General features: G+C 40.5%; 4 protein-coding genes across 6 annotated transcripts; 1 reads left to right on the plus strand and 3 right to left on the minus strand.

The window, feature by feature from the left end:
- Window positions 1-19,105: 19,105 nt before the first annotated feature.
- On the minus strand, window positions 19,106-70,305 carry LOC113160664 (potassium voltage-gated channel subfamily C member 1-like). 2 transcript variants are annotated; one of them, XM_026358041.1, is made up of 6 exons: window positions 69,748-70,305; window positions 42,402-42,533; window positions 41,244-42,105; window positions 37,769-37,981; window positions 33,684-33,704; window positions 19,106-19,257 (listed from the first exon to the last, which is right to left on the minus strand). In XM_026358041.1, exons 1-6 carry the CDS (start codon window positions 70,288-70,290, stop codon window positions 19,106-19,108), a joined length of 1,923 nt encoding a protein of 640 aa, XP_026213826.1. In that variant the 5' UTR covers window positions 70,291-70,305. The 2 variants fall into 2 exon arrangements, with proteins under 2 accessions (XP_026213826.1, XP_026213818.1); XM_026358033.1 differs by lacking the exon at window positions 33,684-33,704 and having other exon boundaries at window positions 69,748-70,290.
- Window positions 70,306-82,278: 11,973 nt separating this feature from the next.
- Window positions 82,279-89,292, minus strand: LOC113162699 (apoptosis regulator BAX-like). Its single transcript, XM_026360978.2, has 6 exons — window positions 89,064-89,292; window positions 88,465-88,495; window positions 86,110-86,271; window positions 85,849-85,987; window positions 85,015-85,119; window positions 82,279-84,157 (listed from the first exon to the last, which is right to left on the minus strand). Exons 1-6 carry the CDS (start codon window positions 89,089-89,091, stop codon window positions 84,020-84,022), a joined length of 603 nt encoding a protein of 200 aa, XP_026216763.1. The 5' UTR covers window positions 89,092-89,292; the 3' UTR covers window positions 82,279-84,019.
- Window positions 89,293-89,862: 570 nt separating this feature from the next.
- On the plus strand, window positions 89,863-103,342 carry LOC113163146 (proteasome activator complex subunit 3-like). 2 transcript variants are annotated; one of them, XM_026361518.1, is made up of 10 exons: window positions 89,863-89,995; window positions 90,470-90,502; window positions 90,631-90,693; window positions 91,432-91,536; window positions 91,957-92,008; window positions 92,525-92,640; window positions 93,482-93,550; window positions 93,956-94,078; window positions 94,183-94,269; window positions 103,268-103,342. In XM_026361518.1, the coding sequence occupies exons 1-10, from the start codon at window positions 89,954-89,956 to the stop codon at window positions 103,313-103,315; spliced, it is 738 nt and encodes a 245-aa protein (XP_026217303.1). In that variant the 5' UTR covers window positions 89,863-89,953; the 3' UTR covers window positions 103,316-103,342. The 2 variants fall into 2 exon arrangements, with proteins under 2 accessions (XP_026217303.1, XP_026217295.1); XM_026361510.1 differs by lacking the exon at window positions 103,268-103,342 and adding an exon at window positions 96,537-97,782.
- Window positions 103,343-106,471: 3,129 nt separating this feature from the next.
- Window positions 106,472-114,591, minus strand: aoc2 (amine oxidase copper containing 2). Its single transcript, XM_026353859.1, has 5 exons — window positions 112,899-114,591; window positions 111,752-111,870; window positions 110,893-111,059; window positions 109,756-109,888; window positions 106,472-109,641 (listed from the first exon to the last, which is right to left on the minus strand). The coding sequence occupies exons 1-5, from the start codon at window positions 114,469-114,471 to the stop codon at window positions 109,351-109,353; spliced, it is 2,283 nt and encodes a 760-aa protein (XP_026209644.1). The 5' UTR covers window positions 114,472-114,591; the 3' UTR covers window positions 106,472-109,350.
- Window positions 114,592-144,179: the final 29,588 nt, after the last annotated feature.

Below are 144,179 nucleotides of genomic sequence, written 5' to 3' on the forward strand. Positions count from 1 at the left end.
GAGCTATATGAATTGCTTTAATGCATTTATATGTTTAGGCAAACAAATGATTTATTGAATTTGCATCACTTTTATACTGTATCAACATACAATAAATCAATAGTAAAGTGACTCTCTACTCAAAAATTCTTGATCTAATAAAAGAGGAAAGAATTTGATGTTTGAAAAAGGTTAGACTGACATTGCTGCATCATTGATCACACTTTTTCATTTACATTTACATTTAGTCATGTGGCAGACGCTTTTATCCGAATCAACTTACAAGGCAAAGACAGGGTAAGTGTAAGGAGGTCTTGGCACAGATTATCAATTTCATTTAACTCCTTCAGCGCCAAAAGATAAACATATGCTAAGTGACAAGTGCTCTCTTTCTGCCATTGTTTGTGTTTCTGTGGAATCACTTGGCCAAAGCTTTGTCTGTGCTGCAGTCTGCAGCACCCAGGAACCAGAGGAACATGTAGCCTGGACATGCAGCAGTATACTTGTTTCGTTTTGGAGTACTGCAGCTAGGACCGGGATTATTATTACTAGAGCATTATCCTAAAGGGGCATTGCACAAAAGTAAAATTAAGAAATCCAGGATAACTGAAAACTTACTTGCCTAAGAAGGTACTCCTCAACAAATAGATATGTACGTAATTTCAAATTATTTACTCAAATCAAAGTAGTAGTACATGCCATGAAGTACACAAGTACAGTACAAGTGCTCCATTAAGAAAGTGATTTTTCTGGGCATCAATCTGACTGAGTTACAGTACTCATAAAAACTTTGGAAGTATTTTAAAGACTGTTAAACTGATGCAGTTGGTAATAATAATAATAATAATAATAATAATAATAATAATAATAATAATAATAATAATAATAATAATAATAATAATAATAATAATAATAATAATGCCTAAATAAGGTTTCTGCAGAAATCTCAAATGTTCAGGGCTCATTCAGTTTAATTCATTAACAGATTCACAGAGAGAACCAATTCAAAAACCTGATTTCTGAGAATTGACATCTAGAGACAATCCAAGCTGTCAAATACATGTAGTATAGTAAATAGTGGACATTTTGAGGACTATAATTAGTAGTTGTGTAACTTTCTTACATTCCATTTATTTATTTATTTTTATGTATTGTTTTTATTTTTGTCCCTCTTGGGCCTCCATATTGTTGCGTTCCTCGAGGCACTCTGTGCTTCATGTCTTGCAGGAGCTAGACTCCACACCTCCTCTCCTCTAGAGGATGTTGTAGAGACGGGATATGAGTCTTCAAGTCTTAACAGGAGACTGTGTGTAGAAGTGATTACAAAAAAAAAAAAAAGCACAGGACACATATGGAAAATTTTGGCATAAGCTTTTAATATTTTTATTAAGTTTTTGATGTTTTCTCTTTAAACTGAATTCCCCAGTAGTTTTATGATTATTTTTTTTAATGTATTTATTATTCATCAGGTTTTTATTTATCCTATCAGTAAAGGAGGAGAGTTGCTCAGGTAAATCAGCATTCACAGTCAAACCTTCATACATTTTAACAACATAACTGTTTTTATAAGTCTCTTTTTCACAAATGCTGTTGACTTTATTACAGCTTTGCCTTTTTTGTTCTTTTACAGATTTCAAAAATAGAAAAGGTAAATAATAAACATTCCATTGAAATATATTTTATACAGCTCTTGATTCTTTTGTTGTTGTTGTTGTTTTTTTTTTTCTCTCCAGTGTAGTGACAAACAAAATTATATCCAGCCTCAGTCATAGCACAAACTCCATTCATCAGTGAAGGGAAGCCTCTTGTATTCTTGTTTTCTCTGTCTCTTTCCAGTGGACACATACAATTTATCCTGTTGTGGAATTTTAATCAGCTACTCAGACAAATCAGTGATACGAACCCCAAAATCCAACTCAGTGCATCTGAGCATATGGAATAATGTAGCTTATATATATTTTAAGAATATGAAAATCTGCAGCATTTGGAAAATGAATAAGAGAAGGCACAGCAACACGAAGAGACCTGAAGCGGCACGTATAGAGGCAGGTAATGGGTAGGCAGAGGCAGGTAATGAGGAAAATGGCATTAGCATCGGTGATTCAGTGGAAATGTAGTGTCAAGATGCCACAATATTGGAGCCTTAGCATATGTTTTGGCATGGCAACGTGGAAGAATGAAGCACTGGGAAGCTTCTGGAAAACCATGATTGTACTCATGAAACTGAGCCTGGTTTGTTTCCAGACAGTGGTCACGTCTCACTGTGCTGTTCTGTGAAAAGTGACTGTACCAGTGACAAAATGCCCACGCCTGCACAAGAGAGTTCGCAATTCATCAAGAAGTGATGCATCGTGAACTAAGGATTAGGAAGATCAAGTTCGAGAATACATTGTTGATGTCCCATACTGTATCAGAAGAGAAGACAAGAACCTTTTCATTTTTCCCAGAGGAGAGACTTCTCTTCACGTGCCCATTTGCTGTCAAGTTAAACTCATCATCTTAAAGTTTCTCACACATGCACTTAGAAATCAGCTAATTAAAAAAACAATAGAAAAACACAAGAACACGGGTGCAAAAAGAAGCTTCTTCCTCAGTAAACTGAAGGGGGAGTTGGGGGAGGAGGAAGAGGAGGGAAGGATGGAGTGAGAGGAAATGTGAGCACCATGAGGTGGAGCGGATCCAGGCTAAAATGTCTACATATCGGGTTTTACAGGTTTTATTTGTGGTTTTTGGCTAATTTTAGGCTACCTAACTAAAATGTATTGTAATTAGTTACTGCAGATGAAAAATCCACTACAAACTCTAGCATCCATTCGCATTAGCTTTCCAGAATGAAGCATGTTTTTAAGCATAACTTTAGGGTAGCTGATCATTGTTGCATTTATGTAAGACTGTATGGCTAGCAGAATTTGGCCTAATTAGCTTGTTTTTGACAAATTTAACTGAAGGCCACCAGTTGGTGATACAGAAACCTGCTAACTGGTTTATCCATAAAGTGCAGGCTAATAGAGCAAGTCCAAATCCAGCTAGCCTGACAATCAGAACATTCATCTATTTATTATCCTAATGGCTTCTCCGCAGAGAATTGTCCCAAGGGGACTGATAAAGTACCAATTAATATTATTATTATTTTCCACTTAAAGGTCGCAGAAGTACTGGAGACAGGTACACTCAAGGACACCAGTCACAGGGCTGACATATAGAGACAAAGAAACATTTACACCTGTGGGCAATTTAGAGTCACCAATTAACCTAACATGCATGTCTTTGGATGGTGGAAGGAAGACGTACCCAGAGAGAACCCACACAGCAAGGGGAGAACATGCAAACTCCACACAGAAAGGCACTCAGCCGACCCGTGGATGTCCTTCTTGCAGTGAGGCAACAGCGCTAACCACTACACTTTCCCGTCTTAACTTCAAAGCCTAATGCCATGTAAACCAACTGTAGCCTGCTCAGCATGCTTTACACAGACAGGTTTTTACATGCACTTTACACACATGTAGGCACCAGAGACCCAAAGACGTTTATACTGCTGCTCCAGCTCCACTACACTGAATAATACAGAATAGCCAAGGTTTCTGTCTCTGTAGGACTGTGCAGCCTTCACTTCTTCTCCTCCTGCTGCCCTACGAGTTTGAACTAGGTTGCTTTCTGAACAAAGTGCCTAACATAATGTATGGAGAGAGAGTGGTGGCAAAATGGATCCCATTGCAACACAGGGCTGTGGACGGTTTAGGACTACTTATATCTTATGTCTTAGATAGAATTGAAGATGCTATGTTTTTCAGCTTTTTTTTTTTCTTTTACTAATAATGAGCATTTGCAGCTTCTAGGCACAAAACAGTACGATCTCCACCAACAGGTTTCTGACAGGATTCATTTTCACTGCATTAGGCTACAAACTAACATGTTGGAGAAGGGCTGCTGTCAGTTGAGCAGGATCACTGTAAAGGGGCACTTCACCAAATTCAAACAAGAAGACGCATGACTGCAAAACTCCTATTGCTCTAGTAGAACTTTGTAGCAATGTTATAAGGGTTATTTTGGCTCAGCTTGTTTTGCATGGACCTTAGCTAGCACTGAACCACTTTAAGGGCAGTTCTGCTTCTATTCACATGATCACTACTTTGTGATCATATTGTCATGTCACATCACGTCTTCACCCTGATAAAACCCCCTAAGCCCCCACCTAAGACACATTACCAACAAGATTTCCGACTGCACAGTAACAGGATCCCACAAAGCCTGTAGCCCAACTGGTGCGTGCACAGGGTGTTAGGGAGTTTGTTCACTACATGTTTGTACACAAAAAGTAATTATAAATGCATCATTATAGTCTTCATGATCAGTCATTCATCATATTATGCGTGAAAAATGCTAAATAAATATGTAATCCCAAAACAGTTGTGTTCATCTTGCTATCGCTACAGTACTTATTATTGTAGACATTTTCAAATCTGTACTATTCATATTTAGGAAGACGCAGGATAAAAAAAGAACCCGGAAGTGAGGAGACAAAGTGAACAGTTGGATATAGTTTACACCAGAAGGACAAATAAAAGTAGCATCTTAAAGATCTGGATTTAATCATCCAAATGATCAAAATGTTGTTTTAAAATTACTATTTGAAACTTGAAACTTCTTTGAAGATACATACTGAGCTGCAGCATCATTAGATCCTGACATTCTACCTCTCAGATATTTGATACAGCGAATTCCTGAGATAGGCCCTGCTCTCTGCAAGTTGTTTTTGCTCACTGCCATTTGTCAAGACTCTGCCAGAATGATTCAAAAAATGTGGACAATTTTCAATTAAATAACAAACAAACAAAACCTCTCTTTTTCACAGTATATAGAGTGTGAACATAAAGTAAATATGAATTTAGCATGGATACCAAATGGTAACATTTTTTTTCATTTGTAGTGCAAAACAAGCTTAATATGTAACAAGTATTATTAGGTGTGATAGCTTGGCTGCCAAACTTGCAAACATACAGTAGGTATATCCTCGTAAGTGTGACAACCTCAGCTGTAAGTGTCTGACTGTCCAAATCCACAATTTGTCGAGGGAGCTTAGGGCCTTAATTGCATCTTTTGTGTACTTAAGAATGCTGAATAAAAATGAAAACTAAAATTTAAGAGAATGTATCTTATTTAAATCTCAGCAGCAGACCCTGCACAGATTTTTTGCACATTGCTTTTGTCAATGCCAACACTAAGAACAACTGAAAAACATACTTTGAATTAGAATTAGGTTGAACAATTGTTATTATTAGAAATAACTTAGTTATTTTGCCCCCATTAGCCCCAAATTATTGTCGTGTGTCATAGTTCAAATTATCATATTATCGGGATTCCACTTCACAAGTTTTGAATTCTGACCTTTTGAGCAAGCATGTGTGTCTGTTGCTCAGCAGCACTGCAGTACAGCAATGGTTTACCAGAAACATCTTTTTTAGATTGATAGCCCTTACTAAAAGCATGAAGTATAAGTGACAAACTTTTCTGGCAGCTGATTTTGGCAAAAGCTGAGACACCAGGACTTTACAGACTAATGGACAGTTTTTTACTGTCAAATTATTTGCTTTCATTTGTTAGCATTTTATACAACATTGTCAATAGCTAACAAATGACCTGGATCCAGGTCATTTGTTAGCTATTGTTAGCTATATTGGTTTAATATTTATGGTAGACCTACGATATGCCACAAAATCAAAAACCTACACTCGGATAAATTACGAGACAGTAGTCACCTGGGCACAGTCATGTGAAAAGCCCCACACACCCAAACCTCTATTACAAATGTGCAAGACACCCAGATTGAAAGAGACACACAACTATGCAGATAAGATCATTTTTCCTTTCTGTAGTTGTGTTTCAGGCTACTTTTGTGGTCAAGTTACTTCTCTTTGTAGCCTTTAATGCAGTTTTTGTCTCTTTGAAGCTGTGTAGCTTAACCCGGTAGTTGTTTTAAGTTGTTTGTCTCTATTTGTATTCATTTGTTTGACTTTCCAGCAAGACAATGTTAACAGTCACTTCAAACCGACCTACACAGTTATTATTTCGTCAAGCTTATTGACCCACATGAGCTCACAAAATATTCAAATATTAATGAACACAGAGAAAGTAAAATAAATAAACCTGCATCAAAAATTCACAATAATGCTCACACGAGATCAAGACATGAGAAAATAGAAAATAAAAAATACCAGTATAATCCAAAGCTGTAGATTCAAACAAACTACAGATTAGTTTCTGTCCAGTACCTGCTAGCATTCAGTCCACACAAAGTGCTGTCACCCTTAAAGGCAATTCCATATCTCCCTATGTTTAACTACATTATTTAGTTTGTGCAAAAATACATATTTCTACTGCTTTTCCTGATGGGGTATTTGACCAACTGTATTTGAACACATAGAGCCAAGATGGCTGCCTCCCACCCGGGTGACACCACTACCAAAAACAGGAGCTTCTGCTTATACATTGATGCTGGGTTGACCTATTGCACATTACCTTACACAACAAAGCTGAAGTCTTGCAAATTAGGTGATTTTTACAGATAGCATGTAGAACAGGAAGCTTCCACGCTTTCAGAGATTTTCTTCAGTTTTCACTCCTGCCATACAACATGTTTTAGATGGGCCTACCATTTATTATTTTCACAACAAGTCAGGCTATTACAAATTGTTATCAACTGTCATGCCAGCATGACCGTAATGTAAATGTTTTGGGACAGTATTTAGCAATTCTAAGGACCTTTTGCCACAAAATAAATAAATAAATAAATAAATAAAGATAACTCTGTCACTGGAAGGAATAAGTTGTGAGTTATGTATCTGACAAAATGTGGTATGAATTTTGATGCACATTATGTAAGTTGGGCTTCACAATAAAACTGATACTATCAACAAAAAATATAATAATAATTTCAAGGTATTATTTTTCCTTTGGTAAATAAAACCCCCTTTTTGGAGGCCCAAAGCTCACTCCTTCATATACATACATATTCTTTAAATTTCAAGATTGTTTTTCACTTTAAACATAAGATTTGGCAAAGCTACACTAACAAATTCTCCTTTACCGGACATTTGCAGATGACATCCAGTTTCTGTTTTAATATCCTGACCCTTATATTGGCAGACATAAATCCATGGGATAGTGGAAGAAAAACCCTGGATTATAAGGCAGCCATCTTGTACCTTTTCACCTGAGGAAGAACTTTTCCTTTTGTATTCTTGACCCCAGATTTGATAACCTGTCAAACCATGAAGTTACAGCAAAGCCTTCAATATCAATATCAAGAGAAAAAGTTCCAAGGAAAGGGACAACACATACATCCAATTCAAATACTATCTCAGAGTGGATGGCACAGTTCAGTTTAATAGTCCTGGGTCCAGGTAGTGGCACAGACGCACGCAGCTGCCATTGGAGAGTGTTACTTATAAGGGTTTTGGTAAAAGGCTACAAGAGGAAGAAGAAGGACAAGAAGAGCAAGAAAAAACAGGGTAGCAGCCAGGTGAGAAATTGAAGTAGTAGGAGAAGTAGACAAATTTGTAGTAGCAGAATAAATACTTGCAGAAGAAGCTGGGGTGGGAGTCTCCTAAGATTTCCTAAAGAGAACAAAACAGGCTAATACTGTATGTTGCAACCCTTTTTTCTCTTGTACATTTCATCATTAAAAGCAAAATTGTGAAAAAAAAAAAGTTAAACATCATCCAACTTTTTGTACTCTTTTGCATATTATATAATTTTGTTAAATTTTCATGTTTAAATTCTCAATTTGTAGCCCTGTTATTCATGTGGGCAATCAGAATGGCTTGCAGAAGTCATGCAGAATATTCATGCTGGTAAACAATGTCATAAAAATGCATTTCTAATTTGCAACCATTGCCAAGTTTTTTTTTCTTTTTTCTAAAATAGCTTCTCAAAGATGTTCTCCCTCTCTTGCTGAATACCTGCTTTCTTTAAAAAGCCTCGCAACACGTCCCAGAGGTATAGAGTGTATGGTCTGCAGAATCTCCTTCCCCACATCCTCTTTATCTCAGATGAGGTGAGGTGGGGTGGGGGTGGGGGGCTCTTCATCCAACCTTCTGAGAGAGCAGTTTGCTGCAGGAGATGCTGATTTGCGCATATTAGCAGCCACTTTTGGGGTTAAAAAGCAGCGAGGAGGATGGTTTTGCATTGACATTGCTGGGTGGGGAAAAAAACTAAATCTGTAGTTTCTCTCTCCCCCTTTCTCATGGACTCCCCCCTTTCTGTCTCTCACCCCACCCCGCGTTAAAAAAAAATCCTTCTGTCATGTCTTTGACTGTCTTTCTTCAGGTTTTAATTGTTTTCATTCATGCCATGCAGATTTACTAAAGAGGAGGAGCAGCAGCAAGGCTGAAATGCAGAGAGAGGCATAAAGAGGAAAAGAGAGAGAGAGAAAGAGAGAAAAAGGGTTAATCCTTCCTTTTCAGTGATGCTTCCTTCATTTTTTAAGCAGATGTTGTGGCCAGTCATGAGTCTTAGATGGTTTTTGTTCAACCCAGCTGGCATGTCCATCCACATATCTATCTTTGGGTACAGTTCCATCTCCTGGAGGATTAAAACTGACACTTCGACATCTACGGAGATCGTAGTATTTAAAGTAATGAAGATGTTACCTGTCTCCCGGGAAGATTCAGATGATATCAATTAGACAGGATCATGTGAATAATACATGTACATGTGATATGGCTGATGCTTTCTGATATGTATGAATAGATTTCTGCTAGCTGATAGAGGTCCTGTAGCTCAGCAGATATTAGCAGGGCAGCCCGGCGGCAACACTGGAGACATCACAATAAACCACCCCTCACCTTGCATAGTGCTTTGAGTGTCAAAATAACGGAACATTCGCTGGAAAAATCAACAGTTGTGAATGCAGCCTGATCGGTAAATCAAAAAGACAGCTAAATTATGAACAGAGGGCATCGTTGCCGTGTGGTTTCCACGTCCACGTCCGTCAGTCAAGGCCCTCGAACTGCTCACATTGGAGCATATATGCTCTCAAAATCTGTTCAAGAGCGCTAGAAAATGTTTTGTCGCATATGTTAAAATGGCTTTTATGAGATCACAAGCGTTTTCTTCGTTGGGTTGCATATGAATGTGTCACCCAGGTGATGATTTTCCAGAGGATCTGACGGTGATGATTTTTGCCTCTCATCTTCTTTTGTTTCCTCTTTCTCTCTATGTCCCTCTCACTTTCTAGAGTGAATCCCATTGGGGAAGATGGAGGAGCAGCGGTTTAAAGCTTATTGCTTCCCTCTTCTTGTAGAGATGGTTGTGGGGGTGAAGAGGAATGAGATGGAGGGGGGAGGGCTTTAGAAACTCAGCACTGAAAGGGAAAAAGAAAAGAGAATTTAGTGAAGATCTGAAATGAATACATTACGCCTTGATCCTCTGACACCAGACCAGTTTGCTTATGCCTTCAAAGATTTTTTTTCAAATGTTGCTAATTGAGGTGCTTATACTATGTGGCACAGGCTTTATATAATATTAGCAATAATCATTTCATTCAAGTACAGTAGTCTAATCGCTTAATGATTTTGTTTCAGATTTTAAGTGGATTTGGTAACGTCTAGATCTGATGCAGGTCAAGGTCGAAGTCTATTTTGCACATAGCATCAGTGAGTAAAATGATGCTGGTGGGTAAAATAATGTCTTCTCAGCCCTGGAGCTGGAACCACCAGCTTCTTTGTTCTAATTGGTTTGGTAATCAACTATATTAAAATTGGTTACAGTTTACAAGCTAAGTCTTGCTCCCAGACTAGTTTGATCTGTTGTGACATCAGCGTGTGACACCCAAGTCTCCCAGAAACTGCTGTATAGCTACTTTAACCTACTAAAAATGTTAGCTAGATAACCAGAAACCAGAAAGTGTTTTGAAAAAGGTTTTGCTAACCACATGTCCCATACAACAGGATAATCAGACCTTACCTATCTAAATATACTACCCATCATCTCTCACATTGGCTACTGCAATGCCCTACCACCAAGCACAAACATCTCCAAATCATGATGCAAAATGCAACAGCATGTCTCATTTTTGACAAGCAAAATATCAGTCTGACATTGATATCGCTGCACTTCTTTTAGTGGCTACCTGCATCATATGCAAAGCGGTGATTCTCACCAACAGTGTGGTTAACTGAACAGTAATCCAGATCTACAGTCTTATTTGCCCTATGCACTCTGCCTACGAGCAGTCTGGTGGTCCCAATACCAGAAAGAAAAAGTAAAGCTTTTCAGCTCAAGATGGTAAAAACTGGTAAGGATGAATCTCTTCTAAAATTTCCCGTGTATTTAATCTCATGGCAACTTACTTTGAATGGCTTCTCCCTACATACATTTGTTGCTCGCTTGTATCTCACTGGAAAGTTACTTTGCATAACAGTATCTTCCAAAATGTTGGTTACATATTGTAACCCCAGCTTCTATGAGTATAGGCTTCGCCTTCTAAGAGCTGTCGCTATTAGACAGAGACTGACTAAATTTAATAATAACATATAAATAAAGGAAATATGTTCTACTTGGAAAACTATCCAGTAGATATCTAAATGCCCATACTACATAGCTTCATTGACCTGCTCTTCCAGAACTCCTCCAGATGACACCTACTCCAGCTAGAAGCATGAAGACATTTTGGCAGGGGGAGTGTAGAGGGGCGTTTAACAATGTTCCAATATGTATAAAGTAATAGTAGCAGTAAGTTACAAATTTGAAACTAGATAGTAGTTACTAGGAGCTTAGGAAAGCTTTATTATTCAAACTTGATGACCATAGTTGGTACATACCAAACCTGAGAGCCAATAAAATGGTTCTAACATTTTTGGTCCAACAACAGACTAATTTTACCTCAGACTTTAAAAACTGACAATTGTTTTACCCACCATCACAAAAAATAAAGATGTAACATTCATTGTCATTTCCACAACTGTAAATAATCCAGTGTAGAACCGCATTAGATATGGGCCTGTTTCCCAAAAGCATCGAGATGCAATAATATCATGTGCTATAACTTATCCAGTTATTTACTATATGATGCATGTTACACTGTGTCCAGTAATAAACCCAAACCTAGAACCTAGGCAGTAGCATTTAACTTATAATAAATAATACAAAGCACAGCGCTGTAAGTGCTGGCTAATGCACGAAATAGTGACAGCTGGTCAATGATGCTGTTGGCAAAGAGGCTGTAGGATATATTTGGTGTTATAATGGAATTAATAGTGTTAGCCATTATAGAAAGCCTTCTTTTTTTATCATACCTGTATGCACATGTACAATTTCCAGGTTGGAGCATAAATGTCAAAATTCAAAGACTTCTACAATGGCTCACTGAGTGTTCCTAATCTACGTTGAAATTTTCAGTGGTGCTCAGTATGAAATTGTTGTTTTTCCAAATGGAAACTGCATTAACATAATATTGTACACCAAGGCAAAGAAATGAAAGAACAAACACATCACTAAAGCAAAAAAAACAAACAGACAAAAACACTGCAGTGCTTGCCCAGCTTAGCTGACATGCAAATACACCAACAACACAAAACCTGAATGTGACACACTAATGGTTATCTCTTTAACTCACATACAAACTGCCAAAGTCCTTTGAGGGCTGCTCTGTCCTCTGACATAACACACTTTTGAATGGTAATTAAGAAGCTGCTGATGACCAAGACACAACAAGGTCAAAAAACACTGTGTGTGGAATTCAAAAGATGTCAGGGATCGAGTTCAAACCAGAGGATTGCAGCCAACCAGGACTGAGCTGGAATCCAGACTAAGAGCTGAGAGTGGAATATCTTAGTCGGCGTGTCCTGCAAATGTACGCAAACACCAGACCGTGGTCAAATAATGGTGATTTGAAGCTTTTAGTTTCATCCCACTTCAACACTCATGCAGGCAGGGGTTTTGCTGTTGCATCATGTCACATCATCTCTAATTAATTTCTTTCTGATGCAGCTTGTTTTTGCCCAGATGTCACAATTCAACTGCCCTGCACCGGTGTCGGATGAAACAAGTCTTAAGTAGTGTTTGCGAAGGCTGTTTGACCCAGGTGTGGTGCACACACAAAGGCTACGTGAAAGAAAAAGACGAAGGAAATAGAGTGCGGCACACAAAACACACAGAACATAAAACAAAATGTCACACCGACACGTAACCACACACAGGTGAGAAGACACAACACAAGAAGCGTGCACAAAACAGTGCACAGGAACAACAGTGAGGTACACATTCTTACATGGAGAAGTGATTTTTTTTTTTTTGCTTCTTTCTTTCTTTGTTTGTTTCTTCCTCCTCATCATCATCATCACCAAACTTTTCTTTCTTGCTCAAACTTTTCCTCCTCCATCTCCTTCCTCTGTCGCTGCTCGGCTGACAATCCACTCAGAAAACATCCTTATTGCACATTTTCCCCACCTCCCCATTCACAACATATCACGCCAGTCTTTTTTTGTTTTCATTAGTTTTTATGTCCATTCCTGTCTTCCTCCTTGGTGAAATCCAGGCTCCAAATTTGCTCAAATCCATTTTGGTTTTGCTGTGATAGAGTTTAAGGTCGGGCAATGGATGGTGCGTTGTGGGAAAAATGTGTCACAGAAAGAGGGGGACATGTTTCTCGGAAAAGGGTGGAAGGATAAGTGGGCAACACGGGGAGAAGACAGGAAGCACATTTGGACAAGGAAAGCAAAACAGCATTTTTGAGTAGAGCCACAAAACAGAGCACATGGCAGGCACAGAGAAGATCTCTGGTCTCTGCATTGTCATTACATACAGTACATCTTTGAGGAAACATGGGTGGACACTGGGGCACAGAAGGAGAGACTGAGAAAGAGATACCTGAGTTGTGAATGAATGGAAAGGAGAGAAATGTTGGCAACAAGGGGGTAAAACATGAACCAACAGTAACTGAATCCTTAAACTTTGACTTTTGAAGAGTGCCTCTGCAGTGTGGTTTCTTAGTAGGAATTCATTGCAACTTTGTGTTTTTTTTTTTTTTTTTTTTGAAGCCTCTATCTGGTCTGAGGCTCATTCAGGAGGCAGGAGGGAATCTAGATTCTCCAGCATTAAAAAAAAACTGTATATATGATCAAATTTAGCCTGATGGTGGATTTTTTGACATTTTAGCTATAAATATGTTTGTGTGACAATCATACCTATAAAGTTCCTGTGACATGTGAACAGTTGTCTGTCTCTATGTGTCACCCCATGGTAGACTGGTGACCTGTGCAAATGTGGCCCAAATATCCCCAAAAAGATGTGGATCTCTTTATTTGGTTTGTTCTCAGCTGACGTGAGCCCATGCTGTGGCAGTTAAGTGTCCAGGTGCCATTGTTCCACACAGTGTGTGAGCCAAATAAAAGCGTAGTGTGTTAGGTGTAAGCCACAGCAGTTTGCCTCTGGCCTTATGTCAACTGAGATCACCACGAGCCCCCCCAGTGACCATCTAAAGGATGAGGGGTTAAGCTAATGGATGGATGAGTGGATGGTGCGGCTGTGTTCCCAGCATTCCTGCATCGTGAATTAGACTGCTGGATTACCAACTATGCAATAGGGGCAACAAATCCTCAGTGACCTAGAGCTGCCTGATATTCGAGCCAATACGTTTTATGCTTTTCTTGTCGATGTGGTTAGCATTCAAATTTGTATTGAAACTACAATTATACTAACAAAGAGAACTGTGCCCCCTTGGCTGGTAATTACAGCACTGATTCCATCCTTGGTGGAAAGTTGCATTGCATTACTGCATCCTCACATTACAGAGGTATCCTTCCTGTGAATAAATTTGCAGCTTAAATGCAACTTTAAAAACAGGACGGGACAGATGGAAATGAAACATGATGCTGACAGATAATGATGGATCAGACAGATGAAAATGACAGGGAAACTTTGGTGAGGAGGTATCTTGGGAGGGTCTCTCTTCTTTCTTGCAGAAGAGTAATGATGGAAGAAGCTGGATTTGTTTGATTTTTTATGTCATTTCTTAGCATTAGTTCACAGTTACTGCTTCTTTTTGCATATATCTGATAAGCACAGGGCTTTCAGAACAGTTCTCTGTGAAAAGATAAGCAAAAAAAGAAGAAAAGAAATCAGAAGCTACGATTGTTAATATGGTTCTCTTATCATAAGTCTCTCAAGATCAATAAGAAAGCAGCTATACAAGACCTATCAGAAATGTAACCCCTCCCTACCCTGCAAAAATAAACTTTCCCACCCCCACCCGGCCCCATTACAGTACCTAACTTGGTCTATTCCGACCAATAGCATCATAGCATTTATGCATGCATAATGTCAGCCCGTCCAACCTCCTCTTGCATCCAAAGAGGTGAAGATTTTTTTGTCCTGCATGCTTTGTTAGTGCATATGTATGCTTCAAAACACATACATCCATACACACTCTTAGTACTCTAAATGTTATATACACATTCATTAAGCTAAAACTAAAATCTTATCAAACCTCCTCACATTATTTGTCATATCAGTACCCTTATTGCTTGCAATGGAAACCCATGCAGATTCATCTACAACACAAACTTTACATATATACATTATCATGACAAAAGTGGCCGTAGGAAAAGTGGACAACTGGACGTTGGAAAGCAATGAGGGTAAAATGGTGGGAAATGGTAGATTGGTTTGGTAGACAGGTTGATGAATGTGTTCACATGTGTGTATGTGTGCATCTGTGTGTGTGCCTAGTGTGGATGTTTAAGGATTGGAGATTTATATGATCTGTCAACTGGGAATCTAATCCTGAACTTCCAGAGGATTCACATAACCAAATACTTCATTCCCATTTTTTTTTTTCAACTTTTGAGGAAAATTACGCAGGACCAGTCAACAATTTGATATTTTGGGAAAAAATCCTACATTGCCGAGAGTGATAAAAGAATTTGATGAAAATCTCATGTCTGTGCAGCACAGAGCTAAAAGCAGGAAGTGATAAATTATATTAGCTTAGCACAAAGACTGGAAGCGGGCAGAAAATCCTTAGCTTGGACCAGCTGTTCTATAGCTGTTCTATTACTTTAGTTCAATCTGTACATAACTACTACATTTACAAATGGTGGATTTACTAGAAGTTCCAATACTCTTAGAGTGAGTAACCAAGATTTTTCCTAAGTTTCACAGTTGGTGGCAGATTATTTTTGCAATTTTGTTGTTGTTTTAGGTAGTTTTTGATGTTTTTGAGCATTTTTACATTTCCCTGTGCTTCAAGTCTCAAATCTAAACTAGGTGAATCACTTCCTTGCTTTAGCTTTAAAGTTAGCAGGCAACAAACATGAAATTGATGTTGATTTTTTTCTTCTTGGCAAGAAAGTGAAAAGACACATTTCCCCAAAATATTAAACTTAACCTTTAAATATACAATTATCATCTCAATTGGTGCTCACACCTATCAACACTCCCAGTTTGAATGTGGAAAAATAATAATAATAAGGATGGAGAAACCTCAGAGTTAGTAAATAACTGATATCAAAAAGTATTAAATTAAAAGTCAAATTAATTACTTTTACTCTTAATTTGAACTCAACAAATGTGTCTTATTTTGATATACACATATTTTCATCCTGACAAACTTTTATTTCTTTTACTGCCTGAATTGAACTTCTATAGTGGTTAGAGTGGATATAAAAATAAATAAAAATAAAGATTTTCTGCCAGATTGTGATGGAATTTCTCCAATTCCTTATTGTGGGAGAGAAACCAGGTGGGAGCAAGAGTTGAAGACAATAGAGTTTAAACATAGATAGAAACTTAACCAATAGAAAAGAAATTATTGTCTACAACAACACTGAAATAAAATAGATTTCCACAACATCAGAAAAGTCTAACTTAAAACTAAGATTGAATAAAATTTTACTTGAAATGAGATCAGTAACAACTGTTGGACAGAGTAATGTAAAACAGTAATGTTATAATAATACAGTTAACAATACACATCAAGGCTAAACTAAAACCATAGTATCTTTCCGAAACAAAAACAGGATGTAATTTTTCTAGTTGACATTTGTGCATCTTAGTACAGAGGTAGATGGAGAGCACACACACACACACACATGCACATACATACAGTACAGCCTTGGGCACACTTGCTACATGTTGCGCAGATACAACATATCTGAACGCACAAATCCCTCTCCCTTTATCCACATTGCATATTTCTATGTTTGTATACTGTCTCTGTCATCGTGTTCTTTTTTTCTTCTTCCCATTTGCCGTTTGTTTCCGGTCTTCTTTTACCATGGGCTGTCGCTCCAGTATCCGTTCATGGTGCCTCCTACTGAGCAGCCGCAACCGAAAACAAAGAAGAGATGGACGGACAGAAGAGGAAGAAGGGTTGGGGGTTTGGAGAGGAGCAAAACAGGGAAAGAAAGAGAAGCCAAAAAGGGAGAAAACTAAAAATTTGCCAGTGGCTGCTGAGTCACATTGGAGTCAGTGCAAGTAGTTACGCTGTTGGTGGAGGTGGTAATGGTGGCGGGATGAAGTCAGACCTGAAGGAAACCATGCTTCTCACACTCTGGCTGAGCTGCAATGTCTGAAACTTATCCAGACAAAGAGAAAGTGAATTACTCTGTTAAAAGAATAATGTTTTGGAAATGGGCTATATATATGAAGTATTTGCTTTTATTTCCAAGAATGAAGTGAGAAAATTGATATCAATCTCATCTCTGTATGTCTAGTCCAGAACTTGCAGATGTGATTAGCCTAGCCCAGCTTAGTACAAACACTCGATACACCTGTTTTCACAAATTATCCTATGCCTTTTTGTTATGTTTAAAAAAGTAGGATGTTCCTTGAACTTGTCAGCTTTACTTATTTATTCTCTAAATGGCCAGGGTAGCTTTTTTTTCTCTGCTGTCAAGCTTTATGGTATACTAGGCTATTCAGATCCTCACACAGGTAGAACATGTTGCCTTAATGCAGACACAAGAGTGGTATCAGTCTTGTCATCTCATTCTCAGAAAGCACATTTTCATTAAACATTAGATTATGACTAAGTTAAAGCACAACAAGGAAATGAGAAGTGGTCACCCATTCCTTTTTGGTTTGCAGCTCAGCCTTTTAGCTGAGAAACCAGGTAAAAGTGAGTGGAGAGATAAGAAATGGTGGTGGGGTAGTCCAGATCCCACGGCTCCAGTTTCCATGAAAGCACGAACACTGGAGGTCTGCTGATTGATCTGGAGCTGATTTCTGAAATTATTTTATAAACTATCTTCCATGTACCAGCTCTGTAGCGTTAATCCCACTTTGACAGCGATTCCCAACCTTTTTGGCTTGTGACACCTTTATTTACTAAATCCTATAGCTACTATAAATTTGCATGTAAGGGTGAATATTGGTTAATTATAATAGTACTATAAAAACTATAGAAGCAAAATATAGAAATCTCAAAAATTTCAGGCCCATAGCTGAGCAGACTGGGAAACTGTCTCATCTTTATGGTGGAAAATAAAATTTACTAACAATCTAATCATTAATTACTTATATTATTTTAGTCTTTGTATGAGAAGAAAGAAGAAGAGAAATGAGAAATAAAAATAAAGAAAATGACCTTCCAGTAGTTCACCTCATATCTAATCATCCCATTACAGTAGTGGATGAAAACATGCATTTATTCATATATTCTTTTGGAGCTTTTGTGGAAATTCAGTATGATTTACTCCATATTTGGATGGGAACTTTTGTACAATGGTAGCTCATGATGAATTCAGCCTAATGTACTGTACAGTTTTGCTATGGAAATGTACAATACACTATGGAGCTTCCTTTTCTGTAGATATAGACTTTTTTATTATTATTGAACAGCATCAATAGTAGCAAATTAACACAGGGACTGGTTATAAAACACTGAGGCTTTCTATTTAAGAATGATCAAATACACTTATAAAAATGGGCCAATTAAAAATAAAAGCATGTATTTAATATTAGCCCAATTCAGTAATATGCTGAAGCATCATCTGAGAAGTCACAATGTGTCTCCCAAAAAGGAATATTTGCTTCTCAGTTGCTCTATTTGGGGCCTGCAAAGCTAAAATTAGCCAATACTTGAGATTTTGAAAAAAGAGAAACATGTTCAACCTAATTTCATATTGTCATCTCACAAATGTTTTCACATTTGATGTGTTAAGTCCTCGATAGGCCTCAGGTTGGCAACCCATGTGCTGCAGTATAACCTGCATCGCACCCTGACAGCTATATTCATCCTTCTTAACACCTGCTCATCTACTGTCCACAGTATAAAATCTGCTTTCATCATGGCCACCTGCACTATATCCTGTAAAAGCTGTTAGGGCGGGAAGCCTGACGTGAAAGCAAGAGACAGAGCATGAACAGAGGGGATGCCACTGCTTTGATAAACTGGCTATGAAGGTATAAAATCTCCTCTGTCTTCCTGTGTGTATTGATGTTGTGTGTAAGAGATGAGGTGTTTCAACTACCAATGTGTTTTTTTTCCCAAAAGGTGCACAAGTGGTGCAGTTTGGGGGCTGCACCTTTTTGCAATATATGCATTGGACTTCTAAATGTACGTACAATCTGCTTGTGGTTATACAATAGGTCATTCTGGAGGTTCTTGTGAGTAAAAGCATGCATGCTGCAGTAATATGTTGTTCTATGTTCTAACGTGTGTTTGAATGTGTGCATTCTGGGCCTTAATATTAGAAAAAAGTCGCTTATCCATAGCTACTCTTAGGTATTAGCCTTAAAGCTTTGAAGTGCAAGTGCAGTCGAGACACAGGCAAGATGTTGCACAGGGAAAACTAAAACTAACTCAACTATCATGTCAGTGTAAACTAACCTAGACTCTATCCCTGTTAGTAAGGCATTTATGTTTTAAAATATACTTGCTTAAGCATCTATTTTAGCTTAATCAGTGACGTTTAGCTATTCTGTGGTTTTGGAATAGGGTCATGTAGATTCTACAGGAGCTGCAATTCATTGTTTCTATCAAGAATGTGAGTAATGGTAATGAAAGAGCAGCTGGGGTGAAACGAAATGTGCATGAAGTGCTTGTTCCATGCTTTTGTCTCTTCCACATGTGTCTGGAAAAAACAAAATGTTCTAGTTGCTGTTTTCTTTTTGCTGTTGACTTATGCTACAAGATGGAAGGGATGGGGGAGTGGCACCGCCTGAGGCCAGGTGGCTCGAAGGGCTCGAAGGTGGAGTTGGTGATAGGGGTGAAGCGCAGCGGGGCGCCCGCCATCCCAGAGATGTTATTGAGACTGCGCGACTTCTCATAACCTGTGGCTACATACAGATTTCACACACAGGTCAGACATTACAGCAGGGTTATGAAGGGTCATTCAAAGCAGTTATGAATAAAGGTTTTCATGGCATGGTAAAAAGTTGTAATGGAATGGAAATGAAAAATGTTCATGACAGGAAATAGTCATGATATATTTAGAACATATGTTATGTCGTGATAGCATTGCATATCAGAAATAGCAAATATAAACAATTTGTTACAGTTACAAGCATTTGTAAATGAAACAAAGTCAAAAATAATTCAAAACAAGAACCAGCCCAAAACAAGTAAAATATTTTAGACCAAAGGAGGAAGTTGGACAGACAGATGGGCGGAGAGACAAACAGATGGACAGACAGACAGAGACAGGACAAAACAGGAATATGGGTTACGAAAATCAGCTATCGGAAGCTAAAATATCCTCAGACACCAAGAGCTGGAGCTCTGCAGCACCAACATGAACTTAGGAGGCAAGGAAAGAAGAGCTAGTCCAGTGGATGAACACTAAGTCCTCAGAAGTGAAGACATCCCATAACATTTTACATCCACTGCACTAACTGCTCTGGGATTCCCAAAAGTACATCAGAAGTGTTACATTTTATTCAGGAACAAAGCCAAACTCTGTGGTTTAATGGTTTTTGGGAAACTCGGAGCAACTTAGGTGGGTAAATCATCTGGAGCTGAGCACAGTTAGAAACACAAACAACCCTTCTCAATACTCTGATCTGAAATAACTTGACTTTACTACAGACACTTAGATCTCAGATCCCAGGTGTTTTAGCCAGTTTACTGGTAGGTACTACAGGTTTCTGTTAACAGGAAACAGACAGACAAGCAGACTGACGGAAGAAAAAGAACCCTCTCCAAAGTCATTGTCAAGTGTAATCTAAGTTAAGTTCTGAGGCTGATGACGTATTAAAGGTTTTAATGGTGTTGTGATGAGACTTGAGTGACAGAGTCAGGTGACCTTTCAACATTTTGGTTAGAATTTGCTGAAGATTTTAACGAAGAACTTTACTGATGTCACTTATAACTAAGTAAAGTAACTGTCTAAGTAAACTGATAGCTGATAATTTTTTTTTTCTCAACATCTGAAGAAAAACACTTATGTGCCACTGAATGCACGATCATTTTTTGTACAACTTCCCTCTTGATTGTCTTTTAATTTTTTGTTTACCACGTCCCCGCTCTCCCCATAATGTGATTTATTCATATCAATATATTAGGATTTGCCAGCATCACCACTACTACTGTATTTTGGCCTCTGTTTTGTGCCCTCTGGTTGTGAGATGGAAGACTTGTGCTTTATAATCCATGATTCTTTGATCCTCTAAGGACAGGAAGTGACTGTAGATACTTTATACACACTAATGTATCCCCCCCACCAATGATTTTATTGCTGCCACACATGTCAGTGTAAAATGCAACTCGAGACATCAGTCTGCTGGTCAAGAAATGGGTGCTGGATTTCCTAAAATACAAACCCTATGTTGTTTAGATTTTCTTGGTGGAATAATATCCATCTTGGAGCCTTTCATCATAACAATAACTAATAGTCATGTCTACTGTGCTAAGTGGTCCAGGAAACCCAGCACATCATAAAGGATCCAAGCATAGAATGGAGTGAATTGGTGTCTTAAAAGTAGGAATGCTTAACATTGGATTTCACATGAACAACAGTTCAACTGGTTGTGTAGATGAACTACTCTGCAGTCCTACTTTGAGACACTAACAACAGGAAGACAGCAACAACGTTAACAGTGTTGGTCAATATCTACATACATCATGCAAACATTACCAACATCACACAGTAATCACACTGTGTTCAGACGTTAGGCTTCTTTTACATTATAATGAGAACACTGCTTCATCACGGGGCGGGACGTGACGTCATCCAGCAATCTATACTAGCACACATTTCCAGTAGATTATCTTACATGAATGGGGTAATTGACCATTTCCTAAACCTTACCACAAATATAGCAACATTAGCAGTAACAGAAACAGTAACTATGTCCAACAAGCCTGTTGAACTTGGGAATATAAAAAAAAGATGTTGCTTGTTAGACATGAGAAGCCTTCCATAAGGTTTGAAGTCGAATTTCCGATGACAGGGGGGGAAAAATCAGAGGTAACCTTGAAAAGCAGTTTGATATATATGCCTGGGTTGTGCCATGGAAGGATTGCATAAGGTGGAGGATACGTGACTCCTGGGCATGAAGCTGTGTCTCACCTTGTAGCATCCAAACCACCAGAAGTCCAAGAGAGGGCAGGAGATGTCAGGGCATAGTAGAAAGTTGTTCTTGTTTGTCTTTAGCATGGAGAAATGATTGACAAATGACCATTTCTAAGGCAGCATACTACCAAAAATATGCTATTAGTCTTCCTGGCAACTGTCATATTTGTCATCACTTGTGATAAAGTACCATAGTAGTAAGTCCTAAAAGTCTATAAATTGTTTGAATGGTTATTTTGTGATATAAGGTCAGTGAATAATATCAGTCCAAGAGATTTTCATGCTTTAGTATACAACATAAAATTTGTCAGTAATTTTTCCCACTAATATGTTTGACAGCCTTGAGATGTCTTAAAAAAGTGGCTGCTAACAGGTGGTTAAAAGAGACTGCAGAGGTGGACATCCCCATTACATAGATTTGTTTTGAACGACAGATGACTAACATTAACACAGCCATCAACATTAGATCAGGTCACAGTAAGAGGCAAAACCTTTGCAGAAGACATAAGCTTGCTAAATCAAATTATATGCAGCTGTAGGCAGCTGAACGGAGTTTTCAAATGAAAAGTGACAGAATAGGAATCACCTATATATATATATATATATGCCAACAGAGTTACAGAGTACAGTACTAAAAAATATTCAGGGTTCAGTGTTAGATTTGAATTGTGAAAAAAAGTCATTCTGTCTGTCACGAATAAGCTCTTTTTATGCACAGTCATAAATTAGTTTTTTATACAACTTCAGATTTTTTGTTTACTTTACAAGTATGTCACTATTGTTGAAATTTAAGACAATATTGGAGTAAATGGATACTATCTTTGGCATTGAGTTACACTATAGTATCTACTGGGACTACACTCTACCTCTATTATGATGGATCTCTCTGTTTGTTGATAACCATTGTGGTCTTATTGATTTGGTTCAGTTTTACAGCTGCGTGTTGTGAATGTTGCTGTTATCACCCATGTTTAGCAACTCATGTAAACAACCACAAATTAATACCTACGCAGTGTAATACAATATAATACTGTACTTACAAGGTGGACACTGACTTAGCAAACTGTCGTCTGAGCAGGTTAGCATTGAACTTCAGCTAAGGTTAGTTAAATTTAATTTATCACAGCTACCAATAGGGCTGGTTATAGACTAATGCACTTAGCTTTGTATGCAGTACATACAGCCAGTCACGCATCGGGCTAACACTGACAGATAATATATCATCCACAAGAGCTGAATATGCAAACAACAAATACTGCAAATGTATAGATCAGCTGGGAACGTCACATACCATGTACGACTCGTCATGGCTTGTCGGCTTGTACTCGCCTCATCTCTGTACTCTACGGGTGTGAAGGGTGTATGACAGTGAAAGCCCTTCAGAAATGATTGTGAAGTGATTTATATGTTATTGTATCACTTGGAAAGTAGTAATTCCAGCTCTAGTGTGTGTATTGTCATTGTCAAAGTTTCACTCTCGCTCATGTATCAGATGTTAGACATCTGTATAGTCTGATCACAGTATTTAGAAATACAGCACATCCTCCCATCATGCTGATAGATCAGTGGTTTATTAAAAGCTCTTCCTCTTCAATAAAAAATAAAAATACATGGTTCCTGAGTCATGACATCCCAGCCAGTGAAGGTGTAGTCAAGATGTAGTACAGAACTGTAGGAGGTATAGCCACAGCAATCTGACACATGCATGAAAGAACACTTTATTAATTTAAATTTGCTAATTCACTCAAATAAAAACACAGCTGGTTTTGGTGCACCTGCTTTCTTTCAAGTGTCCGGCTCTGTGATTGTCTGTATGAATTGCACACTTGCAGGCCAAAATCTATGACTGTGTAAATATATGAATAAGCTAATGTTTGGTTGGGGTCATGCTTCACAGTACAGTACAAGTAATGCTGAACAAGGTTGCAAGGCAAGGTTGAAATGTACTATTACTGCCAAAAATAGGACAATTCTGATTAGGTTATTGTTATTGTTTCTAAATTTGTATGGATAAAGACCCTTTGGGGATAAAAAAAAGAAGTTCTGTTAGGTTTTTCTGAGGCTCCAGCACAGGGAAGTTCTAAATGCCCTCTGAAAAATGGAAACAGCTGAACTACAGCTGCTAACAGATGTGGTGAGATTACTTTGCCAACTACCAAAAGCAGCCCGAGGATGCCTCCGGGTCTTCTGTCACGTTCATCCTTCCCTAATGTGTTGTGGTGGTCCCTTGAGGAAATTCTTCATCACTTTTCTTTTGCCTACTCAATGTGCATTTACAGAACTAAGAATTGAGATAAAATGTGTGTTATTCTAAACAGGTGGTAATCCTAAACGGCTCACAGACAGATGTCAGACTAGGAGGCATGTTTTCAGAAAGTCAGAAAGTCTACAGATGGTGACAATCTGATAATGATAATTGATATTCCTCTCACACTAGGATTTATTGTCAATATTTGCTTTTATGTATGAGCACACGTTACATGTCTGTCTGCTGGGTGGACTGCAGAGACGCTTCAGGGTGCTGTGTGTGACACAGGAGTGATGGTGCACTGTTCACTTTGCAGAACCGATGCCTGAAAACATCTCAGAAGTTAAAGTGACCTGTAGGAAGAGTGGGTGAATCAAGAACAGACGCTTAGCTGGACACAAAGTGTGACATATGCCATAATTAATTTGTTCAAATTCAAGTTCACAAAATGAAGAATGAATTTAAAGAATAATGTCAATGTCTGTTTGCTGCACAAAGACGGCACAAGTTACAATAATATACTGTAGTATGAAATGCTTGCTGGTAAATGTATGACCAGTAAGAATCGCTCCATGAGATACTGCTCAAACCTCAGGAGGCGTTCTAGGTACTAGATACAATGATGACACATCTGGGTCGTGATGTTCTAAAGACCTGGCTATTCAATAAACTGTAGACTGTATGTTTTTGCAGTAAGTAATGGATTAGAGATTGTTTCCTGAGAATGGCAGATGGTACAACAGTTGTGTATTTGTGTGTGTAGCACACATTCTGCTCTGTTTAAATAGCTGCGTTTGCAACGTCAAGTCCTGTAACCACAGGAATAAATCAGCAGCACTGCAGCTTTTAGCTGATTGGGACACACACACACACACACACACACACACACACATAGTGCAGCAGCAGCAGTCGTCTTTTGACTTGGATCAGTGAGGTTCAGTGTCTAGCATACAGCAGCAGTTCATAGTGAACAGAGCATCAGAGAACTAATGAGTACGATTGCGATTATGAGCACAGTTTTGCGACACAACCAGAAAACAGAGCACGTTATCGATCAGTTTTTACATGTCTCGGCGCTTTAAAGATTTAAATGCAGTGGCTGCTTCTGGTGTGGCTCTCACTGTACACAAAGTCGAGCTGAAAGGTGCTTAGCATCCATAATGAGAGGCTCTGCAGTTTGTTCTGCAGCAGACGCAGCATGAGGCAGCTTTACTCCGCCTGTGATCTGCCACTATATGTGCTGCGTGTCGTGCTCAATGCCTTTGAAGCTATTTCATCTTACATTATCCTGCAGCTGCAGTTGATGAAATGTTTTCATTGACTGAACAGTTCTCATCATCTACTGTGCCAGGCAGCGATGCAGCACCGAGAAACGTGTTAGGGTAATGTAATTACTTTGTCCAGTGCTGTCAGGGATTACAGTTTGAAATGCAGTTATCAGCAGTGCAGTTACTAATCCTACTTATTCCCCAGTTTTAGGAGTGCTATCAGCCAGTGGCACTAGCGTGCAAAATTGGTGTAATGTGTTTACCAAGCACGAAATTACACATTACAGAGTACGCCACACATATGAGACCTCATCAAGATTATTAACCCGTTGTAATGCATATTTTGGGCAGTTAATTTAAACCAATTGTGGGATAAAATGATATTGATGGAGCTCTCTAAACCATTGTTTTGTTTTTTATAATTCATGAAATGGGTAGTTGTTACTAAGTTATTACTAAATATTTGTTTTGGATTTTTTTCATGTCTTCTCATTCAGAATATTATTTTTGGAAAGTAGGGAGAATGTTTATACAGTGCTGGATACATTTAAAACAGAAATGATGACTTGAAAAGTTAACTAAGATAGTCATGCATAAAAGTTTACACACAATGTGTTTGTTCGCAGTTTCAACAGGAGCTGGGTTTGAGGATTAATAAACATCCTGTCTGTTTGTATTCAGAGAGAACATCAGGATACTTTATCTCAGTGTTTCATCTCTTCCAACTCATGCCCTCCTATTTTAATTAGTCCAGCTGTCTTCGCAGCCTTGACATCGTCTCCCGCGCTGTGCGCATGTAAATGGAACCTTATATATATCTTTTATGTGTATTCTGAACAGGTGACCTACGCTTTGTACTGTGCTTCAACATGCAGCACCAAAGCAGCTGCTGTTGCTCTGCTGACGTGCTGCTCCTGGGAGGACACTCTTTGCATAGACACAGCGTTCATTGTTTTGTTGTGTCCCTTTAAGTGGCTCGCTAGCACCTAATAAGCCAGCATGCAGGAATTTTGTGGCTTTTGTGCAGGGCAATGTCGGCTTAAACACCTGTTCCACGGAGGCCTAGGCTACGAGCTCCATTGAATTAATAGATTAAAAGAAGCTTGATAAACAGCATGTTACTAATAATTGCAGTTATTCTTCTTAAGGCAGTTCTGTGTTTGAAAAAGTGTCTCACTGATTCTTCTGAAAGCCAAAGCGAGAAGCTTAGCAGTCGCTTAGCAGTCGCTTAGCAGTTAGCGGTGTCTCGGCAGTGACTCGTTTGTACATACCTCCACTCAGTCAGACTTTAGTAACACAACGCAGTGGGAGAGACTGAGGAGGATAGCCTGAGGATGGGATGGATAGACCAGTGTTAGAACGTGATGGGGAGATATGAGGGAGGAAGGAAGGGAAAGGGATAGGAGGGCGGTACAAGGATGATGGGGAAAGGAGGCCAGGGGGAGAGAAGAGGGAGAAGCAGAGCGGACAGTGACTGGGATGGGATGAGGTAACTGTATATTTACACTGCTACCTGGGAAATGACTGTTATATTTCAATGTTTCTACAGTACAGTTTCTACAAGTAATGTAATATGCAATTTTAAAAAATAATGCTAAATGTTAATGCGATCAATTTCAATCAACTTTTTTAATTAAGGTGGGAATGTTACATAAACTTCAATTTTCACTTCCATCTACTTCCTGACTAACTATCCCTTTCTATATCTATAAGATGGATTAGTTTTGCAGGATAAATCCAAGTTCCATGAATATGAGTTGTAGTCACATTCTTTGACTAAATATTCACCATCACGTGGTCAAATATTTAAATTTGTCCAGTTCTCCTGTGAAATTGTGTGTTAATACATATTAACAGACACAATCTTACCTAAGGTTTAAATATATGAGAAAGGGTCCAAAGTCTGGTACAGCAGCAGACTAATCCACATCTGATGCTCTAGTGATTATTTGTGGCAGGTGGATGGTGTGGATTGACTTATGTCAAGATAAACTGCAGTGGGGGATCATGGTAGTGTAGGAACATGTGATTCAGTGTAACACTGAAGCTTATGGATACCTAGGTGTTGGTTTTGGCCTTCTCAACAGATTTGTTCAGAGTAGTGGGGTATCACCAGATAATCCTGTACTTATTCACACTATTAGGAGATTTGTGGACAGAAGCTTATTATTAAAGTAGCTACCATCTTCTCAATTTGACAACTCCACGTGGTAGAGCAGTGAAGTACAGAATCATCATACATGCCAATATGCTGTGATTTCTACAATTTTCACTATGATTAATAATTTGGTCTATGATCTGTACTTGATGCAGTAATGGGGTATCTACAGGAAAAGGGAGAATATAGAGAAACCTATGAAAAAAGAAAGCAATGTAAGGGTTGCGGTGGAACGAGGGAGGCAGAAAGGCCAAGGAAGGGAAAAGGAGGGCATGAGGGAAAAAGGGGAAGGGAGAGGTCTGGGAGTGAGGGAGAGTACACAGTAGGGAACAACCAGAGCTAATATTATCCCAACAACAATCTGCATGCAAAGAACATATCAACATGTGTTTCTGTTTACTGCAAAATACGCATTCATTTTAGCTTTGATTACTTCTCTCTCTCTCTCTCTCACTTACACACACACACACACACACACACACACACACTGATCAGTTTAATTGTATCAAATGAAACCACATGTGGATTTGCGACTGTCAGGATAATACATGTATTTGGATCAAATACAGACATAACAATGCAAAATGACATTACCAACTCGGTAGGTTACACATACTGGACATACATACATACATACATAAATGTAACGTGTATGTATGTTACATCTGACATAGCAAGAGTAGAGAGCGTCGGAAAGAATAGAAAAATACAGGGTCAATGCCATGTCATGAATAGAGAGACAAAAAGATATGAATATGAAAACACAGGTGAATTCACAAACCAGACTATGGTTCTGCGGAGAGAGATAGAGAGATGAACATAAAGAACATTAAGTATGAAGCAAGTTGCTGAACATGGACAGAGCAGACCATGATTACACAAACCTAATAATGACGGTCCTGTGTAAGGAAATGGTATATGTTATTTCACTTAATGATAAACATGGATATGACATTAATGGGATGTGAGAACAAGCACAGAAAATCAAAGAGAAGAAATTAGAATGTAATATAAATTTTATATATACAGGGTGCATCACCCTGTAACAAAAGAAATACTTTCATTTCAGGAGTTTGTGTCTTTTAGCCTGACATGATTTTCTGGGGTTAACGGTAATTTTAAAAAATAATTATTTGTGTTGAATGTACAACTGCATCAACGTTGAATGCACTTTAACTTTTAGTCATCCTTCAGACTTTTACCTTTAAACAAAACCACAATCTTTCCCAAACCCTGGTTTCGTTGCTTAAACATAACTACACACAGGCCTCTGGAGTCGAGTCTGAGTCTGCGGCACTCGAAATGTAGAAACAATGTGACACAATGCATCCAGTGATGTTGTTCTTGCAGTAGCACCTTAATGTAGTTGTGTAGGAGCTTAAGGTTAGAGGGCGGGGTTGAAATTAAATGATCAGATGATCATATTCAAGATTAAAAAACCTTTATTAATCCCAGAGGGAAACTGTTTTGCCTTGTTACAGGTGCTCCTAATTCAGACACAAAGAAAAAGAACCACAACCAGAAAATATCTACACCCACACAAATGCAGATATTTCTAAGAGGTCACTCTTTCTGTGTCACAACTATTGTTTTTAATCATTTTTCAATGAAAAGTTCATTTTGACTGCCAGAGCATGCTAAGCTGATGCTAAGAGTTGCAATGTTTTGCTTGTGGTTTGCTCTTTTCCGTGTGTGTGTGTGCAATTAATGTGCTGTTTGAGTGGTAAATGTGCTTTGTCACTTTCTTGTGCTTTTTTTTATTCTGTTATATTGATGTAATATTTGTGTTGTCTTAAGTTGCAGAGTGCTGAGTTCACTGTGCAAGACAGACTTGCGTGTTTCCTGATTTACTGTGTCACTTACAAGTCTCATACTAATCATCATCATCATCATATAAAATGATAATGCAGGACTGATGACAAATTTCAACACATTTTAAGTCTTTTAGGTAATTGTTACAGAGCTTTGCAGATACACTGTCTGTCCAAAAAAAGGTCACCACCTGAATTTAACTTTGCAAATAGATAAGAGACTTCCATTGGATAATTACTGAACGGATGATTCTGTGTCAGATGGCAATAAGTTATTTAACCCAGACTGATGCAGTTTGCAACATCTAAGGAGACATGAAACTACTAAAACTGGGTTAAGAACTGTCGAAAAGAAGGAGGTTATGTGGTCTGATGAGTCCAGATTCATCCTGTTCCAGAGTGATGGGAGCATCAGGGTGAAGTGGTGCACCCATCGTGTCTAGTGCCTACTGTACAAGTCTGTGGGGGCAGTGCTATGATCTGGGGTTGCTGCAGTTGGTCAGGTCTACGTTCAGCAACGTTACGTGGTCAGTTGACTGCCTGTATATACTGAATAACCACGTTATTCTACCAATGAATTCTTTTTCCTCTGATGGCACAAAAATGTATTCCAAGATGACACTGCCAGGATTCATCGGGTTGAAATTGTGAAATAGTGGTTCAGGAGCATAACACATCATTTTCACAGATTGGAGTCCATGACATTTCAGAATATTATTGAAACAATGCCACAGGAATGCTAAAGGTAATCAAAGATGAACGCTGTCCAACAAAATATAACAGTAGGGGGCCCTTTTTTTTTGGACAGACAGTGTATTCAGCAACATTAAACTCAACATTATACCTAAAACAATAATCCACATAACTGTTAATTTTACACTGTCCTTGATCTACACGATTCTCTTTCTGACACAACTGCAGCTCCACAGTTGTACTGTAGTGCTCAGGAAATTAAATAATGTGAGAGCAATCCAACAGGCCTCTGGGGATGCTGACCACCAATAACACAACTCTAAAGACAATCGATCCAGAGGCGGAGAAAAGTACAGTAAAAGAAATACAGACAGACATCAACAGAGTGGAATCTGGTAAAGAGAGGGTAATTTAGATGAAGTTCAGTGGCGGTACAAATCAAGGTAGGGAGTGTTAGGGACAGAGGAAGAGTACTTCATTTTGTTACAACAGAGCTGGCTCATAGGCCTACATCAATGAGGTCCTTAGTAAAATCCAAGTCACTTCCTGCCAATGGTATCTGTCTTTCATTAGGGAGAATCAATACTATTCCTACTGAGAACAAGGAGGGGGAGGACAGGGAGAAAAAGACGAAAAAAGAGAATTATGGGGGAAAAAAACAAGGGGAGACAGAACGGCAGTCACAGACAGCATGAAATACAAAGCGTGGGAGTGATTAATGCAACGTTTCATTCCCTTATTCAACCTCCACCCACTCTCTGATTAAGTTTCCCAATGAAAGAGGAGACAGACGTATACAGTATCATAATGCAGAGTGTGTCTGCTGCCTTTGGAACTCGCGCAGTCGAGAGGAGGGTGTAATGAGCAATCTTGGCCTTTGGAGGCACTAGCAGCACTGCACCAAGGTTCAGTCTACAGCTACCTCTCTGCAGTTCATTTTATTTGGTTTTGAGGGAGAGCAGTCACCTCTTTACATTTTAACAGGCAGGGCACTCTCTCTGATCACTGATCGCGTTTGAGATGGCCAGAAAGCCAAAGAAAGTCAAAGCAAGACAGTGTTGTGCTGGGATTACTTCTTAGTAATTTTCCTTAGCAGGAAAATCACATGATTAATGGCTTCAAGTTAAAAACAAAAGAGGTTATACCTCTTCTGAAAAGGCACACTCAAACACCAACAGTACTGCTACACAAGAACATTAACGATAATTCTATTAACAACCAGATAAAGTTCAGTTTAAAATTCTCACTTTCCAAGGTTTGGGAAAGATTGGGACTAAACCTTCGCACCAGATTTTGATCCTCATCAGTGACGTTTTAATCTGTGGATTTTGAAGTTTTCTATACAGTAACACAACTGATTAGTAAGCCGTATTTGTTTGTTGGTATGTTTTAACTGTCACATCAGATTGCATTTTTTATTTTTCTGATATCCATCCCAGTGTTCTTGCATCATATTAGTGGCTTCCATGAGTCTTAAACCTTACCTAATAAGACATTTACATTTGAGAAGATGCTAATCTTCTGAAATCTCTGTCAGGCAAACAGTCCTTAATTACTGAAAAAATGAACTTTTGTGACTACATCATTAATAATGTCACTATGATACTCAAAAACTTTGTAGGCACATGGTTGTAAGTGGTGGGACGGTCGGACTTTATCAACAGACATGCAGTCACCTACCTACTGACATTAGACTGGCCATCTGTCAGTTTTCAGACCAGTGACACATTATCCAATCACTTTCAGCCATTGACTGGCATCTGTACATCAGTGAGCATTTGTTGTCCTAGTTTTTACCATGTATCTTTCGAGCCTAGATGAAGGCAATGAGAGTCAACTTAACAACCAGTCTCTGGCCTTTACAGTTCTTTGATGTCAGCTTGGTGTGTAACAGAAGGAAGAAAATCTACAGTATATGTCAACTTAACAGAGCAGATTTAGTTGCTTAAACATAACCAAACTATTATCAGAACTGTGCCAGATAGTGGCCATTTTAAAGCTACTTTAGTAGTAACTTATGGAAATAAAGCTAGAAATAGGATGAGACTCCATATTGGCCCAATCTGTTGTACACAGCCCTCCCACTCTTTGCTCCATGAAATTATAATATATAAGAACCTGCAAAACACCGCACTCAGCAGACATAATTTACCTTCTTTGTTTGGTCAGTAGGGTAAATATCATTTAATAATCTTAACCTATCTTATTACCTACTAGGTTTAAAGACTTGTTTTGCAATGACCAGTTGAAATGATCCGTTTCCTGTTTATGTATAGTTTCTATGAGTAATCATATCTTTCTCCTTATTTCTCTAAAGTTTGGCATGCCAGTCAATAATGCAATCAAACATCAAGCCTTGACCCAAAAAGTTCCAGAATTCCCCTGTCCACTGTTTCCGTAGCAACAGTGGGGAGATAAGGAGAAAGAGAGACAACAGGAAGAAAAAGCGAGAGCGAGGGAGACAGAAAAAGGATGGTGGGGAAATGATCAAGGAGTGGGTAAGTAAGACAGAATCATTAGTAACTTACTAACCCAAAAAATAGCAATAGATAGATAGATAGATAGATAGATAGATAGATAGATAGATAGATAGATAGATAGATAGAGGGCCTCCAAAATGCTCTAGTCTTTCGTTCTTCCTGCCCATCGCACAGTTCTGATACCGCTGCATTACAGTGACAGCAGTGACATCGAGCTCTGTAATTAATCCTATCCAAGTACAGCGTGATCTGTAATAATGTCAGCAAGGGCGAGAGGCAGGGAGGAAGGAAAGAGGAGTGTCGTCAACGAATTGGAAGAGAGCCCTGGTGGCACTTTTAAAGCGAAAGCCTAGCGACCAGTTTGAAATGCGTGTTTCACGAGGTGTGCTTGATTTATCTTGCCAAGAATCTTGACCAGCTGAAAAATGTGAGACAATAACTAAAGAAAAGATAAATAAAGCACAGATTTCCCACAGAAGTTGTTTCTTTCGCCAGTGGATTTGAAGCTTCGAGAGCGCAGAGACAAAGCTCACAGGCAATCACAGCACAGCAAACTGTGCCACCACTACTCTAGTCACCACAGTCCTTCGAAGTTGTTTTAATACTTACCTAGATGTGTGTGTTTCTTTTTTAAGATAAGTTTTGTCTGTCATTCTTTTTCCCCACCTTGCTTGTCTATCTGTAGATTCATTGTGTCTTTGTACTAGTAAACCTTCGAAGCACTACAGCAGTCAGTGTTTCAGTCCAGCCGCACAGAGTGTCCGACATGGCTCAGCTACCAAAGATATTGTTTCCAATTAGAAGTGCTTTGGGAACTTTTTGGACATTTTTTGTTGTTGCTTTCGTAAATCAAACACAACATTTCCCCCCTGAATGATCGAATCCACCCAAACCCATAATGCAAAAGGTTGGAGCCAAGTCTGTTAAAAAAAAACTGTGCTCTCTGCAGACCACACTGTAAAAACTGATCTGAGCTCAGTTCCAGAGGAGAAGACAGAGGAAACAACCAATCAATCAGCAACCAGCTCTCACTGGTCAGGTAGGGCAACCGGCCAACCAGTTTGCAGCAGTCACTTTCACTCTGGCACCCGTCTCTAAATCCTGATTTATTAATTTGATAATATGCTGTTTTTCACTATTTTGTCATACGTTTTCTAAAAAACAATATTTCAGTGCAAAATACTTTTTGGTTTTGATTCTCTGTTAATATTGGATCAATAGAACAATGAGTCCTAGACCAGGTACCATCTTCCCACAAACAGCATGGGAATCATAGTAAGTCATTTAGTCCCCACCCCAATCACCTGCCCACCCGCCCCCACCCCTCCTATCTGCAAGTACCAGAGTGAGAAGAGACCGGGTGAGAGGAGGAAAAGGAGGAGGAAGAGGAGGAGCAGGAGGAAGGGAAGACAGCTACACATAAAATACAGACATACACAGAAAAGGACAGACGTACAGACAAAAAGAAAGAAAAAAATGGAGAAACAGACAGACAGATGGATAGTGTAACACAGACCAACAAGAGCCAACATACAAACGCATGACCTGACACAACCTGGGGAAGGAGACAGTAACACAACAACAAAAGAACAACAGCAACAGCACGCATCAGACATGGACCCGTGCAGTCAGCTTTAACCTCTAGACCCACTCATATCCCATGACCTGTTCTTCTTGGTGACTACATTACACTGTAGGTGTAAAAGGTGAAGGCACACACACAAAAAGAGTACATAGAAGCATGCATTTAGTCACACAGTCATGCTTGCAGACGAACACATAGTGTCAGTTAAGTGTTGTTAAGGTGTTGCAGTCTTAAACTGCAGGAATAAGGCTGTTCTCCTTTACAGTAGATAATCATGAGTGTGACTGTGTCATTACAGTATATGTGTCACAATGCCTGAGCATGAGATGGGACAATTTCAGCACAGAAAACCACAAAAATTAATACTTTGTAGAGAGATCACCCACAAATGCGGATCCCATCAAAGTTTAACCACAGCCACACGAGTGCGTTATAAAGTAGGAACTTTATCATGTGGTATAACTAAAGAAAAGTGTGATATCAAAAATCACTCTCTGATGCAAAACTGAGACACGAATTATTATGGTGCAAAGACATATATTGTAAGTGGCTTTATGCTACATGATGAGAATTATAAGAAATGAAGATATAGACTACACACAGTAGTAATATGGTCATCATAACCAGTGCATCATGTAAATTATTGTAATAATATATCAGCTCAATAGAGAATTAATGAGACTGTTAATATAATAGTACTGTCAACTGAAATGACCACTTCATGAATCAGATAAAACAAACAAGGTAATGCTCAGATCAAGAATGGACAAAACAAACACACACACACACACACCTACACACACATACCATGCATATGTCCCCCCACCCACCCCCAAACCCAACTTACAAACAACTGATATTCATCGTATGATGCTAAAGCCTTAAAGTAACAAGCAACCTGCATGCAACAGTATACATTTAACCTGTGCGTGTGTGTGTAAGTTGTGAAGATAGTGCAATCAATCTGTGGGAGTGTATGTGTGTGTGTGTGTGCGCGCGTATGTGTGGCTAGACTACATTGTGTGTTTCCTGATGCCATTTCTGGGACAGGGGGCTCTTGATTGTATTTTCTTTCTTCCTATTTTCTTTTCTTTCCATTGTATGTGCATGTCTTGCTCATAATAATATTCCATACTTGAATATGCTCCACTTCACTGTCCTTAAACTAATGTGATATTTTGTGCACTCTGTTAACTCCCACTAGATTACAATTTTGCCGCTTTTCAGATGAATGCATGTTAGCGTTGAATGCATGTGAATTGATTAAACACATGATCTCTAATCACATCTAGTCTTAATTCGTCTAATGCTCCAGTATAAGAGTAGTGTAAGTAAAAGATACTCCAAAAAACAGCAAGGACATGTTGGCAGCTAACAAATAACAGGTGTGCCAGCCACATTAGACTCTTACTGTCTTTTTGAAGTCACATGTAGATCCTAGTGGATCCTGTTTTTTTATAGTGCAAGACAGTATAGTGCAGTTTAATGATTTCTACTTTAATCTAATCTAATTTTCTTTTGTAATATAACCTCAGTTTAGTTACCAATTACTAGATTAATAGATGACTAACTAATAAGTCATCTATTTTTTTTTGTCTAATCTAATCTAATCTAATCTAATCTAATCTAATCTAATCTAATCTAATCTAATCCTCGACCAGTTTAGTCTTGTTTAGTTGATCATCTATTCATTTTGAAGTAAAGTATAGTTTAATTTAATCTAATCTACATTTTGACCCAGGAGGAAGTGGAATAAACACTGAGGTGCTGCTGTAGCACAGGGCCCTCCAGCTTGAACCACTGTGTGTGTGTGTGTGTGTGTGTGTGTGTGTGTGTGTGTGTGTGTGTGTGTGTGTGTGTGTGTGTGTGTTTGAATTAGTGCAAAAAGCATGCAGGGAACATGTAAAGTAGTAAAGGGTGTTGAAGTTGAAAAGTTGGGAGTTATATTTGAAAATAAATTAAATTGTCTTAGCATCAGCAACAAAGAGATCATAGCATAAAACAGGCAGAAAAAGAGAATGGAGCCATACACATACACATAGGGGGCAACAAAGCAGGCAGGGAAATGAGGATGAAATACAAACATTAAAGCAGGAATGAGAAAGATTAGTGTGAGGAGGAAAGAGAGAAAGAAAGAATGAACACGAATCATGAATTTCATCATTAAAAAGTGAGAAAAAAAAACTGTGAAATGGAGTGACAGAGGGAGGAAGAGACAGCAGAACAATGAAGAAGCCTGGTGTGATGACTGAGAACAGGACGACACTCGTCAGATCTGTCTGTTCTGCCAGATCAGATTAATAAAAGGTCTAATTTACACAATTATACAAATGTACAGGGAGAACACAAAGAGTTTCATTTCAAAACAGGGGGTTCACTAAGAGATTTAAATAGTTCTATTTTCTAAAATGTTCTGGAGAACACTTGATGTTAGGGTTAAAGGATGAGGCTGGAGAGATTTTTCTGTTCTTCTTATTGTCAACATATCAGATCCCATTAAAAGACCAGATTTAACGTAACTAGATGCGTAATAACATATCGTATTTGATAAAAACTAGACTGATAAGTTTTGGGGCCTGTACCTGACATCAGTGGATGATCCAGCTAACTTTAAGCTTAGCTCGGGTTTTCCACTATCACAAAGCTGGGGCTAGGGGTTTCCTGCACCTGCTCTCTGTAATGTTGCTGAACGCTTCACAATATGGATGACCTACATTCTTGTACTGTCCCTGAACGCAGCGCACCAGACTTTCAGTTGGTGTTTACCTAGCAACACCTCATGCTACATTTTCTTTATGGACGCAGTGTAACTTTCTTAACCTAAAGCCTGCACGCAAAGGCAGGTGAAGAAACATCACTGCTTCTGTTTTCTGGAACCCCAACAAAAGACGAATATTGCATATGCCATGCATAGTTAAAAATGTATTTAGACAAAAATATAATAATCATCAAATTAGTAACAAAGTGTGGACATGGAACCAGAATACCTTGTCAGGTACATATAGATAAATATAAATAAGCCATTTGAACAAATAACTGATGCTAGACTTCTTTTGGATTCTGTCTTTTCATGGGAATTGTTGACGGCAACAAAATAAAATATTCCCAATGTTATCGTATCCTATTAGATCCCTGTATCAAAAAGATCACAGGAAACATTATATTCCAAATAATGCTTTGAAATGAAGCAGTTTTACTGCATTAACAAAAAGAACTGTATCAGCTGTGATGAACACACAATACAGAATAGACCACCACTGCATTATCCTGCATGTTGTGCTGCTGAGTAACTATTAGTCCACCTTGGTGAAGAATCTGAACACGGCATTAAGTTCACCGCGATTCACGAAAAAAACTGGGATGGTTATATTTGTTTTCCACCAGGGCCAATCCAGTCACTTCAACCATCGGTGCAGATGGTTGTGCTGCAGCAGCCTCTGCAGTACTGTAGCTCTGCAGCACAGATGCAGGATAGCTACAGATGTAGTAAGAGGTGTGAATGGGCAAAATCGTTGGATTGCACATCAGTGGCATTTCGTGATTATTGATATGGCATTTTTGCCACAGGAGAGAGCTGTTCATGTTGGTCGGTGTGAAAGGAGCGAGCACAGAGCTTGTCACTCAAAATGATGGAGGGGCATGAGGGAGAGTGTGAATGTGTTTGTGTGTGTTGATGAATTTTGTTGTAGTGTAATAAATCAGTGCTTTGTTGAGTGCTTTTATTTTGAACTACGTTTATGAACAACATACTGTATCTTCATGTTGTCTGCATGGTGTGTGTGAGTGTGTGTGTGATTGTGCTTTTTGCGTCTGTTTTTCTGCAAGCTGGCCGTTTGTGTACGTGACACGTCCTATAGGTGCAGTGTGTGCAGGGTGTGTGTGCTTGGAACATATGTGACTGACTTCACACTACACACACTTTCAATTCATATCAATCAAAATAATGCATTGAGCGACAACCCACTGCTGTCACTCATGAACCACTCCTCGTGCTGCCCCCTCAATCCTCCGCCTGTGCCCCTCCGCCCTCCTACCTTTCCGGACGTTCCCGTCTGTCGTGCGCTGAAACTCCCCGGCACTCAGCAGGAAGCAGGCCCGGTCATGTGGGTAGCGCTCGCGGCTGGCAGTGGAGCCAAGGCCCCCGGTGGCTGGGCTGCGCTCGTCACCAAGCACCTGGTCGATGGTGGGGCAGTCCTCATTGGCCAGGGCTGCTGCGCTGGCAGCCGCATCACCGTTCTGCTTGGAGTCTGAGAGATGAAAATATGGGGAGGGGTGGAAAGATGTGCGACAACATAAGAGGTAAAGAAAGAGATGAGAACGGATGAGAGAAGAGAAGGTAGCAAATGGAGAAATGGTGAAGGGAGAGTAAAGAAAAGTTGTAGGAACAAGAGCAAAAGTGAAAAGAACAGGATAGATGGAACAGAAAATGAGTAGAGGAAATGAGGAAAGGAGAGAAGAGAATAGTCCAGGGGAAGGGAGGAGAGAAGAGGAAGGAAGGGGTTGTAGATGAAGGAAGGAAAAAAGGAGATGAAACATGGAAATGAAGAAGGACGTTGAAGTAAACACAGTAGGTAGAGAGAGGTTGTTGAATGAAATAAAAGAGGATCGAGGGAAGAATTGAGAAAATACAGAGTGGAATAAAAAGGGAGAGGGGGGAGGTTGAGTGAGGGGGAGGGGGAGGGAAGGTGAACGAAGAGAAGATTAATGATGGGGAAGGATGGGAAGGAGAAGCGTGCCGGAGGGAATGAGAGGTGGACCCGTTGAGTGAAGCAGGGAAGGTAAGGTTGAGAGCATAAAAGCAATAAAAATGGAAAAGGGAGATAAGACCAGAAGTAGTGAAGAGCAAGTAAGTAGAGGGCAAGGTGAAGGGAATTGAGTGATGAGAAACAGAGGAAGGAAAATGGGAGATGAAAGAGTAGAAGGAAGAGGAAGAGGAAGAGGAAGGCAAGAAGAGAATTAAAGTGGGAAAAGATGGGGGTTGGGAAAAGATAGGAGAAGGAGAGAAGGAAAGAAGGGGGGGTGTAAAGAAACGTTAGTGCCTAGTGATAGTTCTCCTGATCACATGACCGTCACGCTGCAGCAGAGCACACACACACACACACACACACACACACACACACACACACACACACACACACAACACACACACTCCGTGTCCTTGCACACAGGATTTAACAGCATTGAATGAGAGCGACTAAACAAAGGAGCAGGAAAAGGAGAGAGAGGTATAGGCCACAGGGGAACGAGTATTTGTAACTTTCAACACAGCTGTCAAGTCTAATCTGACATGACTTACTGCTCACAGATACATGCCAGAGGGCTGATCACACACACACACACACACATTCACACACACATACAGCAAAGGATAGCAAGGAAGGCTCAGAGTCAGACTGTGCTACAAACTAACTCGGTTGTCCACACGCATGGTTTGGTTTACACCTCGATTTTTGTTGTTCAGCTTTTTGGGGGTTGGGGGCTTTTGAAACACGGATGACTCTGTACCATCCCTGAAGGCACCGGAGCAGTAGCTGCTAAACCTACTGCCGACACAATATTTCTTAGTGTAACATCTACATACAATACAAGTCATACAGCTCGCAGGACTGGGCAACATGGAAAACTGTTTTACTATGACACATTTTTTAATCAGTCAGTATAGACATGTATCACCCAATAAATCAAATCATCATCAAGGTTCCTTTTTACTTCTAATTAGTCTGTTCTGATCTTTCTGATGTCATTTTCCTCTACTGCTGTGATGCCTTCATAAAGGTTTCATAAGAACGATTCAGCTGCTTAAATCCAACATTTTCAACCTGCTGACTAGCGTTTCATCTTTAGTGGTAACGTCAACTACTGCATTTATGATATCACCGATTTCTCCTCGCGTTTTTTTGGCTTAAGGCACGGTGCTGGAGAAAGTGGCCGCTACTCTGTTGTTGTGCAGATGCTTGGTTGTTTTACCACTTGCTTGGGTCTCGTACTGTAAAGTCTTGCTTTGTGCTTGGTGTGCCCTGCTGCTGTAGCAGGAGGAAATGATGATATGAGTATTGACTAATGGCGCACTTGGAAAATGGTGAACCTATGCTATAAGTCTGATTCGTGGTCTGTCAGATCTGTAATCATCCACATGGAAAAGTGAAATTAATCTGAACATACCACAGCTGTAGGCCCATGCAGGGTGAAGCCAATGCAGAAATATATTAAAGTGGAATATCATTGATGTCAGCTACTGGAGAATCTCTACTCGATCCTAACAGACATAATCAAACATGTAGGTTTCTATATTATTGATGTAGACGTTAGTGAAGAAACAATAGCACAGGCGCCAGTGTAGATGGTATGTTCACTTTCACCTTACTTCAGTAATGATGTCTCAGATAAACAAATTAAATTGTTCTCAATTGCACGCTTATATCCTGGGATGAGTTGTCTAGATGACAGTTTGCTCAAAAGAAGTATTTGTGTCAGTTTAAAGATGTGACAAGATGCCGCAACATACACTTATACACACATACACTTAAACACACACTGTCAGTTTGTGTGTTAGATGTTGTGGTAGCAAGCTAATCTCAGAACTATTCTGAGTTATAAACCTTAAATCCTGTAAAGGCACACAACACAACTCAATCACAAGCAGCACGTCTCACACACACACACACACACACACACACATTTGTGGAACAGCGCAGTTGATGGACATGTCCATTAAAACAGCAGAGCAGAGCTGAAATGGACCGAATTAATGACTCAATAGGCAGAAATTACTGTACAGTATATCTATACAGACAGAATGTAGGATTATCTGAACATGTCAGCCTTGGTTGTATGGCATCTGACTGGGGGAGATGGACTCGTCGTGATACACATTATTTTCAGCTTTCTCACCCATAGTAAATTAAAATCTATTTTAGTGCACTCCACTCTAGGAAGAACGAGGACATCAGCAAGTTATTTACAGCTTCAAAATCTGTTAGATACTTGCCTCTCACATCAGTTCAGTGCTTGAAATCTGACCTCTGGTCATCAGTTTGATAAGAAAAGGGAGAAACCTTGACAGTTGGATATAACTATTTTTATGGCCACTCCAGATATTAACTATAGAATTTGAACTGTAATAGTAATAAAGTCAAAACAAATAATTTTTCAACCATGTCATCTCATGTTCAAAACATTATTTAAGTTCATAACATACTTTAATATACTAACATTTACCATGACTTCTGTTTTCTAATAAGCACAGTCAAATTCAAGCCATTTTTAGTGACTTTCCAATGATATTCAAGAATTCTGGGGTAAGAGACGCTAATGACTAAATTTAGATACATGATTCAGAGGCCTTTGTTTTGTAGAAAGAAGGGGCTATTGTGGGAACTAATTAATAGTAGCTTCAGTCAATGCTCAAGTAAAACCACCAGTCCCTTTCTATTTCTAGCTTCTCAAATATTGACACGCTGAAACTCTTACAGAGTACATCCATGATCCAAATTCTTGCCATTAACTCACCTGCCCTGTTGATCTCAATGATTTCCTCCTGTGCCAGTGGACAGTCGCCAGTACCCATGATGCTGCCAGATCCCACCATGCCAGGCCCAATCACATTGCCCATCAGCCTGTGCGGTGAGGCGGTTGCCATGGCTAGGGCATCCGGCTTGCAGTAGTTGGGGCTACCTGGCTGTGGCGCTCGGGGGATGTGCTTGTTCCTCTTCTTGGGGAGCTTCTGCTTGGCCATGGCCAGGGAGTAGTACATGCCGAAGTTGTTGACAATGACAGGCACAGGCATGGCAATGGTCAGCACACCAGCCAAGGCGCAGAGGGCACCTACAAGCATTCCCGACCATGTCTCTGGGTACATATCCCCATAGCCCAGTGTGGTCATGGTCACCACTGCCCACCAGAAGCCAATGGGGATGTTCTTGAAGTTGGTGTGGGCCGCAGCTGTTGGATCATCTGGGTCAGCACCAATGCGTTCAGCATAGTAGATCATGGTAGCAAAGATGAGGACGCCCAGCGCCAAGAAGATGATAAGCAGCAAGAACTCATTAGTGCTCGCTCTCAGAGTATGGCCCAAGACCCGTAAACCGACAAAGTGGCGGGTCAGCTTGAATATACGCAGGATACGAACAAAGCGCACCACGCGCAGGAAGCTCAGCACGTCTTTGGCTGTTTTGGAGGAAAGGCCACTCAGTGCCACCTCCAGGTAAAAGGGCACAATGGCCACAAAGTCTATGATGTTAAGAGCGCTGCGGAAGAACTCTGCCTTGTCAGGGCAGAAGATGACGCGCAGCATCACCTCAATGGTGAACCAGATGACACAGACGCCCTCCACATATGTCAGCCAGCCATCTGTCACCACTTCATACACGATCTGCAGGGGGAAATAAAAATAAAGGGTGATTGCATTCTATGCCTCCACTTGTTGACTTATACATTCATTACACAATACTCCATATGCCTGCAGGCACAAGATACTACTAATAGTACTGCAGTACTGACTCGGGTATTAGGTAGCTCTAATACACTACACTTCCAAACTTATCCTCTGCATCATCTTAGTAACTTGCTAACAACCACAGCACACAAATCTTAAAGAGCATTACAGGTCTGCTGAATTGTCCCTTTAATGGTGGCACTAACATCTCTAAGACTACAATGCCACTGTACCTCCTCATGTGTCACGTTGCCAACGGTGACATTCTCCGTTTTGTTGTAGATGGTGTTGAAGGCCTCGTGGGTCTCCAGGCAGAAGGTGGAGATGGACAGCAGGATAAAGAAGAGTGAGCCAAATGCCACGTACTGCAGAAAGAGACAAACAGAGAACAGGGAGAAAAGTGTTACAATGCACGAAGCACACATCATCTCTCTTTGTTCAGGTAACACGAGGGGAAAGGCCCACACCTGCACACTAACATTTACCTGCATGGTTTAAACTTGTATGATTAGCACTTTGTTGTTTACGTGACTGCTGTCGGTGGAACAGTTGTTTGGGCCATTGCAGCATGTGGACAGCACTGCTTGTGCCAACAGACAGCAGATAGAGGGTGCTAACAACACACTGTGTGTAGGAATGCTGTTAATTCAGAGCAAATATCTTGACTGCTGCAATCCCACTGATAACAGCACAGTCAGTGATAGAGTGAGGGAAGGATGATGCATGGAGTGTGGTAAAGTACACAGGGCGTGTGTGTTTGTTTACACTGTATGCAAAGGAAATGGGAGATTTATTGATTACTGTGAGCACCTTATGAAAACCATATATTTAAGAACATGAAAAATGTCAATTGATCTGTACTTGTGCGTTTAGATATGCCGTACCTAGAGTAGGATCTATGATCATCATTGATCCTATCCCTTTATGCCGTTTATATATTGGTATGTGTATGAGATTGTTTTTCCTCTGCAGCGCCCCCTCTACCCACTACTATTCCTTGTCCTCCTTGTGTATGCCCCTCACTCCCACACTTTTCTCTCCATGCACTTTATGCAGTGCCTCAATGTGTGGCTAGTGTTTCTCAAGAATAGAAGATATCATTTAGTTTTTTCTTTCCCCTGCCTCACAAAAAAACACATACTAGTCTGTCAAATGTAAGCCACCTAGATTTTCAATGTGAGCAAGTTACAGCAATGAAATCTCAGTATTACAAGAAGAAATGTAATATGGTTATCTCTCCTATGACTGTTGGCCATGTTTGGCCTTGTTCAGTGTGTTCCGGGTGTGCAGAAACTTTAGGTAACAAGTAAGCTCTCATTAAAAAGGATTTCAGAACTTTGGACAACACACAGTAAACCTACTTTGAAAGACTGCATCAGCAACTGCTACAGTGCACTGGAATGAACCCAGCAGCAAGGAAATGCACAGATGCAAGACGTTTTGGCATGGCAGGTATTGGGTGGCTCCTTCTTGTGACTAGCTCCAAATTAGCTTCTTATTCACCCAGCATCTCCCAACTGGGACTGCTAAAACAGATGTTTGTAGCATTTATTCCTCCATCATTTCAAATATTATAACACGAGTGGTAGACACTCATTAATTCTTTCATCCTCCTATGCCTCCTCTTATTGCCACATACTATGAAATGTGACATTGTGTTGTGTGCAGTTTCAGCATGTAGAGTGACAGTAGCACATATGATTCAGCATCATTAATATTAAAAATATACTGTACCTTAGTTACACTACTGCAACTCAACAAATCAGTCAAGACAAAGCCACTTACTACTGTATATCTCACATGTTCACATATCACATGGCAACTCTCTGTTGGGTCAATTATGAAGGTCAACTTCCCACTGCATGTGGATGTGCATATGTGTGCATGTGTGTGTGTGTGTGTGTGTGTGTGTGTGTGTGTGTATGCATGCTAACATGGTGTGCACATACTGTACACTTGGGCTTATGTTTTCAAGTGCAATATTTCCACTGTAGGCTACTATATGTGTATTTGCCTACAGTGAACCACTACATCTGTTTACATTTGTGTTTACATGTGCAAGTATGCTTTCAGTTATACGGTTTGTGTGTGTGTGTGTGTGTGTGTGTGTGTGTGTGTGTGTGTGTCAGGTCAGTGATGAAGACAGACAGATGAAGTCTTTCTCTAATCCTCAGAGAGCACATCAACTCCCATAGCTTATTATCATGGTCTAATTTAACACTGCTATCTAGAGCTGCCCTGGATACACACATACATAACCACACACATACACACACACACACACACACACACACACACACACACACACAGAGACTCTTGAGCATTTTATGGGTGTTAGAGCGTTATTAAAAGCAGAAGGATACACAGCAAAAACATCCTTTCATTTAATTTTACATCTCAGCTTAGTGAGATCCTAATCTAACTGTATGCTGCCTCAGTCTCACTCTGTTTTGGTCAGTATCACTCAGGCTTTGGCTTATTTTATTTTGGTATTTTTGCATTTTGTTAATGCAGGAAAGTTACATCCAACCCTTTTCCTTTATATACTGTATTTGAATAACACAACATTACAAAGGGAGATGTGGGCCAATCATAGTATTTATTTATTAGACATTTGGGAGTTGCTTTTGTCTTCCCATTGACGCAAAAAAAGCCAGTCAAGTAAGCAGACTGCTAATTCAGCACTAACCCAAACTGAAAGCTGTTGGACTTGAAGTACCGTACCGTGGTCATTATGTTTCTAAATAGAACATGCCATGCTCACCCTGCATGACAAACTGTACAATGGTATCGCCTTTGTCAGCTGTAAATCTGATCAAATCTGACATCAGAACATCAGTGGTGACACATACACTGTAGACTGGAGTTCCTTTATGAGTTCCCTTAAACACAACAGACTAAATACGACTATTTATATTGTCTGTGTTGTTACTGCTTGTGTTGTTCTAGTGTTTCTGTAGGTGTGTGACACTATGTACACGAGGGTGATAAGATACACATTCCATACAAATTCAATTGCAAAGTATGTTGTTTGTCCATAAACAACACATAGATTTATTGATCTGATGCCCCCAAGTATGTCACAATATTATATTATATTCCATAAGTACTTGGTAATGGTTAGAGAAGACTGACTTCTACAATATGTGCTCCTCCACTGTGTCATGCACCATCTCCTTCCAAGGGGTATCCTGTTTCCTGGAGAAAACCTATACACACACAGGAGTACATGCAAACTCCCACTGCTTACAGGTAAAGAAAGGCATTTGGCCAACCAGTGTTAAACCGAGGTCCACCAGCATGCTGCCCCTGTAAAATACAGCAGATTCAGATAATGGTTGTTATTGTTCATTATCAGGCCCATAGCTATGGTTCAGTGGGGCACCTATTGTTCTACCAGTAGGTAGGTAGGTCACTAGGTCAATAGGTAGCACACCTACTTATAACTTCATAGTAGCTTTATGTTACCCCAAACATCTTTTTTCCTAACCCTAACCAACTAATCAACTGGTCTTTGAACTTAGCATATCAAACTACATAGATGTTGTCCAGTACGTTAGCTTTCTGACTCTGCCAGATTACAACCTGCACATGAGATTCCTGTGGGAAACACCTTCTAATCAGCCAAATACTTCCCAAATGTGTCTCTGGCTGGTGATTCTATCTGCTTTGCCAGACACTTTGGCAGGTAACCAGCCGTCATTTGGCATCATTGTTGGCTGGTGAAAGAATCTGACTGTCTGACTGATTGGTACAAAGGCTTTGGCTACCACTATGATCAGCTGAGAGTTAAATAATCAAGCTCACCTCACTACTAATGACACATGGATTTTCCCAGTGAAGACAGCACCAATGTCTTACAACCAGAATGAAATACACAAGTATATCCGAATGCAAGAAATATTGGTGAGATTAGTGGTCTAGCCTGCTGTGTCTGGGATTCAGATTTTCATTTGACGCTGCTTTCAAAACAGGTTACTCTGCACAAAGTGCATTAACCTTTAAACAAAACTGCCAAGACAAAAATATTTTGAAGGTTAGGAGAGGATTTTTTTTTTCTATAATTATTTAACTTTTCTCTTCTCCACTATGGCCTTAACGTTAGTTAAGTTGCTAAGTAGTTAAGATTAAATAATGTTAAACCACATCTCTCTCTCTCTGCTGCTACTTCATTTAAAGTTCATAATACATTATTAATAAAACAACATCATGGACAGATACACCAGCTGCTCGTATGATGAAGTAACTCATCAGCGAGTGTTAGATGTAGTCGTGCAGTTACCACGGTAACCACAGGTGTCACCAAAACATCCAGGACTACTATCTGTGAGCAGTGTGTATTTTCTGTATAACTTCATACAGCCCTCACTGATGTGCACAGATGTTTAAGCTATGATTAAACAGTAGCGAAAACTATTGAACAAACATGTTCGAACGCTCTCAACCAGTCTTCTTCTTCCTCCCTCTACCTACTCTTCCTTCACACCCGCCTGCTCCGTCCTCTCCACCACATTACTTCATTGCTATCAGTCAAACAGAATGACCTAAATCTTTTTCCTTATCTCCAGCCCTGAACAATCGCCTGTTTCTTTAGCCTTTATCTTCGCCATCACTAAATACCTCTCCTCCCTCCTGTCTCGGCTCTTTTCTCCTCTATTTCTGTCTCTCTCTTATACCCTTCTCCTTCATTTCTACTTGTTCTTTCTTCCTTTCTCACTTCAAGCCTTTTCTTTTCCTATGCACCTCCCAGGCTTCACTCTCAGCCACCTTGTTTCCAGCTTCACAAGGCTGCTATTTTCAGCAAACAAGCTCTGTAGCACCAGCAGACGGACAAAGTTAGCAATTAGCTGCTGAACATTGTGGAGCTTTTAGCTGCAGACAGACAACAACAACAACAACAGACAAATTATTTGGTTGGAGTTGGTGGAGAGTTAACAGAGAGTGAATATTCATTTGGAGAACAGAAACCCAACTCACATTGAATGCAAATGTTGTTCTGTGTGTGTGGGATGTTCAAATAGGTAATTGTTTGCTAACACATTCCTCATAATGAGTTTATCAGGTTATAGTTAATGTGCTTCAGGTATATGCTTATCGTGGTTATTTTATTCCCAAAGTGATCAGCTGTTGCAGCTTCAAGCCTTTTTTTACAGTAGCTGGTGAAGACCGAGCAAACAGCCTGAGTGCAAGTCAGCAAGATGTTAATGGATTAGGTCGTGATCTTCAACATTTTTGTTACTGTCAACAAATCCCATAAAAAGACTAAAACCGATCATGAATAGTTTCAGGTGTGGCCAGGGCAAAACATGAAAAACGTCTATCTTCACATAGTGCCAAGCAGCCACAACCGTGACCTACTGAAGTGCAATAGCAAAGATGTTTATTGCTTTGATGTTTATTGAGCAAAAAATAGACTTCACAGTTTGAAAATAAGAAACAGAACTAATTTAAGTAAGAGGGAATATCACTTAACCAAAAACAGAGAAACCAACTTCCTCCTGGCCACATGTCGAGGTGTCCTTGAACAAGAAACAATAACCTCATAGTAGTAGCACATCATTTAAGTGTATCTGACAATTTCCCCATGGGGATCAATAAAGTATAATTATTATACAGACAGCTATTGGAAGCTAATGCACCAATCACATCCTCCCATACCTGTCACACAGAGGATGTGACCACTGATGTTACAGCGAGTAGATGCAACTGACTGCCACCTACTTGTCCTGTAAGAAAAAGAGAAATAATAGAGGGAATCGGACAAAAGACAATGAAATGGGAAAAAAAAGAGAGAAAGAAATCGCTCTCAGCTTGGGACGAAGGATCAAAAGCTTCTAATTAGAGTCATTTAGCCTGACCGGGCTCATCATACTGATCTCACACTGGCCTATATGCCAGTGGAGAGAAGACAGAAGACTACTAACAGAACTATGGAGAGAAATCTGGACGCATCACAGAACACATAGTGAAGGATGAACAATGATGTTTTGAAATAACAAATGTTTGTATTTATATTTCTCTCTCTGATGCGATGTCTTGGTTTGGAGTTCGAAACCAAGTCTGGCAGAGAAAGACACTATTGAGTTGCTTTGTAGCATCCATTGTTTTTGCAGTGTGACCCATAAAAATGTGGCCTGATACCTCAAGGCACAAGAAATACTCCAACCTGTGTTGACTTTTTAATACATTAACACACTATATTTAACACTTTAACCAGGGGGTTTAGTAAGTATTGCACTTTGTGAGGTAATGTAAGTCAAGAAGCAATTATATTTCTATTAGGCAAAGCTAATTTGTTGAATGTAAACATGACACGACCATGCAGTCAGCAAGAAATAGAAAGATAATCTCCAACTGCTTTTCATCTGAAGGACTGCACACATTTGGAGAACTGTTTGAAAAGGCCTGAATGTGCAGGACAGTAATGAAGGACAGAAGTAAATGTAGTTATTTCCATGTCTGCTGCGTAACTCTACATTCTACTGCATGTGTTGTACACGCTTATACCAGCATAAATAGCATCACATTGTCCCTTCTGTAGCAGTGACGCAGCACTCGGGATGTCCTCTCTTACACTGCAGAAAAGGCACACACATACACAGTGTCCCTTGTAAAGGTGACTTCACTACAAATAGCCTGGCTGGATATTAGCATAGTGCTCCCCAGGAGGAGAATGAAGCAGAATGGAGTACACCACACACACACACACACACACACACACACACACATTTAAAGTGTGGGTTTAAGTGGACAGGTTGTGTAAATACGTGTGTGTGTATATGTGAGGGGGGTATAGATGAAAGGAGAGGTTTAGGTGATAGTCGGCCTGTATGTGGTCCTGTAGTTTCAGACAGTAGGAAGTGGTGCAGTGCATTTCACCTCAGTGTGCTAGAGTAGCTGCGATGTCTCAGCATACAGTACCTCCCTCTGTGGATTTCCCTCTCTTTCCTTTTTGTTCCACTTCGTTTTCCCTGTTTCTACTCATTTGTCTCGTGCTCTTTAGCCCGTCGTCTGTCTGGCTGCATTCGTCGTCTGTTTTTCTGCACCTCTCAGCCCAGTTGCTGTCTCAGTTCTCTATCACTTTCACCCTCCCTGCAAAGGCGGCATTTAGTAAGTGTCAAAGATCAGCTTCAGCACAAGCTCAACAATACAGTCTCGACAGTATTATAAGAAATATTATGATAGATTTAAATGTGCCTTGAATCCTATAGTGGTCTGTTTAGTGTTCATCAAGTAGTGTGGCCACATACAGCCTTTCCTATAATATTGTTTTTGTGTTGTTCAACACAGCTACATCCACCATGTCTCCTAGAGCTGCAACAACATGACTGCTTTTATAATGAATAGTCAATTTTTTGCTTTTTTAATAGTAAAAAAACATTTTTTCACAGTTGTCTAACAGGACTTATGGCTTAGTGTAAAGTATGGTGATCAGTGTTCACCTCCTCCTCTTTAAGAGCTGCTGTGCAGACAATCCATGGGCTTTTCTCTTATTATCTTTGTTACTCAAATTGTCCGTGATCAGACTCTGGAGACAGTTTTTTAGTATTAGATTGTCAGAAATTTCACCTTTGCTGCTCTGTTGCTGCTTAAAGCCTATTTTGTATTTCAGGTATGGTTCAGGAGCTGTGATCATTTTTGTGTGGGAATTTTTGGGGGTTTTGTTTGATAATAACTGGTTACAAGTAAGTGTTGATACTTTGAAAACACACAGGATCACGGTTCAAGGGGGCGCTAAGGACACGACCAGTCTCCTGACATAAGGTAAAAACCAGGAGCTGCGATCCAATTAATCTTGTCTGTTTTCATCAGGCTGACCAAAGGTGCTGTTGTTTCAGCACCATGGACAGCACTGCTTGCTGCATGCTGCCTGAAATGGTCATGAAAAGTCACTTAGTTTGGTTTCTTGTAAACTTGTAAAGTGAACTTTCAGGCCTAATTCAATTTTCATTTTTTTGTTGCAATGCACAGAAAAAACTGAAACATCAGGAAATTTAATGGATTACTGTGGTTAAAAACAAGTCAGCTAAATAGTGCTAAGCTTGTTTGTTCAGGTTCTGAGTTGTTCTTCAAGGGCTGTGTATGAGAAGGAGAAAGGTGTTACCTGTGTCCCTCTGTTTGTTCAGATTAGGCTTTGACACTTCCTGCAACAACTTATGATGTTATTATTAGAAGAACAGAAAAGTGTTTCTCACAGTCACCCTGTTATTTCGCACTTGTATATATGCATGTGAATGTGACTTGTGACTTAGGAAGTCGAGGTGCACTTCAGAAAATAGGACTCTCCTAAAAGCCACTGTGTAATTCAAATCCTGCATGTGACACTGATCTCCATCTTCTTACCTGCCTCTCAGCAACAAAGTACAGTAAGAACAAAGTCCTCAAAATAAAATATGAAACTATACCTTGAGACCGGCAAGAAATGATGACTGTAAATTGTACTAGCATTTTATACTGTGTAATTCTATTTAACACACCGATTTCCTATAGATTAAGGGTGCTGAGTTACTTTTGTACTGTGTAAGCTCTACATCAACAGATGCAACCTCTAGATATGTAGTGTTTGTTAAAAATAAATATATTTGATACTGTACATCAAAGAAATATCGCTGGATAGGTTTCTGGCTAAAGCCCACCCTACCACTATCCATTTAATTTAATTTAAATAAAAGACAGATAGACAGAGCAGCCTACTGTTGACAAGCAACTTCAGACTTAAGCATTCTGAGAGTAATTGCTGGATAAGCAAAGCTGGACCACGAGGAATCAGTAAGGATCGATGGAACAAAGGGATAAAAAACAAGAGTCTTGATGTCTTTTCATTATAAATCAATAAATTTAATCCCATCAATCACAAGTCAAGTCCACAAGTCATAAATACATCCATTCAGTTTAAGTTTGGATCTTGTTTGCTGTCTAGGCGATGTACACTAGAAGAACTAGCTGCTGCCGCAGCTCTTTTAGAGTGAGAAAGACGTCTGTTTTTGGCTAATTTAATCTGCTAAGCAAGGCAGTTTGTGCTTGAAATACTTGGGCATAAGGAGAGGCTGGAGGACGGGTGGAGGGACAACAGACGAGTTACAAGCTAATGTAATGCCTGGAGCTCCCCACTGCGCTATAATGACACGGGCCAACGAATACCCAAGGTAGAACAATGAGACAGGAAGGCAGGAGGCGGAGGAGGAGAGGTGCTGTCACAAAGCGACAGGACTCAGGGGCTGAGGGAGTCACCCATCCGTACACTGACTACTGTACTGAAACAGCCTCAAGTCACCGTTTAAAACCTGCTGCACAGTAAGTGTGTGTGAGAGCATCTAGATTGAGGCTACTTCTGTTTAATAAGTCAAAAGTGGATTTTTGGTAAGTGCATTTATAAGGCAGACAAAAGGTACATTTTTAATAACGGCAACCAAAAGCAGAGGAACAGTAAGACCTGCTAATCGAGGGACAAAACAAAAACTTCCGAAAAAAAAAAAAAAAAAAAGAATAAACTCCCACAGAGAGAGCTGAAAAATCAAAGCCATGTGTGAATGGTTTTCTTCCTCCTCTCCTGCTCTGCAGTAGCGCTGCTGCAGGCCACAGATTGCTGCAGTGTTCCACTCGGTGCAGAGGTAGCTCCAATACACTAAGTAGGAACAACAGCGCTCTGCCAAATAGTGCCCCAGGCTGCCAAAGACCAGAATGCGGGCCAAAAGTAGCTGTTGCCAGAAAGTACCTGGGGAAAAGAACAGGCCGGTAGGGGCGCTGTCAGAGTCCTCCTGTTAATGTGGCGGTGATGCAGAAAACAACGGAATAACAAGGATAACTGCACACACTTCCATCATTTAGCACTGTAACTCATTATTTAGCCACCACTCCTCTTCTCTGACTTGATAAGAGAAAGAACTTCCACGCATTATTACCTTTTGAGAGAGAATCACCACCAGCACAGATTACTGTATTAACAGAGACTGAGTGAATCGTGCTACTGTCCACTACAATGACTGACAACCTGGGCCCGCCTGTCTGCCATCTATTGATGTTTTTTAACGGGCTGTTTAGATGAGGTCATCAGCTGAGCAGGGCACTCTGCTAAGGCCACGTATTGATCTCCTGTCTTTCCGTGTGCGGTACGTGTTTGTGTGTGCGGAATATCAGTGTGGGCATTTGTGTTCCTGTGAAAAACAGAAGCTGTTGAATTGCTGATGACAGGGCAGTGAGATAAGTGAGATCCCTGCAGATTTCTGCACAAATATACAGTATAGCGTGTGAATGTGACTGTGAAAATACAATACAGAGACAAAACACCGAAGAACATCACTGTTTTCCTTGTGTTTGAAAAGTCCACTACAGCAAACAGTGAAGTGGCACAGCTGCAGTATAAGACTGGGGATGAAGCTCATCCACCAACCCACTGACCCATACTCACATCCCCAGAATGTTGCAGAGCCCCAGAGACCCAGCAGCTGGGTGTGCACCTAGGTTGAATGTACAGATGAGCAGACTATGAGCTATCCAGTTTAACAGTTTTATAAACCTACAATAGCAGAAAAGAGGCCTGAGTTAGATGTACAAAGAATGTATATGACATTCAAGACTGTTTATACCTCTTACCAATCATCCGCAGTAACTGTTTTTAATAATGACCATAGCCCTGATCTTTTCCTGAAGACGTTTGTTACCATCAGTAGACTCTTTACCTAAGCCAAGTGTTAACCCCGACCTACATGTTCAGGTTTTACTATGACCCATGATCTTTACATAAAGTAATTCTTTCATCGAAGGAAAGTAGCTCTTTACCAGATTCACAATCTGTGCCTAAACAGGTTCTTTACCTCTTAATAAAACCTTTCTACAGAGTATCTAGCCTGGCGCAACTTTTGGTGCAACACAGTGTTGTCAGGCAAGGAACAATGCTGCACAGTAGTACATGTGCAAACACACATTTCTGGCCATGTGAACATTATAGTTCTAAATAGACTGATTATAGACCGTTCACCTGGCTGTAAACTGTCTTCAGCTGAAGTACTTTTTTATCATGACTATGATCTGTACCTAAAACAGACTATGATCTTGCACTAACTAGTTCTTTACTGTGACCATGCTAATAACTAAAGTAGTACTTTGCCTATGTCTTTCACAAAAGTCATGCCAGTATGTCATTCCACTTTGTTAGCTTAACATTGAAGATGCAGTTGGTCCTCCAACAAAACAAGGGTTGTTAGGCAGAAAAGTTAATATTATCATTATCATTTTAGAAAACATAGACATGGCCAGTTTAGGTTGTTTGGAGTTGAGCACACAGTGTTCAATATTGTTATCAAAGTGTCTAAATGCCAATGTCAGCCCCTAAAAACCTGTGTCAGGCTCAAGCTGTGAAATAAAAGATCTCAGGCCATTAATCCACCCCTTAAGTCCTTTAATGGGTGAATCTAAGTCTATGATCTATGAATTTAAAAAAAAATAATTACCTAAAGACAGGGAAGAAAGGAACATTTCAAGAGTTCTCTGTTTTCATCATGTACACTTACATGTATGTTATTGTTTCTCTTACAGCTTGCAGTATTTCATGCCGTCAGAACATTTGAACAAGGTGACTTTTTCAGAGCTGAATTTTTTTTTTTCTGCAGAGCACCTGCAATATGACGATTACTTTGGTATTTCATCAGCCATACTAAGACAAATCAGGGAATAGTCTTGGGTGTTTGTGTATTCACATCCTCTCCTTGATGTCATCACTCAGTCTTTTTCAAGATCTCCATAAACTTTACCTGTGTCTTTCTGTTCTGTCCTTCTTTCTATAACTGGAGAGAATCAGTCCCAGCGTCTGAGAGGTGTGGTGTCAGACTGTTCAACAATCCAACAGACACCAGGGAAAGAGCAGCACTGCAAACTTCACCCGACAACAGAAGGCACTAAAAAGGGAGATGCATTGATTTCTTGGGTCCAGGAACTAAATGTCTAAATAAATTTAGAGATTCCTAAAGCCCCACAAACATAGATGTCTTATCCTTTCTGAAAACACAAAAAAACAACTCATATGAGGCAGAAAGTAAATAATGGAGGGAAAGGTAGTGGTTGGGTTTGGCCCCGTGGTCAGAAAGCCATTTTTCACAAATGTCAGTAGTATCAAAAAGCAAACTGCTCCAAGGTTTCTGAATGACATTGATGATTTGCATTAGTGAGAGAAGAGGAAACGAACTGCAATGCTTTTTGTGTTCACAATTTTTCTGGACCAGCCTTTCTGATGGAGGACTTGCACCGTACACTCAAATGCCTGGGGGTACATTAACTAGCGGGCTTCCTGTCTTTGACTTGGTCTAGTCTAGAAAAGAAACAGCAAGGCATACAGGGAGGAAGAAAGCTTTTCGCCTTGTTGTTTCATTTCTTTTCTTTCTTTTTGTTTCCTTTTACTTCTCTTTTTTTCTGTCCTTCTTTGCATCTGTTTTTCTCTGTGTCAAATCCACTATTACATGATTGCATCAATCAAGAAGAGCGTTATTAGTGTTAGGAGATGCGTACAGTCATGCATTTCTGAGTCTGTCTTTGTATGTGGGCATGTCTTCACACGCAGCTACGAACCCCTGGAGTGAGTTTAAGAACAGCATGAGACCTTGGGGATGACAAGAATGAGAGCAGGATAATGGAATAAGCAGAGGGATGACAGAGAGAAAGAAAGAAAGAAAGAAAGAAAGAAAGAAAGAAAGGAAGAAAGGAAGAAGACGTTTAACAGTATGCACACTTACAAGCAGATGATGAGTCCTTAAGTGCAAACATCATTTTCTTACAATATAATCACAACATTAAACATCTGAATGTAACTCTGACATTATGGTTACAACATTAAATACACAGCTGCTCCATTAAATCTTCTTTGCTTACAATACCAGGCAGCTCATACAACTCAAGCAATTATAAGCATCGCATAAAATTCCTCTGACACTCTTATGACTACCTACTGTTTTACATTTCGTACACTCAGACATGGTCGCCAGTGCTGTTTAGCTCCTTGGACACACACACACACACGCACACACACACACACACACACACACACACACACACACACACACACGCACAACTTCACCCACAAAGCTCACTGAGGTAAGGCAGGCAAACAGACAGCGGTGCACTTTTTCTGCTTAATTCTCCTGTTCTCCCAGATCTCTGCAGTGGTCCACAATGCTGCTCACATTTGTCCTTGTAAAAATGTTCCTTGCATTTGCTGCATCCTCCTTTGAACAAATGGTGCCTGACTTCAACCGCTGTACCAAGAGGCAGACAAATAATTTGAACATCTAATGAGCTAAAGTCACTCTGGGGGTCATCTGTAATTCTGTAATGTATAAAGTTGCACTGAGGTAAGGTGATAACATCCCTGTCAGTGCATTCAGGATAGCTGTACTGCTGTAATGTCCTAAATTAAAGGGCAACAATAACTCCACTGTACAGAGTGTATGGATATAACACCATAAACATCCTTAAAGCTGAAAGTCAGCATTTTAATGTTATATTCAGTGTCGGATTCCTGTCATTGTCAGGACAAAGCTAGTCTATAATATTCTCTCAGAATAACTAGACATTGCAGTGCTTTAAGCTAAATGCTAATGTTAACAATTAAAGTACCCACATGCTCAGAAGATATTTTTTCGATGCTGTCTTTGAGCCTCCATGTCGTGGAAGTTGTTTGCAGTTATTCTGGCTTTGACTTTGTGAAACAAACAATAATTAGAGAAAAGTGCTAAATGTTTCCTCTCAACCTCTCAGACTAATCTTTTGACCTCGACGTTGGGAACCACCATAAACAGGATATGGTGGTACTTTTTGCTAAACAAATAGCCTACTTTTACTTTTGATAAGGTTAGGCTTGCAAGGCTGTAAAGTTTTGGATCGTTTACCCTAATCTAAGCCAAGCTAAACATAATTGTATCCCTAAATGTTAATACTTAAATAGCAATTTGAAAGTGTGGAACCAGCCACAGGGTCCTCACAACGATGGTATCAAGGTCAAATTTGGGGCAGCAGTTCAGTTAGTAGAGCAGTTATGAATAAATATCAGGGTCAGGGGTTCAACTTTTGCTTCCTCCTGGCTATATGTAGCGTTGTCCTTGGATAAAACACCTGAAACCCTTAGAAGAGCTGTCATCTACTGTGTGGCTGCTGTCCAACAACAATTTCTCCTATAAAGGGAGGGGATCAATAAAGTGTGTCTTTATTATTATTATTTAATTCATCCACACAACCACAGAAAGACATGAACACACATACAGTCAGTCATGACATAAACTTCTTCTTCAGTCCTTTTCAATCTGCATCAGTAATGCTGTGATTTCCACAAAGTCTTATTCCTGTATGTTTGTTGTCTTTAATGAAAGTAAAACTTTTAAAATAACAGAAAGACACAGGGGACAGAAGAGGATGAGTAGATGAATATGAAGAGGACCAGGAAAAAGGGAGAAGGATGTAAATATAGTGTGTGTGTATGTGTGTTTGGAGGAGGGGGGGTTAATATGTTTGAAAGGGTGAAGGAAGGATCAATTGGGAATTCTGCAACGCAATCCCCGTTCCCCTGATTTATTCTCTTACCTTTTTCTTTCTCTCCTGATATCCTGTGATGTTCCTGTAATGTTTCCAATACACTATGATGCTGAAAAAAAAAAAATCTTTTCCTGACTGTATGTGTATGTGTGTGTGGTGTGCGTGCATGTGCGTGAGAGAGAAAAACCTTCGACTCAGCAACAATGTTAAAAGATGGGAGGTAAAGTGGACTAAAATTGATCTTCTTCTGTTTCCCTCCTTTCTTCAGTCACCCATCCCCCCTTGTCTCCATCACCTTCTTATTTGTGGTAGAGATGATCAATTTTTATTCAGTGAATAAATAGTTTTAGAGAAATTTAAACTGGCCAACAGTGTGGAACATGTTCACCCTTGCTTAGCATGAGGACAGAGACGGAAACAACTGGTTTCCTGGCTTTTACCAACAGGCACAAAATCCACCTACTCACCCCTCAATACCTCACCAAATAACATGCTGTATCTTATTGATTTAATCAAGTCAGGCAGGAACATTTTTCATTCTCTGACTTCAAGACTGTCCCATAAAATACAAGGCCATGTTCCATATTTACCAATGTGCTATTATGACCAACAGTAGCATAATGTAGTTAGGAACAGTAACTGTGGTACATTGAGAAAGTCCTCATTGGGAGGAAGTTGGGGTGGGAAGAAAAACACTTCCAGAAACATCAAGGAGGCACTTCTATTAACCCAACCTAAACAATTTTTATGGAACTTTTGTGTGCCAAACCATAACTAAACTATGTTTGATCCACAACCATCTGTGATGAGGAAGGTCCCGTACACCAGCCGCCATTATCATTCTATTTCGAGGAGGTTGGAGGACTTGCTGTTTCAATGTTCTGCTTCAGATTCACCAAACTCTCTTTGTGGCACAAACTTATTTTCATCAAATGGATGAAAACCACCTGTTGATGAGAAAATGTACATTCATAACTGCTCCATGATTTTACATCAGAAAATATTCCAGTACAGCAGGTGATGCTGCAATGCTCTGATCAGAGGATGATAATGGACAGATACCTGTATAGAGACCTTGATGCAGCAATAGGATTGAGACAAGTTTCCTACTTAACTTTCTTAACTACTACTACTACTAAATGTAGAGGCTGATGTGATGAAATGTGTCAGTAACAATAGTAAACTCTAAAATTTCCTCTGTGAAGGACGTCTGTCTGTCTATGCAGGGTTTGTACAACATGTCTGAAGGTATGAGAAATTATATAATTGCTACATGTTGTCTTGAATCTCTCATGTGCCACTTTAGAACCAATCTGTCCATATAACTGGTTTTGGCATATCGCCCATTGTCTTAGTCATGAAAACCATCCAGATCCACTGACAGCAAGACTCCAGACAGTCACTTTGTTCCAGCCAAGACAGCACAGTGGGTTAATCTTAGCAAACAGAAAATCTGTGGACAAAGGCAACAATGTTGGTGTTACCATCTTTAAAGTCATTGTGTCTGTGGTGCCAAATTGATCAAGTGCCACTGGATTTCCCTGCAGGCTGTATTCATCAGTCCTCACTATAAAACCGGGGAGGACAGTACTGTAGTATGTAGTACTAACACTCTTGTTCTGCTTATTGCTTTTGCTTGCAAACACACTAGCAGCTCTGTGAGACTCTGCTTAGTCAGTGATGTTTTGATAAGTGCTAATGTTAGCATGCTCACAGCCACATTTTATGTTTGCTGATGTCTGAACAAAACTATTTCAACTGACACATTCATAAATTTGCAGTTTCAACACACTTTTTGATTGACCTTTCACTGCACACTAAAATAGCTTTGCTTGCTTTTGATTACATAAATGATTGATTAATTGATTGATTGACTGACGCATAATACACAGATTGGCTGTGCAGCTCATGGCACGTGTATTACCCAGGCATTTACAGTCTTAAGTAAAATCATGGTAAAGTTGTATTTTACCTATCGTTTACCATATTAGCTTGGTGTGTTATTACGGTAATTTTGCTAACACCACTACACCCATCATACAACTGATAAACATACCACTGAAAATTTGACCTGATGATTAAAGATCATCAAAAGGGTTCATCTTCTGGAAACCATGATTGTCTGTACAAAATTAAATGGCAATTCACCAATTTCAGCCTCAAATATTTTAATTGTAGATCAAAGTGGTGGACAGACGGAAGTTATTGTCTATAGATCCCTTAGGTGGGTTAAAAACAGAGCAGTTCCTTGTAAAGCTGTCTTTAACCTTGTCCAAACCTTGGCTCATCACAATGGACCAGTCATTGCTCACTCATTTTGTGCAGCCAAACATTGTTTGAATAAAATTAAATTTCATTTGAAATTCTAGTCCCCAGTGTTTTCAAAGCCTTAAAGCATTTAATTCAGTTTACAGGGAATGTATCTAAGCGCTGGAAGATGCTTAAAAAGTGAGATAAGAACATTTTTCTATTTATTCAGCAAAGAGGGACACGTGCTTTAAGTGGTATCATCTCGATTTATATTGTCTCAACTAGGGTCAACCAGTTTAAATCTATAATAATGCTTCAAATTTATCATTAACTACTCTGGCAGCTGTTTGAACAATATTTATAGCTATAGTACAATTGCTCTGAGCAGCCTTATTTAAATGGGGGCAAATGTAAGTCCATTGGTAGAGTGGGTTGTCTACAAAACCACAGAGTTGATGGCTCAATCCCTGGCTTCTCCTACATGTCGTGTCCTTGGGCTAGACAATGACAATCCTTGAGTATAGTGCTTCAGATGGTGACTGTGCTCAATATCCCACTTTTTAACCCACTGTTTAAAACTGAATTTTTTATTTTGTTTATATATAAACACACACAACAGACTTCTGAAAACCCTGAAACCATGACAGCTACCTTACGCCCGCTGTTTGCTACAGCACTGCCCCCCGGAGTGTCATCATGAATACTGCTGCTGGGTATTCATTCTCATGGAATGAGTTGAAGTGTGTGTGTGTGTGAGAGAGAGAGAGAGAGAGAGAGAGAGACTGCACCAGGGGCTTATGTCTATGTGCATGTAACACTGCCATTCCCACTGGGGGCAACAAGGTGTGTGTGTGTGTGTGTGTGTGTGTGTGTGTGTGTGTGTGTGTGTGTGTGACAGACTGAGTGTGAAAGAAGGCTATATTTAGAGGGGGAGAGAGAAGTAGGGAAGGAGGGATGGTTATATGGAGACTGGGACCTTGTAATGAATTTTTGGCTTCTTAAAAAGGAGAATTCAAAGTGAATGAATGAGTGTGTCTGAGGGGGATCTGAGGTCATATACGTATTTATGTTGCCAGTGTCAAAATGTGGCACCATTGCTTTTATTTAACTGCCCATAACAAAAATCATACAGTTACATCATTTGAATTTGTGACACAATACGAACGTCTGAACTTTTCTGTATCTGAAATGAGTTTTTTGTGTGTTTCCAAAAATGACCACTAAAAGTCTGTGTGTCAGTCTGTCGTTTAACGTTCACAAAGTGCCCTTTTCTGTCTTTTATAAGCACCCAGGGAATGACTGTGAATTACTGTGGGAAGTGCCCTCTCTCAATGTCTAAACGTGTGAAAAGATGTGTATGGCCACAGGCGTTGTAGTAAAGTGATTTGGTCCTATGACTATGAGAGGTTTCCTCAGATCAATACCTCCCAAGAGACGGCTCTTCAAATGTCATGTTTGTCATGAATAAATAAAGTCACGTCGACCACAGTATGTGTTTGTCAGTCGATACGGTAGGTAAGCACGAATTTGAAGTGCATCATAATGTGAATTTCTTAGGTTTAAGAAAGCAGCGCCTGCCATGGACTGGTGACCTGTCCAGGGGGTACTCCACCTCTCACCCAATGACAGCTGGGATAGGCTCCAGCATTCCCGTGACCCTTCTTAGGACACGCGATTAAGATAGTGGATGGATGGATGGATGGAAAGCAAGGTTAAGAGTTTCCCAAGTTTCTTGTTAGCAAACAAATCGTCAAGAATTGAGCTCCTAGCTTTTACAGTTGCCATATCAATCATGTTTCTGGCAAAGTGTGTGGTGAACTGTGACTGTGCTCTCTCTTTACATCTATCATCTCAGATACAAGCTGGTATGTGTGAGTAATGGCAGAATCCTAGAATAAATAAAAACTAGAAGCAGATTTTTTTTTCAAAAAGTGGCGCCAAAACAGTATCCTCGATTCATTCATTCACCAATAAATCATCATCGATCATTGAGCTACTGTTAATAACAAAAAGCCAAGCTCTAATTTTAAAGCAGAACTCAAATGGAAAGCTCTCTGTACTGTATTGTGCTTAACTTTCTGTATGGACACAAAAAAGGTGATGATGTCATGGTGATATGTTTTGAGTCCGTCAGGAGATGACAGTGCTGAATCAGTTCATCCTGCCCGACTGAAAGTCAGCTAAAAACCAAGCTCATTTAATTTCCACATCATTCCAAAACAAGGTTTCCATCTGCACACTACTTCAGCACTACTTCAGGAGCTGCTTCGCCGTCTCAAAGTGCCAACAATCGCCTGCAAAACAAGCGCTCCTAAATTAAAATTGTGTTCGGCAGTCGATTCAGCACTTCTTCACCTCCAGCACGGCTTCGGTTTCAGTGTCACTATGCTTGGTGCCAGCGGCCCACATTAGCCACTTCAGCGCCCGGAGAGTGCCACAGGGGAACAAACAAGTACATGTAAAGCATTTCATTTTTTCAGAGGACAGCTCTGTTAGCGGAAATCTACACCGCATATCAGCGCTCTCAGCAGTGGGCAGATCAGTGGCTCAGCACAGCGACAGGATTCATGCACTGAGAGGAGTGAAAACGTCCGGCACCTGGAGGGTATCAAACACCACCACACAGAACGAAAAACCATTTATATAGTATTTTAAAGAATTACGGAATTTAAAAACTGTCCATGTAGGTGATCCCGGCTGGCTGTGACCACATGGTGAGTGGTTTTACACTCAGCTGTGGCCTCTCCACTGTTAAGTCTGTATCATAGCTGCAGACTGCAGAGCTAATTAACCACAGGCTAACAGTGTTTCCGAAAACTGGGAACTGGATTAGCCTGTACTTACAGTAAGTGGACTGAGCCATAACTGGGTATGGATCAGGCTGAATTAAATGTGATTGCGATGTGAGGTAAGAGTAGCTCAGTGGGAAATTCACCACCATGAACCTACAGAGGGAGCTCCGTAGGTTCTACTTTACTGTAAATACAAATTCGAGTATATAACAGTTATTGGGTGGACTGGGTTTTTAATACTTTCAATATATAAAACGACATGTAGCTCAGTATGTAGAGTCATCTATAATCCTCAGGGTCAGTGGTTTAGTTCCCGCTTCCTACTGGCTATGTGAGGTGTCCTTGGACAAGGCACCGAAACCCCACAGTAGCACCATCATCTACTCCAGCCGTCCAAACACCAATTTCCCAAAGGGGATCAATCAAGTATGTCAGTATTAGCCCGTCACAGTGACTTGTTTTAAAATGCTAATACACCCAATTCTTATATTTATCAGTACTCTTTTATTTCTATCCACATGTTGTAAGCTTTGCAGTTTGTCACCATATAAAAACTAACCATCATAAATGATACACTGAACGAAACCAAGTGAAGTGCCACTGCGTACAAAAAACAAAGAAGGGGAGTAGGCGTCTGAACCTTTCTGCTGCTCTAATAATCACTCTAACCAAATCTAGTGTCAGAGTTAGTGTTAATCTTTAAAAACAACAAAGAAATTCCATATTCCACAGACGTTCATTTTGTTTTTATGTAGTTTTTATACAGCGTCCAAATTGTTTTTTTTGGAATGGATCTTAAAAAGTCCTGTGTGTGTGTCGTAATTTCTGTTCCTTCATTATGGAGAGCACACAATGTGATTTATTTGGACTCAATCATGCAGTCACCAACCTCCTGCTCCAGATACTCACTAAAACACTAAATGTGGATTAATCCACCTCTAAAAATAGTCCCCATCTCCTCCTGTTTGAGTAATGGCTAATAAAAACTACAGTTTTAGATTAAAAAAAACATTTATTTCTTTATTTTTGTTCATGGAAATAACACATACATGTTTACAAGTATAAATATTTTCTAAGCTCTAATATGCCTCATACACTGAATTGCCTTCACTGTATTTGTTCACTGGTTGATAATAGAAAAAATGACAGAATTATCCTTTAAAGAGAACCAAACCAACTGTTCTTACATATATCTTGTATTTCACTAAACAACATTGATTCCTCTTAACGTCCTGCAGTACGTCAGTGTGAGGAAGCTTTTGCAGATAAATAATAATTTCAGAGCACTACCCGTGGTAGCATTATCATCCTCTTATTACTGCATGTTTGCGGTGGGTTTGGGGAAAGTACAGAGTGTAGGTCGTCAACAGTCAGCGCCCAATAGGCTTTACTTTAAATATGTCCCTCACCCTCCCATGTCCCATATTGGCAAAGTATTATACATGTTAGATTAATCAACTAATGAAAATAATAATAATGTTCAACGCAAGGGGACAGTGGGGATCAGTCAGAGGTCAAATGTTTTATTTCTTTCTCACACTGCACCCTCTCTTCTTACATTGACCCTTCTCTCTCTCTCTGTCTCTCTCTCTCTCTCTCTCTCCTGCAATGGGTGACACACGCAGAAAGAAAGCTCTGTCGCAGCATTATCCTGAAAAGCACAGAGGGGGCAGGGGGACCCTGGCGGATATAATGCCTATAGTGCAACAAAAAACCAGCAGAGAGGGAAGGGGAGACAGAGCTGGACTAATGATTTTAGAAAAGAGGAGGAAAGACACTGAAAAATGTCATGAGAGAATAAGACAGGAAGAGAAAAAGAGGAACGAGGTTTTGAAAACAGCTAAAGTGTGTGTGTGTGTGTGTGTGTGTGTGTGTGTGTGTGTGTGTGTGTGTGTGTGTGTGTGTGATAAAATATCATCGCCTGGTTGTCATTGTTTTGCTGCAGAGGTACAAAGATCCTGCAGTGACGTTACCATCTAGTGCCCTGCACCATACTGAAGGTTGGAAGCAATGTACCTAATCCATAAATAACACTGGCTAAGTCATTGCTTTTGGGTGAAGTGGTTAATAAATGGGGCCAATTTCCACCCACTGACCACCTGTCTCACCTTAGCTCTTAAAGGGACAGTTCAACATTTTGGATAATCAACATGAATAACAATATCATGTCTGTGTGTGAAGCACACAGCTAGAATGGTTAGTCACACTTCATCCGGAAGTAGGATTACACCTACTACAACCTTTTTTTTCACTGGTGCTCCCCCACATCCCTTCTTCATTCATCATGCTCTAAATGTGCTGTATTCCACTGATTTTAAAATAAATTTAAACATTATTAACAATGTAAAAATACTTACAAGTCATACAATTATTTTTAGTACTCTTGAATTTATACTGCCTTGAGCCATTCAGCTGTCGCTTCAAACTAACTATATTAACTGTTTAGAAATTACTTGAGGTTTTAGCTACTTTTTTAACAAATAATGAATAACGTTTGGTTCTTTAACTCTTTATGCATCACTTTTAGCTACTTCATCTATTTAGTAACATAAGTTAACCATATTACCTTGATGTTTATCATGACCAGTTGCAAACTCAATTACAATCAACTTTTCAGCTTTTTTCTAACTCTACAAATTGACGTTGGATAGACATTTTTAAATAGGCTACTTTCTAAGCCACTCGACAATCCCTCCACATTGGAGAAGAAATCCCTGACTAGAGGTCTTTACTGTACGGGTCCACTTGATTCTGAAACTTTAGTCAGATTGGGTCCAAATTCTAAATTCTATATTTTATATTTTTATATAATTCTCTTTTGAGTGCCTCAGTATTTCCAGGACTTCAATGGACCTGAAACTACATGTTGTCAACTGCTGATGGTGGTTTGTCATCAACACCGTAGGAGAAAATAAGGACAGTAAAGTAAAAAGCATGGGAAAGAGTATTGGAGATGACAGATCAGTTTTATCAGTGCTGCCGGTGCTTGTGTTCACTCTCGGTTCAGGTTTGTTCGAATTAGCTGCACTTTGGATCAAGTCGAATCTGTCTGTGATGGCCTCCTGTTTGGGTTGGGTCCACAGTTTTGTACCTGTAAAGAACTCTAGCCCAGAACTACTGTAGGCTACTGGGCCAACAGTACCACAGCTCACAAACAGAGTGATACATTAAAGAGAAAAAGAATATTGCATCTAAGAGACACCTACATATACATGTAGTGGAACATCATCTTCATCATTTGGAGTTGTCCATGTGATGAATTAAACTGCAGTATTTGCAGTACTTTTATTTAAGCTCTCCTAAAAATTAGCTTCAGCTAGACTGTTACAGTGTCTGTCGAATCTTTGGTGCTGAGCAGGTAATGAATAGGTTTTTGTCCGAACACTTTATCTAAACGCTACTGCTGCATTAAACAAGGTTAATAAGAACACAGGTCATTTTGGTGGTAAAACCAAAACAATAAGCTAAAAGGGGCTGCACATCCTATAGCGCTGAGGGAAATGGCAGAGTTCATCATTAGTTGTATTCTTGTTGTTACTCCCTCTAGATTCTACATAAGACTCTAGGTTAGGAGATATTTTCTATGAACCAATTATCTTACATCAAATCACCTCAGCCATCAACACAAATAGAACTAAATGCTAGCATCACAAAAATTGCTTGTTTTTTGTCTGCCAACATGGCAGCTGTAGAAGCCTGCAAGCCTTCAACTATTATGTCTCAGCAGCAGCATCACAACATGGGCAACAAGCCTCTAAAATTTAGGCCAAAATTCCATCAGCACTGCCACAGTGGACTTTATGTGTGGCGGTACAGTGAGTGCATGGAAGTGTAGGTGTGTGTGTGTGTTTGCCATTATTGTCAGTATTTTTTTCTCTCCTTGAGGGACTGGGGATTGCCAACACACCCTGCTGTGTGAAATGAAGGAGGGAGAGAGAGAGGAAGAAAGGAGCAATCTTATGTGTGGGAAGGTTTTGCTTACAAAGGAACACCATTCAGCTGAGACATCCACCTGAATGAGGCAAGCTGAGACGTACGACCTGATCGATAAACGGATACAAGCATCCCAGCCTGCCCAGCTCAGCAGAAAAAAGAAAAAGAGCGGTAGGGGGAACGAAAACGAGGGTGTGCAGAAAGTGACTCCCCCCCCTCCCATCCTGCACTCCTTTTTCTTCCTCTTCTTGCTTCTTACTCTGAATTCATTCCCCCACACTATACCTCCCACTATGTCACCTCCCTCCCCTACTCTCCGTGTCTCTCTCCCTCCTTCTCTGCAGCAGACTAGAGCGCAGTCAGCTACTACGGTGTTACGCTATAGCACAAGCAGAGAGCTAAGGTTGGGAGGGGGGGAGTAGCGGAGGATTGGATGGAGGGAGTAAGATTGAGGAGGGGGTTGGTGTAAGAGAGAGGGGGGTGGGAGCTGAATAGCGATAATAAGCAATCCGGCACTCAGCTCTGAAATCGGGGTAATAAAGCAGCACGAGTTGTCAGCGGTGATGACGGGGAGAAAAGGAAAAGGAATGTTTAGGCTGTAGGGTAGAGAGAGAGCGGACAGGAGAAAGAACCCCCCACTGCCTCTGCAAAGATGTTACATACACTTAATGCACAGATGCCTGAATTAAAGAGTGGTCCAGTCCTTGGTTTTCAGTTGCTTTCTTCAAACAGCCTACATTTCCTTCTCCAGGGATTCCATTACCAGGGATGTTCTCCATGGAGCTAAAACCTGCTGTAGCTGGCCACCGCGACTCACCTGAGTGCTGCTGCTGCTGCTGCTGCTTCTGCTGCTGCGGTGCTGGCCATCCCTCTCCACCCCTTCCAACCTCACTCTTTGTCACCGAGTTGGCACCGAAACTATTGACTGCAACACTTTCAAAGTCACCTCAGCTGTCATAGTGATGCTGCACTCAACCACCCCAACATGACACAACCCTAGCGTTCAAATTTCCCATTTTTCACCATCACCCCACCTCTGGTTCTTCGATCACTTGTTTGGCTGCCATTGAATTTTGTGACCTGCGAGCTGTTCTCCGACAAACCGCAGATTCATGCTCGCTGTTGGTTTTTTTCATTTCTCTTGTCCAGACTTTCCCTGAATACATCATGCTTTGGGATGCGATGACGTGTTCAAAGGACGTGTTCAATGCAAACTTTGTTCATTGAAAAGAGGCAGGAATTCTCGACTTGTGACAGCTGTCACCTTGATGACATTTGGGTTGTACCCTTCAGTTCCTCTAGGGTCTCTGCAAGTCTCCTGGGAGTCTCTGCACTCTAACGTCATTTTAAACCTACAGTTCTGGACACAGACTCACAGATCTTTCACTTCCCTTTAATTCCAGCTTCAGTGCCACTCGCTGGCTTGCACCCTTTGAGTTACTGTGACCCAGTGCATGATTTTTGAGTCTACTTTTGTCTGACTTACACATAGAACAATACTGATGTGTACTCAGTTGTGAGCACAGTGAAAATGCAGCCAAACAATTCAAGTGTTACTGATTAAGTGTAATGACTCCAGCTGCTGCTAACATGCTGTTTTCAGCAAGGTGCAGGGTCAGTGACAGGCTGGATTTACTCCAGACTGAATGCAGATGGTCCAGGCGTACAGTATTGTGGTCATAAATTTTAGGTTACTAGATGTTGCTGTGGACGTGAATTTAGCTTCTCTGAGCTACACTTAACAAACCCTAAATTGTACATTTGTTTTGGTCCCCAGTTCGAATCAAACATACATTTGCCTGTGTATTCAGTGCGCACTGTACTGGACTGTATGTGCATGAGTGTGAGTGTATATGTGTATGTCTCCATCCTCAGTCACAGCGAGTAACTGAGTCAATACACTGTCTCTGTGCATACAGCAGAGTCCACAGAAAATCCACCTCAACACACAATGATCCAGTGCAGCATTGGCCCCTGGCTCTGCAAATGGCCATAGATTTTTAGAGACAATAAAGCGAGAGGAGTGAGAGGTGGAGGACTAACCATGAAGGAAGAGGAGAGGGATGAAAATCAAGAGGGGAAGCACAGAAAGAATGACTTCACTGGACAGTACTTCACACGTTACACAAAGAATGCAAAGAGAAAACGTGACGTGGTTAACGATGTGGAGTGAAGAATCCTAGAACTTCAACAACTCCTTCCATCCACGTTCAAAGAACTGATCGTATTAATTTCTACAGCAGCAGTTATTAATACAATCCACGCACATCATGAATTCAACCCCGTCATATACAAACAAGTGACATGGCTAACAAGGCAGATATCGCCTAACGAGAAATTATCACTATGTGGCCTTTGAATGTGGGCATTAAAGTGGCACAGCCAAATTTAAACCAGCCGCCCAAACAAAAACCCCCAACTGGTTTCAATAACATTTTTTACTACCCAATACCAACCCTTTAACAATATTTTAATTATTCTACATTATTTGCATGTTGTAGCTATAGTATGAGTTAAGATTAGATGAAGGTTATGCTCCAATAATTACAGGATTAGACTCTTGTTCTAATTCTTTTCCTTTCAGGGGTTCCTAAGATGCTACATCCACAGGAATGACATATGTGAGGTAACAGTGACCTTGATGTTCAACCACCACAATCTAATCAGTTCATCCTTGAGTCCACCTCAAGACGTTTGTGCCAAATTAGAAATTCCACTGAAAGTGATCCAAAGATCTTACATTCAGAAGTTTGGTATGGACAGACATCTGAATCTGATGTAATGCTTCCTTCCACAACTGTCACCCAGAGGGAGACATAAAAATGAGCATTTAGAGCAACTCATCATTTGTTTGTTGCACTAAACACATGAGCACATGGATTCTTGTTGGAGTGTTATGTTAATACAGGAGCTTGTGTTGGCTTTGTACCATTACCAAACATCTCGTCTCGTCTCTTTGCTGTGAATGGGACTTTGTTAGTTTTCATTCATCTGTCAGGATCTGCGCCAGCTGAAACCTCAGTGCAGCAAGACTCTTGAGAGTCATCACCATCTATGTTCTGCTGAAAGTGGCTGATGAGCTAATGATGGTCAGTGTCAAACTGTCTCTGTCCCCTGACCTCCTGTACATCCCTAACCCCTTGTGTCATGTCATGCTATGCTGCAGAGCCTCTGTACACCTCTGCACTACAAACTCTGTTAGTACCCAGATTCTGACATGCGGAGTTGTCTTTGATATTGATTTTGTGCAAACATCCAATTCCTGGGAGTACAGCTCTGTGTGAAATCAGACCTCTTAATGTTGTTGTTTCCTCGTGAATACATACATGTTTTTGTGCTGAGAGAACAGTGCCCTCTTCTTGTGTGAGCCGTAAAGGATGATGAGCTAGTCCTGTGCTGCAACACAGTGCAGAGCATATAGCAAATTCAAACCAGCAGCACATTACATGTAGCTCAGGGTTGTGGAGGCTAACAGCGACATTTTAATTCACCGGTGCTGCAGTCTAATCTGGAATAATGTGCGTTCACAAGCAGACTGAAACTAATACCAGCTAGTTCTGATGGATGCTGCAGGAAGAACATTGTTTTATAGCACAATAGAGTTTGCATGTTACCATCACCTACCAGCATGCAATCAACTTGATAAGTTGATACTGGGCTGACAAAGGGAAGAACTGAGCCTTAAAATAGCGTAATCCCCAAATAAATCATGTTAAAACTGTTTGCTACTGTGCTGATTTGCTTATTTGGCAAACATAGACACACACTGATGAATAAGCATCAGCAGTGGCTGATTTATCCCACAAGGGTGCTGATAGGGAGACACTCTGAGAAAAGAACGATGGCAGTGTTAAAGAAAAGTGTTGAGCGCAGAAACAAAGAGAAAAGCAGTGTGAACAGGCTCTACAGAATACCTGTGTGTTTATTTCATAAGTTAATGTGCTTTTTGAAAAACACTGCAGTGAGCTCAACATCCTTCCACTGCTCCACAGCAGTTTAAGAAATTGCTCTGCGTTCATCCAGTGCGCAGTAGCCAAAACTGTGCCAAACGCGGATATGTTAGCGCACAGGATTTCCAAGCACTTACCCGGGCGTACTTGGAGGAGTAAGGGTCCTCAAAGAGAGCCCACATCCTGGGCTGCCACACTTCCCACCACGTCGCCCTGCGGCCGTCCTCCTGCATGCAGAGCCGCTTCAGGTCCCCGTCCGCCCCGCCGGTGAGCGCGGGATCGTCCTCGGGCACGTCCGGCTCGGGGGTCTCGAAGCTGTCCAGGGCTTCCTCGGCGTCGCGATGCTGCCGGTAGTTCATCCAGCAGCACGCCTCCACGTCCGTCTCGTCGATGCCCCAGAAGGCGAGCTCCTCTTCGAAGAGCGGTCCGCACACATCGTTGGGGCAGTGGAGCTTCCCGGTGCGGTAGTAGTTGAGGATGAAGGCGAAGGTGCCCGGGTGGCGGTCGAAGAAGAACTCGTCGGACTTGGGGTCGTAGTCGAAGTTGCTGTATGCGTCGGGCTCCGTCAGCCAAGACAAGCGCGTCCCCGGCAGCGTCTTCAGGGTGCTCCGATAGGTCTCGTGTCGGACCCCGCCGCAGTTGATCACGATCTTCTCGCTATCTGACGCCGAGCAAGTCATGGCTGCGCTGGAGCATGCTTCGGTCGGTGCGCCCGACTGCTGCTGCTGTTGCGGCTACTGCCCTTCTCCATCCACCGCCGGTATCCGCTCTGTAGGCTACTGTTATACCGTCCCGGTAAGAAGTCACAGGGATAAGTGAGAGGAGGGGAGGAAGGAGGAGTCTGCCTAGGTGTGTGATGGAGAGAGAGAGAGAGAGAGGGAGACAGAGAGAGAGAGAGAGTCTGCATCTATGCGTATGTCAGCGTATGTGGGATGCGGACTTTATGAATCAATAGAGTTGCCGCTGAATGACTGAATGACTGATTAAGATACCGGCTGACTGAATTCATGGGATGATTTGATGTTATTGAGGTAAAAAAAAAAAAAAAACCATCCATTTCTTCTAATCGAATCTGTGTGCAGACTGCTAATCTGGCTCTGGTACCCTTGAACTTGCTGCACCCTTGGATTAAACTGCAAAGAAATAAAATGTACTGGGGTGAAAAGCAGAGAGACATAGAAAGCAGAAGGTTCTGGTTTGTTACTGAAAATGTTCACATGCAGAAATCACAGAAAACACCTGCACATCACAGACATGTGGGGTTTTTGAACAGACCCTGAGCATCAATGTGCTGCTCTAACAGGCTCCAGATGATGGAAGCCAGGCTGCAGGAATTTGCTTCCACCCAGGAAGAAGAGCAATCAAGAAGTCCGACACTGAGGTCCCTCAACATGAGAGACAAGAAAAAGGTAGATACAGAGTGCAAAACAACAGTGTACAACATTTAACCCAAATCACAACCATTCTCTCACAGTGTGGTTGTATGAACTTTGATATTAGAAACCAAACTTAGTGACATCACATCATAACACGTGTTTACTTCTAAATAGTGATTTGAAAAAGTTTCCAGACAAACACCATGCGGTTGCTTTGCATGACTCAACATCCACATAACTCCTCCAAGATGACCTAATCATCCAATCTTCATTCATCATCAGTATTTAGGGGGATTTGTGTAATTCTGTCAGAATTTCTGGATTAGACCCATGTTTACACAAATAACATGCGCACTAAAAGAAAAGAGATGATAACGTCAGGATGTTGCCATCAGAAGACATGAAGAGATTGTAGGTTTGATGGTGTTATAAATAACTAATAAATAGAAATACACTCAGAAGCAGAATTCAGTAACCTCTTTGTGGTAGTTTTGCATCTGTTTGTTGTTATTTTGTGTTTCTTTGTGGTTGTTTTGCATTTGATGTGATTATTTAATTTTTTTGTGGTTGTTTACATACATCATTTTATTTCTTAATGATAGTTTTGTATCTTTTTTTTTTCTTTTGCATCTCTTTGTGGTTATTTACTGTCTCTTCGTGGTTGTTTCCATCTCTTATCACCTTGTTGTCAGTTTGCATCTTGGTGTGGCCTTCACCTCTCTCTTCTCGTTGTTTGGTCATTTAAGCCTCTTTGCAGCCACTTTCATTACTCTTTGGTTATTTTTCATCTATTTTAGTAATCTACACCACATTGTGGTTAATTTTCATTTGAATGCATTTTTTCTCTCTGTGACTGTTTAATATACTTTTGTGTTTACTTCATGTGTATTTGTGGTTGTTTCCTGTCTCCTCATGGTTGTTTTGCATCTCTTTTTTATAATATTACTTTGTAGTTGTTTCTTTTTTGGCCTTTCTTCGTGGTTCCATACCCCTCTTGAATAGCTTACTGACATGTAAGAGACATCCCTGTGAGTACCCAGAAGGATGGGTCAGTATTCCTTCCATGTTTTAATTTAAATTTTATTTTATTTGTATTTTGCCAAATCACAACAGAAATCATATCAAAGCACTTTACAGTGTTTAAGGATTTAAGACCTTACAAAACTGTATATAGACTTATATAGAAAACTACACTACAGCAAGCATTAGGTGATGGTGGAGAGGAAAAACTCCCTTTAGAGAAAAAAACCTCCAGCAGAACCAGGCTCAGAGTGGGCGGCCATCTGCCTCAATCGGTTGCTTGAGGTGAGTGGAAAGAGGAGAGAGAAAAGAACAGCAGGAAACAAAAAAACTATCATTGTATGAATGGACAGATAAGAGGATAGGAGGGGAGAGGAGAGAAGAGAGGCTCAGTGTATCAGTAGAGGTCTCTCAGCAGACTAATCTACAGCAGCATAACTAAGAGGTGGTCCAGAGTCGCCTGATCCATCTCTTACTATAAGCTTTATAAACAGGGAAGGTTCCACAGGAGAGGAGCTTTATGCTAAAGGCTCTGTCTCCCATTCTACATTTGGAAACTCTAGGAACCACAAGTAGACCTATAGAGTCTGAGAACAGGGAGTCCTGCTGGTAAAATAAGGAATTATGAGGTCTTTATGGTAAGATGGAACTTGATTTTGAAGTGTTGTATATGTGAGGCAAAGTGTTTAAAATTAAATTCTGGATTTTACAGGGAGCCAATGTAGAGAAGCTAATGAAAAAGAAATATGATCTCTCTAACTAATTCCAGTCAGAACTCTGGCTGCAGCATTTTGGATTAACTGGAGGCTTTTTAATGAGTTATTGGGACATCCTATAAATAAGGAATTACAATAGTCCAGTCTGGAAGTAACAAATGCATGGACTAGTTTTTCAGCATCACTTTGGGACAGGATGCTCCTAATTTTAACAATGTTTCTCAGGTGAAAAAAGGCAGTTCTAGAGATTTATTTATGTATTAAATAAAGGAGATATCCTGGTCAAAGATAACTCTTAGATTCCTCACAATATTACTTGAGGCCAATGTTATATCATCTAGGGTAAGAATATGATTAGACAAAGTGTCTCTGAGGCTTTTAGGACCAAACTAAATAATATGTCTTGTCTAAATTGGGGAGTAGAAAATTAGAAGACATTCAGGCCTTTATGTCTTTTAAGCATGCTTGAAGTTTGATTAATCTATTAGTTTTGTCTGGTTTCACAGATCAGTATAGCTGGGTATCATCTGCATAACAATGGAAATGAAGTGTTTCCTAAATATATTGTCTAAGGGGGGCATATATAGACAGAATATAGAGAATAGAATCTGCCCCAGCACAGAACCCTGTGGAACCCCGTAGCTAATTTTAGTGTGCATGGAAGATTCATCAATAACATTTAAACCAGCCTAGTGCTGTTCCTTTAACCCCGATGACATGTTCCAGTCTGTTTAATAGAACGTTGTAATCTATAGTGTGCTAAGATCTAACAAGACGAGTATAAAGAGAATCGTTTTAGAGTTTTAGGCACCTATGAGTTACTAGGAGATGTTAGGTGATCCATAGTCATTCGGAGTGTCTTAAGCAACAGTGCTCTTGAGAAACACCACTTAAGCTTAAGAGGGTTCGTAGCGGCTTTTGGGACATGAATGGCAGGACTCTGTAAGTAGGTTCAGCAAATGGATGGAAACCTTTTACCTGATTTTACCTGATTAAAGATGGATGAAATGGTTCCTGTTTTTTATGTTGTGAGTGATACTAATTTCCATTGCAGTGCATGCCTACACATCAGTGCATGTAAAATATATTGAAAGAATTAAAATACTATTGCTGGTGCCTTGAAACTGTATTTAAGATTTGGTGTAGTGTCCTGCATGGAAATGTCTCTCCTTAACTAAAGCTCTCATCTGCTCTCTCACTTTCTCTTCCTCTCTTGCTCTCTCTTTGCTGCATCACTCGCTTCCTCCACACTGTCTTTCAATCTACTAAAACACTTAGCTCAATTAAAGCAGAGCAGGAGGGATATGATAGAGTGTTTCACGCCCACTGCCCCTTCTCTCTCTCTCTTCTGCTTTCCAAGATAGTCCCTCTACCACCAGCAAGACGGAGACAAAGAGAGGGAGAAAGGGAGAGAGGGGGAGGCCAGAAGCAGAACGAGTATTTGCTGAGCTCCACAGAATGGCGAGAAAAGACTGCAGACCATCAGATCATTAGTGCTCCCCCATTCTCTCCCTCTTTTTCTCACACAGTGTATTCTCTCCATTTCTCCACCTCTCCTTATCATCGCCGCTGCTTGTCCTCCCTCTCTCTCTCTAGTGCAGAGTTAATGTGCTGTGTTGGTCTGTTGAGAACCGTCTGCAGCAACGTGCTCTGCCGTATAGAGACGACTCGAACATCACAGGAACATGCACATACACACAATGCAAGGTGCTGTGGTCACAGTCGATGGAATCCTAAACGCAGCCAAGCTCATGCCTGAGGACCTCCACACCAACCTGTTTTTTAAAATCATAGTTCTTAGATTGAGATGAGATGAGGCTGTAGAACAGTCTCATGTAGACAGGTGTAGGGGTGGGGAACAAAATTGTCACTGTGCACCTTCTAGATGACAATTTAACCATGTTGACATAACAGGACGGACAGCTTTCAGCTTTCTGTCAGTGACTTTATAGTGGTAGTTTTCCAACCCTGTCCCTGCATGTTTTTCTACCCACTGATGATTACCCGGATCAGGTGTGTTCAGCCAATCGGAAGTGCAGGAATGGCTGGAAAACAAGTGCGAGTGTTTTGAGGTTATAGTCTGTTCAAAACATTGACACGCAACGCCTCGTAAAACCACAACGTGTTATTTTTACACTTCAGTTGTGTATGGATTTAGCATACAGTATAGGATATCAGTGAGCTGTTGGAGGTGCAGCAAGATATCTGGTCTTTCTTGCAAGATTACCCACAATTCATAGCAATAGGAATGTAATAAGAATAAAAAGTGTTAATGTTAAAGTTTAACTAAAATGAATCTCGTCATGAATCATCAGTTGTTTGTTTTTTTACTTGTTAAACATACTTATTTGCGCCTTTTGAAAGACCGTGTGCTTAGTTCAATGACCTTCAGGCTCCTAGAACTCCTGTAAAAACCCAGTTGGACAAAAGGAAAATGCATTGTCAGGGTTTCTTAGGTGTCAAAAGTGCACACAGATATAATTCACAAACATATTTATACATTTGTTCACTTATTGACACTGCACAGTGTAGTATATGATTTTTTTTTTTCTTTTTCTTTTTGCTGCACTGAACGCAGTCACCTTTTTTTCATAGCATCTACCTTGCTCTGTCATCTGTTCCTCTTTTCACCCACCCTCTCTCTCTCTCCCCTCTGTCTTTTCTCATCCTCGTCCCCTCATCACCCTACATCCCCTCCGCACTGGGAGTTGCTCCCTTCTGTTTCTCTCTCATCATGCCGCTCCATGAGAACACTTGATGGCATGTGAAGATCAGGTGAACTCTCTGGCCCCTGTTCTCTCTTTCTCCTCTCTCTCCTCATCTCTGTTGTCCTCCTCTCCCCATGGCAGCTCTCTCCATCTCAACCTCCATTTCTACCTCTCCTGTGCCTCTTTCCCCTCCTCTCCTGCCCTCTACACTTTGTCATTCAGTCAGCCACTTTGCTGGCTATGCTGTAGCGTTGAATAAAAAGAAAAACTCTCTCCCTTTCCCTCTCAGCCCCACCATTGCTTTATACAAGCAGACAAACTGTAATTAACTAGATGAAAAGAGAGAAAAACTGAAGGTCGTGCCTTACACATGCATGTACAAGGCTTTCTCACACGGAGTGAACAAGGTTTAGTTTGATACCACATTGTGAGCACATTCTATGTGGTACTCACACCTTCAGAGGGTTTTCTGAGAGTTAAAACCTGGTTTTAGGCTTAGGATTTCATAGGATAAGGGGGTTGTAATGTTTAGGAAATGTAACTTGTCAATGAATGTCAATGGATTTTGATGTTATGTATAAGTGTCTTGTGTATACATCATGAAATGTATGCCACATTACAGTACCAGTTAGCAGTTGCTGTTGAACAGTTGCAGTGAAACAAGGCACTGATCACTAGATCATGTGATAGTGAAAAGACTTCATATTCCAAGGCAGGTTCTGATGAATCTTTTTTCTAAAAGTAAAGCACATACTGAACATCAAGTTGATGTAGCTTCAAATGTGACTTGTTCATTTTCACATATCAGTAGAACAGCTTCTTTAAAGCATAAAAACTCAAATGTTTTTCTTCCCCTACCCCAGTAAAACCAGTAATAACTACAAGCTCAGTTACATACTGAACTGAAATACTATAAATCCTGTCCAGAGCCATGTCCTAAATTAATTACATTTTTATTTTACATTGGTATAAGTATGTTGAATCACCTATTAGTAGCCCCTGTTTGCAGTACACTCTTTACCCATGTAAAGATAATGTTTACTTTGATACAGAAGGAAAATTAAAAATGTGATGATCTTTTGCTTTTTTATTTTATATATTTTTATTATATTTGTGGTGGAAATGGCAGGTTATGGTACTCTCAGAAACTTTACAGCTCACTGAAGTATACAACTGAGTAATCGTGGGAAAAAATACAGTCAGGCCAGACACATGTCTCTGCTTCAGCTCAGGTAAGTGAGCACTGTGAAGATTTAAATGTGTGGAAACACAGTAGCATTACAAGCTACCATTACTTCACACAGTATATCACATGTTGTACTATTGGTGTGTTAAATACATGTTTTGTTTTTGTTAAAAAGTCAAACACATACATTTCTTTGTACTTCCATGAAAAATAGGTTCATAAAAAAGTTTCAATTACATTTTTGAAATTTGAATAAAGAAAGCTTAACTGTGGTTCTCATAATTCATGCATGACAGTTACGTCACACTGATTGTAATTAAGGGCCAACTGTACGATCTAGGCTGCCCGGTGTTTCCAGTGTTTTTCTTTTGACATTTCTCTCAATGTTCGTGCTCTTATTTTGTTAATTTCTCCACTTCCACTTTGTTCATTTTATGTTATCCATTTACAGTATGTTGTCAGGCCTTCACTTTATTCCTGCTTGGTGACTACACCCTAGCATGGCCCCTTGGCCTCCATGTCATCATTCATTAGCCCTAGTATTTATCCTATCCTATAGTCATCATATGCTGTTGCCAGATTGTGCTCATGCATCAACATCCTGCTCAGGTCCTGGCCTGACACTTGTGTCTTCTGTCCCTTCATACCTGAAGAGACAGAAGACACTGGGAGTCAGTCCCTAGATGAACTGTGGCAAGTTGTCCAAGATACTGGAACAGTCTAACCGACAAGTATCTGGATAAAAGACCTGTGTGAGTGAACTAACCTGGTGCTGTTTTCAAAGCAAAGCTTCGTCACTGCATATACTGAAACCTAAAGTCACATTATGTTCATACAGTGTTATTCAAGCAGTCCCTTCTCTAACCCTGCCTGTGACAAACATCCTCTCCTTCTTCCTCTTTCACCTCTTTTTCGTGGTAACTGGAAATGACAGATGGATTGCTCATGTTGCTTATATGTGCATTTCATACCCACCCGTCACGAGCATGCACACACACATTTCCCCAAACAAACACATGCGAAAGCAGGGTAGGCTTAAAGGGGTCTTGCCTAAGGACTCACAGCCACAACCATCATTCGAACCCCAGTCTCCTGCATGGAATGAGTTTACCACTACACTATTCAGTAGCTAACATGCAAACATGCATGCCCATACACACACTCAGCTAATTAACGTGCTGAGCAAGGAGCTCCTTGCAGTATGATAGGTATAGTAGTATGCAGTATAATGACATTTAAAAACATTTGTTTTTAAAAGAGTCATTAAAAAGCAAAACCTGTCAAAAAATGTAGTGTAATATGCAAAATATATAAAAGGCCCCAGTTTCATACATTTGGCCGATGCATTAGCGAGTTCATTTTCAGTGCATGCTGTTTTAATGTGCTATGCATTTATTTCTTTATAATTCATTTACCTCTAAATCTTGTGTACAGTATATGAACAAATTCAGCTAAGAAAATATTGATGAATCATGTATATGCGCACAATTTAAAGGTGAGTAGTTGCTGCCTTACAAAGTATTATTGTAAGTCAACAGTTCTTACTTGTCCTACATCAGCAGGCCTCTAGCACTCACCTTTTGCCAGATTGTCTGCCCTGACAATTGGACTGCTTCTTCTGTTTCGGACCTGATCTCTGCTTTTTGATTCTTGTGTAAGTTTGTTGCACTTCTGACTCTAACCCTCTTACTCTCTCTGACTACCAAACTCTGATGTCTGCTTAATCCTGATTATTCTGTCAGTCTGAATCTGTGTTTCTCACCCTGATCACTCTGCTCGGATAAGGACTCTGTTGTGATTGGGACATCAGCCCTTTGTTCGCTGTGCACTGTGTTGTCAGCCTCTTTCTCATTAGGAAGCACGTGGAGGATGCCAGAACACTGTCTTTATTCTGTCACCTGCATTAATAATAACATTTCCAGAAAACTAGCAAAAGAATAAGCAAATTAGTGTGTGTTGTCATCCACAGCAGTTATGTAGAGATTGAAGTTGAACACACAAATCCAGTTAATGGTGCTAAATAACCTGTCAGCTGGTATTAAACTCCTGCAAAAGGAGAAGAAACAACGTGATGATCAAACACAATATGGAAACATGCGCTTATTGGTATGTGACAAAGCTGGACAGTAGCCACGTGTTGTTTGACCTTTTTGTGCAAACTGCAAAAAACCAATTATAATCAATTATAATAAAAAAATAAAGCAATATCTACATTTTCCCATAATTCATTTTACAACGCTAGAGGAAAAAGCAATGCCAGGCGGAAGAACAAGGACAGAGAACTGCATTGGTGCTACAGAAAAAGCTTGTACCTGAATGTCTCCCTCATCCTCTCTCTGTCCAGCTCGCTCTCTCTCTCTCTCTCTTTATCGCACAGACACACACACACACACACACACACACTTTGAGCAGTGCAGCTTCTGCATCTGTTCTTGGATCTGCTGTACTGCAGTGTGGTGCACAGGGACATCTAAGGGCCAAAAGAGAGAACTGCAGAGGGCCCAACTGCTGCAGTCTCTCCTCCTTGTCTCCTTCTCTCTCTCTGCCTATAGCTGTCTGTGTACCCCCTGCACCCCCACCTGGTCTCCTCGTTTCCTTTCTGCTCTGCTCAGACTTTAAATCTCCTTCTCTTGTCCCTTTCATTCCCAAACCGGAACTAATAGCTGACAGTTGGATGGGTCCCTAGTTTGTTTGATAAAGAGGAAAGGAATGATGGAAAGAAGAAGAAGGCAAACAATTTCTGTCTAGACTTTAATTAGAGAGAAAATAACGTAGCTAGTAAGGAAAAAAGAAATTCATACACATATAAGCTGAATAAATGTGTTCAAAGTAGGTGTATTTTATATTAATTCCCTGAGTTTACACCACTCAGGAAAATAAATTCTAATAACATTAATATATGGAGTTCAATCTTTGATTATTGATGCACATTGTGGTCATTTCAGCATGTCGATGTAGAGTGTGTAACATGAAAACAAATTTTATGACAGGAAAGGACTCATCAGCATGTTTCTGTGTAGTGCAGGAGGAGCGCCCTCTTGTGTTCACTGATAGACACTAAGATTATGAAGAAACTTAAAGTACATAGTAAGTGAATTTCTTATAAAGACATCCTGGTGATTGTTTTGCCTTCCTTTCCTGAAACATATTGATTTCACACTGAAGGAGCCAAATCAGACTGAGGTGTTCAAAGCTGTTGTAGTCAGGAGCTGTGCATTTCCAAGATGGCTGCCAGAGTGCATGTTACATCACCTGAGACCAACACATATTAGCACAGGATGCTCCAACCAGTGTTTTACTACTGCACAGCCATAATAAATGAGCACGGAGGAGTTCAGGACTCTTCTGAGGGATTAATAATTAGTGACGGACGGCAGGAGAGGAATGGAAGGAGGATCACACACCGACGCATACACAAGTCCAGTTTCCCAAGGAGCTATACGGCACGAAAATGATTTGAGAAAGTGAAAAACTACACCTGAGTAGCACTGAGTCTGTGATTAAACATCATACAGATTGAGATTCCAACCCTGTGCGTGCAACCCTGATCTTGGATTCCCTCCTGTCTGAATGAGCGCTTGCAACATTGCAAGGGGCTGCATCCACATGTAGCAAGGTCATGTTATACAAAGTCAGCTTTTCAATGTAATTCTCCTCTAAGAGAAGGACTTGACAACTGCATGACTAATTGGGACAACTTGCTTTAACATGTGTTAACATGTTTGATGCCTGCAGCATGTCTTTGGTACTTACTACTTACCGTCACCAGGTTTATTCACACTAAAAGATGCCGTCCCCAGGTTTTATGAAAGTAGAAGTAAGGCTCTTCCAGGCTGACCGTGCACTTCCTGTAGCCCATCTCATTCTCTGTAGCACACCTGTCCACGGTCTGTGTTCTGTACCACAATACATCAGTCCATTTCAATAAGCTCATCACTTCTCCACCATTCTTCCTTCCATCAATCAATCTTTCTTTTGCTCATCCCTCGTTACTGGCTAATTAATAAATCTACCCTTTGCTGCTAATTGTCTACCGTTTATAGGAGCACGGGAGACATCAGGGAGCAAGGGAGAGAGCGACACGGAGAGAGATAAAGATAAAGAGAGGTAGCAGTGCAGGGGTATAATTATACTAAGCCAAATCACACACGATAGAGCTTATTCTTAGACACTGGGAATGTAGGAAAATGACAGGAAGGAGGAGGAGAACACAGGTTTATTTCAGTTCAAAGAGTGTTTAACAAGACTGGTCTAGTGCACTCTGTAAGGAAGAGAAAAGTGCTAACCGCAATTACACTAGTCTCTGATCTTCTTTTTCTCTATATACACTGTGCGTTTGTGGAGATCCTACTTGTGCATACATCTAATCAAATCACAACATCCATCACCAGACAATTCTGGTATAATCTGTCTAAAAGTCAGCCTAAAAAACAGTTTACCTCTGCCAAACAGGGAAGTTGCACTTTACTTAGAGAATGGGACACACATTAGGTCACGGTGACCTTGACCTTTAACCAGCATACATCAGTCAGTACATCCCTCTGAAGGCGTTCCAGTGATACTTTGTAGGCAGACCACCAAAATCTTCATTCCTGAGGAAAAGCAGACAACCCAAGGACTCTGTGCTATGGTTGTCACCAACTCTGATGAATAATTACACCCTTGGACAAAATAGTTGTTATGGGGTTAGAAAATTCCACAAAGGCTAATGAAACTGGTCTGTACAAAAATAAAGTCTTGAAATTTCATTGTACCTGCACAGATTTAAGACACCCTGTGCCAGATGGAGCGAAGCAGCCCCAGAACATAACAGAGCCACCTCCGTGTTTCACAGTAGGTACTTGTACTTCTTTTTATGCTGTAGTTTTCATCTGTGAACATAGAGCTCATGTGAATTGCCAAAAAGCTCCAGTTAAGTCTCATCTGTCCAAAGGACATTCTCCCAGAAGCTTTGTGGTTTGTCAATATGTGTTTTCTATTTATTTATTTATTTTTTTTTTATGATTTGCTTTCATCAGTGGAGTCCTCCTCAGTCGTCTTCTATTAATACCACTTTGGCTTAAACAGTAGCTGATAGTGTGATCTGACTCTGATCTACCTTGTCCTTGATTTCACCTTTAATCTCCATGGACGTTGTTCTGGGTTCTTTAGTTAACATTTGTATTCCACGTCCTGGCAGGTTGGCTACAGTCATTTTTTATTTATTATTACTTCAAGTTATTTCAGTGAGCTTTGTGAGGGTTTCTCTCTTTAATGGAAGGGTACCAACAACTTTGTCCACGTGTATATTCTAAGCATATACATATACGTCAAACATATAAATTTAGAGTTGGCTTAATACTTTTTTTTCCCTAGGAGTATTCCCCTATTCTTTAAATGTCTCCAGAGAGAGAATGTTAATGTTGTAGAGGTTGTGATGCCCATTTGTGAATTATTTGAGTGATGTACTATTATTTTGTAATGTGATATGAGGTCTCCCTTGATCTCAATTCGATTTGCTGTTTAAATTAAGCTTAACTAACTTATCTAATAACGCACTGTAACATTTTAATTGTAACATAAACCAGTTTGTGTTGTACTACCTAAGCAAAATATAATAAACAACAAATAATAACAAAAAATAATATTACTAGATTTGAATTAGGGCAAAAAAGACAAACAGACTAAAATGTTTTTTTTATTGTGCAACAGGCAGAACCATTCTTGACATAGTTTAATGTACAGTATACTGGCATTGAAGTGAAATGTCTTCAGGACAAAAAGTTTAAAGCATGGTCTGGGTTACAAACGTAGTTAAGAAAAACAACAAACTGGTGCATGCAATACAAGAAAATGCATATAATAATTTCACCTGCACATTTTCAACCTTTGTATTTAATTTGCAACAGAATTCCAGGTTTCAAGTAAAAGTTTCCTTGAGCGTCATTTCTAAATCGCCAAAAACATGGCAATTTTTTTTTTGAGTTTACTATAAAATTAGGTCATTAATTGACTGTATTCTACTGTACCAATGTGGCTCCTTTGGAAAAAAAATTTAATTGTATAAAGAGTTACCAAAATAAATATTATATGATTTGTTCTGTATTCAGGATTATTCAGATTTTCAAAAAAATATTATGCAATAAAAACATGAACAAACATTTTTGCTAAATATTTCATTTATACGTCATTCTTAAAAATAACTGACAGTGCAAAAAAGTGTTAATATGCTCTGTCATGAAAAAATACATAAACCTTTTGGGATTGGCCAAATCTCTACATTCACTTCCCGTTCTGCAGTTATCACAAAGCCTCAAAACGATCTCTCAGTTGAAGATGTGCCATCGCACCAGGCAGCATTAGGTCACTTTATAAAGCCAGACCTGAGGAGGGGAGCTCATCATCTGCAGTGATAGACATTAGGTTTAGGTGCGGTGGAAGCTGAGCAGGGGGAAAAGGTGGGAACCTGGGCATACTGAGCCCTAATCATTGATTAGTTCCAAAGTCATGTGGAACATCTCCTCTCTTGTTTTCATGTGTGAGCTGTTGCTGAGAGGAGTGGACCGTTGCCTCTGCTGATGCAACAAACAGCAATTCATCCACCCATGTTAAGTATATTGGCTTAAGATTCAGTGTGGGGAGACGTCAACACTCACAACGATAGAGAAACCTGGAGGGAGTTGATAAGGGTTGCCCTGCCTGATCTGTCCCTGAGTATTGCTTCATTATTGGTCGTCTGCACTAGTCATGGATTACACCATGTGTAAACATCGAGCATAGGGCTACTTTGCAACAGAACACTAATATCCATTATTGACTTTGGTATCATCAAGTCTGTGGTCAGATGTCTTGGGCACTCTGGTAGAGCACAGCTGTCAAATGATCACCACTGGTTCAGATGATGAGGAGAGCTACAGGAAAACCCCAACACATAGTTTGGGTGAACTGGAAATATCAGTCTCGTCCCGTGTCCCACCTCCAGAAGGACTCCAGACATGGTCTCTGACAGTGCTCAAAGCCTTCATTGTGGACAAGGCACACATCATTAAACCTGGTTTTGCCTTGTTTCCTGACACTTAATGCATTTCTACTGGCATGGTTCTATTTGCCCCCCATTCATTCTATAAAGACCTCCAATGGCCTATATAAGGACAAGGAATCTGTTTCAGTGTTCATAAAACATTATTGTCTTACTGTTCTATTTTTGGATTTTATGTCTCAGTTATTCTAAGGGCAATCATATGAGTTTATATGTTTGACACGATGTTGTCACTTTCAAGTTTAAAGTTCTGCATAGGTAACACTGGAGAAGCTAGATATGTGGAGTGTAGAAGGGAGAAAAATGAATTCTCTGGTAAACATATTGTAGTCACGTCCGATTACACCAAAGTTTTCTGGTGCGTTTGTGCATGGGCCTGTCCAAGTCATCTGGTCAGTCTCCAGGTGATGAAGCTTCCTAAACCCAGACCAGCGACAAAGATGAAGACCCAGCCATAGTTGAGAGAGCCCATGCATGACATGCTCTGCATGGAAGACTTTGCTAGCTCGGAGAAACTGCTGATCTGTGGACACAACATAAATGAGACAGTATCTTTGTTAGCCAAATCTTCTGTTCTGCCATTCACTAGTGAACAAACCAAATAGTACACTAGTTTCACTCTCCACCAATTCAATCAAGTCTTCTAATGCTTAGGATCTAATAGGTGACTTTGGGTCAGTTGGTAGGGCAGTTGTTCACAAACCCCAATGTTGGAGGTTTGATTCCTAGTTCACCCTGTTTACTGGCCACATGTCAAAGTGTCTCTGGACAAGACAAGGAAACCCAAACCCTTGGTGCCTAAAAAGCTACCTGTCCAATAATTAAAGATTAATGAAGTATCAATTATTTCTAATATAAATACACTCCCCTCCAAAAGCATTGGAACAGTGAGGCCAGTTACTCTATTTTTGCTGTAGACTGAAAACATTTGGGTTTGACATCAAAAGATAATTACAAGACAAAAGATCAACACTTCAGCTTTTATTTCCAGGTGTTTATGTCCGGATCCTATAAACTAAATGGTAAATGTTCTGCACTTATATAACGCTTTTCTACCAAGCTGGTACTCAAAGCACTTTACACTGCGTCTCATTCACCCATTGGCACACACAAGCACTCACACTGATGGCAGACTCTGATCTGACTCACTGGGGGAAACTTGGGGTTCAGTATCTTGCCCAAGGACACTTTGGCATGTGACGATCCCTCCTGTCTGAATTCCACACTGCCAATTTGTCTGCCAATCCTATGATTGGGAGACAACTGCTCTACCTATTGAGCCACAGCCACCCCTTACTACTCACCCATTTTTCATGTGGGCAAAAGTATTGGAACAGACAGACTTAAAATAGATTAAAGGGAAATGACGGCCCAACATACCCATCCACCATGTTCCCAAATCCAGCCCAGGAGATTGTTTTTGAAAAACTCCACAGTCCACTTCAGGATCTCTCTCACTGACTGAGGAAGATGGGCTTCCACCATCTGTTGGACACACAAACATAAGGCTTATACTCAGTGAGACTCCTGCCACACTAAAGACTTTATTTTTGGTTACATTGTGGGATAATTTCATCAATCATTTTTATACATCGAAATAGACAAATGGCTCATGAGCAGTTGGAAAAGGGGTGAAATTCCTTTCCACTGTGATGAAGTCAGATTTGAAGAAATGTTGGACTATGGTGGAGGAAAAAGTCGCCTTTAAGACATGTGTGCATCCTTACAGTCAGCAGGAGTTAGTAAAACATATTTATCTAGAATGTTTTCTTCATTTTATTATTCAAATGATTATTTGTTTTCATTTACTTTTTTACTTTTACAGACTACACCATAGTTTCCCATTCTGTGTGTCAATATTTGTATGTGCTTGTATGACCCTTTCCATTTATTATTACTATTATCTTTGTCATTATATTATTATTATTATTAGTAGTAGTAGTAATAGTAGCAGTAGTAGTAGCAATAGTAATAGTGGTAGTAGTAATGTTTTATTGGAACATTACCCTGAATAATAACATTACTGGCTATGGTTATAATGTGTTCAACATAATGTGTAATGTGTGACAATGATATCAATTTATTTGGGGGAAACCGTTGCCTGAAACTGATATCCTCCCCAGCTGAATGGGCAAAAGACTGAAGCTTAAAAAAAAAAACGTGGCGAGAGATTTTTCTATGACCCTGATATGCAGCAAAAAGAAGCTTACTCACCTTGACAGCCAGCTTGCCGGCAACATAGATAAGCACAGCGATCCTTTCCCAGGTGATTCCATGTTCAAACACTTTGTCTGCCACTTCCCTGAATTTGTCCCACTTGGAGTTTGAGTTTCTAGCAATCCCATCAATTGCACTGAAACATAGATTTTAAAGGAAAAAATTGGATATTCAAGTTCAGAAACCTTTATAACTTACTCTACGCCATGGCTTTCAGTATTTTATCAAGCTTTGCAATGAAGCAGCTGAGAAACTCACTCCTGGAACGCTCTGTCTGTGTGCATCCTGTCTCCAACGATGCGAACCATTGCGGCCAGCTGGGCCACCACCTTCTGCTCCTGGTCATTCTTTACTTTCACCAGGGGAGTGAGGGGTGGGACATCCTCAGAGGGTATATCTTTCAGCTGGTCCTCTATGACCCTGGAAGAGATCAACAAGGTAAAACGTGTTTTTCCCAAAGCGACCCCTGTTCACTAGGAGAAATGCTCTGAGCTAATCAGAAGTATCAGTGTCAGGCTTATCCAGGCATATTTTAAAGGATATGCATTGGCTAAAATCAAGATGACTAAAATCTAAATTAGATCAAAGAACTTCTGTCAGATCCATTAGATTGGACTTGGAATCAACATGGGGCTAAGCTATTAAAAACCACAGTATCAATAAGCATTTGTTTATCTATGGTACATGGTCACTGTTCCCAACTCAACTGTTGCACTGTGAATGGTGACAGTGCAACAGGTTTTTTATGTCAAGACTGAAACATGAGCCATCTCTCAATACATGTAGCACAAGTCCATCACAGAAAGGTGGAGAAATGCACAGTTCTTGACAGCTTAGTATGTAATCTGTTCTCTTGTTGATACTCTTTTGTGATACCTCCCGTACATGCTGAACTGCGCATATACACACATAAAGAGTGCAGAATACATCACAGTTGCACGGCTCACATTATTTTGTTAACGTACAAAACACTGACAGTATAAGCAGCCTCAATCCTGTTAGCATATTATCCTTTGAGTACAGCTTTAGAAAAACATGCTGCACTTCTGCAGTTTGGTTAAAGCAGTTACAAAATGTTTAGTGCCTGTTAGTAATCAATTACCTGTTTGATTAAATTACTTTAATTTTCTCTAGGTTATTTCTTATATCTGCAACCACCATGACAAAATAAACACTGTGCACATTATCAGCTTTTTGTAGCCTACAGCTTAATTTTAAGTTTGATAATAATGCATATTGTTTAAATTCCACTGGATACAGGTACACGGTGTAAGTGTGTCCTGCACTATTTTTTGAGCTTAAAAGAGATTTTCTGTTCCCAGAAAATACCCTAAACTGTGAAATATTTGTGCACTTTGGGTGTCTGCTCAGTACATACTGAGGGAAAAAAGAATTGAACGTCTTGGCACTATTTTACAAAATCAGCATCTCTAGGTAAATAATATAACTTAAATAAATTTAATGAACACATTGACACACTACGTTTTCTGTCAGGCTGAAAAAAAAAATTCCAGTAAATGAACAGAGACACTATAACTTATAGCATCGACATAACAACAATGATGTTATGTGGCAGGATGTTTTAAAGTATTCTGGCCTTTTGTCTTGTGAATGAGTAACTATCATGTGATGTCAGTGTGGCTTTCAAAAGTATTTAGTACAGCTCTGTCAGTCAAACTGAAACTGTCTGCTAGCGGTGTGTCATAATACCAATAATCTAGATGTGATCAAAATGTACAGCTTTTTATGAGTTTATTTGCTCTACTGGGAAGGAGTTGGTTTTAACAGCAGAACAACTTAAGTAGGTGGTTTGATAACATCTATGTGCACAGCACAAGAGCAGACACAGTTCACACCACAACCACCACACCACAAAATGAGCCGTGTCTGGACGTCATTCAGCTCAGGTGTACAAACCACTAGTGTCTGGTGCCAAGTATCACATATCCATCATCCCCATCCAAAGGAATCCTTTGGTATTAGTACTATTGACAGTATGTTTTTGCTTGACCTTTTCTCTGTGGCGTCATATTGTGCTATTTTAAGAAAAAAGGAAACCACAACTATCAGAGACTGACACAACGAGTTGTAAGAAGTACAAAACCAGATGCATGTTTTTCTGTTTACTATCCTGAACTATATGAGTCATGTTGTGACAAAGGTTCAGTCCGTGGTTATAATAGTATGATTTACGGTAAGAGGACAATAACTTGTTACTGTGAAATGAAACTGAAACAGGAAATAAACTACTATTTAGTGTAAACTTCTTATTTACACATCTGCAACACAGTTTTAGACTTTTTCTTATATAGTTGATTAAATGTCATGTATGAAAAAGCAAAGAAAAAAATAGTACAATAGTATAGAGAAGGGCTTAAATTAAGACAATTTAAGACACATATCTTTGGTCCACTATGTATACAATGTATATTCTATCGTATTTTTTATTATTATTGATATATTTTTGTAGACCATAATGTTAATTACCTTATAAAGAAACCTTTATATTAAGAAACAATCAGCAATAGTTTGTCTTGGGCTGGGACTCTTACTTTACACAGCGTCAGTGTAAAAAACTATGTCAGAATGATTAGTAAATAAAAGCAAACCTACTCTCTGATCAGGGCTTCCCCTATCCTCTCATCTGTGAAGGAAGAAAACAAACATTAGTGAATACTTCTACTTCACAGTGGAAGAATCTCTCCGTTCAAGTAGCAGTGTGACATTATTAGTATTAGTATGACACTAATGGCACTAGTATCTGCTTGAAATACGTACTTAAACACAATTGTTTACATGTTGGTAAATATGATATTACTGGATTGTAACGACTGATGCATTCATGTGTTGATCACCTTAATGTTGCTGCAGGTAATGAAGGAGCTTTTCTTAACTGACTATAACCTTTAATCACCCGAATGACTTTGGCACAGTGTGGAATATTTTCTATCATAGATCAAACTGTGCAGAGCAAATGCAGTGGGGTAAGAATATGATATTGTTGTGAAGAAGCAAGTATGAGAACATTTAAATACTCAAGTACAGCAGACAGTACACAAGTTAATGCGGTTACTTTAAACAACTCTTACAATGTCGCCACACTGCTGTTTGTAGTTAGTTTGGCTGCGGCTGATGTAAAGTGTGGGTTTACAAAGACTGAAGCAGTTCACAGGACCTGAGCTGGAAACTGAGCGTCGCCTCGTCAAACTTACCGGACAGACCGTTTCCTTCACACGCCATGTTTCAAGAAAAACAAAAACTCCCTTCACTGTCAAACTTTGGACCGCCGATAAAAAAATAAATAAAAATAAAACGTATTATCAAATACTACGTCAAATAAAGTCAGCTTTAGTGTTTCCTGCGGATCGATAAAAGTGAAACTGACGCCGCGTCCAGTCCGGCTGCACTTAAAACAGACCGGGGTGCGACGGGCGGTGCTAACCCGCGGTGCGCAGCCTAAACACATCCGTGTAGAAACATCGCTTTCTTTCTTTCGTCTGTTTGTTAGAATACATTTTAACAATCCTTGTCAGTTTTTATCAGGTAAATTCAATGAAAAAAAAACCCAACAAAATACACGAATAAATATACGTGAAACAATAAACGTGCGTAATACTTAACTGCTTATACGAAGTAAATGTAATATATTGTATTTAGTTTTATAGTTGTGCAAACCTTTACGTTTAATAGAACCTATACTTTAATATTATATCCATCAATAATCATTCTGTGATTCTTTATATTTGTGTTTTGTTTTTTTTTTTATTTTATTTAAATGGTTCACTGTGTTAATTTAGAATTTTTCCGTCACTGTTTCTTTGAGTATTATTATAAAAATGTTGATGAAACGTTGCAAGAAGAAATCAATTCATAAATAATGTCGATACACAGGCTTCAATAAGGTGTTTGTTGGATTTTAATCACAGCTTCGCCGGGAGGAGCGGTGACATCCGGCGGTAACGCACGCTGAGTTTGCCTGTCGCCGCGTGATTACGTCGTTGGTTTGTGCAAGCGGCGCCGTGCGTGCGGTGTGACTCGGAAAACACCGATCAGGTTTAAGCCCGGAGCATCTTTTTGACACTTCATTTGGTATTTACCCACCATGTCGTCTCTCCTGAAGGTCGACAGCGAGCTGAAAGCCAAGGTGAGCTGCTCGGTGACACCCACCTTCCCCCGGTGATCTGTGGTGATGTGATGATGTCTCAAAGCACATGGGTGTAATGTGCCAAACCACTGGCCTGAGGAGCCGGATTAAAGATCATTTCTTTTTAAATCATTTTTTTTTTCTTTAGGTAGTTCAACATATTTTCAATTCAAAGACAGGCAACAACTTTTGCCCCTGTAATAACAATTTAATATCAAAAGTATCTTTATCTGTCTTTCTTTTTATTGCCTTCCGCCACCCAGGCATCTTCTACTCTGACTTTTTGCCTTGTTTAAGATAAAGCTTTAACATTACAATGTGAATTAAACTGTTTTGTAATGTGATAAAGTATATAAGTCTTCTGATCAAGTGTTTAGAATATATAACTGTATATATTTATATATACAGTTATATAGCTCAGTGCTTTAATTCAAATTACAGAACGTCTTTAACTGTGTGTGAATGTGTTGACAGGTGGAGACATTCAGGGAGCAGATCACCAGTGAGGTAAGAGTCTAACAGTTGACTCTGTCCAAGCTTTTTTTTTTTACTTTATTGTTGCTTTAGTTGATGGGAATATTTTGTGTTAACACTGATGTTTATTACTAAAGGTTTTCCCCTGTTTGCTACTGTAGGCTGAAAACCTGGTTGCCAACTTTTTTCCTCAAAAACTTATAGATCTGGATCATTTTCTTGAGGTAAGTCACCTGACTGAACGTCTATTTCGCGTTTCCAGTACACGATGATGTCGAAAGATTGAAATGTCACTCTTCAAGTCTTCGCCCTGGTTCTGTTGGTTTCATACTGCCGTGCTCCAGGTACTAGTCAGATGCGCTCAGGCTCTCAGCAGTGATGCTTTAAAATCCCGTATCATTTTTGTCTTATTACCAGAATCCCTTTCATGTCATTATGTAAAAACATATTCGCACAATACTGTGTTAGAAAAAAGTTGTTCTTTGATATCATTTATGATATTAGGGCAGTGGTGCGTGTTCAGTCAGCACTAACCTCAGTGACAAAGATACTCTGGTTCCTGTTACAGCTTCATAATAAAAGCCCAGCTGAATCATTTCAATGTGAAGGAAGCAGGAAATGTTGGGTTATCTCTCGAAGTAACCTCATTGAAAATAAACATTGAGACTGATAAGAGTGAGATCACAAACTTCCCCCAGACATCCCTCGGGAAATGTGAAACTAGTGTGAGAATGTAAACACATTGAAAGACTACTGTAAAAAAAATGCTGACCATAAATAGTATCAAAAAATGTGTTCATGGGATATCCCCAGCGATACCACGAACCATGACCTTTGACCCCAATGTATGAGAAAGCCATAAAAAAAAAAACTTAATGCAAAACATTGAACTATAAAGCCTACTGCCTGTAAGAAGTACTTCATCAGTGTTTTTGAACTGTTTCCGTATGATCTTCATCCAGGAGAACATTCTCAATGTGTCCGATTTGAAGGAAATCCATTCAGAGATCCAGTTCCAACTTCCAGACCCGATCCGCTTCACTAATAGCCATGATGGCGTGGACATGGTGAGTCTCCAGTATATTCTGTTAGGTGGCAGCTGGAGGTGCTTATACATGAAACGTAAAAGGGAGCGGATCCCAGCTGATAGTAGGCTCTACTAAACAGGGAGCTGGTTAAACCCAGTGCTGACACACAGAGACAGAAAAGAGAGGAACAAATAGATTTGGACTAGAAGACTAAAACTAAGGTGACATAAGGTGACCAAATTAACACTGCAGGTGTAACAGTGATACTAACATGACCTGGCGTTACACAGGTATTAATGAAAACAGTGATTGCTTCTCAGCAATAACTTCTGGAACATTAGGGTTCAACCTCTGGGAGCTATCAGTGTTCAGATATTTCAGTCTGGTCCAAAGTGGTGGACTCAGTGACGGACGGACGCTGCACTAAATGTAATGACTTCTTGTGTGTGTGTGATGCAGAAACCCATGAAGAGGAAACTAGAGGATGGAGTCATAGATGGGAACTGGCGAGGTAAAAACTGAGATTTTTATTAGGTCATTATTCCAGGGGTTCACATACTTTTTTCCACTAGCACTATAAGGTTTTTTATGGTTGTTCATGTCTTATAAAGACATGAAAGATCTATATTGATTATATTTGTTTAGTTTATTTGCAGAAAACCATGAAATTCTAAAAGGTTCACATACTTCTTCTTGTCACTGTAATTTAAAGCAACAGTTATAATAATAACTCTGTTTCAGACTGTTAACCAGACAAAACAGAGGAAACTGAAGACTCTCTCTGGATGAACCTGTTAAAGTCTTTTTTCTTAATGAATTGACAGTTGCAGCCCTTCTAAAGCAGTTTTTTGTCTATTTGTACCCTGTGGTTTAGAATGGTCCCCCATTAATGTATAAATTGTATCACCTAATTGAACTTTGTCAGAACACACAAAAAATATAATTTGACGCTGTAGAACTAGGACAAGCAGCAACATGACTCAAGAGGAAGAGCATGAGAGTGTGGACTGTCTGTGTTTGGTTTAAGGGGAAACCGAAATGCTGGTGATGCCAGAGGGGATGATGAAATGTAACGCCAAGCTGATGGACCTGATTGAACGAGTCAAACCAGAGATCAGGACGCTGATTGAGAAATGCAACACAGTAAGTATTTTTTTCTTTGATCTGTAGTTGAGTGGATTTGGGCCCAATCCCAATTCCCCATCCTTTTTCTACAACTTAACTTAGATGGAGTTATGCTTCTGCCTCCAGCATGTAAACAAACATATGTAGGAAACATCTGCACAAATTGCTGTTATACATCTATGATAAATGCATGTGTCCACTAGGGGCAGTGTTGTATTTCCAAATCCCAGTTTGACAACACACTGTTCATTTTTATCAACCATGTCTGCTAGTTGCTCCTGTATCTGCTCCATATTCCTTTTCATTTAGTTTCTTTTTTTGGAGCCAGGATATTGGCCCCTCTGCAAGGCACTGCGACCTACATCAGAGTCCAACAACAAGCAGCTCAGCACCAAACCCAGCCCATTACCCTCACTTATCTCTAATTAAAATCCTCACCCACTTTTTATAAGTACAACTTGCAGGATGACACGTCTGAGATGTCCCATTCATGTGTCAGAGAGTACATAAGCTAACCATCTCTCAGCTGTCCACACATCCAGTTGCTGTTAGTCAGCTGGATTCCTTAACAAAAAATGTTAATACCATAGCTGAAGATGGCATTGTAATGTTCAGAATGGCATTAACCCTTTACTGAGCCGCTTATGAATCGTTATGACCCATCTGGATATACAGAGGTTGTCCCATTTCTGAGGGGAATGTTTCAACCGCTAACTCTTGGAGCTATGTTTTGAGGGGCAACTCAAAAATGAGCGGGCACTGGAAAAGAGATAGGATTAAAAAGCATGACCCCCATGGGACTGGGCCTCGCGAGAGAAAATACCTGACGTGTTTGTCATGTCTGTCTGTGTGCTGTCAGGTTAAGATGTGGATCCAGCTGCTCATTCCAAGGATAGAAGACGGAAACAACTTTGGAGTCTCCATACAGGTCAGTCTAAACTGACCCCATCACTTCAGGAGTTATAGAAAGTTTGTTAGGTTAGAACCGAACAAGAACACAAATGTCACAACATAACAAACTCCTGCAGAACGGCATCACTACAGATCTTAATTCCGATTGGCTCTCCTGTCTTGTGTTTACTCAGGTTTATATATTAAAAACCTTTCATTAGAAGTTACTGCAGTTACTGTGTTGGACACTGGGGGGCAGCACTGACATTCTCCACTGCACACCGCAGCCTACAGTTAAGGATCTGTGCAATGAGCAACATGTTAATGCTCAACTTAGGACGGAAAGTTATGATATTGATTGTTAATTGTATATTCAAATGTAATTGTGTATATTTAATAAGTAAATAAACCTTTTATTAAAAGAAATATCCTCTGTCTTTAGGAAGAGACAGTGGCAGAGCTGAGGATGGTAGAATCAGAGGCGGCGTCCTACTTAGACCAGATCTCCAGATATTACATCACCAGAGCCCAGCTCGTCTCTAAAATCACCAAGTACCCTCACGTGGTGGGTAGCGCGTGTCTGTGCATGGACAGCAGAAGGTATAGCTGTTCTTTAGGAATCCAGTTTTGATGAACTGTCACTGTCAATGCTCCCTCTCAACTCTGCAGGAGGACTACAGAAGGACAGTTTCAGAGATTGATGAGAAGGAGTACATCAGCCTGAGGATCATTGTTTCCGAGCTCAGGAATCAATATGTGAGTGCTAAACCTAAAACGTGTTCACACTGTTTTTAAATATGGAATTTTAAGATTGAATGAATGAATTTTTTTTTTTATCGATACATGGATATAGAATTGGATAGGAAGCTGAGGCCTCAGAGTTTTAATTTCAGGCAGGACAAGGCCAAGTGGTTTCACCTCATTTCTTTCTAAATATTACACTTTGCTAGTGTGTTTGTTTTTTAACTGTTACAGAGCAGTGTTGGCTAAGTTACTTATGAACCACAATTAGTTTCTTATTACATAGTATTCATTCAAAAAAGAAAATATATGACTCTTCCAGGTGATTAGTAATGTATTACAGTCCATATTCACATTCCATATAATATGATCTACTGTAGGTAAAAGCTATAACTGTCACAGTTTAAGGAGGGGAATGAGGCAGGTCTGAACTGAAACAGGATTTATTAAGCAACTCTACAAAAACCAGGGAAAACTAAGGCGGGTGTCACCGACACTACAAAAACAGGACCTCTGGCGGACGGCCGGGAGGCGGCGAACAGGACTGAAGAGGCGACGAACCAGAAAGCCGGGCCACGGGCGGACGGCCGGGAGGCGGCAGGAGAGGCGGCGAACAGGACCGGAGAGCCCCGGGCGGACGGCCCGGAGGCGGCAGGAGAGCTGGCGAACAGGACCGGAGAGCCCCGGGCGGACGGCCCGGAGGCGCCAGGAGGTCCGCTTACCGAAGGGCGTCGGGCGGACGTCCCGGAGGGGGCGCCAGGAGAGCCGCAGACCAGAGAGCCTCGGGACTGCGGAGCTGAGGCCTGGAGAGCCGGCTGCGGGGCTGAGGCCTGGAGAGCCCGGCTGCGGAGCTGAGGCCTGGAGAGCCGGCCGCGGAGCTGAGGCCTGGAGAGCCGGCCGCGGAGCTGAGGCCTGGAGAGCCGGCCGCGGAGCTGAAGCCTGGAGAGCCGGCCGCGGAGCTGAGGCCTGGAGCGCCGGCCGCGGAGCTGAGGCCTGGAGCGCCGGCCGCGGAGCTGAGGCCTGGAGAGCCGGCCGCGGAGCTGAGGCCTGGAGAGCCGGCCGCGGAGCTGAGGCCTGGAGAGCGCCGGGCGGGTGCTCCGATGGCATGAACGGGACAGGCTGGAGAGGCGGCGGCGACGGCGACCTCAGCGTCGGCCCGCTCAGAGACAGGAGAGACTGGGGAGACAAAACAGACAGGAGAGACGGCGACCCGCCCGGAGACTGAGGAGACGGCGTCGACGAACTCTGCGCCGACCCGCCCGGAGACAGAACAGGACGGGGAGACAGAACAGGAGCTGTTGTGGTGGAGACTGGAACTGTGACTGTTGCTGGAGCAGCTGCGGTGACAGGAACTGTGACTGTTGCTGGAGCAGCTGCGGTGACAGGAACTGTGACTGTTGCTGGAGCAGCTGCGGTGACTGGAACTGCGACTGTTGCTGGAGCAGCTGCGGTGACAGGAACTGTGACTGTTGCTGGAGCAGATGCGGTGACAGGAACTGCGACTGTTGCTGGAGCAGCTGCGGTGACTGGAACTGCGACTGTTACAGGAGCAGCTGCGGTGACAGGAACTGTGACTGTTGCTGGAGCAGCTGCGGTGACAGGAACTGTGACTGTTGCTGGAGCAGCTGCGGTGACAGGAACTGTGACTGTTGCTGGAGCAGCTGCGGTGACAGGAACTGTGACTGTTGCTGGAGCAGCTGCGGTGACAGGAACTGCGACTGTTGCTGGAGCAGATGCGGTGACTGGAACTGCGACTGTTGCTGGAGCAGCTGCGGTGACAGGAACTGCGACTGTTGCTGGAGCAGCTGCGGTGACTGGAACTGCGACTGTTACAGGAGCAGCTGCGGTGACAGGAACTGCGACTGTTGCTGGAGCAGCTGCGGTGACAGGAACTGTGACTGTTGCTGGAGAAGCTGCGGTGACAGGAACTGTGACTGTTGCTGGAGAAGCTGCAGTGACAGGAACTGTGACTGTTGCTGGAGCAGCGCGGTGACAGGAACTGAAGCTGAAGCTGGTGCAGCTGCGGAGGCAGGAACTGCCTTGTATTTTTTTAATCCATTTGTAAACATTGCAAACCAACTTCTTGCACTTTGACATCATGAGGTATTTTTTTTGCAGAATTTTGAGGAAATCAATTCATTTGATCTTTTTTGGAATAAGGCTGTAACATAACCACATGTGGAAACAGTAAAGCACCGTGAATGCACCGTAAAATTGAACGTGCCTCCAGTTTTCCCTGCACAGCTTTACTCTCAGTATTTCTGCTTGTTTTTTACCTTCAGGTGGCTCTCCATGATATGATCCTGAAGAACATTGAGAAGATTAAGAAACCCAGAAGCAGCAACTCTGAAGCTCTTTACTGACAACTGCTACAAACGGGACACTCACAATATGAAACAGTCACAACCAGTGATTCACAGTGTGTGTGTTGGATCACCTGATAGGGGACATTTCATGAAGTGTCAAATCAGCTGCTGCCTTCAGTATTAAATACTTTCACATGAATGGTGCTCAGTTTTGTATATCTCTAGCCCCAGCCACCTGGATCTTCCACACACACACCAACACATTTCAGCTACTCCTCCCTTAGCTATACAGCACTGTTGTTGGGATCCTCCTCCATTTTTTTCCTGCTTGGACTCAGTGACATGCTATCTGACACGTAACCTCCACTTTTGGCTCTCCGCTGCTCTGGGACCTGACCTTGGACTAGTTTCCCATTAACATCCTGACCAATCGTTGCTGTTCCAAAGATGGCAACATCACCCGGCTCCCATCTGCTGGACTGATGGGACTAAAGCCCAGAGTTTCCTGCTGCTTTCTCTTCCTGTGTTGAGGTTTTGGATTCCTAGAGGCTGTGCCTTCCAGGATTCATCCTTACATCTGTTTTGAAAGGGGTTTTACTGTTTGTTTGTTTTTTCTTTTTCCTGATTTTATTGTCTTTTGGCTCTGTGTTGCCTGAACCACCCAGGGAAGATTGTGGAGCATGACCCCCACCTGGGAAAATGTCACTGTTTAAGGGGAAAATGTGGGATTTTAATGACCAGTCCTCCACTGTTGGACCTTAAGCTATTGCATAAATATACAGACAGAATGCAGCTGCAATTCTTCAGTAGTGCAGCTACTGCAGTTAGCCTGCCGTACAGCTATGACTCCACAGTTTATAAGGACATCACTCCAGTCTTTGGAGAGCCTTTTTTTTTATATTCTTCTTCTTCTTCACCTCTTTCATTTTCTTGTCTGTTAATGTCATTGTGATATTTTAAAATGCTTTTCCAACTGCAAGAGAGATTATTTGTCCAAGCTTAATGTTACACGGAGGTGTGATACACATCATGTGGTGGTGTGATGCTTAATGACATTTGAAGCCCAGCAGCATTACATGTATCTTCAGTAATGTGCCTTCATGTATCTGTATTTGGTGATCACGCAGATTGAACTGGAACTCAAGCTAAATGTCTCCTGTGGTCATGTGATTATATGTACTGTATTCAGTTATTTTAACATAAACTGGATTTTTTATTTGTGGCTAATAGTTTGTTTCACTAACTTTGTTACACCTACAGTGTAGTTCAGATAGAACAGATGTTTAAAAGTCAGCTTCACATTTATCCCATGTCTCACTCACTGTGGTATTCACATGTCCATACAAAGACTGGAAGTGCAGAAATGGATTTTAGATTCAGTTAAAGATAACATGAGTTTCAGCAGTCTGAGCCTGATTTCGTCCCACAAGCCCTCACACAGGGAACACAACAGGAAGGGATCTTTCAATGGCCAGTATGCCCAAGAGAAACAATTACACTCTTCCAGTGCACAGTACATGTATTTAGCATCTGATTATTGCTTCAACATTACCTTTAAAACCAATCAATATGTTTTTTTACATCCAAACTGTCTTTTGAATTTCAAATAAAAAGTGCCAGGACTTGAACTAATGGAGGTTTCCCACAAAACTGTATCTCACTCTGTTACCAGGTAGAGATAACAATGTGTACAAGTCCACTTAGATTCCCTGAAAAAGACACTCTATATTCTTTCCCAGGACTACAAGTCTTTACCAGATTAGTGGTGCGGTGCCAGATGAAGTCAGACTGATGTTGCACAGCTGTTATTTTTAACAATCTGACACAAGCCTGGCTCATTGAGGACCAGATGTGATTTGGAAATCTCAAATGGAAGTTAGGCACTGTCTCAAATAGTGCACGCAAAATGCTGTGTCATCATCTTTTTAACAGCACATCAAATTAGAATAGTTTCTTTTTCTATTTTGTACCTTGTATCTCACTTGTAAATTGCTTTGGATCAAAGCGTCTGCCAAATGACTATATGTAAAGGCACTTTCACAGTTTCAACCTGACCGTTAGCTTTTATTTATTTATTTGCTGGTATAGTTTATACCTTATTATTGGATCATTTGTGGTGCAGGCAAGGGGGCAAAATCCAGTGTCATCTTGTACCAGTCCCAAGTCTTGATAAATGCAGGGGGTTGTGTCAGGATGGGCAACTGATGGAAAACATCTGCCAAACCAAACATGCGAATCAGCACCACTTCCATACTGAATCAGTCGCAGCCCGGACCTACAGAGCTCCGGTGGAAACTGGGTTACTGTTGGTTGAAGAAGGAGAGGAGGAAGAAGTTTCATAGACAGAGAGAGAAGAGGAATGACAAGAGTGTGGGACTGATAGTAGGGAAGATTGGGACTATGACTTGAAAGGCTAGAGGGTGACATGATTCAGAGAAGGAAGGTAGAGATAGTGTGTGTCCAGGAGACCAGGTGAAAAAGGAGAAATTCTGTAGTAAGTTAGAGGATGTGATGCAGAGCATCCCCAGAGGTGGGAGAGTGGTGATTGGTGCAGGTTTCAATGGACACTTTGATGAAGGGAACAGAGATGATGAGATTGTGATGAGCAGGTTTGGTCTTCAGGACAGGAACACAAAAGGACAGATGGTGGGAGACATAGGGTGACATATAAGAGTGGAGGCAGAAGCACTCAGGTGGCCTACATCTTGTGCTGACATTGTAATATGAAAGAGATCAGTGACTGCAAAGTACTGGTAGTAGAGAGTGCAGCCAGACAACACAGGATGGTGGTGTGTAAAATGACTATGGTGGTGAGGAAGACGAAGAGGACGAAGGCAGAGCAGAATACAAAGTGGTGTAACTTAAAAAATGAAGAATGGTGTGTAGTTTTCAGGGAGGCATGTTGAAGTGTCCGTGGGCAAGATACTGATCCCCGGTGAGTCAGGTCAGCTGCATGGGACCTGGCAGGTTGTGTGTGCAAATGGGTGAATGAGATGCACTTAAAAGTGCTTTAAGTACCAGTTAGGTAGAAAGGTGCAGACCATTTACCATTGTAGCTGAAAACAGCTGTTTCAGTTGCTGTGCAGGTTTTGGCTTGTTTCCTCTCACAGAGGTGCAGAACATTCATGCTGGTTGGCTGTTGGCTATAGTTTCTGCTCGGTGTATTAGTGCTATCGATGCCCCAGTCGCTCTTAATTTACTGCTAGTGTTTTCAATGTTGGAAGTCTTGGTCTGCAATTGTAAATATGTCAAACACACACACAAAAAAAAAACTTAAACAGAAGGTTACACATAACTGAGTTATGTAAGTTGAGCATGACCCAGTTGAGTTTGTTTAACTTAATGGCTGGAAGAAAAAAAATATTTTAAGTTGATCTAACTATTTAACCTTTTGTTTAGGTTTCCTTTTTTGAGTATAGTTTTGCCACTATGCTATACTGTATTTCTCTGCAATGAAACTCTATAACCATGCTAGCAGGTCTGTGATGTCCACATGAGACTCAGTATCTGGGTTATAATCCTTACACAAACCTGCAGTAGTTTCTATAATCTAGGTAGTGGATTAGAGAAACCTGATTCCTTGCGTTAGAGAATGCAGATTTCTCTGCCAGGTATAAACCTTTCTGTTCTATTTCCTACCGTATATGCACACCTGAGAAGGATAAAAATTTTCAACCATACTCATGCAGATTCATGTCCTCCTTACGTGTTTTAACTGGAAGTACAGTTCCTTGCAGCTCCTGAATGTGGTTATTATTAAGCTTCCCATTATGCTTGGTTTCCTGCCTTTCCTTTACTGTCAGGGAGGAAAAATGGTATATAGTCAAGTTAGCATGTTAATCAGGCATGGAAACAAAAGAAGAACATGTTTCTAATCAGGAACTGATAGAACCACTCACAGTCTCCAGACACCGTTGAAGAAGAGCAGTTTATCGTTGACATGTTTCTTTCCTCCTTTTGTTATTCTTATCAGAATAATAATTAGCCACCACTCCTCCCTACAGACTGTTTTTTCTCACAAGTGCGGTGGATTGTTAAAGATCTTGTGTCACATAAAAGATGGTAAGAGGCTGTTTTGCAGCATATTAATGTGCATGATTGAAGAATGAGGTGTTCAACAGCCATGTACTCAGCTGGGAGTTTATTAGATACGGAAGAAAAGATAAGAAAAAGTATGTGAACCTTTTGAACCTTTTGGAATTTTGTAGTTTTCTGCATTAATTTGTCATAAAACGTGATCTGATCTTCATCTAAGTCGAGTATTAACAAATATAATGTGCCTAAAATAATAACACAAAAAATATGATCTTGTATGTCTTTATTGAGAACAACCATGAAAACCTGATAGTGCTAGTGGAAAAACAATGTGAACCCTTGGAATAATGATTTTTCAAAAAGCTAACTGGAGTCAGGTGCTAAAATACCTGGAAGAAAATTATTTTGAGGGTGTTGACTAGAGAAACTTCACTGACAAAAAAACACTCAAACCTTTTGAGTTTGAGCCACACAGGAAGAATGTGCTTATGTGAGACTTGCCTCACCAAAAGGAGCTTTTAGAGGATCTACGATTAATCATTGTTAATTTACATAAAACTGGAAAGGGTTACAAAGTGATGTCAAAGACTTTAGAAATTCACAAATCTACAGTCAGGCAAACAATCTACAAATGGAGACACTATAGAACTGTGGCTACTCTTCCAAGAAGTGGGCAGCCAGTCAAAATGACCCCAAGAGCACAACAAACACTTAATAATGAGGTAAAGAAACATCCCTCAGTGACAGCCAAAGATTTGAAGGCATCATTGGAACTGGCTAACATCTGTGTTCATGAGTCTACAGTACGTAAAACATTGAACAAGCAGGGTGTCCATGGCAGGACACCACGAATGAAGACTGCTTCTTATTAAAAAGAACATTGTTGCACACCTGAAGTTTGCCAAAGAGCACATAGCCACTCCACAGAAGTATTGGCAAAATGTTTTGTGAACTGACGAAACTAAGATTGAACTATTTGGAAAGAACCTACTACATCCATGTGTAGTGTCCATATGCAGTGCCCCTTTGGCTGTTATCAATAAAGAAACAAAATATCAGATTTTTTGTGTTATTATTTGAGGCACATTATATTAGTTAATAGTCTTGACTTAGATAAAAATCAGATCACATTTTATGGCAATTTAATGCAGAGAAAACCATGAAATTCCAAAAGGTTCACATACTTTACTTGCAACTGTACACCGGGCTTAAACTAATGCAGTGTGAGGCAACAGTCCTCCAATAAATCATCCTTCGTGAAGGATGGACTGCTTTAGCAAGGAGTTTATTCAAATGTATGAGCCTTTTGTAGACCCTCACCTTTAAAAGTGGTATAGTCAATGGACAGTCCTTATTAAAACTGTTGGTAAACAGCACATGAAGAACATCTCATCGTATGAACTCTTTGGACTACTAAAACACACTGCAAAGTCAGTTGACAGGTCAATCCCCATGAATGGTGACCCAAGAATAGAAAACAGGACCAAACATAGAAAGGTGCAGAAGTATACTGTAGAAAACATGGTTGAATATAGAAACAATACTAAATATTAAAAACCGATTGTGAGTATTCCAAATGGTTTGACTGTTTCAGAAGCTTTGAAACAGTCAGTCATTTTAATTGCTCACATGCAATAAAGATCATAAAGAGGATGAAGCAAACCTACTACTACTACTACTACTACTACCACTAGTTTTTCTTATGTGGAGCAACGCATACATTTCATCAAGATCACCAGACAACATGTGGTTTCATTTCCTCTTGTATCAGAATCAGTTCTGTGTCTTAGGTCTGCATTTAAAAACCAAACTTGTCTTAATTCTGATTTAGTTTTTGATGCTGGTTCCATTATTGAGTAGTACTTTACTGTACAACAATAATAAGTGTGTTTTTTTAAGGGGTTTTATGTCACAAAAGCGTGTTCTGGTTGCCTTTGTTTCATTTTTCCTCTTCATGTTTGGGCTCCTCTTAAACTCAGCCCAAAGTTTTGCCTATTGTGTGCAACAGGAAGCTGGCCAGGAAGAAACTGTTAACACTACAGTTTAGATTTGTTTGCTTTCATACTAAATGCTAGCAGTTGCTTAAAAAGTATGTCCAGTCATACACAATAAGACAAACAGTGAAACGCAGGTGCCCTCAGGGCTGTCTGCACTTGGCAGAAAGTCATCAACAGATGAACTCTGAATGTTTTAGTGACACCAAACGGAGGCTGGGACCATACTGGAACACTGACGAAAGCACTTGTGCTTTGCAATTTGTAACATTGTTTTTTCAACGATTTGCTTTAAACGTCACCAGCTTTCTTTTTCTTTAGTAGTGTGAAACTGGCTTTAACTTCATAGAGAAGTCTTGGAAACATCTGATTTGGTTAAACGCTGAGTGAACCCCTCTCAGTAAGGACAGACTCTAAACATACAGAGCAGCATTAATGGACAGTAGTCCTCCTGACTTATTATCAAAGACAAGCTGTAGTATTGTACAGTACAGTTTGAAGACTGGGGTTTAGACAATGGGAAGAAGCCAGAGAACCTGCAAGTGAGCACAGAAACGTACCTGGCTGACCCATGATGTGATTAAATTATAGTTGCTAATCAATAATGGTGGTAGTTACAGTGTTCATGTAAGACCTCCTACTGCCTCTCATGTTCTCATTCTCTGACTGTCATTCCAGATACTGCCACTCTGTTTGTTTACAGCTGCCAGTACGACGTATGTATGACCACGCTTCTCCTAACCTGCAGTACAAGTAGACAGTACATGCCTGTTAACTCCCATTGCTTTGAGCTAATGGGAGTTAACAGGCATGACCTGTGTCCGGTGTTGTTGCAAGAGTTTTTTGGTCTGTTTTGCAGCTGTTTGGAAAAAATTACAACACCATCAGTGGTCAGATGGCTTACTATGATCTCTCTCTCTCTCTCTCTCTCTCTCTCTCTCTCTCTCTCTCTCTCTCTCTCTCTCTCGCTATAGATAGGCCTAATCTATTTGGCAGCATATGTTAAATTGTTGAGCATTGTTTTTGATTTGTTGTCTTTTTTGTCTTAAATTCTAACCAAACAGAAATAGTTCATATCAGTCCACAACATGTAGCCAAACACATTTCGCCCTGTACAGATCCTCTTTTAGATAACTCTAAGCCTGCTTCAAATTGTTTTGGTTGGATAGTAAATTCAACTTTGAGCATCATGTCACCAAGCCTGTTCAGAACTTCATGTTTGTATAACTTCAGAAACATCTCCAAAATACGTTCAATTCTATCATTTCATGATACAGAAGTGACCTTACATGCGTTTATTTCCTCACGCCTTGACTATTGCATAGACTGAGATCCTCTGGTAGAGAGCTGTGTGTCCTTGATGTTAGAATGACAACTAGAGGTGAAGGAGCCTTTGCAGTTAGAGCCCTCAAACTCTGGAACAACGTACCTGAGGAAATAGCTGATTCAGTAACATCTATTAAATCTCTTTTTAAAACATACTTCTACCGGCAAGCTTTTTCTGATCTCCTTCAAACAGGGATTGGATTGGAAGTCTGCCATGTCTGACCTTTCTTGTAAATCTAGTTGAAAACATAATTAAATCTATCAAGTTACATTATTTTGGAGTAATTAAAACTGTGACACTGCTAATAACCTGTAATCTAGTACATTGTCCATATCTCCATCTGTGTCCCGGTGACGAGTGTTGAGGATGTGCTTATGTGAACTGAAAAATTAAACTCCCCTGGCTCGTCTCAGCCCAGCTCCCACGGACCTGTCAGCTGCTGACTGGTTCCAGATGTTTTTAAACTGCAACACAGTGAATTCACTGTACTTGGGCTGGGTCATTTCACTGCTATTTAATAGTCTGCTGCTTTTTAAGGGCATCGGCAGCTCTCTTTCACACAACCCTGGTGTTGTGGTTTTTCTTTAGATGGCTAGGAGTGTTAGGGAGTTCAGTATAGAGGTGCTGAGAAGTTGGGCTGGTTTCTCCATCTCCTACTGCAGATGAGATAAACCAGGCAGACACTTAAACTCAGTGAAATGCTAAAAAGTATGAAAGTTTAGTCAACACCAAGTCTGCTGCAACTGTCAGTCCTCAGAACTTCCAAGGACTGGTAACAGATGTGTTCGTAAATGTTACATATCCATCTATTTATCCAAGTGCACTGAACTACACAGCAGACTTTCAAGATCATTTACACACTAGGTTTCTGCTTGATGGTTTCTAACAGTCACACACAGACACGTTGACAGGACAGGGGATGTGAAATAACTAACTATTTGTGACTATTTTCAAATCAGTTTACCACCAAATGGAATTACTACTGCACAGCCGTTTTCCTCTGCCAAACCAGTCAAGTTGCAGTTTGTATCCATGACTGTCCAGATTCACATTCTAAACATCCCTCTAGGCGTTCCTGAGATATTACCCTCACAAGAATGGGACAGATGGATTATAAAACGTAAAGCCTCTGACCATGGCTGTCGTCACTGCCATTGCATAACAAATCACTTCAGACTGAGACATGATGCAGGAAGTTAACAATACTGGCTACCAGGAAGATACAGTTAGTATGACTGTAAGGTCTGCAGATAGTTTGTTTTCACTTTCAACACTTCTCTTACTATATGTGGCAAACATTAAAACCCCTCTTATACAATATTACCTCTTGAATGGGGGACTTTGCTTGACATGTGCAGCAGCCCAGAGGTATTTTATGTTCACATATCAGTTTGTGAAGCTAAAGCTCAGTGGCAAAGATTTGCTGGGACAATCCCTGAATCCAAATGACCCAAATTATCATGACAGATACAGTAATAAAAAAACAAAAAACAAATGCCAATGTATTTGAACTAAATATCGTGCATTTCCATATTTTCCCAGTGAGATTGTTGCCATAAACACATGAATTAAACTAGATGGAGTACATTTTATGGAATGCTGCTTGTCAGTGTTATGTGTAAAATACTTTGAAGGTCTCACTTCCTGTGTCGTTCTGTCCATCTGTTGCACACAATCCCTTTATTTCATGTGAAAATTATTTTGTTAAATTATTACTACCGGTAATATTTTTGATACGTAGTGCATAAGATGAAGGTGTAGTTGTAGTCCACCCGAACAACACGTGCTGCAGTGGCACTCATGCACACAGGGACTGTCATGTAGTGTTAGGTCATTAGACCAATGTTAAAGGTACTGAATCAAGGTAAGTTTGCAACAGCAGTGTGTCTCACCATGGGCTGAGTTCAGGTTGTTGTTGCACTCTTCATGGGGGACTTTGCTGTCCTTTGTTGGTTGAATGTACTTACTTCCTCAGAAGCATTTCCCTTGACCCCTGAGGAAGGAAACCACTAAGCATGTTTGCTTTCCTGTCCTGTGTTTCTGTTTCCAAAAAGCATGTTTGGGTGGAGGAATGTAGTGGTGTGTGTGTGTGTGTGTGTTTGGAGCAGTTTCACCCCTACTGTACTGATATGGTTTCAATGTTCTCCTTCCAGGAAAAAACATAAGGAAACGTGAGTGCTGTACATCTCTGTGTGTGTTCCGTGTCCTCAAAGTTTACTTAGTATCTTTAGTGATCTTATATTTTTTTTATGCAATAGTGCAGAAATGCAGCAAATGCAGCACACATCTTCTTACTCTTACAGTCTTATCTTTTATTTAGAAAGTAAACAGCAACACCAATTATCAGAATTTTTCACTGTAGAAAAGTACAAAATGGATCAAACTATTTGATCTTCAGTAGTCCCAGCCTCGTGCCACAAGAGAGACTGTAAGGACATATTTGTCATGGTGTTCTCTTTCACATTTCTGACTGTACAGTGTCAGCTGACAATGATTACAGTGCTTATCACAGTGGCTCCTCACTAAGAAATCCAGAGACTAGACAACCGTTTGGATACATTTCGCTTTTTACTAACAGGTGATTGCTGGCTTTAAAGAAAAATGATTGCAAACATTACTAAGTGATGACAGTAGTCTCTTTGCGTGCAGAATCTCACACTTGGATGTAAATATAAGATTTTAAAAAATTGCAATCCAAGGCAACAGTTATTCAAATTCTGCTTGCAGTGAATAGTCTTATTATTATTTTAAAACAAGTAAAAGTCTACTAGTGAAATAAAATAATTGCAATATAATGTCTACCAACCTAATATCAACTTAGTGTATCTTATTTATGATAAATTCACATTTTCAATTTAAGAAAAAAGCAAAAAATAAGAAATAAACAAGAACTTTCACTATTGTTGCTAAACTTTGGTGATACTAATAAAAAGGCACAAGACTTATGGTGTGTTCTGTTTGATCCAGAAATTTGAAATTTCCCAGTTAGAGATTTCAAGTGGAACTCCCCCTGAAGTGGAAACCTCACCAACCCCAACCTCAAAATCCAAGATGGCTATTTGCACTGTTCTCTAACTTGTATCTCTTAAAATGTTCTTAGATGAGCAAAATACCACATAATGCATTGGCAACAGGCTACAACTGGTCTTGTTATAGTTAACCTGGCGGGTGTATTAGAGTGCTGACAACTCATTCGTAGCTACAATTTCCGAGGTAAACAGAACACAGCATTAGTCAACTGTGAGGCTGTACTTATGTACAGAAGTGCTTTGAGTTAAATGCTAACGTCAGCATGCTGACATACACACAGTGCAGACATGCTGATGTTCAGAGGTAATTTTAACACCCGTAAACGTGACCTGAAGCTTATTTTTACGCTTTAGGTCTGTTTTCCTGTGTCTTAATGCGTAAAACCACAGTGAATGCTCTAAGCACTTTGAAACACAGGCGACCTGCACTGAGTACTGGGCCTGAATGTTTCTGTGTGGAGCCCCTCACTGTGGAGGCCAGAATAGGGTGGAGTGATGTCAGAGCATCATAAACCATGGCAGTTCACTCTTTTTTATTGTCAGAATGTTTCATGAGCACTGGGAGCAGACAAAGATGGTGGGTGGCAGGTAGTGGTGAATAGTAGCTAGAAGATTAGAATCTCAGCAGAAGATGGATCATAAAACAACAACAGTATAGGTTGGGCAATATGATTGAGGGGTTAGATTTAGGCAATGCAATTGGTCAACAAGCCCCAGAAACCTTCCCAAAAGACTCATCTTGGTAGCACGCTCTGATCTTTGTCTGCAGCCAGGTGCCCTGTGGAATTAGTTTAATTTGATCAAATATCATTTAGATGCAGGAAGTCAGTCAGCTCAGCACCAGTAAGCATGCTCTAAGAACCCAACACCTAAGTGTGCAGACATTTATATATGCACCACTGAGCAAGGAATGACTTTGGCACCAACTTCTAATCTGTTTCTTGTCCATCCAAGGCACTTGTCATAGAGCAGCGGTGGCCTCGAGTGCCACTGTCTCTCTTGTTTTCCAACTATTCTCTCACTCACAGTTTCTGATCAGCTGAACACACCGGATCCAGGTAATCAGCCGTAGGTAGAGCAGGATGGTTGGAAAACAAGTAGGACACTGGCTCACGAGGATTGAGGTTGGCCATTCATGCCACAGAGCATGCCCACTACATACTTTTTATGCTTTTCTCCACAGTTACGTTTCTCTTTTTTTTTTTCTAATTTTAAAGCATTAATGTTTAAATGTTTTATTTCTTTCTGAGAATGATTGGAGAAGATTGACACTAACCACACGCGTTTATGTGATGCGCAGAACAGGAGCCCATCGTAGCGTAACTACTGGACACATGGGAAAACTGCCTCTAAATTAAATCACTGATTGACATGTTCCTTATTCCACTGGTGCATAAACTGAAAACACTTCAGCGGGAGTGCATGCAGCTTCTCCTGCAATAACACGGATTGCCAGTTATGATCTGTGAACACAGTTATGGTGGTGTTTAGTTGAAACCAAGTAGTAACTTGGCAAGCTTGTTGTAAAAACAAACTCTGCACAGCTGCACTTGGCTGTCGTTCAATTCCAGCTTATTCTGTAATCCCCATAAAACCACATGTTGTTCATACATTTCTGTTTGTCAACAGATTAAACTGTTTTAGGTGTTGGTAGAGGGTGGAGATCTTTGGGAATGAGCCCATGTTTGTTATGGTTGAAGGCACTTAAGTAACCTGGTTACAATTTGGTTCAGTAAGTAAACCAAACTGTAAGATAAGTAAGTTAATGTCTTGAGAAACATGATAACTGAATGGGGAGTAGGAGATTAGAGAAACCTGGCTTCCCCAGCTAGATTTCCTCTGAACAACTCTGATTTCTATGCTATATATATGCATATGGAACATGGTTTCTAATCAGCATTTACACAAGTGCATGTGCATGACAAAAGTAGAGGAAAGGGTGAATGACCCTAACCCTGAACCCTAACTCTCCGTTCAAAACTGGAACTATCCCAACATGTCCTGTAGAAGTCTGGCTCCGGGCGTTTACCATTCTGTCAACATGTCTTTATATTTTAAATCAATGCAAAATCACAGAGAATCAATGTTTTCCCCTAACCCTCTTTCAGGTTCCAGTGGTTATTTTAGGCTAACTATGTCCTGATCCTAGCTCTGTAATTAAACACAGGTATGGGAGTGGTATCAGTCTCTCAAGTCAATCTCAAAAAGGAAAGCAAATAATCATGTTCTCCATACTACTTATCTTCTTGCTAGTTCATCTCTAATGCACACACAGTGCAAATGAATTTCTGTCTTAAACCACCTCCATAAACATGTTAATATCGACACAAGCGCCTTGATACAATTAACCAGTCCAAGCACATCTGAGTTTGATGGTTTAGATATTACTAGCAGTGTTCAAGACTTCAGGCCCAGTCCTCGAACTTCATGACTCCATCAAAGCCGTTGTAGGTGAAGGGCTCAAACACAGGGCTGCAGCTCTCTTTAGCCAGACAGGCCATCCTGTTGTTGTCACAGCTTTTCTCGCTGCCTGGGCTAAAGTACACCGCATCAGCAGAGTGGATGGACGGGTCTTCGTCAAAGTAGTTGTGGGGCCGCAGCAGCACCCCGCCTCCGTTGCCTACTGTTACAGTATTGGGAATGTCCTCGGCGTGAGGGATGTGGAGGAAGCCAGCAGTTACCCAGGCAACCAAGTCCTGTAGACACATACACAGCATGCAAATTCTTCTAGCTAAGTCTCCGAATGTAAGGTTTAAAATGTGTTTGTTGTTTTATCATTATTTCTCTATGATGATTCCATCTTCACTCACCTCATTATCAATGCTTTCGTTGTCTTCAATGTACTTGCTGAAGTCAACAGCTGGATTCCAGATGTTGTTTTGACTGTACAGACTGCTGCTGGTCTGCTCTAAATCCTTATGCTTGGTGATGGCAACCTTATACCTTGAAACCGAGAGAAGAGACATAGACAGAGGTGGCTTTAGGTTTGCAGCAGAACCATGCCTGACAATTTCAGACTGTATAAGGGGTTTGACTGTATTACCAAACAGATATGTTGCCATAACTATAGTTAGCATTTGGCAACTGAAGATTTAGGTTTGGGATTTTTACCTTCTGCATTGCTACATGGCACTAACTAGACCATGGCACTGAATTGTAAATCCTCAGGGGCAGAGTCATTCAATATGGCTGTAACAGCTGTTGATACTGGACTCAAGATTTATATATCTGCCAGTCTAGGCTCTACTACTAGGGGGTCCATTGTTTTGTTCATAGACACTTCGATACGTGGCCAGGTGGAGAAGAGGATCAAACCGCAAAACTCCAGTTTGTGGATGACCCACTACCCACTCCACTCCCTAATCCTGCCATTACAGCTTGGAAATTTTGAAATATTGTTGACTAGGAAGATAATGTGCATAAAACCTTAGCCATACTATTGGATTAAATTACTAAAGTTTCCTTAAATCTTGTTTTAAATTGACCTGTTATCATTTTTAGTGAAGTTAATGGTGTGTTGAGTTATGCACAATCTGGGAGTTCTTCGTGGAGGTATTATTACTCCATGTAAGAGTAGGAGTATTTTGTAGGTTTATGGACTATTTTTATTTACTCTTGTTTTGTGACCCAACCCTAACCCACTTCAGTATTGTCTGTAACATATTGTGATTATATATAAATATGTATTTAAGTTGGCCTTTATAAATATATATAAGTTTGTATGAAGTTTAAAACGGAGACTGTTTAAAACCTAACCCTGTTCATTCTCTTATTGTTTTTTGTGTTGTGTGCACAGCTACTGTACTCACTGTTTTTCAGTTTAACCCAAAGTTTAAATTGAACTTCCTGAAGGTAATATCTGTCACTTATTATAGCAGAAATACAGGATTGCAATCATTAACATTGGATAATGTCAGAGTTTGGTCTTTGTGGCTATCCAGTCTTACCTGGCCCAGGACATGGATCTTTCCTCAGCCTCGCTCTCTGGAAGATGGTCCCCTGCAAAGCTGTACACTTGCAGCCTGTAGGAGCGCTGGTGACCCCAGCGGTTGGTCTTGTTGCTGGCGATGTGGAGGTAACGAGGAGTCTTGGTGTTGTGGCGCAGTGCTGCTTCCTGTGGAGGTGTCACAGCAGAAAGCGCCACAGTCAAGATTCAAGTGATACTGTATTTGTTGGTTGGTGAAACATTAAAATCAACAAAATATTTGTGGTTAGTTGGAAAAACTGTTAGAAACAGTGATAGTGAGTTGAGCTTATTTGCTGAAAAACAATGAGCTAAAATAGTTCTGTAGAGCTGATGAGGACGGACAAGCTGCTGATCATTAATTATAAACCTGTCACTTTTTCCAGTGTGACTTGATTTCTGAATAAATCGCCAACAGTGACATAGACCCTCACTACTTCATCACACTTTCACCTCCACCCCAAGCAGTGGGAACCACACAAACAGGTACCAACCATTGAATTAAAGATGGTAATGGTTTTTAGAACTGCTCTTAAAGAAGCTTTCTTAAAAGTATCTGAAATTCTACTGTTCTTGTCATAATGTGGATAACTACAGCAGCTGAATAGGGCGCTTTGCTTTAGCGTTGTTGATGTTTCCAGTGAACAGGACACTAAAGAACGCAAGCATTATCAACACATAGGATGAACCTGCTAATTTGCTAGATGTGTGTACCTTCACTGTTGTCAGTCACGTCAGTTACATAAGCTGATAACGCCCCACCCACCAATGAAAAAACAGCCTCGGTTTTTATCCAAAATGTAGAAATATTTAAAAGAGAGAGAAATGTTGAATATTTAGACCTTTTCTGTTTTTAGTTGTTTCTCCACTAGTTGAGGGACCTTAGCGTGGTGATCAGGCATCCATGGCAGTGTCATATTAACATACTCCATGTCTTTGGTCTGGAAAACATTCTTCATTCCTGCAGAGAAAATGACGCAAGCATGTTTCTAATCATTTAGTTTTTTCTTGCCAAACGCAGAGCTACATTGGACATTTTGATTCTGCTGTAAATCAAGTTCAGATGTTCCATTTTCTTAGTAATCATTTTTAAATAAATATGACCCTGTGCTAATTAGTATTTCTGTATCCAGTGGACCAAAGGACTGTGTCCTGACGATGTATAGAGATGAGCTCTTTGCACATCGGCTGTATCACCAGTTCTGCAGCTCCCCGTGGAGTCAGTCAAATTGTATTATCTGTGCATGTTTTTCATATTTAATCCCACATTTCAAATTAAACCACAAGGCACAAACAGCTGAGCTCTGTGATTTATAGTTAGTTAATTCCTGTCCCTTCAAACAGGCCAACAGAACCATAACTACAAGTAAGAGTACTGTGCCACTTCAAGATGGAGCTGATTTTAATTATAGCATGCACAACTGATGCTTAATCAATATAATACATCATCATTTAATGGTTGTATTTACATGTACTGGTATCTATAGCTGTCTAATAAATGTGGAGTACAAAGTGCAGCAATATGTTAAAATAAATAAATCGAAACCTAAAATGGAAATACTCAAGTAAGTGTAAGTTGATTACTTTCCACTATTAAAGGCATCCCTCACCATGTCTCACACCTCTTTAGAGTCTTCTACTGAAAATTAGTTTTTGGTGCATATCAGCCAGAGGCCTGAGGAGGTCAGACAGGTTCATACTGTAGTTAACAGATATTAAAAAAATCCCATAGCTAAATTAAATTAAATTGCCAATTTCCACAAATCACAGGACTAAATTTACATTCCACAATATGTAAATAGTTGTGAAACTCATATTCTCCTCCACCCTCTAGATTGCTATGCGCTCTGGTGCATCCAAGTCATAAAGCTGTAAGTCATTCTGAAATGGAGGGGGGGGGTGCTCTTTAACTGGCAGAATGATAGGAGACTGCTTGTTTTTCTCTTTCTGTCAACTTTCTGTTACTGTCTTGCACATATTAACACTCACCCGACACATCAAGGTCCACTTTGAAGTTGATGAAGTGGGTGTGGATGTTCCCCAGGACTTTGTCCGCCACCTGGTGTCCGAATTTCAGATTCCCTTCCACCAGGTACGAAGAAGAGATGTAACCGGTTGCGTGCACCTTGGCCTCCACGGAGCCGGTCTGGTAGAAGATGAAATCCCACATGTAGTCGTAGTTCCCTATAGCTGTGATGGTCCTGAACACTAAGGCGCTGTTCACCATCCCTCCATAGCTGTTGTGGAAGAAGTCAGAGAAGTGTCTCCTCAGGGGCTGACCCATGTTGTGCTCAAAGATGCAGATTGAATTCCTATATCTGATCGGGCCCGGGGCATCTATGTAGCGGTATGTGTCAACGAAGGTGGCCTCGTGGGGGCAGTCCACGCCACGGACCAGTTCGTGTGCGAAGCGCCCAATGCCGATGCTCGAGTCTAGAAACTTTGTGAGCATCATCCCCGGGGTCAGCGAACCGTACACCGACATGGCCTCCTGCACGCTCAGCTCGTAGATGATCCTCTCGCCCTTGAACCGCACATCGAACACCCTCATCCCCGTGAGCGAGCTCAGCCCGAAGGCGAAGCTCCAGTCCAGGTACAGGACGTGGTTCTTGCTGACGCTGAAGCGTTTCCCCTCTGCGTAAAACAGCTGCGGACCGATCTGCAGAGGCTTCGTCCTGGGTTTCAGTGAGCCATAGTCCGGCAGCTCCTTGTAAACGATTTTCTTAACAGATCCTTCCTCATACTTCTGTCGGAGCTGCTCCACCGTGTCGAAGTAGTCGCCGTTGTAAAACAGGCGCTCCACTTTCCATTCCTGCTCCTTTACGCTTTCATGGTTGACGAGCACCTCGAAACCCACCGGGTGGATGTACAGGCCGCTCCGGTCCCTGAAGAATGACACCCACGTCTTCCTGTCACCAGATCGGACTCCGCGAGGCATCTGCTCGAATATGTCCAGCATCTTGTCCTTGTCGACGTCGAAGCTCTCCTTCAAGAGCTTCCCCAGCTTGGAGAAGACCTCCGCCGTCAGAAACTTGAAAAGCAGCGCGTATTCCCCGATCGTGACCGTGCGTGCATTGATAGGCAGCTCCGTCTTATACCTCTCCAAGGTGACATCTCTGTGGGTGTTCGGTTTAGGAAGAGGTCCCACTACGTACTCTTTGATGTAGCCTTTGGTGCCGTGGAAGACCACTACAGTCGCCTCTCTCCTCGGCTTAGAGCCTTTTCCATCCAAGTAGGAGAGCGCCTCCGCTTTCTTTGGCAGAGAAAGATCTATTAAGAACAAGAAATTCTGCGACGGCTTAGTGATCTGGTTGATGGATATGTTCAAGTCCTTCTGCGTGAGCATGTACTGCTGGACCTGCAAGTACTCCTCCTGGGTGAGGTCGGCGAACACGAGGCTGCGCTCGTCGTGTTTGCCCCGCAGCGGGTGAACGCGCTGAGCGGAGCATTTGGGCGCCCTGGTGGAGTGGATGCCGATCAGGACGATGTTGAGAATGATGGAAACGAGGACAAAGAGAATGAGCGCCCACTTCACCAGAGAGTTCATCTTGCTCTCTACCATTACGCACGGGCTTGGAGAGCGGCAGAAGCAGAATGAGGAGGGGGCGAGCGCACGATTTGGATAAGTGAAGGCGCGCCTGGTTTCCCACCCTTCTCTGCATGGATCATGCACCCTCCCGCCCCCGTGAAACGATCGGTTATGAAACTACCGTTTCATGCAGTCTCTGTTCAGCGACACTCCCAAAATGACTTTTACGCACGCTGCTTGGGTATTTCATGCACGACAGTTATTCGTTTAATAACCTAAGCTGTGCAAAAGTTCAGTCTCACAAAATCATAGTGGGTCGTTTCAAGACGGAGAGCACGGTTCTATAAACACAAACAACTATATATATATATATATATATATATATATATAGTTGGGTATAAATGGAGAATCCAGTAGATGGTTCAGTCTTTGCAGTGAAACTTTGGCCACTTCGTGCCAAGTGTAAGTTCCAAAAGAATATTTCTCAATAGAAGACTACTAATGAGGTCTTTTACAAAATATTGAGGAACCAGTGTTTGACCAACATGCCTGACATGCATCTAGTCTTTGGATGGTGAGGGGAGCTGGGGAGAAGCCACACAGACACAGGGAGAACACACAGTCTCCACGGAGAAAGGCACCCTGCTGAGTGGTGGATTTAAACCCAGGTCCTTCTTGCTGTGAAGTGACCTCTACACCACCACGCCGCCCCAAATAAAAACACCATTTTAGTGTATAAAAATAAACTATAACATTATATTTGATTATCTTCAGTGTCGTTACCTGGTCTCCTAGCTAATCCTGTTCTTGTGTGTTATATATTGTGTTTTATTATCAGACCAAACTATCTGGGAAAGATGGATTTATATCTTATATTAAAATTACAGAAGATAAAAGTGTCTGAACTAATCAGTCAAATCTGTCAGTTTATGGTGAGAATAATACGTTTACTGCAGCTTTTCATCAATAAGTTACAGAAACACAAACACAGAGCAGCGTAAATCTTCATTCTCTTATTCCACATGTGCTGTCTGCACTCAAAGCATGCCACTAAACTTCCAGCCTTCACACGGGTCAAAGTTCAACCCCTAGTGATTTTAAGTAACAAAAATCTATGACAATAAACCTGTGGAAACAGGTTCAGTAATATCCAGATTATAAAAAAACAAGACTAATTGCTCATTTTGATCATGAGAAGTGAAGCTGGCAGGTAGAAAATGTCTAAAGAAGGTTTGTGAAATGATCCAAATATGACCTAGGAGTCAGAACACGGCTGAGTGGAACGAAGTCACTTTGCACCCATGAAGAACAATCCCTGCATCTCCTCGGAAATGTCTCCCCTGCCATTCTCCATCCAGTCCACCAGATGTCCCCACACTCTCCCCCTTCTTTCCAGTTACCTGACTTCCACTTCACCTGTTTTTCATTTCCTAATCAGATCAGATCACATAATAAACTCCCGGATCCTCCTGACTGCCAGATCAGATGCTTCTATCCTGCTAGCCAGTTCATCTGATGTGCTGTGCTTGTTTTGGATTTCTTGCTGTTATTCCCCTCTAGCCTCTTGCTCAAACCACTGTTCACGTGAATCACCTGTACCTACCTGACCTGCCAGGCTGCTGATACGTACACTGACAGCGACGCCACAGGGATTCTGTTTTGACTGAGAAAGTCAAACTTGGGGGAACAGGGATTTATTTTCTTTTCTCACAGTGAGATAGGTTTTATATTTTTAGCTAAATATTTTAGTATATACCTGTCCCTCCCATCCCTGAACCTCCTTATCAGTCGAGCTCGACATACAGGCTGCAGGGCCCCAGTTGTTGTTTCTCCCAGGGTCTGTCAGGTCACACAGAAAAGGATGTCAGCCATAATTGGCAGGCTCTCAACCTACTGTGCTTCCTGCTAGCCCGGTGGGAGATGTTTTTTTGTTTTTTCTTTTGGTTTTTTTCACATGGCAAGCAGCCAGCACCTGACAATCGGATACCTTTCATGGGCCCAGCACTTTCACACTTCCAACAAAACCTCTGAAAACAAGAACTAAGATCACACACTTTGTTTAGTGCAAGAGTACAGATTTTCCACAGACTGTATGAACTTCCATGGAAGGTTAAAGATTTCCCTCCTGTTAGTTTGCAGGTCTCTGTGGTGTTGGCCCGGGGCGGAATGTAGGTGGTTTCTTAATTAGTGTAATGGCGGACCATTACACTAATTAGGCTGAGGAGGCCAAGAGGTCTGAGCTGTGAGTAGTATTACTAGTCCTCCTCTCTGAATGTTCACACCACCCAAGCAAATGAACAAAAGGAGCAAAGCCTGAAGCACTTTCTATAATAATGTACAGAGCTGGCATTCCACAGGCCTCCCCACATTATGTGGGTACATTTTATTAAAAGGTTCAGTCAAACAGTATTTGTCACTTTGTCATTGACGAGTATGTTAGCTCTAAACATACAGTGTTCCTGTGTGACCTGATAACCTTCTACAGTTTAATGACAATAGGAGCTCTTATTGTTCCCCTGCTGCTCTCCTTCTGCTTCTGGAGCCTTTGAAAAAATCCTCAGTCAGAAATCTTGGCGTCGCTTGTGATTAAAAACCAAACAGCACTTGAACCTCAGGCCTTGTGCGTCTCAGTTGAGCTGAGACGGAGATGATGATTCATGCTTTCACTTTATCCCATCTCGACGACTGTAATTCTTATTTAATGACTTTTTTTCATTTATCTCCACCAAACATCCATGAATCATTTGCAAAAAGTTAAGAAGCCAAATGCTAAGCTCTTGACCAGTAGTCAAAAAAGGGCTCTTGCAGCTCCAGCCCTGATGATTTCTTGTGATTACTTACTTAATTAGACTCCCTCTAATATTTTGAGATATATATTGCAGAGGAGCACCTGTGAACACCTGGCTGATGTTTGTCCCCACAGCTTTGGACTCTGCTAACAACCTCTCAATCCCTTTTTAATTCTTATATGAAGATTTTTTTTTTTTGTGCAGTGTGAAATCTCAAGCTTCCTTCAACAGTGATAAATGAGAGCATGACAGAAGTATGTCTGGTTTTCTTCCTCACTGGTTGTGCAACTCGCCTGGCTCTGAGTCTCTGATTGGTCTGTGATAGTAGCTGACCTGAGAACAACCCTCTGTAGTTAAATGTTTAGAAGAATGCTGAGAGCACGAAGAGTGCTGCGAGCGCTCACACACACACATTTGGGAATGTTTATACAGTGCACGATGGATAACCGCACCGTTCAAGTAGTAAACATATACACACTTGCACAGACCCCTGAATCTTGGACATACATAGTAATGTACATGCCCTCTTTCACACAATCGCACATACACACATCTGCTCCCACTTAGGTTTTATAAATGGCTGTTGAGATTGAACCAGTGGCCTCCATACATTCCATTTTCTCTTTTCTTGGAAAACTCTCCATCCTCAGGTCATCAGAGAGCTCCTCCTCATTGCCGGGGGTACAGCATGCATCATTTAATATATCTTTCTCATGCTTTTATGTATACCTACTGAACTTGGTTTAGGGCCAACACGTCACTCGGCTCCACAGTGTTAATGAATCTAATTAACTATTATTTATTCTTCACAACAAACACAAGAGGAACGTAAAAAAAAAAAAAAATAGAAAGTGACATTGGAATGGAAGCAAAGAAATAAAAGTTTGATACGAATATATTAAATAAATCCAATATTTAACTATTAATATATTTTAACACAAAGCTACCATGCATTGTTTGACAATTAAAACTCAAACAGTCTTCAAATAGTGTTTCAGTAGATTAAAGAAAACATTCATAGTGGAAACTCTGAGCTATGGAAGGTCTGTTTTGCACAAAGCGACTGCGAGCTGCAGCTGCAGGATGTTGCTGCAAGCGGCACCATAGCATGAAATGAGAGAAAGCTGACCCCGATCTGTTTAGGTTAACTTCTGCTTAAAATAAGTGACTAAGTGAGTCTCCAGACTTTTTTTTAAAAGCTCCGTGTGAACCTGATCTCGTCCGCCAAGAGAATGGAGAAGCAGGACGTGCCAGTTGCTGGTGAATACCAATCGAGCTGCACAGTGCCAGGACGGAACTGTGGCCTCAAAGACACAAGTTCAAGTTCAAACAGGCTTTTTTCAATCTTAAGGCCAGAGGAGCTGTTAAAGCTGCCACTTTAAACTGGTTATGAAGTACTTTATAATGGAACAAAAGCATTATTTAAAAAGAGCTGTAGTATTTGGAGAAGAAGACTAAAGGTATATTATTTCAAGGTAGAAGTCATATTGATTAAATATATAATAATAGATCAGCTGATGTGATGATAAACTCATCTAAAACTTCCGTGGTTTCGTTTGTGTCTAGGTCATTTCCTCCGTCATAAGGTTTATGTTCCTTTTTAATAGCTGATGGAAAGAATCCCAACATGTGGTTTGTCCCGTCACTGTAGACTTTGGCTTTGACCCAAACTAAACACATTAAGGAAACGGTGCAGAGTGTAGCTTAACCTGAAAACAGAGGGTTGAATTTATGGGGCATGAGCGGATCCCTTTGTGAACCCCAGTCCAAATATTTTCAACTGAAATTCAAATGGTTTAAACATTTCAAAACTGTGAATATTTACATAGTCAGTAAATTACAGATTGTCTCTAACAAAAAACGAGTTGTGTCACCTTAAACAATTATGTCTATGACAGAGCATTTCAACTCCTCTGTCTCTACTCTTGATAGTTCAAAGGATAATATTTAGTCTTTGTGCCCTCGTTTCTTTCCACAGTAGAAAAAAGTGAAAGAATGAAGCAGCAGGTTCATTTAAGTGATGTTTTCGTGTGCTGCCACACTCTTCCACTTAGTCTTATACAGAGCACGCTGCAGCGTCTGCTCTTTCTCCACACGACTTTTGTCACTTTAACATCACAAACCTCCCTCTGCTGATACATGGCCACAGAACTATTTACATTTCACTACATTTCCAGCTACAGATCTATTTTGGGGATCACCATCACCATCACTTTGTCTTTTAAGGGCACAGTACTGCAGGTAGTGGTTTCATCTCTCCACTCAGAGCTAGGTGGAGAAAATCCTGGACACAGATGTGATGATTAGGAAGCGACATGTGCTTTAACGCTGTACTTTCCATTCTGACAGGAAGATGGTGCTGTTGACATATAGCAAAATAGATCAATGGCATTTAGAGCTTCTGCAATGACGGATGGTAAAATAATCAGCTTCTCATTTTTGTCTACAGTAAAGTTGGAGGAACATGTTTGAGTCACGCAGCGATTAGCAATGAATTCCTCCATCATCCCAAGTGCTTCTCCTGCTACAGGTGTTGTAAAGTGCTGGAACCTGTCACTGAGCGAGAGGTGGGGTACACCCTGCTAACACCTATGGGAAATTTCAAGCACACATACTCTATGAAGCCACGCTGTTGTAACTCGTGCAGATTGATGTTCTCCTGCTGAAATGTCCACTGACTTCCTGGGAAAAGACATGTGGAAAAATTCTGATATACATCTATGAGTTATGCTGTCAGACGTGTGCGAGTCACTCAGGCTTTGGGCACTGGTTCATCCTCATAAAAGCACAGATGCTACCTTGGGCACATTTTTTCATCTGAAGTTAGGAGAGCTCGATGCTTGTTTTAATTTGAAACAAGCTCAAATGTGGACTCATCTGGATAAAGATAAATTCCACTGTCTTTCATCTGACACAAGCTTGAGTTTAGAAGGGTTCACTTTTTTCCTATGTGGAAAAAAAGCTACAAACAGAGACAGACTGATTGAAAGGGTCAATTAAACATTCACCTTTTAAGCCACTGTATTTAATTAACTAATTAAAGTGGCAGTTGTTTTATGCTGGTCACTGTAAATCCAGTCATTTAGATGTAATGACATTAATGTAACACTAGAGGTCTCTGAATGTCCACTGTTCTCTAACTAAATGGTCCATGAGTTCTTCTGGCAGCATTAGAGAGGTCACAGAGTCTATGAAGGTCAAATGAGAGTTTACACTGCAGAGTATGATGAGTTTGGGTAAAATGGCTTTGAGAATGGATATATGGGATATTTATCATCCTCCATATAACAGCTGTCTTCCTTGGTTTATTATACAATAAATTTTTTGGCCATGAAGACTAAAACATGTCTTAATGCTGAGCAATTCAGCCTTAATGAACACCAGGAAGGGTATTATAGAATAATCCCAGGTAACAACAGATCCAGAGAGTGTTCTCAAAGGTTAAAAAATCCAATTAGCTATTGTAATTATGACCTGTATGTGTGTTCATGTAGATTAATTCCAATATCATAGAGCTCTGGATGTCACGTGAAAAGTTGTGTTTATGCTACTACATCAATCAGGAACAGGAACTAAACACTGTGACAGCACTAAGGACCTGTAGCCCTAGCTTGTGCCCCTACCACATCACACTGGAGTCACAGAGAGGGTAAACCAAACAAATCTGTACATGGCAAAATTCTACTCTTCATCTTTGAAATCGTGTGGCAGAGATCACCCAAGGTCTGGAGGTATGTGCTTGTAGTCGAAAGCGTTATGTCTCTGATCTTCAGGGTTTGAGAGGTCAAATTGAGGAATTCATGGACGTCTTTCAGATAAAAGAGTCTGCCAAATGACTAAATAAATAATAAAATAAAACTACATAGGCTCCACAGATCCCAGTGTGTACTGTGTAAAGTGATTGTTTTTGTTTGTTTGCTATTAGGGATGCAGCAAAAGTGTTGGTGGGTGCAAAGTGTGTTGATCTGTGGCAGAGTGCATCTGGATTTTGGAAGCAAAAATATTTGGGGTCAGACCTTCACATTTCCCTCAGAGTCACTTGACATCATCAGGTGAGGTTTTTAACATTTTAGTTCCATAAATACTGTATCTGCTAAACTCAGTGCCATGTTGTATTCAGACACAATAAAACCAATGATATATTTTTTCTCCTACATTTTGGGTTGTGTGATGCAAAAAGTTCTATCTTCTGTTTTGTTTGATGTATCGAGGTCTACATAGCATCAAATAAAACCTGAAATTGAACTTTGATCTCATGTCCATATGTCACATTTGAGCTCAAATGAGCAAGTTAGACTTATTTGAATACTTTCTTGGGGAACTGTATATGAGTTACTGATACGTCTTTAATATTTACACTACTGTAGATGATGATAGATGCATAATAAAAGCAGGTATTTGTAATATTTTGGCTCACTTACTTCATTCACTGATGCAGCAGCAGCAGGTAGTGGTGATGTATTGTCTGTCTTCTAATACCATCTATAACATAATAGAATTTTTTTTAATTACTAGGAACCAGGTGTTGACCTTTCGGTAGCTCGAGGGTCAATTATTGATCCCTGCCGATACCACTAAATTGCCATTCAGAGTTGATGACTTATTGATTACGCAGAAATTGATGATTTATCAAGTGAACTATTGATGGCAGTTGGAAACGCATCAGTTTACAGATTACTGATTACATCCTTACTCACAGTAATCTGTGTGGTCTTTGTGGGAATGCTACTGATTTTACTACACAGATTATGCACATTTCTGGGTTTGTACCAAGGTTTAATCACCCTTCTAATGACCCCATAATCAGTCTACAGGATATTTTAAGCTTTAAATGTAGTTGCTGTGTCGCTGTGTGTTGCTGACTTTGCTGAAAGACATAGCAAGTGTTAACTGAGTCAGGTTAGGTCTCAGTCAGGTCTGTCCATCTGGACGCTGCAGTGTTTACCCATTGATACCATTGTTCTTTGCAAAACTGCTCCAACTCCGTCTGGGTACATATCATCAGTGAGTGAACAGCCCCTTTCAGTTCAGAAACAAAGTTTAAGTTGGATTGAGGTGTGGCTCTGACTCTGCCACTCCATTAACATTAATGTTACCACTGTTTAGGAAAGGATTCTCTATATTTAGCTTCATTTACCTATCCTTCTACCTAGTCCTGTGTGCTGCAGAGATGCTTCCCTACAGTGTGATGCTGCCACCAACACGATTTATGATAGGGACTGTGTACTTGTGATGATCTGCAGTGTTTGGTTTGCACAAAGTCTAGTTTAATGGCTTTGCTTTGACTGGTGAAGAAACCCGGCATCAGTCGCCTGCACAGTCATATCTTCTTCAGAGGTCCCATACCTGAGTGCGAGGTTTATACTACATCACTTAAAATACATTCACTGCACTGATAGTGAGTTACTAAGAAAGAAAAACACATTTTTATTTTATCTAATAAAAATTTAAATTAACCGTGCAAGCTGGCTCTGACAGGGAGCATAAAAGTGTAGTTTAAGACAAAAACATCTCACACGTCCTGAACTGGCAGATGCACTAAATACTAAACTTCAAAGACGTCAGGATGCTGGACTTCAGAGCAGAATTACTAAGAAAAAGCCGTATCTCAGACTGGCCAATAAAAACTGAAGACTGAGATGGGCAAAAGAGCATGGACACTGGAAGATTAAAATAATAAGGTGTCGTCTACGGATGAGTCCAAGTTGGAGGTCTTCACAACAAACAGAAGAACATTTGTGAGATGTAGAACAAATGAAAAGATGCTAGAACAGTGCTTAATACCTTTAGTCAAGCATATATACATACATACATATATATATATATATATAAATATACTGCACCTATATAAATTGATACTGTGAAAACAGATTGATCTCTCGCCTCACTAACGTCTCTATTGTCTTGTCTGAGGTCATCAAGGGATCCGGAAATCTGCTGATAACACAAATACACACCCACAACCACACACACCATCATCACCATCCGTGCACCCACACTAAGAGACAATCGGTCTCTCCTGAGAAATGATGATGGTGATGGTTGTGTGTGCCTGTGCTCCATTCATTATGGACGAACATCCCCAGTGCTTTCCACCAGTGTCAGAAGTGCTTTTTTCCTCACAGCCATTGGGATGAAAGGAAAGGCGACTCTTCCTTTCCAGAACCCGACTCGTGTCTGATGCTAATGTGGCGTAAGGGCTGCAGACTGAGTCACGAAAGAGACTCTATACAGGCTATGAATGAGACAAGTGTATTTAAAGTAACAAATACTAACTGGTGACTTCTTCTGTTGCGTCTAGACAACAAATCTAGTCTTCCTCAATGTACAATCACATGCTGCATATTTAATGTCACTGGTTGGTCTAGTAATGGGGGAGGGGATTGAATTTACTAGTGCTATTCTTTCCCTTGGTCTCACCACCATTAGCTGACCATTTTTAAATCCTTGTGTGGCACGGTGACATCTGAGAGACCATCCCACAGTATTGAAACACACCCTTTAAACAGTCACAGTCCTGGAGGAAACCATAAGTGAACAAGTGAATTTGTAGATTTAATAACTGGCTGAACCTCTTCTGACACATCTCCAAGATCTCCCTGTAGCTGTGGATTTAACCTGCACAAAGTTGGTCCAGGAGATATGCGGACAAGCTTCAACTCAGTCTCGATATGATGTGAAAGGCTCTTTTGAGGTCACTGCACAATTTTCGGTGGGTTGAGTTCTGGACTCTCTCGGAAGTTGTTCTTTAACATATTCCTTTGTTGCATCATCAAACTTCTACTGAGCATTGTGTAGGAGATCTAGACAAACACGTCCATGACAGGAAGCCATCCAGGCCCAAAACACTCCTCCAAATCCTGATGCTCCCTCAAGTTCAAAACTAAGGGCCATCATTGATGTGTAGGTTGACATGGGTTGGTTGTACTGTTGTTCAGTTAATAGAATATTTGTCCATTCTTGCTGAATACAAGTTTTAAGCTGCTATTTTCTGATTCTCCTCCTCATGATGAAACGTTTTTTAGTAAAAGACAGATTAGGAGGCAGGACAGTCAAACTCGTATGGTTTCCTCCTTGCATAATAGAGTTTCAGGGGGCATTACTGGATGTAGCAGTGGATAGTGTTGGGTGACAACAGGTAAGAGAAATATTCTGATTGACAAATATGTATTTTCTGTGTGCTGTGTCAGTTTGACAAATTGCTGATTTGATTTTATTGCATCATAGTCCCAGGTTTTCTGGAATTGGGGAACGTAAATTTAAATAGTCACTTCACCATTATAAACTAGTCATTCATTTTTTCACCTCAGCCTTCATGCTAGAATAATTTCCACCTGGTTCACAAAAAGAGATTTTGCAACTCACTCATGAAGCATTTTTAAGCAAAGTCTTCTTACTTGGAATTTGTTGTTGGGCAAGAACTAAATGTACGTGCACCCAAGCACACTTACATACGGATGTGTAAAATAACTGTGAATAACTGAGAATTACATTCTCCCTTTGCTCAAATTACTCTTGGCAAGCCTGTCCTCCAGTGGAGAAATGCTTTTTTTCCTATTTGAGATCAGACTTTTTTTCTTCTTCTTCTTCTTTTGTAAGTATGGGTTATTTTATACCCACACAAGTAATATAAAACTCTTAACTTGTGAGATAGTTTTTCTTTTTTCTTTTCTTTTTCTTTTCATTTGGACTCCACATCAGTATCCCTCTCATACAGAAAGCTGGTCCATGCTGTGTCCTCAGCATGCATCACTGCATCCATTGGGTCACAGGATGTTCGTGTGTGTGAGAGTAAGTAAGAGAGAGAGAGAGAGAGAGAGAGATGTGCTGTATTACCTTACATAACTGACTTTTTAGCAGAGACAGAGAAGTCATTGGACTCTGTGGAAAATTCGAGATGGACTCTTCGAGCGTTCACAGACACTGTTGAACACAAACTGCTAATTAGAGTCAGTGCTGTGCTGAATTTCAGAACATAGGACCCGATGTAAATATCTGACATAACATTCTTCATGAACAACTAATAAACAAATTAAATATAAGATAATATAATAAAATAATATTTATCAAATGCATATTGAATTTATTAAGTACATTGTGTTGCACTCTGTACACATTTAGATGATAGTGGACCAGTTCACATCAGAGACAACATCACCTTGATATTTATGTATATATTCTACATTTTAGACAGATTATTTACAAGAGAAAATTGAGAAACTAACCGTAACTGTTTTATGAGTTAAACTAAATTTGTACAGGTCAGCTCTAGAGATTTAGCATATGTGAGTCAGTGTATAAGGTGAAATCAGGATTATATTCTGTACATTGGGACATGTGTTGGCCACAGGTAAGGGCCAGGTTGTGGTTCTTACATTAACAGGTCGGGTGCAGATTTAATTTAGAGAAAAGTAATAGGTACCAAGTCCTACTGCTATCAATTTAAATTATGGAACTACCACTGCTGTATGTTGTGTTCAGTATGTTAATAATTGACATTAGACAGTATTTGAACTGAACCATGTATGGTGGTTTAGTGGTCGGCACTGTCGCCTCACAGCAAGAAGGACTCAGGTTTGAATCCACGGGTCGCTGGTTGAGGGAGGTGTGCTTGTTGTCTGTGTTGTTGTCTGGCATGTTAGCATGTCTCTCTCTCTTACTTACAATCTGCAGAGCTAGTAGTGTTCTTTTGCCCGTGGCCTGTCTTTTCTCTGTCCGTCTCCGGGTCTCTCTGTCCCCACTCTCTCTGTTCTTTTATCCCTCGTTTTCCTCCATCACTCTGCATTTATCTTTGTCGTGCCATCCCTCATTACCTCAGTACTGGATAAATGAACTGCCTGGATGGGGAGATGGATGAAGCGTGTAAAGTCAGTAAGTAAAGGAATTATAAGTGGTAGCTGACCTGTTTCCTGACTATATAAGACATTTAAGGAACACTCTCCTCTTTTGTGCTCTGTCTTCAGAATCTATCATCTCTCACTATTATTCTCTCTCACAGTCAGCTCCAACTTTCTTCCTCTCCTCACTTTCTCTCTTTCAGGGAGTCTGTTCATATGCACTACTTAATTTTAATTTATAAGTTAACGTTTTTTATTGAGAACAATAATAAAAGAAACTCATAGTGCTAGTGGAAAAACTATGTGAACCGTTCATGTGAACCACAGCCATGGCCTTCGTCCAGCTGGATCTGCACAGTAAACACAGACAATTCACACGGAACAACTGAGTGGACAAATGGACATTTTCTCACACTGATCTGTATGTCTACATTTATTTTGGTGCACCCCCTATTGCTTTAGACAAATGCTGTACAACCACCATGTCAGATGGTCAAACCTCTTGGTGGTCTCTATGTTTTCTATAGCCTCTTTTACACAGAGGCTAGATGGTGAGCAGGTATACCCATCTTTAAGATTACTTTGCCTATTTACACTGAACTTTAATACACTTCACTTTATTCCAGCAATGTGTGGGTGATGAGAAGTTGGAGGAGAAACTCTGCTCAAACCTTTACTATGTGCACATGTGTTGTAGGAAGGCATTATTGAATAAATATTACACACAACACACTCACAACACGACCAATGTTATAAATGCTTCTTCCAAACTCAACAGAAGACACATTCTTCAAATCTCTTCGCTGTACTTAGAAACACTGCACATGGTTTCTGTCTATGCATCCCGTTTTGTCATAACAGTGCTCTACTAAGTTCTGAAGGTGCTTGTCATGAAGCAGATAAATAATTCAGTGAAATAATTTACTGCAGCGGTCATTAAAAGTTGCATTGTATGTTGAACTTGTAGCAGTAGTTGTGTTTGGCAGTGTAAATTGTTCTGGGTAATCTTGGTAAATACTTGTACATACTATATATCATTTTTCCAAAACTGCAATGTTACTCTGCCAAGAGAAAGATACTCCTTCTGGAACGCCACTGGAAAAAGAGTCATGTCAGCCAAGATGAGAGTATCTGACATTTGTGCTTCAGAGAAACTGTTAGCATTACATGTGAAGAGTTTCTTCAGGGCTGCATGAAGAGCACTAGCACGAAGCCCACGCAGAAACCCACTCACCGACATGTTGCAATCAGCCTCGAACTACTTACCAGTCAGTCTTAATATGAGGGGCACCCATCAATACCAGCGTGGGAGGGGAATAACTGTGCACAAAAAGGCTACAGATAAAGAAACTGTATAGGTAAATTTGTGTGTGTGTGTGTGTGTGTGTGTTTGTGGGTGAAGGTCACAGTAAAACACAAGTGGCTTCTTGAAATTGAAAATAGTTTTAACAGTAAAACTCTGAAGTGTGCAGCTCTCAACTGCACTAACCGAGTTCAGAGTTGTGGTTCCCTCTCTTCAAAAACCAAAGCAGCTTATTTTCAGGGCTGGGTGGACATTAGCTGCAGGCAAAGAAACAAAGTGACAAGAGTAGGCGCTCTGGCTCCTCTGGCAAACACTTCAATGCATCCAATTCTGCTTTGTTGGGCAACTTTTTTTGTAGTCTCTCTTTACAGTGTGCTCAAGTGGTGCAAGTGGTTGTTTTACTCTTAGGAGAAACTGCAGGTCACTGGACCAACAAAGCCATCATCATCAAGTACAGCAAGAATCCTCTGAGTATAAAGCATATATAATTAACTTAGGGGTGCAGCTGAGGCCATGTACACATTATGCTGCATGATAGTCAATCATTTCAACCAGACCAACGTGTTGACACAGCTAACTAGTGTGTCCAGGGACGTAGGTTTTTTCCTTAAGTATGTATCATTGTATGTATTTTAAGTGTTACGTTCCTTTTCAGGGCACACAGCACAAGTTTGTAATACTGAACATCTCAACAGGGAAAGTGAATCCTGCCAGAGGGGAAATAAGGCAGTTACTCATTTAATGCATTGGTTCATAAAGAAAAATTAGTTAGATAACATTAAAGACATAAAGTTATTATGTTGGTCATTCAGCATTCATGTATTTTTCTAATCTTCTAATGGTACTAAGGGTTGGATATGCTTCCACTGATGTGTTTGGCAGGTACAGTGGTTCACTAACATTATTCATATGTATATATCCACAATTCCCCCAAGGCAATGAATAAAGAATGTCATTATTATAATAATAATAATAACAATAATAATAATAATAATAATACCTACAAATATATATTTTGTATTTAAAACTTGTTAATATGAGCATATGAATTGAGATGAGAGCAGCTCAGTCGATCAAATGCAGTAAAGCTCACTAACTACTCAAGATGGTTTAGTCACTCTGTTCAGTTCATTTTAATGAGATTTCAACCACTGACTGAATATTATTAATTGCTCTTTCACCGCGTTACAGCCATGGGCCTAGCCAGCCTATAGTTCCTGGACTAGAATCATATTTTTTAAGCGTTTACCTGTGACCTTTTTGCTTATGCACTACAATGCTTAGTGTTTTCTGTAGCCTGCATTGTAAATGTTGGCCTGTATTCTTAGGTTATTGCAATCTACTTGTTAGCATCTAGATAAACTGTGAAGATTGGCATAGACACAAGTTAATATATAACAGGACAATTTAACACGGTTCACAGTTAGCACTGTATTTTAAATGAAGTCTATGTACAAGTATTCAGTTTGCAGGTCACTTGTTTTAGTCTGACTTAAACCACTATACAACGATGAGAAACTGAGAAAAGCAGCAGATCCCTACATTGAAGCCTGGAATTAGCCAATATTTGCAGCTTTTCTTGGTGAATTATAATGCTGATCTGAACTTTTCTTGTATTCGTATTCTCTCTTTTATATGCTGCTGTATATTAATAATTACCAGTTGTATGCTACATGTCCCTTCTTAGTGGTTGGTTACAAACTCCACAGAGAAAGGCACCTGACTGGACGATAGCTTCAAACCCAGTTCTTTCTACCTGTGAGGAGACAGTGCTAACCACTACACTTCATCACTAAATTCATCACTTCATCCTGCAGGATGCTGTTTCCTGACATATTTTAATGAATCATGGCCCACAGCCATGTCTGAATATATAATGTACAGTTTCGCTCCCATGATGCAAAGGCTTTGGAACCCTGGGTAATGGTTGCATAGATGTTGTCAAGAGTAGTTACTGTAGGCCACTTAAATTCACAGCTGCTCCACTGACAGATACAGCTGGGAGCCAGATGCCCTTTTATGTTCCCTGTTTAAAACTCACAAAGCAGGACGGTGTCTGTCATGGTTACTAGGGTTTGGGTTGAGTCATGATGTAAAGTAGTAAAAAAAATATTGGATGCAGAATAAAGGGAGAGAAGAGACTCGTGAAATCCTTAATAGTGCTACCAGCCGAGAAGTCTATTTACTTCCCCTGTCAAGCACTACTATTTTCTTCTAGCACTTTTCTTTTTAAGTCATTGGTAGCAGATTGAAGATGTGCTTGACAAAAAGCTAAGGAATTGCTAAACGTATTAGAATTGATTTCCCCCTGTCCAGAACTGATATTAGTCTGGCACACAAATGCCTGAAGGCAATAACAAATGTTTGTGGTCTGGCACACAAACTATTTGACATGTTAATGGCTCACAATAAATGTCAGTGAGTGCAGACCTAATGGTTTTCCATTTCTCTATATGCTTCAGTGCAATTCAGCTGACAACTTGGATTAAAAGAATTAATTAAACTCTTTGTGTAAAGCTTTGCTCTCGTCTCAGTGGAAATCTTAATAAACTCTGGGCCACATTAATTACAGTATTAATCACTTCACTCTAAGTGTGTGTAAGTCTTGTGTGTCTGCTTCTCTTTGTGTGCACAGAGAGAGTTAGGTTCTTAATGTGAGGATATAATACAGTCATGTATCATTATCCATTTCAAAGAGGGTTTTTTATGAGGGTGTGTTTAAAAATGAGTAGTTTTTTACTCTTGTCTAGCTGCAATAGAATCAGGCAGTGAGGTGTTTGTCAGATTGCGATGTGCATTTGTCAGGATTAAAAGTGACAACAGCATCTTCAGGGAGAGGGATTTCACCACCACTTTTCTCAAAGACCACTGTGCATTGTGTAAAAGCTTGCGTGGCTTTACGCAACCTACTAGCATCCACAGATGCAGATACATCCCAGCCAGCTACATAGACACAGTACAGTGTTCCACAACTGTAGACATCTGGACAGTGGAGGTGGCAACCTGGGAGAGCAACATTGGAGACACATAACACAACCGTCTTTATGACCGTCTTTCAGACAGAAATGGCACAATAGCAATGACTACAATGAGTAAACTGCTAATAGTGATACAGAAGTGGTCAGTTTGACTAGTACAAGTTTTGGGTCAACTGTGTTATGCACATGTAACTCAAGAATTGTAAGATGTACTTCCTCAATAATAACTCTTCAATAGATGATCAATAACTTGTCAGGTTAAATGCAATGGGTCAGAAAAGCATTCAGTGAAGCACAGTTAGATTGCATGAGCAAATCCAGCTTGTAGCCTTGCTACGACCATTTACACAAAACAGAAGCAGTGTTGAATGGAAGCGAGCATATGATTCCGAAATTGTCGGTAAAAAAGCAACCTTTTGTTTAATTTACTGAGAGATCACAATTTATAAGAGAACAGACACAACAACAAGACAGGGTTTACAACAAACCATTTTTATGTTTTATTTTTATTTAGCTGCTTCCACCCATTGTAGCATGTGACACATTGTCAGTCAGTAAATCTCAGGAAACAGCCCACAACCAGTCTGTAGTAGAAAGGTAGCTGCACTACCTTACTGTTAAGATACAGAAACAGTAACAAATCTTAGTAATGGGACTAAAAAAAAAGTATTTCTATTTATAATAAAACTGAACTTAAAAAGTATACATGTTCCCGTTTTGATGATGAAGATGGATGAGAGACATAAATGTTCCTTGATGAACAGGACGGATCTTGTGCAGCTGTGGGAACAGTAGCGATGACCTCCAGTCGCAGTTCTTTTCAAAACAAGCATCCATTCTGCTTCTCAGGCACATGTGCTGTCAACTTGCCTGTAATATGGACAGTCTTAAATTTTCAAGGCCACTTCATGGTTTCTACTTGCCACATGCCATATGGATGCCATTGCAAGGTTTATACTCCTGTTTATGCTACAAATGGCTGCACATAAATGTATAAATCTTGCATTGACGTTGCACATTCACACTGGGATATGAGCATGGCGATGTGATATGGCGATATTTAGAAACAAATAAAGTGCTTGTGTGCACATTTGTGCACGTGTCAGAGCTCAGTTTCCCTTCATCGGTCCTTACAGTGAAGTTTGAGCTATTTTCAGTTTGAGTTTCCTGGATTACAGAGTGGTGTTTAAGTGGTTGCTGGACTAGGACACTACCAGCAAACCTCAAGGCAGCAGTCCAGCACCAAATTGCACATACACCTCTGAAAATGATAAGTTGAAGCCTCAACCTTGGTTGAATCAGGGTGAAGGTGGAGCTGGATAAGTTCTTGCTGACTCTTTTTTTAAAGACATCTTTATTAGTCCCACAGTGACCAATTAATGCAATAATAATTGCATTGTGGACAGGCTGCCCCTTTGAGGCGCCAAGAGTTTGGGGTCCAAAGTCTTGTCCAGGGACACTTTGACATGTGGCCAGGTATTGGGGTGAACCAGGATCAATCAAATCTGCTGATCAAACAGCACATTCAGGGTATTGTTCATACTAACTCACTGCATTTTGTGATTTTGTGAAGTGCCTCCAGTAGAACCCCTATCTGTGGGTACATCCTAATTCCCATCTTTAATTTCCCTCAGACGGAACTCATTCCGATCCTCCATCTTGAAGGCTGCCCTAAAGCTTTGTTCTTTAACACACGCAACATAGCATGTGTCTGTGTCCACAGTCGTCCCAGAGGACATCGGTTCATCTCACAGCACATAAACCAAAGCTCATTAGAAATTCCTGAGGAAATGAATAATCCTTTCAGCTTCCTGTGCAGAAGCCCATATGGATGATGACAACACTGATGAGCTTGATGTAAATTTAATCCTGTTTACCAGAACGAGGTTTTTGTTCCATTGAATCAAAGCTAATGATCCGCTTTTCTGCCCAGAGAAGCTGGAAAAGCTCATTTCAATTGATGTTGTCACAAGATGGTGGACCATGCAGTGTCTGAAGACATATGATTCTACATACTGTATATGTACAGTACGACATACATGGAGACAAAACTCAAACACAGATGAGAAATTTCCTCATTGTGGTTCACTCATGTGGACAATAATAACTTGATTGACGATTTTCAGAATAAGAAAAGCAAAAATGTGCACAAAATAATCATCCTCGATATCGAGTAGCACCGACTTTGTGCTGATTCAGAAAAAATCGGAGCTTGGGCAGTGGGCTGTTCAAGGACTGTACAATCTGATCCAACCTACCTCCAACCTCCAATGTTTTCATTAATCATTCATTGCTTTCAGGCAAATGGATGACAGCTGGTGGGGGTAGGATGGTAGGAGGGATGCATGGATGGATAAATGGCTCCTGATCATCCACTAAAGTGAACTGGTGTTCCATGAACATCTCCAGGTGATCTCATTGCTTAATTTTACACCAGTGACTGTGACCCCAGCTCACTGGAGTCTTGCTCAAAAATGTGTAATAGTGAACCAATTCCAGGGTAGGATGTTGGTAAAGGAAACGCAGCGTAACGTAAGCTGGAGAAGATTCTTGGCTCTAACAACTGAACCACAAGTATTCTCAACAATTCAATTCAATTTTATTTGTATAGCGCCAAATCACGACCAGAAACAAGAGTCAAATTCATCTCAAGGCACTTTACAGTGTCAGGTTTAAGACTGTACAAAATATAATTGCATACAAAATTATATAGAAAAACCAACAGTCCCACTTGAGCAACGCTAGGCGACATGAAGAGGAAAACTTCCCTTCAGAAAAAGAAACCTGCAGCACATTTTTAATTTTACTCCTAACAAGCAGAAACTTTGGAGACAGAATTTTTAAATCTGATTGAATAATCTTACTATGTGCACAGTGAGCGATGGAGATGAGGTAAGACAGCTTTCCCCATGAGAGAGCTAAAGTAACCTAGGTCATTCATCCATCCCTCTGTGTATTGACAATGACATCAGAGGGAGAGAGGATGAGAACAGGAACGGAATCAGAAACCAATGCAGAGGGAGGGTAACTGAAGAAGTGCTTGAGTGATTTAATAGGTTAGTGAGTGATGCAGGCAACTGTCAGAGAGAATGACAGGGCAGGTCAACACAGGGAAAACGGAAATAAAAGTGGCTGAAGGACACACATCATCATCATTAGAAAACCAGGAAGAGCTATGTCACTTACATCCAAGCAGCCATCTATTCATCCTAATCTGACCCTGATGACACGAAAGAAATAAATCCTCACCAGAATGTGCCTAATAAAACTATGTGCAATTTATCTTAAATTCCTTCTGAATTACTGCATAAATTATTATTTAGTGCATGTGCATTAGCTACAGTGCTTTGTAGCTAATGCAACCTAAGTTACGGTATGACATGTTAGTGTCATAAAACAGATAAAGAAACATTTTAAACTAATGTAGGGGGTAGGGTGACACTCCAAACCATACCATACTATGTGTTACTGTTAAAATAAACTATAGAACTGTTTTCTTCACCTTAGAGTTAAATTCAATATGTTTATAACAGTAAGAGCAATGAAATATGAAATAATATTCCTCAGCTTTGCCATTTCTTTCTTTACAGCATCCAAAACCAGCACAAAAGTCTGGTTAGTACAGGACAGAGTGCAGAGTGTAAATATTGCAGAAAACAGAGTGAAATTCAGTTTTTTTATATAATGCATACAAACATCCTACTACATGTGCATCTAACATTAGTCCAACTGCTGGAAAAACCTGCACAGCTCAGACCAACGTCCCAGCAAAACAGTGCATTCACACAGCAGGAAGGATTAGTTATTAAGTCAATAACTCTTTGTGTGGCATGCAGCTCCTGGCCTGTGTTAGTGAGCAGCTGCTCCTGTGGAAGGTGGTAGTTTGTTAGTGTTAACTAGCTAAACTGGGCAGCCGACAGACAACAGCTTTCTGCTGCAGAGTTCAACGACAACTCCCACAGTGAGTTGAAGATGAACACAGCCATGCTGGCAGTTTCTGCTTCTTTCACAAAAAATGTGTATTTGTTAATGTGTTAATGTTGTTGCCTTATGGGTGGCCACATGTCACTCTATCCTATTAAACAGATAGAGACACCACCTACTGGCATAAACACACACTGCAGAAAAATATAGTACATTCACACATACTGTATATCAAACCCCATCTGCATTCCTTACCACATGTACTTAACTCATACAGAAACTCTTTCTTCTCACAAGACAGTGAAAATTTGCAGTTGCATTGTGTCAACATCCATCTTTGCTTTGATATTATTTGCCCACATGCTTTGTGTTTACTAAAATTTGCGTTGCATTTCACATGAACACACCTTGAGATTATATCTTATAGATATACATATCTTTAGAATAAACATTAATCCTTTTGCCTTGTCTGGACATAAACAGTAAAATGGTTGATGCAGTCATCTGAATGTGTGAATGTAAAACTGTGTGCATGGTATGACAATAGTAATTCAGAGAAAAGAATGACGACAGAATAAGTATGAGACCTGATGAGGTGGAAGAAGATGAAGATGAAGAGCAGGCTCCATGATGTGATACGCAGTGGAAGAGTAGCATCTTCTACTTATCACAGCTTTCAGGTTATCAGACACAATTGCACATTCTCTTTCTCTCCTAATGTCTTCCATTTAAAAGAATAACTCAACACTATGCAGCATCGAAGCTGGTTTTACAAAGACATTTCAGAACGTTTTAATCTGTTGAAATCATCATCTGCCTGTTTACTGTTCAGCTACACACCAGAATAGCTGTTCCCAAGAACTCCTCCAAGACTTCCACCTCCTCCAAGAACTCTTAACACTGACCTGCTATGGACCAAAACACACACATACACGTACAAACCCACCCACACATGAACACACACAAACTAATAATAATTCAACAATCACAACCATCAAGGCATATGCACATAATGTATATGTATGTATATACATAATATACAGCATGTTATTAGGTGATTATTTTTCAACTAACTGCAGTACAGAGTAGGTCTCATTTGTGGTGACATACATGTCTTGAAATTGCCCATAGGTGTCAATGTGAGTGCGAATTGACTCCAGCACCCCCACGAGAGTTTCTGTTGCTTTTTGTGTTTTTCTGTCGTGGATATTTGGCCAAGGCCAAATCTAAGATATCTTATTAGTCTTAGGCTAAAAGGGATAAGTCATTTGAATAATGTGAGGCCCTATTGTAGGGCACTTAACTTTTCCCTACATCGCCCTAAGTCACTGGAGTCTTTCTCTAAGATTAAATAGCAAGAAGAAGCAGAAAAACAACTATGTTGCTGTTATTGTGTTATCTCCCATAGTTCTTAATATGTCTCTCAGGATGCTGGCACTGCAGAGTTGTAGTTCAGACACCACACAGATATCCAGCTGTCTCAAAGTGAGAGGTTACATGTACAGTACCTCCTGCTGCTAACGTGTGCTGTATTTGTGCCCTTTTTTAACACAACTATCCATAACAGATATTTTTATGTTAAATTCTTCATCAAAACTGAACTGTGGAACATTTCCAGTACAGGTAAGTGTCATAGATCTGTTTCAATGTGCCAATGTTTGGATCAGGGGAGCATTCACCTTGCCTGTGCTGTCGCCCACAGAAAGGCTATAGATTACTTGAGCTGGGATTCAGACACATGACGCAACCCTCTACATGTTCCCTGTAATGTTGGGAATCAGTTCCTTCATCTCCGCACACAAAGACACATGCATTCATCAAAAGTCAGATGTTGAGAAGAGAAATGTATGTAAATGAATGATGCTGAAATCTCATTGTATATGCATAGTTATGCACAGCTGGTGAAAAAAAAAGTCTTATAGCAATGAAACATGAGTGGATGCTTCGAGCCTTAGGTTCTTACACTGCAGCTCAGGGGCCCTTTTGGGGTTGTTGTCCTAATTCAGGGACTCAAGGAAAAGTGCTTCCTGTTGTTAACGACCTGTATTTTAAGGCACACACACATACATTCCAGCCTCAGGTTAAAGACCAAAAGTAGGTCATTAAAACTGGAGCCCCACAGTTTAATGAGGTCTGGGTTGATTGTGGGTTTCAATATGCATAAAGTGAGGATGATGAAAAGTCTGGCTTTAGATTTCAGAGCAAGACGCTGCAGTAGAGGACTGGGAAACATTAAACCCAAACCCCTCCATCTTCTGTATGTCTCATTGTCTCCCTCTGATGATGCTTCCTTCTGCTTACACTACATCTGTGGCCTAGTGTGAAAACAAGCGTCCTCCACATTCCTCTGTTGCTCTCCATGTTCGGATGCCTCTGTCACAGTCACGTTGTTCCAGGAGAGTTGTCCTTTCACTGAATCTGTTGAAGACATCTGTGCTGTGCTAGACTTAGTTGAACGTGGCCTTATGTAATAGTCAGTGAAGAAGAGAAAAACCTTCCTTCAAACCTTTCTTGCATTTCATTTTTGCTCTTATGCAAAGTTGCTGGCCAGGAAGCCTCGTCCGACTCAGTGAGACTCGTGTTCATCAGATTAGTTTGTGGTACACGACAGCCGGTCAGTGTGTATCGCTGTGAGAGACAGAGAGCCAGATTTAGAAAACTCACAGGGAGAGTGGCAGAGTACGCGAGAGACAGAAAGATGGTGAGCGTGATAGTCGATCCTGTGAGTCAGGCTGTAGTGGCCTAGAGGAGAGACCATAAAGTTCAGTCTCATGACAGTGTGTGAGTAACAATCTGACACTTTTGTCTGTGTGTGTACAGTGTGTGGAGTGTAGGCGATGCATCAAAGGAGCTGTTAGGATAGCCTGGAAGTCTCTGCTTCTACCCACGTCTGTACTGAACAGCAACAATCACACATTCTCTTTGCAGAAATTAGTGGGTGGACTGAGAATCCCTTAAATGTTCTGGACATATCATCCAAATTAAATAACAGAACTCACAGAGCATTGGTGGTGGGTGATCTTGCTAAAAGATTATATCACAGTCTTTGTAATCACGAATCTCAATTGCAATGTTTCTTCTCAATTTCGAAACAACCAGACTGGGAACAGGAAATAAAGTCACTAATATGTCCAATCAGACCCGGAGTCCTGTCTCTGCAGCATTACAAGCTGTTGTATCGTCGAAAAGCTAATTTATCCGAGACAGAAACATTTTTTAGTCATAAAAAATCATAAAAATATACACTGGTAGTTCATATTCTGTAGAATAGTTGCAAATAACACTATGCGTCATGTATCCGAAGCCTTTTTAGCACACAGATAAAAAAAAAAAAAAAGCACATAGCTGTACTGTAGGTCATCGTCAGCTGCTACAAAGGTGCAAACGGAGCTAAAAGTGGAACTTTTCCACAGTAGGCAGACCTGATGTAATGGAATACTGATATCAGGTGAAGGGAAACATGAATTCAGCTGGGGGAGGAAAAGCTAAACATTCACACCTCCACTGTGCTATTTCTGCTTTGCCATTTTCTCCACAGAGTCTCTTCCTGGAATGAAAAGTGCCGTTCTCCCGCTTTTCACACGCAGACTACACTATTTGCATAACCAGTTAACATTTGCTTACGGTTACATCACCTTGGTCCAGTTAGCTTAGCTCCTATCCATTACCTAAATCACGAATGTGGAAACAGTAAAATAGTTCCAATCCAGATTTTCACTAAGCCCACCTTTAATTTGATTTCATCTGCGGCATTCAGAGGTCTAGGAAATGACTTCTAGACAATATCTGGGATCACTGTTGCTATGATTTCAGCTTGTTTCTCTGCTTTTATTTTCTTCTATTTGGGCTTCCCTTGTTTTCATGTCATACAACTTTTTTTAATTACCTTGCCTTGCCTTCCCTTTATAACAACCATTTTGTCTTCGCTTTGTCTTCCAGATTGTTGTCTTCAAACTACTTTCCAGTCTTACTACATTGCGTCTTGCCTTGTGTCTTTCAACCACCTTTGTGTCTGGACCTTGTCTCCACCTCAGACCGTGTTAGTCTGTGAGTTCTTTCTGCACTCTGTGTTTTTAGACCTCCGTCTCGCCCTGACCACTGACACAGCTGTTTGGCTGGACGTCAGACCTGAAAGGTCTTACCTCGACTCGTAATTGGATAGCGGACCTCACACCTCTCTTGTGCCTTTTTGGGAGTTTTAACCAAATTTTATGTTATTTTGTTTCCAGCTTTCCTTCTGGTACTTTCACTGCCAGAATCCCAAAGCCAACTGACGTTTGCTTGTCTTCATCATCGTCCACAAAATCCTGTGATCATTACAATTGTCCTGCTGCATAAGCCATTAAATTAAACGGGTTCACTAACATTTAACAGTCTGTTCGAGAACAGATGGATACAGTTGGTGTGCCTCTGCCTGTATCCATAACATTTGTGTTAATTTTAAATTCAGGACCCTGAGCATCTGATCTAGGTTAGTACTGGCAACGACCACCACTGTCACTGGCAGCTTTGTAGCTGCCCGGTTGATGAATCAGGTTAGATGAATCACCTCGTGCGGTAGAGTGAAGCCAAAAGAGATGCCAAGAAACATGCTTTACACCCACTAGCACACGTGCACAAATGGAAAAGAGTTTGCCAAGATGCAAACAGTGATGCTCATCAGCTGGTCATCGCATAGCAGAGTAGGTTGTGTCAATCTTTCCAACAAAGAAACAATCCCTCATCAAGTCATGACTTCATGTAATATATATTAAAAACACAAAATGTGTCAGACGCACTAACCAAACACAATTCTCCACTGGGCAGCATGTTCTTCATACCAAAACAGTTGGTCAGATGTTTTTTTAACAAACATTCAGTGTCTCTGAGTAATTAAAGTAATTCTTTAAAAATATCTTGACCCAATTACCCAGAGAGGTGTGTACAGCAGTTTATAAGATATATATCTGAAATGCTTGCAGAACATAGTTGAATGAGTAGATTTCAAGTCATATGCTGCTACTACCTTGATCCCAAATGTAATTCTGTAGTACAGGAGAAATCTGATTACTCGTCTGCTGGAGGTATACATGGATTCACAGCAACCTGAATACTCCAGTGAATGAAAACGTATTCCCCAATTACACATAACCTGATTTCACACATAACTGAGTGGCACAGTTGAATTAAGATGTGTAACAGTGCCAAACCACACCTACAGTTTGTGACTTGAAACAGCCTGCAGGTTAGTTTGAAGTGTTTTGTTTGGTCCTAATGATTTTAGCTGGAACATGTAGAACCTGACTGGCCTGTTCTCACCACAGCCAAACTATTTTTGCTCCTCTCCTGGAACATAGTGGTGAAATGTCAGAACCTCAACAAGTGTGTACTATTATTGGTGGAAGGTGAGTGCAAGTCAGTTTTATTATCAACAAATCTAACATGATTGTGCCAAACCAAGATCCAGGATCATCAGTCCAAACTATTGTACATAAAACAAGTTACTGGGAGTTGTCGGTGTCACTGTCTCTAGTCTAGGAAGTTTTACATTATCATGGAGAAAAAGGCAGCTCTCCCAGAAAGAAGCCCCTGATCCAAAATTCTTTTAAGCTTGACTAACGTTTGCAGATGACCACACAAACATAGAAAAAGCCTACTGGAGGGATGTTGTGAGGTCCAGTGAGACACTTTGGCCACAATTACTAGTGTGTTTGGAGCAGAAATGATTAAGCATTCAACCCCAAAAACACTATACAAACTGTTAAGCACAGCGGTGGTAGCATTGGACCTGGTGCATTGAAATAATAAAGGAAGATTTCAGCGTAACCTCAAACCATCAGCTAGACAGTTGAAACTTGTGCGTTTCAACTGGACGTTGTTGGTTGTGAGAATTTATGGACTGTTCCTTAAAAGTCAGGACAGTGCCAGAAAACCAACCCATTTAATTAAACTGTGGTGCACTTTTCACAACACGCTTCACCTGTGTCAAACTGACAGACTCTAACATTCTCTGAAGGACAGATCTTTGGCCTGATATCACACAACCTTCACTGTTGCTCTCTAACTGTATCCGCAAAAGGAAGTGATTTCATTTCAGCAAATTGAAGTGATTTATGGATGGTGATGGTTAACAGACGCAAAACCAGTACACAGTGGTTTATAATGCAGTAACAGCGCCAATCATTTGCTCCCAGTTACGATGGCTATCCTGTATGATGTCTTTGTTGTCTACTTGGATTGTAAACTTGTTAGCATTTGATCGGCACATGACGTCACGTTGTGTTGCGGCACAATGTTGCACACAGCTGTGTCAACACATAATTGAAGAGACTATTTTTATGCTCTGGAACAAAGCTTTAAATCAGTAACTTGGAAGATCTGGAAATATTTAAAACATTTGGAAAAGGCACTTTTTGTTTTTACCAAGTGCTGGACACAGCTTCATACCATGTGATAAATATGAAGCCAGGCTCAGCAGTACATAGAAATTCACTGAGACAAGCTCTGTCAAGAACGTACAGTAGCAGACACGTGATGAGACAAGAACTGACATGAACACCTCACATGTGGTACAGTGGCACAGCTTCTTTGGTGAGTCTGAACTCACTAGACACTATTTTATACGTATATCAAAATTGACCCAGCAACAGTGATTGTATACTGCTAACAAGCATTTAAATCCTATACATAGAATTCTTCAGTGCCTCACAGCTCCATTGTTGTCTGAAAACTAGACAGATGCACCCGTGTTTACTGATAAGGAACCAGTTTAGTGCCACTCCTGAATTACATCATTGAAATGAATATTGAATTGCTCTGTGTGGCACAACAGTCAAGTTACATCCAGGTGGCTTCTGTAGCCCAAACAAAGAAAGTAGTGATAAGAAAATCTCATGTAGTTACCTTTATTGTCTCGACCTTGCTGCACTTAAGCACTGTTCCAGGTCATGTTTAATCCTTAATAATGACATACACAGTTTAAAACCCTTGAGCTTCAGCTGCTGTGACCTCAGCTGTAAAAAGGGTAGCGGTGCCTCAACTTCCAGAAGCAATAGAAGAATGCTTGGTTTGTGTAGAAATAGAACTTTTACAAAAAGATCTGTTGGTGCTACAACAAAGAATAAAATAAAATCATCATCAAGGAAATGCTTCCATCTACCAATACAATAGATGATCAACTGATCCTCTATATTTTATATCAAACCTACCTAACCTCATATTCATACTGTAGCTTACAGAGAAGATCTGTGAGAACCTCGAGTCCTGTGACTTGCTCAAAGACACATTAACCTGTGTTTGTCACACTAGTAAAGTGTCGATCATTAGCATTTTGATTGAGTATACTAAAAAATGAAAGGTTAGAAGTTAAGAAGTTATTCCAGTTTACAACAACTGTTCCCTGAAATATTCCTATGAATAGGATTTGGATTCTGCCTTATGTACAGTGCAGTGTCCTCAAAGAACAGAGGTATGGACATGCATATATAGTAATTAAGGAATTGAAACACATTCTTTAAAGAGGGATCAAGTGAGGGCACCCTTTTGGTTAAAGAGTTCCCATGATGAAGAACATCCAGTCCATGGTTTGACCTCAGGCGAGGATCTTTGTTGCATCTCCACATCCCTACCTAACATGTCTCTTTAGTAATAAAGCTGCAAAAATGGACTACAAAAGATTCTGTTTCAAATTATTATGTCTGTGTTTTCCAGTTTCATTACGGCTGCAGTACTGATAGAGGACTTGCTGGTGTATCCTGAGGTACCTCAGCAGTCCCAGTGCTGTTACTGTCAGACAAAGGAATGTGACTGTGTCTCCACCACAAGTCAAATGTGTACTACTTACACTGAGAGAGAATAGCAGTTATTAGCGCTGTTGTTGTAGACAGCAGGGTGAGGTGCTGTGGTCAGGAGGTGGATGATGGGAAGAGAGCGCAATAACAAGGAAACACACACATGAATTCTCTCTCTCAGACACACACACACACACACACACACACACACACACACACACGGGAAAAAATACAATGAATTGTGAGGAATTCCTTTTTAGCCTGTCTCCAGAGGCAGACAGCAGCCAAAAAAACAAACAACACACACACCGAGAGTCAGACAAAGCAAGATCTAAACAAGGATGGACACGTCTAAGGAAGTGTGTATGTATTCAGGGTATACTTATTGTTCAGGGTTACTGGTTGACGGGCTGCGTCTGCGTCTGTTTGTATGTACGCTGCTTTGTATTTTCTGTGTTTATCATCTTCCTTTTGTTTCATGGCTTGTTATTTTTAGCTCTAGCTATCGAGTGAATGTGCTCGTTCGGTTCAGATGGATCTGTTCTGCTAACAATGACCCTCTGAGCTAAATTCAGGACCTCGATGTTTATCACTGCTCAATGTTGTCTAGTGTTTTGTCCAATTTCTACCCATGATTCCATGTGACAACACAAGCGTAACAAACATTTTACCCCGAATGAAGATGTGTTTACAATTAACAAAAATGGCAAATCACAATTACATCTCAAACATTGTCTTTATTGAGCTTTAAACCAAAACACATCTATCCCTAAACCTAACTAGAATTGATTTTATTGCCTAACCCACAAACTGGACTGTGGAGATGAACTCTGGTCTATGCTATGACAATCCCATGCTGGTCGACTTGTTTCATTCCTTCAAACAATACGATACCTTGAAACATAATCCCTACAGTGCATTCCTTGCAAAAATGTAATGGTATCTGCAGTTTAGTTTCATGGGAACATGATTTTAGGAGACGGGGTTGAGCAGCAGTGAGAATAAATCGACAATGTTTCCACTGCACTCTGGCCACAGCGACGGCCCATTCTCATAAATGAAATACCTCAGGAACGCGTCCTTGAGTCCAGCAGACACAAGCAACCACTTAGAATGGATGAACTGGACGAACTGGTTACATTTTGGTGGTTGAAGGTCAAGATCAATGTGATCTCATATTCTTGTAAGCATAAAATATCTCACAGTTGACTTGCATTCACTGCTTGTTACTTCTTCTTTGTTTAACATGTTTTTCATTGTGTCACTGCTTATGGGGCATTTCTTCCCCTAGTATGGAAAGTTGGAAAAGCTATAAACACATTTATCCTCCAATGTGACCAGACAACACATGTGCAATCCAGCTCTTTTCACACAATTCCATTTAGTCCAATTCAGTTTATTTCTAAAACACATAAGTCATGTTAACGCCTTTTACAATGTGAGCTTACAGAATAAAACAATAGAATTATATAAAAACATGTCCAGCACTGCGTGAGAGTGGAGAGGGAAAACTCTCTACCAAGCACAAAGTGACTTGTTGTCTGATTGTGTCTTTCTAAAACTGTACATGTACAGTATACCCACCATCTTCACACTTTAAGGAGTGATACTGAGCCAAATAAATGAGCATTTTTCAAGTTATTGCTGACAGCAAACAGCATCAAGAGAGACAGCATTGGATAGAAGCAACACATGCAACAGACGTGACCAAGCCAGGAATCAAAATCAAACGATACATGCTGGAGTAAAGGGACACACTTGTACTCGTGTAAAGACAAAAAGAAACATTTGTAGACTACCTTAACAATTCTGAATTACCTTGACACTGGCTGCACAAAGTTGGAACAAAACTGCTCCATCTAAAATTGGCCGGGACTCAAAGTGCACTCTGTGGCCTCCACATTCTGTATGAGTTCACTGTGGTTTCCAGCTGAGGTGGCTGAGGCACTTGCTCAGGGTGTCTTCTCTTCGTGATGTCTTCTCTTCTGCAGGCATGTCTAACATGGAAGGGTCCTGAAGCTGGTCCAGAATGTGCTGCAGGATTTATGTACAGTTTACCACCTGGCATGGCGACTGCTGTTGGAATAGAGGCAGTTTGAGAGAGGGATGTATTGGCTTCTTCACTTAACATGGAAGTAGGC

The sequence above is a fragment of the Anabas testudineus genome, chromosome 8 (genome assembly GCF_900324465.2).
Source record: "Anabas testudineus chromosome 8, fAnaTes1.2, whole genome shotgun sequence".
Lineage (NCBI taxonomy): Eukaryota > Metazoa > Chordata > Actinopteri > Anabantiformes > Anabantidae > Anabas > Anabas testudineus.

Bases quoted from the DNA above. Each gene is read 5' to 3' on its own strand.
- LOC113163146 (XM_026361510.1), top strand. From the start codon at position 89,954: ATGTCGTCTCTCCTGAAGGTCGACAGCGAGCTGAAAGCCAAG. The intron at 89,996-90,469 runs GTGAGCTGCTCG...ATGTGTTGACAG, and splicing joins ACAGCGAGCTGAAAGCCAAG to GTGGAGACATTCAGGGAGCA. The intron at 92,641-93,481 runs GTAAGTATTTTT...GTGTGCTGTCAG, and splicing joins TGATTGAGAAATGCAACACA to GTTAAGATGTGGATCCAGCT.
- LOC113162699 (XM_026360978.2), bottom strand. From the start codon at position 89,091: ATGGCGTGTGAAGGAAACGGTCTGTCCG. The intron at 86,272-88,464 runs GTAGGTTTGCTT...GATCTCTTCCAG, and splicing joins GGGGAAGCCCTGATCAGAGA to GGTCATAGAGGACCAGCTGA. The intron at 85,120-85,848 runs GTGAGTAAGCTT...TGTGTCCAACAG, and splicing joins CCGGCAAGCTGGCTGTCAAG to ATGGTGGAAGCCCATCTTCC.
- aoc2 (XM_026353859.1), bottom strand. From the start codon at position 114,471: ATGGTAGAGAGCAAGATGAACTCTCTGGTGAAGTGGGCGCTCATTCTC. The intron at 111,871-112,898 runs GTGAGTGTTAAT...TTTTCTCTGCAG, and splicing joins AGTGGACCTTGATGTGTCGG to GAATGAAGAATGTTTTCCAG. The intron at 109,889-110,892 runs GTAAGACTGGAT...CTCGGTTTCAAG, and splicing joins AGATCCATGTCCTGGGCCAG to GTATAAGGTTGCCATCACCA.
- LOC113160664 (XM_026358041.1), bottom strand. From the start codon at position 70,290: ATGACTTGCTCGGCGTCAGATAGCGAGAAGATCGTGATCAACTGCGGC. The intron at 42,534-69,747 runs GTAAGTGCTTGG...CTCTTTCTGCAG, and splicing joins ACTCCTCCAAGTACGCCCGG to TACGTGGCATTTGGCTCACT. The intron at 37,982-41,243 runs GTGAGTTAATGG...TTCATCTCTCAG, and splicing joins CATTGAGATCAACAGGGCAG to ACTCCAAGCAGAACGGTGAT.